At 37.3% G+C, this 144,179-nt stretch overlaps 2 protein-coding genes, 2 non-coding genes and 1 pseudogene across 19 annotated transcripts in view; 4 read left to right on the forward strand and 1 right to left on the reverse strand.

Annotated features, from left to right (window-relative positions):
- The first annotated feature begins 3,350 nt into the window (after nucleotides 1-3,350).
- On the forward strand, nucleotides 3,351-68,848 carry NUP155 (nucleoporin 155). 2 transcript variants are annotated; one of them, XM_034656989.1, is made up of 35 exons: nucleotides 3,351-3,658; nucleotides 5,903-6,040; nucleotides 7,548-7,644; nucleotides 9,912-9,982; nucleotides 15,058-15,150; nucleotides 15,911-16,077; nucleotides 17,557-17,662; nucleotides 18,435-18,508; nucleotides 19,327-19,418; nucleotides 21,133-21,230; nucleotides 21,708-21,860; nucleotides 22,603-22,703; nucleotides 25,684-25,854; nucleotides 28,317-28,427; nucleotides 29,377-29,471; nucleotides 30,446-30,534; nucleotides 31,223-31,285; nucleotides 31,839-31,944; nucleotides 33,061-33,127; nucleotides 34,343-34,458; nucleotides 39,604-39,701; nucleotides 42,705-42,835; nucleotides 46,501-46,692; nucleotides 47,359-47,497; nucleotides 48,180-48,315; nucleotides 49,004-49,157; nucleotides 49,366-49,470; nucleotides 50,534-50,688; nucleotides 54,014-54,143; nucleotides 55,270-55,383; nucleotides 56,110-56,230; nucleotides 56,688-56,798; nucleotides 59,751-59,887; nucleotides 65,704-65,810; nucleotides 66,382-68,848. In XM_034656989.1, exons 1-35 carry the CDS (start codon nucleotides 3,502-3,504, stop codon nucleotides 66,518-66,520), a joined length of 4,134 nt encoding a protein of 1,377 aa, XP_034512880.1. In that variant the 5' UTR covers nucleotides 3,351-3,501; the 3' UTR covers nucleotides 66,521-68,848. The 2 variants fall into 2 exon arrangements, with proteins under 2 accessions (XP_034512880.1, XP_034512879.1); XM_034656988.1 differs by having other exon boundaries at nucleotides 3,352-3,658; nucleotides 31,797-31,944.
- LOC117801731 lies at nucleotides 13,369-13,471 on the reverse strand. Its single transcript, XR_004624466.1, has one exon. It is a non-coding gene; the product is annotated as a U6 spliceosomal RNA (small nuclear RNA).
- On the forward strand, nucleotides 35,435-35,562 carry LOC117801685. Its single transcript, XR_004624433.1, has one exon. It is a non-coding gene; the product is annotated as a small nucleolar RNA SNORA30/SNORA37 family (small nucleolar RNA).
- Nucleotides 68,849-79,399: 10,551 nt separating the features above from the next.
- LOC100473067 lies at nucleotides 79,400-82,334 on the forward strand (annotated as a pseudogene).
- A 5,869-nt stretch (nucleotides 82,335-88,203) lies between these two features.
- CPLANE1 (ciliogenesis and planar polarity effector 1) overlaps nucleotides 88,204-144,179 on the forward strand; it is a 140,686-nt gene continuing 84,710 nt past the window's right edge. For 5 of the 15 annotated variants that reach the window (XM_034656999.1, XM_034657004.1, XM_034657005.1 and 2 more), the window contains exons 1-26: nucleotides 88,206-88,497; nucleotides 96,344-96,473; nucleotides 99,633-99,768; nucleotides 99,883-100,002; nucleotides 100,421-100,653; nucleotides 103,680-103,786; nucleotides 105,758-105,914; nucleotides 106,358-106,461; nucleotides 107,647-107,829; nucleotides 111,317-111,566; nucleotides 111,960-112,115; nucleotides 112,280-113,049; nucleotides 114,210-114,418; nucleotides 114,616-114,696; nucleotides 117,626-117,790; nucleotides 121,789-121,962; nucleotides 126,878-127,106; nucleotides 128,538-128,677; nucleotides 132,603-132,820; nucleotides 134,699-134,863; nucleotides 138,348-138,486; nucleotides 139,175-139,284; nucleotides 139,438-139,596; nucleotides 139,716-139,824; nucleotides 140,198-140,495; nucleotides 142,701-143,604. In XM_034656999.1, the coding sequence (XP_034512890.1) occupies nucleotides 96,393-96,473; nucleotides 99,633-99,768; nucleotides 99,883-100,002; nucleotides 100,421-100,653; nucleotides 103,680-103,786; nucleotides 105,758-105,914; nucleotides 106,358-106,461; nucleotides 107,647-107,829; nucleotides 111,317-111,566; nucleotides 111,960-112,115; nucleotides 112,280-113,049; nucleotides 114,210-114,418; nucleotides 114,616-114,696; nucleotides 117,626-117,790; nucleotides 121,789-121,962; nucleotides 126,878-127,106; nucleotides 128,538-128,677; nucleotides 132,603-132,820; nucleotides 134,699-134,863; nucleotides 138,348-138,486; nucleotides 139,175-139,284; nucleotides 139,438-139,596; nucleotides 139,716-139,824; nucleotides 140,198-140,495; nucleotides 142,701-143,604 (5,397 nt within the window). In that variant the 5' untranslated portion in view covers nucleotides 88,206-88,497; nucleotides 96,344-96,392. Of the gene's footprint in view, nucleotides 88,498-89,008; nucleotides 89,084-96,343; nucleotides 96,474-99,632; nucleotides 99,769-99,882; nucleotides 100,003-100,420; nucleotides 100,654-103,679; nucleotides 103,787-105,757; nucleotides 105,915-106,357; nucleotides 106,462-107,646; nucleotides 107,830-111,316; nucleotides 111,567-111,959; nucleotides 112,116-112,279; nucleotides 113,050-114,209; nucleotides 114,419-114,615; nucleotides 114,697-117,625; nucleotides 117,791-121,788; nucleotides 121,963-126,877; nucleotides 127,107-128,537; nucleotides 128,678-132,602; nucleotides 132,821-134,698; nucleotides 134,864-138,347; nucleotides 138,487-139,174; nucleotides 139,285-139,437; nucleotides 139,597-139,715; nucleotides 139,825-140,197; nucleotides 140,496-142,700; nucleotides 143,605-144,179 lie in introns of all 15 variants that reach the window. The other 10 variants (XR_004624323.1, XR_004624324.1, XR_004624321.1 and 7 more) reach the window with 5 other exon arrangements.

Below are 144,179 nucleotides of genomic sequence, written 5' to 3' on the forward strand. Positions count from 1 at the left end.
AGGCAAAGGCAGACGCTTAACTGACACCAACGGAGCCACCCAGGCATCCCAAATGAGAATATTTTTAAAAACTCTAAATACCTAATAGGGCTAGTCTACTTAAATAGTGTATTGTGTGGATTCCTGTAAAGGTGTTCATGAAATCAAAATTATTTTCATAATAATATTAAGCCATTTGCTTTTTTCACTCTATTGACATTTGCACTGATGATGCAGAAGCAATAGTGGGTAAAACTGCTGGTGCCTTAGCATAAATCAAGTCAGTTACAAGCAAATTGTAGTAGTCCTCATATTCCTCACTGTTACATACCCACTTTACACAAGAATGAATGAAATGAGTTAGTCACTTCAAGGAAAACAACTCACTGTACTTGTTACTAAGGAAAATTTGAGCTTTGAAGATTGAGAAACTTATCAAGATTGTATCAAGGTTGTGTCCACCACCATAAGCTTGACAACTTCCTAATACTTAAAAGATTTTTCTGTTAATATAGGTAGTAATATTAACATGATAATTTTTTCCTATTGGTTAATGAAAGACGGCAACATTTGGAAGATCTGCATAACTTAGAAAACCAGTATTTCCCAAATGATCAACACATAATAGTACAGAATCATGCATGGATAGAAGGTCCAAAATATAAGACAGACGAGTTTTTTAATTTTAACAAAGTTCAAAAAAATTCACTGATGGTTTCAAATTCCACATCATAACTAACTTTTAAGAAACTATACCAATTGGGTGGGGCACCTGGGTGGCTCAGTGGGTTAAGCGGCTGCCTTTGGCTCAGGTCATGATCCCAGGTTCTTGGGATTGAGCCCCACATTGGGCTCCTGCTCAGCAGGGAGACTGCTTCCCCCTCTCCCTCTGCCCGCCCCCACTCATGTGCTCTCATTCCCTCTCTCTCTCAAATAAATAATAAGTTTTTAAATTTTTTAAGAAGAAAAGAAACTATACCACTTGGGATGCCTGGAGGGCTCAGTTGGCTGAGTGGCCAACTTCTGGTTTTGACCCAGGTCTTGATCTCAGGGTCATGAGTTCAAGCCCTGTGTTGGGTTCTACTCTGGGTGTGGAGCCCACTTAAAAAAGCAAATAAAAGAAGCTACACCATTTGTCAAGTTTTGGTAATCTATCAGAGAATAACATTCACAACTACCTAAAAAGGTTATTAAAATACTTTTCCCTTTCCCATTATATAACTATATGTGAGGCTCACTTTTCTTCATATACTTCAAGTAATCAACAGATCACAACATACTGACGGCAAATGCAGATATGAAAATCTATCTTTTTTTTTTTAAAGATTTTATTTATTTATTTGACAGAGATAGAGACAGCCAGCGAGAGAGGGAACACAAGCAGGGGGAGTGGAAGAGGAAGAAGCAGGCTCGTAGCAGAGGAGCCTAATGTGGGGCTCGATCCCATAACGCCGGGATCACGCCCTGAGCCGAAGGCAGACACTTTAACCGCTGTGCCACCCAGGCGCCCCGAAAATCTATCTTATCTGTCTTATTAAGCCAGACATTTAGGAGGTTTGGAAAAATGTAAAATAATGCATTCTTCTAATATTTAGTTTTACAAACTATTGTGGTTTTTCATAAAATATGTGTCATTTAAATTAAAATGGATTAGGCTTATTCTTTTCTTTTTTTTAAGATTTTATTTATTTATTTGTCAGATAGAGAGAGAAAGAGAGCGCAAGCAGCGGAAGCAACAGGCAGAGGGAGAGGGAGAAGCAGGGAGCCCGACGTAGGGCTTGAACCCAGGACCCTGGGATCATGACCTGAGCTGAAGACAGTCACTTAAGGACTGAGCCACCCAGGTGCCCCAAGGCTTATTCTTTTAAATGACTTTTTAAATTTGTTTTTAGGAGATATTAATAATTATTAACAAATACAACCCAAACAAAACAAAAAAGTCTTTGTAATCCTTAATAATTGTTAAGAGTCTCAAAATGTCCTGAAATCAAAATGTTTTAGAATCACTGTTTAGGGAAGTCTTCACACACTTTTCCTGTAAAGGGCTAGGTGGTAAATATTTGAGGCTCTGAGGCCCTGTGGTCTGTGTAGCAACTACTCAATTCAGCGGTGGTAGCTGGAAGGCAACCACAGGCAATGTACAAATAAACGGAAGTCCTTGGACTTAGGCCCCTGGGAATATTGTTGCAGTGCAGGAATATTAGACCAGTATTGCCGGATCATCCAATTTGTGGAATTGAAACCTCTCAATCATATGTTTTACCTTAAATTAAAAACAAACAAACACTGTGACATATCATCAGTTTTCAATCTGTGGTCTACCAAATAAAAGAAAGTTGATGGCTTACTTAAGTTGAAGCTTACTTAAGTGTGGTTCTAAATTAGCACTAAATAAGGAATGCTCTTTGAGTGCTTTGATTTTACCACTCTAGTTGCCTTCTGTGTGAAATGAAGCCTATCTAACCTCTTCTTGCTCATCTTACCCTCCTACTGCAATTAATACATATCCCATAAATAATTGTGGTGATGCACTTTATTGCTTTATTTTGTGTGTCCCTGCATCAAGCACCTTGAAGACAGGAATGTGTCAGTTTGGTATTTCCAGCACCAGGCACAATGCCTGACACAAATTATAAATTCAATTTCTCTAGAATTTGGGTAATGTAAAGGGACCTACTTTATCCCAGTCCCTCTCCTTTGTGCTGGGGGTCAACCAATGAATTAGAATACTCTTCTTCCTCCCTGTGATGAGAAATAAAGGAAGCAGCAGTGGAGCCTGATGATTTTGAAGTAGGCTCCACTCCAAGGTGGAGCCTAAACTCACCAAGCAGACACCAAGAGTCACATGCTCTACTGACTACCCCAGCCAGAAAAGTCTGATGAATTTACAGTGAAGCCCATAAGAAATGTGGTGAAATTTTGGTTCACACGTAAACTGCTTCTCAGAAGCTACCAACTCCTATCCATTCTCACAGAAGAAGCTGTTTAGAGTGCCAAAGAAATTGACGCGCAAACTCTTAAGTAGTTGCAGTTGAGAGATTCTAGGCTGCAAAGCTCGAGACACCAAGATCCCGCGCTCGCGAAACCCCCCAGAACCGGAGCAGCCTGCCGGGCCCTACCCAGCTTCCACTTACCCGCCCGCTGCTCCCTTCCACCCCTCCCGGCCCCCTCTTTCGCCGGTCCTTTCCCTTTCCCCTTCTTTCCTCCCTTCCCTAGGTAAACCTCCACGGATTTTCTCCTCCTCCACCCTCTCAAGCACCCAGCCTACGCCCGGGAAAGAGCCTCCACTCGCTCGCTCCGCCCCTAACGTCCAGCCCCCTCCACAGCTTCCTCTCTTCAGCTTCAAAACGCAGCCTTCAAATTCCCCTCCAGATGAACCGGAAGTGCGTCATGCACAGGCGCCGAGGCGCTCGTTTGGCGCGCGCGCTCTAAGCTGCGGGTCTGAGCTAGGGTGTTGGGTTTTTCTCTCTTTTCTCCTTGGTTTTTTACTTTTTCCAGACGCTGGTGTCTCCGAGTCTCGACATGCCGTCTTCTTTACTGGGGTCGGCGATGCCGGCGTCCACGTCGGCCTCAGCGCTGCAGGAAGCTTTGGAAAATGCAGGGCGGCTCATCGACCGTCAGTTGCAAGAAGACCGCATGTACCCGGACCTTTCCGAGCTCCTCATGGTGTCTGCCCCAAGTGAGTGATCAGTGCCCATTTGATGACTGCTTTCTCAGCAGAAAGGACTCTCTCCTGACTTCCTAACTAGGTCCTTATCCCCGGGGTGGGCCTAACGAAGACATTTTGAGATTTAGCTGTTTGCTACATTTCAAAGAGCAAAAAGGGCCTATTTTCCGTTTATTTTGTTGTCCTCAGTTCACTGCCGATGTTTGAGAGGGTAGGAGTGACGAACAACCCCCCCCATTTGAAGCAAAGACCCCAACCTTAATGAGCTGCTCACTGCCTCCAAGTGTTCATCGCTAAGGCCAGTTGAGTAGGACCACCTGATCCAAGTCTCATTCTTTTTGATTCCTCATTAACTTTAGGCTAAAACAGACGGGTAAACGAAATTAATTTGGAAATTTACCATCTCCTCTCAGAGATAGTCTTTATTATGTGTAGAGTTAGTGTAATACCAAGTCCTGTAATACAAAGGTAGTTAAGAACTACCAGTGGAATAAAGGAAGAGAGCAAGGATATTAGCTGTGATGATGGACAGGAAGGGTAAGGCAGTGCATGGGCCAAGAAAGAGAGGCGATGGGAAAATGCTTTGTTTAACGGTTTTAGTTATGGCCAGATTCCTCAAGGAGTGGAGTTACATAAGTTGCTTTTAAAAAAATGACCCCTTTGTGAGACGTATATTGGAGAGAAGAAGTCTAACAAACAAGGTTTTTGGTAAACAAGAGCCAAGTTAAAGTAACAAGGATAATCTGTGCAATGTAAACCTAAAGAAGGTTTTTGGCTGTTTATAAAAATCATTGAGTAGACTTACAGTCAGAGAAAAGATAGAAATAAAACAAATGTAGTATTTGTTCCTGATAGCTACTTACCAGCGGGCTTGTCTTACAAGAACTGAGGGGCGTATTAGCAACTCTCATCTTGAATAGCATTATACTCCCTTTGACCTCCTTAGGTTTGAAAAGCAAGATGTAAAGAGTCCATGCATTCTTGTCCTCTCTTATCTGATTTAAATCATTTCTATCCACCTTTACACCAGCTTCTTCAACCTAATCTCCTCCTCTTCCTCCATCTTATTCTCAAACTCTTTATTCCAGTCACACTGAATTTAACAGGTTTTCCGTTTTCCGTAAGAAGCTGTCTCTTCAGGATTCTATTTTACATCATAATTTACTTCATCACTTCTGGAATGTTTTTTTATCTTTGCCTGACATTCTTCCCTTGAATATCACTTCCTTTCTGAGGGCTTTCTTAACCATTCACATTCTCAACTGAGTTATTAATTCCATCCTTTGTGTTCCCACTGCCATTTAACGTGTGCAATATCCTATTAAAATTATGTTTTAAGATTAAATGGAAAGTCTGGGATTTGCTTCAAAAAATTCATTAGGGAAGGAGTAGCTAGGGATATAAATGAAACATGATCAGCCATGTTATTGGTAATTGTTGAAACTGGGTAATCAATCAGTACATAGGAATTGATTGCATTTTTCTCTCTAGTTGTATATTTTAAATTTCCGTAATACATTTAGAATTTCTTTTATATGTCAATTTTCCCCAACATCTTTGTACTGAAAGAGAGCCTGGAAAGGTGCCTGGCATAAATATAGGTCATCAGTCAGATCTAAAGAACACCTCCTGTTCAGGATATAGAAAGGACAGGCTGAATAGAGCAGCCCACTCCTGCCTTTAGTTGACTGTGTCTTAGAGCAAGAGAAAGGTTGCCAAACGAGAACACTTGATAGAGCAGTCTGTCGTCTCCCCCAGTAAAATATTGCTTATGTGGTATTATTTGTATTTATCTTATTGGTCTTGGGAGTTCGTCTAACAGAAAAATGCGTAGGTTGTTTTAATCTAGTAATATTTAAGTTGGGAAAGAAATGGCTGTTTTTTTCCCCAATCAATATTTTGTTCACAATTGTTTTATCTGACAATTACAAAGTGGTTTTATAAATATTTGCCCATTTCAGATTAGTAAAATAAGAGAAAAAAAACTAAATTATTGAACTAAGTATTTCCTTTCTTATGGAATCTTTGTGAAAGAGAACCTTCTGTTTAGTGCTGAAACCTGTAACTGCCCCACCTTAGCACTGTTATTTTCTCAGGCCTCCTTTGTGTTGGGTCAGAACTATTTTATTCTCTCTATACCTTTACAACCACCAGATGCACAATTTTTTTTGTAACTTGCAGTGCTTCAATATGCCTAATTGATGCCCAAAACATTATTACTATAATAAAGGCTTTTTTTTTTTTTATTACTTGCAGATAATCCCACTGTTTCTGGCATGTCAGATATGGATTATCCTCTACAAGGACCTGGTTTGCTGTCGGTGCCCAACCTTCCAGAGATCAGTTCCATCCGAAGAGTTCCTCTCCCACCTGAACTTGTTGAACAGTTTGGACGTATCCTGTTACCTTGTTTTTAACTCCTTAATATTTTTTAAAATTGGTGTTCTTATAGTTCTTGCTTTGTGTTTAATTGGTGTGTGTATTTAAGTTCATTTAAGAGTTTTATTTAAAAAACATTTTAAGTATGTGGGTGGTTTGCCATGTGCCTAGAAAATTTCATATAACATTGAATGTTGAAAATTGAATCACATTTTAATTGTTCTGAGACATTGAAGAGAGTGAATTGTTTATAAGGAATTCTGCATTTTTGAATGATATTCTTGCAAAGTAGTACTTTCCAGTTAAATGCTCTACAAGGAAGCTTTTGCTAACACATTTTAGCTGGAAGACCCATGATTTTCATCTTTATTTTTTCTCATATTTTAACATTTTAAAACTGGGATGTCGTTCTAAAACTGTTTAAAAACAAACTGCCAGGTACTTCTTTTTGCCCCTCCCTGAAAGTTTTTGGTATGGTTTTACACTTATTGTTATCTTAGAATTAAAGTTTATAAGTGATTGCATTTCTAAGGATCACAATAAGAATGGAACTTAATGGCATCTTCATAGACTGAGTTACTAGAAGAGTTTTCTTACCCTCTAAAAAGATTTTAATTTTTTTAAAGCGTGCCATACCCTATTAAGGCATTAGATTTATAGTTATTTGCTAGGAAGCTTTTTTATTAATCTATAACCCTCATTATATAGACATTAAGATGGTATATTAAAATTTAATGAGACTTTTTAAAAGTATATTAATCTATTTAAAGTAAAAGCATTTCAAATTTCATTACAGTCTGATTCAGAAAAATAAAGGAAATGGAAAATTAAGGAAATACTTGGAATAGAAAAACTAGTAGAATCTAATATTTTTCCTAAAATTTTCAGTGTTTCTCTGAGATTTTGTGAAATAGTGTTATTAAATATAAAACATACCTTATCCCATACTGTACCCTTGCTTAGTTTCTCAATATTCTTTAATCTTCTGATAATACTTTTTCTGCAAGAGACATTAGGAAATTATTTCATAGTTGTTTCCTTGTCTTATAATTACGTAATATAATTTTTTGTCTGTTTTTCAATTGTACTATTTATAAGAAGCTTGCAAATTATCAACTGTGACTTAGCATACCATGTGCTTTTTTTTTTTTAATCAATCTTGCTCTTACACAATTGGAGAAACTGCTTCAGTAAGTTTTTTCATGTCAAAATTCAGTGGTGTTACTCATAATCAGTATTCTTTTTTGAATTAATAATGGTAAAAACATTACATTTGTCCTTTAGAATACATTTCAAGTGGCCGGACAGCATTATTTAGAAATTATAAATTACAGGTTTATTTCTGTAATAAGCTATGTCTTTCATTAAACTCATTAGAAATCAAGATATTTTATTTGCTCTTTCTATTAAAGAGTGGTTAGGTCATGATTTTTTAATCATAAATTTTAAATCAAAATCTTTCCAAACACATTTGAAAAAGATAAGATTGAAATCTTTTTGCCTTACATCCACACTACTTCAGATATGCAGTGTAACTGCATGATGGGCGTGTTCCCTCCTATCAGCAGAGCTTGGCTCACAATTGACAGTGACATATTCATGTGGAACTATGAAGACGGGTATGTATTTAATGCTGGTTTGCTGTAGCATGGCTAGAATTGAGATTCTCTTAACTGCAGCTAGTGCTCTACTCATCAGAAGCTGCCTGGTTTATCTTTCATTCATCTAACATCTGGGTCAGTGCTTCTCAGTATGCATATCAATCACCAGGAGATGGGGTTAAAATGTGGATTCTGTTACAGTAGTTCTGAGTAAGCCTCAAGAGTCTGCATTTGTTACAAACTTCCAGTGATGCTGCCAGTCTGAGTACCATTCTGAGTAGCAGGGGTCTAGTTGCCAAGCTCTTATCTACCAATAAGATAGACTATTAGTAGTTTCTTGAGAGATGGTTTGATATTTTTAAGGATCTCTATTTTTGATGCATTAACTTACTGAAGTGACTAAAGAGTTTTGTTGGTCTGTGAGCATGACCGATGTGTAATTTGAATGTATGTAATAGTCTGAGTGAAGGTCCAAGGCATTCTTGCTAAAATAAAGTTTAGTGATCTGGTAATCTCACCTGGCTTCCTGGAGATAAATTTTGGCTTATTACCAGTCATAATATCTTTAGGTGGTTAAGTGGGTTAATGGGAGGAAGGCCCATGTTGTTGTTACTCTTGCCCTTGGTTAATTAAGACACCTGTTAGGAACGCACACACACATCCACTGTATCATTGAGTTGACGTGACACATAAACTTGAACATGTAGCTAAATATAGTCCCTGTTCACATGGAACATATAGTCCAACCTTACTGTCTTAAAACTAGAACTCATTTAAAGAAAAATCATCTGGACAATGTACTTACTGAAAAAAAAATCAGGGCACAAGTCCTGGGTATAAATCTTTAGTTCACAAGTTTAATATTGCAAAAACCTTGGGCTTCCTTTCAGTTATTCCATTAGTTTTTTTATTATGAATCCTAATTCCACTTGGATGATAGGCATGTAATCTTGTTCCATTTCTTATTCTGTAACCTCTAACTTCCCCAATATTGGTCTTAGTTTCTGGAGGCTGTGCCAGTTATCAACAGTATGGAAAAAAGGGGGAAACCTGGTCCACCTAAGTGGCCATTGAGGTGTTTTCTTTCTGTTTGCTTGCCCCTTTTCAGAACAACCAGAAGTTTTCTTCAAAGTCTGGATCATAATATTTTTTTCTTGGTGTTCATCCTGTTTGGCCTTTTCTGATTTTCTTGGATCTTTGATTTGATGTCTTTCATTATTTTTGGAAATTTTTCAGTGATTACCTTCAGATATTTGTGCTGCCCCATTCTCTCCCTCTGTCTTCTGAGATTTTTACACTTTTATTAGATTGATGTTCTTCAACAGGTTTTGGATACTCTGTTCTATTTTTGTTTCTCCATTCTTTTTTTTTTTTTCCTTTTAGTTTCATTTTGGACAATTTCTATTGACCCAACTTCAGGATCACAGATTCTTTTGTTAGTTATGTCAAGTCTACCTAAAAAGTTCTTAAAAGACATTCTTTCTCTGTACTATGCTTTTTATTTCTAATACTTTCACTTATTACTTGTAATTTTCACCTCACTGCTGAAGTTCCTTATCTGTTCATTTATATATTGTCCACCTTTTCCATTCCGTATTTATTTTAAATTTCCTGCCTGTAGTTCACAGATCAGGCTCATAGCTGAGTCCATTTCTGTTGATTGCTTTGTTTCTTGACAGGCTTTTTTTTTTTTTCCTGTGCTTTTTTGTGTCTCTTGTGTTTTTTGAAAGCTAGATATTGTGTGTAGGAGAGTGGATACTGAAGTAAATAAATAATATTTATCCGTAGAAATGGGCCTAGCAGGTAGGCCTTTATTATGAGGAAAGTTGACTTTTTCCAAGTCAGGAGTTGAGCTGAGTTTGGTTTTGTCATTGCTGTGATTACCCTCAGTGGATCACAGGTTTCAAATTCCTGTAGAATTACTTTGCACTTAGGATACAGTTTGGGATGCTGGAGATTTTTTTCTCAATGTTTCTATTCCACTCTCAGCCTTATACTTTCCCTATGAATCTGTTCTTCTGAGAGGGTCTTGCCCCAGCAGTAGAATTGCTGTTACTTGAGCCTTACAGCCTGGTTGGGGGGAGGTTTGGGATGGGGAGCAGCATTCTCTGTTTCCTGGTTTATGCTTATTAGCCTTAGACAGGCCTGTGTGCCAGGATCTTGGAACTGAAACAGTTTTGTTTGCTGGTTTATTTTTCATTACATTTTGTAGTCTTAAAGAACATTTTAGATAAAACTTTGGTTTTTTTTGTATGTATAACATGTTTTTCTTTAACTATTGACAGAGGAGACCTTGCATATTTTGATGGACTTAGTGAGACTATTCTTGCTGTGGGGCTTGTGAAACCAAAAGCTGGTAAGAAATAAAAATGTAATGATTAATTTAGGTATGTATATACATAGGACTGAATAACAGTGCATTTTACATAGTTGAAATTTTTATTGAAGTTTTGTTCTGAATTCTAACTAGAAATATGTAAAGTGATTAGGAATACTTAATAGTTTATTTACTTAATGGTAGAAATGAGTCTGTCTTTAAAATTGTTACACTGGTGCACCTGGCTGCCTCAGTTGGTAGAGCATGTGACTCTTGATCTCAGGATCATGAGTTCAAGCCCCACATTAGGTGTAGAGCTTACTTTAAAAAAAAATTTTTTTTAATAAATTGTTAAACTATAATTTTTAAATTTTGTTTTGCGTATTTTTTGTTACTTTTTGTTGATTTACCTGGAGTTTTTTTACATTATACATTTTTCATCAGTTACTGAATTTAATATAAAAACCATTTTTGTCTCTACATTTTTTTAGTCTTTTTTTTTTTTTTAAAGATTTTATTTATTTATTTGACAGAGATAGAGACAGCCAGCGAGAGAGGGAACACAAGCAGGGGGAGTGGGAGAGGAAGAAGCAGGCTCATAGCAGAGGAGCCTGATGTGGGGCTCGATCCCATAACGCCGGGATCACGCCCTGAGCCGAAGGCAGACGCCCAACCGCTGTGCCACCCAGGCGCCCCTACATTTTTTTAGTCTTGATTAGCCCATGGAAATAAAAAGAGTTCAGAATAAATCTTAAAGAAATGGCAAGCGTTGTTTAATTTAACAGTTTCAACTTCATTGTGCCAGATTTTTTTTGTCAGAGCTAATGACAAGATAATAGATTGATTTAAATTTAATATACATTTTTTGGATGTTATGAGAAATCTTCCTACAATGGGCAATAGTAAACAATTGTTTGTAAGACCTAAATAAAATTTTTTGACATCACAGCTGTTTTGAAATGATTCACATGGTACAAACATGCAGTCTTATACACTGTTTATGTGATTACATTGGAAACTTACTTCCTTAATGTAGAACCTCAAGGTATTCTTCACCCTGAGGTATGTATCTTGTTTTCCACATTTAAAAGTTTATTCGTAGGGGTGCCTGGGTGATGCAGTCCATTAGGCATCCAACTCTCAGGGATGTTTTGGCTCAGGTCGTGATCTCAGGGTTGTGAGACTGAGCCCTGCATGGGGCTCCACACTCAGTGCAGTGTGCTTAAGACACTCCTTCTCCCTCTGCTTCTGCCCCCTGCTTGCTTATGTGCACTCACACACATGCTCTCTCTCTAAATAAATCCTTTTTTAAAAAAAGTTACTATCTAGGGGCGCCTGGGTGGCTAAGTCGTTAAGCATCTGCCTTCGGCTCGGCATGATTGGGATCGAGCCCCACATCAGTCTCCCCCGCTGGGAGCCTGCTTCTTCCTCTCCCACTCCCCCTGCTTGTGTTCTCTCTCTAGCTGGCTCTCTCTCTCTTTCTCTCTCTGTCAAATAAATAAATAAAATCTTTTAAAAAATAAATAATATGAATAAATAAAAAATTAAAAAGTTACTATCTAAAAGTTTATTCATAATAACAGTGGAGGGCTGTCCCTGCTCTGTATTTTAATAAATATAAATTGTCTGTCTAAAGTAAATAGTAAAATTTTTTTCTACTCAAATATAAACTTCAGTGCAAAATTAAAATTATTGCAGGTCTTTGATATGACAACAAAGGTGTGATCTTTGATAAACAATTTTTTTTTTTTTTTTGAGAGAGTGTGTGCAGACGATGGGGCGAAGGGGCTAAGGGAGAGAGAATCCTAAGCAGGCTCCATGCTGGGCAAAGAGCTGGCCTCTGGGGCTGGATCTCAGTACCATGAGATCATGACCTGGGCCAATATCAAGAGTCAGACACTTAACTGAATGAGCCACCCTGATTCTGAAACAGCTCTGACTTTGCTGTCCATAAGCACTGAAAATTCTGACTCTCGAACATAGTGTTAAAGCTAACAAAGTCCGTATCTTACTTTGCCTGTTGCAAGAAAACATTATTCTTAAAGACATTGTTTTCTAAGTCAAGCTTTTTGGCAAGAGTTTGCTTTATTGGTGATTTCTGTGTAAGGAAGAAGAATGTGAATACATGTTTCAGTTTTATGATTGTTTGAATAAAACGTAAGAGTCCTTCAGTGTTTTCTAACATTTGCAGGTTTTTGTCCACAGAGAAATTGGCAAGACTTAATCACACTTTCCTGAGTTCAGGGAAGCATTTTCTATGTGTTGAAAGAGTCACATGGTTGTCTAGCTTCATTTGCATCTTCCAGGGAGGTAATTTAGCTAAAAGAGCTTATGGCTTTGGGATATTATTCATTATAGTGATTATGAATGATTAGTGATTTTGAGTCATTTTACCTCATCTGTATGATCAAGTAGGGCTGCCACCGAAGTCAAATCATGTGTAAACTCCTTCCTGGAAGTTATTCTTGGAATGGTCTTTCCTTGTCTAATACAGTAAGCCTCCTACCTCAAGTTCAGTCAATTAGTTCTGGAAAGTCAGTGGACTTTTCAGTAGAAGAGAACTTTATATTTTCCTATTTCTGAACCAACATCTCTTGAAAAGGCATTAGTTCATACTGTCATTGAAGTTGCCTTAGAAGTTGAAGGTAGGTACCATTGGCCAAGTTTTCTGTGCAAAAGCACGCCTTTCTAAAATGCATTGGGTTATGGTTCTGTTGTTTATTCATCAAAGCAGCAAAAACAGGGGCGCCTGGGTGGCTCAGTCAGTTAAGCATCTGCCTTCAGCTCAGGTCATGATCCCAGGGTCCTGGGATGGAGTCCCACATCGGGCTCCCTGCTCGGTGGGGAGTCTCCTTCTCCTTCTGCCCATCCCCCTGCTCGTGTTCTCTCTCTCTTTCTCTTTCTCTCTTTCATTCTCTTCTCAAATAAAATTTAAAAAAAAAAAGGCAAAAACATATGTTGGCAAAGAATCCTAAGTGTTCATATTTGTGCACAAGTATTAAACTGTTTCTTTCAAAACTTTAAAACTTTTTCATTCAAAAGTAGTGAAACTTTGTTCCAAAGACCTAAACAATTTACATTAATTTCTAAAAAGTGCTAATAAGGTGTATACTTTATAGATAAGAAGTGAGAGCTGACAAAAGTGAGAAGTGTCATTTAACCTTGTTGAATCCTGAAGGGAGATGGCTTCCATTTCTACCATTTCCTGTTGCAAATTAGTTGAATAAATGATGCTAGATTTTAGAGAAGATCGCATCATTTGACAAGACGCTGCTTTTACTTTTCTCCCTTTACTCAAAGCCGTAAACCAGCTCCACCATCTATAAAATTCCAACTTTACTGACGTTTCTGTAATCAAAGATGACTTCTTTGGCATAGGCTGGTAACTGAGTACTTAGAGTTAAGGCTTTTATTTAATTTTAATTTTTTATATGGAACACTTCACGTATGTGCATGTCATCCTTGTGCAGGGGCCATGCTAATCTTCTCTATATTGTTCCAATTGTAGTGTATGTGCTGCTGAAGCAAGCATGAGATAGAGGTTTTATTAAGGAAAAATCTAAGTTTCATAAAGTTGAAGCTTTTTAAATCAACTTATCATGAAATATCAGTTATATTTTGAGTTCATTAGGTAGAAGGTCTGTGCCTTCAGCTTTATTGACTTGAACGTTGATACACGAAAATGGCTTTTATGCCCCTTGATGTTCATCAGTGAAAGTGAAAGTTTTGTTATACTTTCTGTGGCATTTAATTCCCTGAAGTAGGCCAAAGATATAAACATGAAGAGATGCCCATAATCATGACATAAGATATAGTTTCTTTTATTACCTACAGTAAGACACTATTTTTGGATATCGTAATATGACAATGATAATTATACATAGAATCTCATGCCACTGCATACTTTTTAATGTTAAACAAATAAAAAAAATAAAGTTAAACAGTACTTTAGCATGAATTAATAAAAAAAATTGTGTACTTGGTAATGTCCCCTCTGAACCTCTAAATTATCTGGTTTTGATATACAAATTTATCTGGGTAACTCATTTAGCATAAACTCATTTCTGTTTCTATGAAATTGACTACCTGATATAAGTGGAATTGTGTTTATCTCTTTGTGGTTTATTTCACTCATGATGGGTTGGGTTTTGTTGTTTTTTTTAAGATTTTATTTATTTTTAGAGGGGAAGAGAGCACAAGAGCACGAGTAGGGGGCAGAGGTAGAGAGAGAATCTCAAGTAGACTCTGGACTGAGTGCTGAGCCCAATGTGGGACTTGATCTTACCACCCTGAGATCATGACCCGAGCCAAAATCAAGAGTCGGATGCACTCAGGCACCCCTCACTTATAGTGTTCTTAAGATTCATTCCTGTTGTAGTATTGTCAGAATTTTCTTCTTTTTTAAGACTGGGTGACATTCCTATGTACATATACTTTTATGTGTATGTATATACCCACATACACACACACCAAATTTTGTTTATTCATTCATCTGTTGATGGACGCTTGGGTTGCTTCCATCTTTTGGGTACTATGAATTATGCTGCTCTGAGCATAAGTATACAAATAGAAGGCTTTATATTTTAATGAACTATTTTATAATGTAATACTGATTTTAATTGGTATTAAATACTGAAGTGTTTCTTTTCTAAGATGGTTCTTTTTTATTACTATCTACTTATTTAAATGATCATAGGTAGTAATATTTTAACATCAGAGATAAACTGAGTTCAAAGACAGTGAGAGAGGAAACACAAGTAGGGGGAGTGGAAGAGGGAGAAGCAGACTTCCCACAGAGCAGGGAGCCTGTCGCAGGGCTCGATCCCAGGACTGTGGGATCTTGACCTGAGCTGAAAGCAGATGCTTAACAACTGAGCCACCCAGGTGCCCCTATTTTTTTTTTAAGTAGGCTCCACGCCCAACATGGGGCTTGAACTCATGACCCCAAGATCGAGAGTCGCATGCTCTGTAAGCTGAACCAGCCAGACACGTCTTTCGTACACTATTTAATCACTAGTTCATTTTAATGATAAAACCATTAGTTTATCAATGCTTAAATAGTGGAAGTGGATGTTTTTTGGAATAATCCCTAACCCATGTCTACTTTGTCTTAGGCATCTTTCAACCTCATATACGACACCTCCTGGTTTTGGCAACCCCTGTGGATATAGTGATTCTTGGACTTAGCTATGCTAATTTACAAACAGGTATAGTTAACCACGTGATATTTTTAAAATAAAAATATGTTAGCCAATTTAATATAATTAAAAGCTAATTTTTTTCACTAAGTAAACTTGCAGATTATTTGTTCTTTAGAAAATATTATTTCCCTATAGGTATGATATCTCAGGTTAGTAACTCCATCAAAGAAGTATTTTGAATATGTTTATCATATTAATGTGCACTCCTTAAATGTACAGTATGAAAGGGTAGTAGAAGAGAAATAATTGACACTAGTGAGTTTTTCTATAATGCTTTCAATTTGTTTCTGGTTCTTTGAATGGCTGTTTTAACATGTAGAACGCTGAAATGTTCTTTCCTTTATTATTCTTTAACATAAGCAGCCCTCAATTCATTACTAGTACATTCAGTGATTTCTTTTGCATTCTGGCAATCTGTTTTGGGTAAAATAATGTTGAATTTCAGTGACTCAAATTAATGATTATTACTATCAAATCCTTTAGATCTTTCCCAAAATCTAATAATTTGGGATAGTTTTTCGATTTATGTTTTATAATAAGTATAAAACATATATTATGTATTTTTTATATATACACATATTATAAGTTCTATTTACCTTGAATAAATTGTATCAGACTTTTTATAGTAATTTAAAAGTATATGTTATAGAAGCGTCTGGGTATAAGAATTAGTAAAAATACCAATTCTGCGGATAATGCTGTGATTGTTTCAAACTTTAAAAAAGCTGATAAGCTGATTCCTGTATTCTTTCTTTTAAAAAAATAGGTTCTGGAGTTCTTAATGACAGTATGTGTGGTGGAATGCAGTTGCTTCCAGATCCTTTGTATTCTCTTCCCACTGATAATACTTACCTTTTAACAATAACTTCCACTGATAATGGCAGAATTTTCTTGGCTGGAAAAGATGGCTGTTTGTATGAAGTAGCATACCAAGTAAGTCTGGCATTTATAAACTTTTTTTTCCTCCCTCTGGATAAAGTAGGGGTAGATTTACTTTTGTTTTCTAATTTTATAAGCGCATTAATATAGTCTTATGGAAAATATTCAAACATATAGTTAAAACCGTACATAGTCTTGCATGACTACACCGTGCCTATAAAGCCCAGTCCTCTCTCCAGAGATAAAATCCGGTTCTGAGTATGTCTTTTTAGGACATGGTACATTGGTAAGTATCTATAAATATCTATACATATGTATTATATGTATACACATATACAAATACATGATATACTTTTGTATGTTTTTCCTTAGATTATTGCTCATGTTTTGCTACATAATTGGCTTTTCGCTTAACTGTGTTGCGTTTTGTGATTGCTGCATAGTTGTCTGTAAAATGGTTGTACATTGTTCACTTAACAATTCCTTCCTTGATGGACTTCTAGGTTTTCAGTTTTCCTATCCATAAATAATGCCATAATAGGTGTTCTTTTGTAGGTCTAATTGTGTACATGTGTAGATACTTTTTTATATAGAGACTTAGAATTCTAATGGTTGGGTTATGGAGCATATGCATTTAAAATTGTAATTAATATTTTCATATTGCTCTCTAAGAGTTTTTTAGACTCTTAGCAGGCTTCTATGAATATATCCCACCATCCCTCACTGATGGTAGTATTGTCAAACTTACTAATTTTGACCAATCTAATAGAAGGAAATTTTTTTATTACTTGCTGAGGGAGGATCTTTTCATGTATTTATTGGTCATGTATGTTTTCTCTACTTTGAAATGCCTTTTTATGTCTTTTCCCTACCATATTGGCTTTTTTCACAAGGTAAATGTTAGGAAACTGATAAAGTAATATTCTCAGAGTCACATAGCTAATTAATTAGTGGCAGAGCTGGGATTACAACCCTGGTCAGCTGTGTTTTTTTTTAATATTACATTGTACTTTTTTCTTACCTAGTTTCTCTTGGCTTTGTTCATTACCCACACCCCCCCCAAAAGGTTTTGTATGGCAAAAGTCAGACATTGAGAAGTAAACTGTAGATTATGGTGCCGACGGCTGCTGTTGTTAAGATTTTTTTTTAGCCAAAATGGGAAGAGATGATACAAGTACCCCTATCTTATGTAATTTAGCTCTTATGAACTGCACTTATTATTTGCTTTACTACTTTCAAATAAAAGAGCTTTCAAGATAATTAAAATAGGAGCTCATTAACATAGCACTATGAAGTTTTGAAATAGACACCTGATTTCATTGAGAGTTGAGATTTGATTATGGCTAACTACATCTATTACTAATTAAAGGGTTAAACTCGGTACTTATTCTGAATAGTATATTGCACTTTATTTACAATTATTGCTATTTCACTAAAATTTGAAGATTTTTATATATGTGGGTATATGGTTAGTTGCTGTGACAAATGTATCTACATTTATAAGTCTTGCTTCTTTCAATTTTTCCTTTTAAGGCAGAAGCAGGTTGGTTTAGCCAAAGATGTAGGAAAATAAACCACTCAAAGAGCGCACTTTCTTTCCTTGTTCCTTCATTGCTACAATTCACATTCTCAGAAGATGGTAAGTAGAAAACAATAAATTTGGCAATCAAAAATTTTTAAAATTGTTGACTTAACATTGTCTTCAGAAATTCTCATTCTTAACTGTAAGTTTGTCTTCTTAAATAACATTTGTTATATATTCATAAGCTTTCTTTCTCTCTCTCTTTTTTATTTATTTATTTTTTTTTAGATTTTAGTTATTTAAGAGAGAATTAGGGCGTGAGCAGGGGGAGGAACGGAGGAAGTAGCAAAGGGAGAGGATAAGCAGACGCTGTATTGAGCATGGAACCTGACCATTGGGCTCAATCCATGACCCGAGATTGTGACCTGAGCCCAAATCAAGAGTTGGATGCTCAACCGGCTGAGCCTTCAGGCGCCCCACACAATGATTTATTAAATTGAAAGTTTCTTGAAGGAATGCACTGAGTATAATTATTTCTGTGTTTCTAGTATGTAGTAGACATTCATTAAATGTTTGTTAAATGAAGAAATAATCTAGAACTTAATTTTGATTTGGCTTAAAGCTTAGTGAGAAGACAGAGTAATTTATTTGTGAGGCTCTTCATCTAGTCACAGTATTTGATGTCTGCTTTTTTCATATATTGTGTGATTTAAATGCTTCTTGCCTTTGTCCTCATGTAAATATCGTAGGACTTAACTGCAAAGCAAGAGAAAGCCCCTAAACTCAAAGTTCTAATTCAGCAATATAAATTTGTTGTAAGTGGCTACTCTGTTTAATTCGTTAATCTTTAGAGGTTTTTTTTTTTTTGCTTTTTTTTTCTTATTTTTAGATCCTATTGTTCAAATTGCAGTTGATAATTCTAGAAACATTTTATATACACGATCTGAGAAAGGAGTAATACAGGCAAGTATTAAAACACTACCATTTAAAGGGGGGTAAGAACATTCAGTTACTCTTAGCCTTTTCCTATGAGCTGTGTGCTTTTTTTTTTTTAAGATTTTATTTTTTATTTATTTATTTATTTATTTATTTATTTATTTATTTATTTATTTTTATTTATTTATAACAGATAGCACAAGCAGGGGAGCAGCAGGCAGAGGGAGAGGGAGAAGCAGGCTCCCTGCTGAGCAAGGAGCCCAATGTGGGGCTTGATCCCAGGACCCTGGGATCATGACTTGAGCCGAAAGCAGACACTTAACCAACTGAGCCACCCAGGCACCCCTGAGCTGTCTGGAATTTTTAATTAAATGAATTTCCAACAATTAAAATTGGGAACATTTACATGAATTAAATGTAAATGTCTGGCTTGTCTGGAAAAAAATCATAAACTCTGGCAATATCAAGTCTGTATTCCTGTCTGGCAATGTTCAGCTGGAGCTGAGGACCTGGCTTTCATGGGGCCTGCCTCCTCATTTATGTGGGTGTGAGAGATCCTGAAGTCTGAGGTTCTGGTTCCCTTCCTCCTCTTCTAANCTGTGTGCTTTTTAAAAAAACATCCCAAACTACTACTTAGGGGTCCTTTTTTATGAAATTTCAAATCTCTGATGTTTCCTATCTCTGTGAAGTACCTAACTTAAAGGATCCCTAAAAAGGAAAAGTCTACTTTATAAAATTCTATCCAAAAACTTATTTTGTAAAATGTGTATGGGTTTTGTAAATTCATAGTTATGCATAGTAAAATGCATAGTTATGTTTAAGTGGGTACAATTTTTTATTCGCAGGTGTATGATTTGGGCCAGGATGGACAAGGAATGAGCAGAGTTGCCTCAGTTTCACAGAATTCTATTGTCTCTGCTGCTGGAAACATTGCTAGGTAATAAATTGTCAGGCATTTCATTTGTACAAGGCATATCATTATGCTATATATGTGCAGCATACTAAAATTATTTCCTCTTCAAAATCTAAAAGGTAAGGAATGTTGAAGAAGATGACACTGGAGGTTATGTTTGAAACAGCTCCTAGAGAAAGACTGTTCCTTTAATTCTAATGTTGGATGGTTTGAAATGTAAGGCAGACTGTTTGTTTGTTTGTTTGTTTGTTTGTTTGTTTGTTTTTACAGTGTAAAGTACGGCTTGACATGTTTTTCCTAGGAATGTTAAGCTTTAGGTGGTCTGGACAGGCAACTACGGGAGTTGTCACTAGGAAACTTCATGTCTCAAAGTTCCCCACTGATAACCACTGCAACCTTTTAACGGGCCTGTGTAGTATAAGTTTAGTTGGTCCGATAGTTGACATAAGTACAGTTTGGGAATATAGAACTTTAGAGTTTTATTATCCACATTGTGTTCTTGAGGAAACTGAAACTAAGGGATGTTATGATTTGTCTGAAGTCTGACTCTTAGATAAGTAGTGGTACCCAAGTTACAAGCCAAGTCTTCAGACACTGCACACTGTGATTTATGTATATCACAGCTAATTCAGCTCAGCTGCAGAAAATCTCTTCACATAAGAAAGACCTCAAATTTTCAGCTTTGGTTTTCTCTGTGCTTGGGTCATTGCTGCATTCATATATCCTAGCAAAATTCAAGGCTGCCTTTGCTTTTCAGTGACAAAAAAAATTCTCCAGATAGACAATCTAAAGCAAAGGGCTTCCTTTTTCTTCTCCAGCATTACTTCTTTTTTTGGAAACGTTTTCAAATCCACAGAAAAACTAGAAGAGCAGCATGGCAAAAACTGATAATACCCTATCAAATTATCCAAATTCAGCAGTAGTTACTATTTTCCCTTATTTGCTCACTTTCGTTCTTACGAGCTATTTGAATGTAAGTTGCAGACATCATGACTTTCACCCTTAAATCCTTCAAATTCCGAGTCCTAAGTCTCTTACATAAACGCAATACCAGTTCCACACCTAAAAAAAAATTAATAATTTTGAAGTATTACACAGTTCATATTAATGTTACTTAGCAGTCCCAAAAATCTTTCATAGCTGTTTTTCTTTCCATATTTCCCCAGATTCAGTCAGAAGCTGTGAATTACATCAGTCATTTGTCTTATTAATATAGAACAGATGTATCACCATCTTTCTTTTTTCCCTAAATATTCACATTTGGTGGGGAGGGGTAAGAGTCTTATTTGTGGGATATCCCAATTTCTGAATTTATCTTTTTTTCATTATCATTAGATTCAGGGTAATTTTTTTTTTTTTTATCCAGTATTACATAGGTAATGTGAACTCCTTGCAGCATTACATCAGTAGGCCCATAACCACCAGTTTTTCCACTATTGAACACTTGGTTAAGGTGCTATTTACCAGATTTCTCCAATATAAAGTTTCATTTTTCCTTCTTTTTAATTAATGGTAATCTTTACAAAGATAATTTGATGCTCTCAAATTGCCTTGTTCCTCATTAACCCTTTACCCAGTGGAGTTAGCCTTCTTTTATGATCTTTGAGAAAAGGGAAATGTCTAACAATGTAAGCTTGTATTCAGGGGTTTTTGCTGCCTTTGCTGCTGTTGTATTAATTATCTAAGAAGTTAGTCTTACTTTAGCATATTAGACTTTAGTTTTTTTCCTCTTTTGTAGGACCATAGATCGTTCTGTTTTTAAGCCAATTGTTCAGATAGCAGTGATTGAAAATTCTGAATCGCTGGACTGTCAGTTATTGGCAGTCACACATGCAGGTATGTTGTTTAATTTATATGTCTGCTATAGCTTTTAGAGCTTGATAATCCTCAGATTTGGGAACTTATGATTAGAAATGTGTTTTTACTTCTGTATCAATTATCAAGCCATATTACTAATTCATAAAATTAAGGATTTCAAAAATTGTAAGATTCTTGTAGTTTTAGCTCCTTAAATTAAAGATGTAAAACTATACCTGAAGACTAGCGTGGCTAATATTCAGTGACAGCCTGAATAGAAACAAGGACTCTCTTGGCTTATAGTTGCAGATTCTTCCTGCTAAAACATGTTGATTCACCTGTCAATTCCAAGTGACATTTTCTTAGAACTCTCTTCCCCACAATATTACGCACGGGGATTTAAGATTCTGTGATTTTAACAGGTGCCTCTGTTTCTCGGTGGAATTACTTCAATAGCACATGTACCTCAAGTCTTTCATTTTCTGTTACTGATGTATAATTTTATCCCATCATCAGGTGTAAGGTTATATTTCAGCACTTGTCCATTTAGACAACCATTAGCACGACCTAATACATTGACACTGGTTCATGTCCGCTTACCTCCTGGATTCTCAGCGTCCTCAACAGTGGAAAAGCCTTCAAAAGTGCATAAAGCTCTTTACAGTAAAGGTATGTTCTGAAATACTATCAGATTTAAGATTGGATTTTTTAAATTGTTAAAATTAGAATGTCTTTTGAGCCATTTGAAAATAACAGATTTTCCAATAAAATTTAGAATATTTTAATTTCTTACATTAATTATGTCCTTATCACCTATAACCATCCAGTAGACTTAAGGCTGATATCACTAAAGCCAATATAAAGGGAACAAGTTAGTGGGAGGAGCTGGAATTGAGCGCAGGAGAGTATATTTCAAAATCAACTAATATTGCTGAGATAGTGCTTTTATAGTCTATTTATTCTGCCATTCCACTAGTAACTTCATCATTTTTATTCATGATATGTTTGAGATAACCAGTACAAAATTCTATTTCATCGAGTATTAGATACCATTGATAGAAAGTCACAACATTTTTTATGTACTAAATATGCATTTTTTTAAGTTAATAATTAAATTCATAAGCTATTTGATTGCAAAATATATCCTGACATCAGAAATTTAAGATGTGAAAAGAGTGTTTGCTTGAAAGAAATGAGGTGTAAGATCTGGAACACTTAATGATTGTACCCCATCAATAATTATATGTCCTTTTAGGGGATTAATTTTTATTTTGTGACTTGTTTACTTAAAACAGTGCATGCTATGTATATATGTTATATATATTAATGTTAGCAATTAATATTTTTAAGATTATTAGGGGTGCATATTATTTGGCATCATATAATAAGATTTTATGTATTAAACTGTTAGGTATTCTACTGATGACAGCTTCAGAAAATGAAGATAATGACATTTTGTGGTGTGTCAACCATGATACATTTCCTTTCCAAAAGCCAATGATGGAAACCCAGGTAAGTTATCCTGAGAATCTTAATTTTTTATGTAATTTATAATTTTAAGTAAAGAATAAATTGTAAGAATCTTTATGTTGTGATAATGTTTATTTTGAGCTGTCATATATGATTAGAAATCATATCGAAAAGAAGCGTATCCTGTTCTTTGTTTTTCCTCTGTGAGGTTAGAAGTCATTATGGTAACCATTAAAAATATCTTTAAGCAGGATGCCTGGGGCGGCTCAGTTGGTTAAGCAGCTGCCTTTGGCTCAGATCATGATCCCAGTGTCCTAGGATCGAGTCCCGCATCAGGTTTCTTGCTCAGCAAGCAGCCTGCTTCTCCCTCTGCCTGCTTCTCCCCTTGGTTCTGCATGCGTCCTCTCTCTCCTTCTCTCCCTCTAACAAATAAATAAAATCTATTAAAAAAAAATCTTTAAACATTGGAATCATTTTAGAATGTTTTTCATAATGTACTCGAAAATGTGTGTATCTTTTCTGAAATGACTTTTGTCCCATTTAAATATATTGTGTTTTTAGCTATTTAATCATGAGGCCATCCACTATAGTTATGACTTAGAATTGCATCTTTTTGGGGATGCCTGGGTTGCTCAGTTGGTTGGGCTGAGCCTTTGGCTCAGGTCATGATCCCGGGTCCTGGGATCGCATCCCGTGTCGAGTTCCTTGCTGGCTGGGGAGCCTGCTGCTCCCCCTGCTTGTGCTCTCTCTCCCTGACAAATGGATAAATAAAATCTTAAAAAAAAAAAAAAAGAACTGTATCTTTTTTTAAAGATTTTATTTATTAGAGAGAGAGAGAGAGAGTGTGTGTGCGCTCATGCGTGCGCGGGGCGGGAGGGGGCAGAGGGAGAGGGAAAGAGAATCTCAAGCAGACTCCCCACTGACTATGGAGCCTGGTGTGGGGCTCGATCTCACCACCCTGAGATCATGACCTGAGCCAAAATCAAGAATCGAATGCTTAACTGACTTAGCCACCCAGGCGCCTTAGCCACCCAGGTGCCCCTTAGAATTTTATCTTGATGAGGTCTTTAATTTGTAGTTCTGTCTAAATTTATTTATTTATTTATTTTAAAGATTTTATTTATTTAGAGGTGCCCCTTATAGATATTTTCAACCATACAGAAGACCAGAGGAATGATAAATTCAACCCCACATTAAAAAGTTACCAGCATTTTCCCCATTTTGTTTTCATCTCTCTTCCCTGTATATACAAACATACACACATAAGCACGTAATTGTGTTTAAAAGCGAATACCACCACATAATTCCATGAAATTGATGTACAGGTCCTGGATGAGGGGTGTAGCCCCAGCCTGTCCTAGCCCAGTCTCACACCCAGGCCGTTCATCTCAGCCCTCAGCACAAAAGGAGCTAAGGAGAGGCCAGCACCGCCAAGGGTATGGCTACGGAAGGCCATCTCTGCTCCCCACTGTTGGTATCCCCTATTCTACCTCATTTATTTCTTCTAAATGCCCTTGCATAGCCCATGCTGCCTGCCCCATGAGGATGCTGATCAAACCAGATAAACCAGCCTCCACTAGGGTATGAATGTCTGAGACTCCCTTTGGATTCCTCTCTTTAAAGGTGTTTTGTTTCCAACTGCTGCCGACTGCTTCCTGGTTATTCTCAAACTTGAGCCTTTCTTGTTACAGGGAGCCCAAAAAGGTATATAGAAGGGAGGAGGTAGAAACCATCCCTAGGGATGGGGGAGTGGTTTGAATAGGCTCTTCCAAGTTTCTGACGCGGCCCAAGGAGCTGGGGTAGAGGCAGGTGGTATGGAGGCAGGAGGCAGTTTTCTCAGATTTTTTCCTTTGTTCTTAACTGAGCACCAACTGTGTGTCTCATGTTGTGATAGACTGTGAGGATTCAGAACTAAGATATGAACCCTGTCCTGATGGGGGCACAGTGTTAGGGAGTGCAGATTTGAATTCTTCCTCCATTTCCTTAAAGCTGTGGCTCAAAGGATTTAATATATGTCTCTGGCCCTCAATTACCTTGGCTATTGTAGTTATAATAATACCTACCTCTATGGGTTTGTTGTAGGATTTAATGAGTTCATATGTGTAAAGTTCTCAGCACACTGTCTGGCACACAGGAAGGATTCAATAAATAATAATTTTTTTAAACAAATACTATATAGCATATCATTCACTTGTATAGTACTTGAATTATTCCCATATATGGATTTTTTTTTAAAGAAAAACAACTACCAAATATAAATGTAGTGCGTGAACTTAAACCAAATTGTGATCTCCTTAAAACAGCTATAAAAGATGTTGGGACAATGGGGAAATTCTATATTGGCTGGGCATTAGATTATTGTTAATATTCTTAAATGTTGTATCATGGTTATATAAGAGAATATCCTTATTTTTAGAAGATACATGCCAAAGTATTTAGCAATGACATGAGACGTCCATCACTTTAAAATGGTTCAGTTAAAATATGTATATATTAGAGAAAGCAAGTATGGTGCTAACAATGATTGAATCTAGGTATTGGGCATATGGACATTTACTGTGCTTTAAACATTTTTAGATGCTTGAAATTTTTTATAATAAAAGTATTTTTGAAAATTAAAACACTTAAAAAATAGAAAGCAAAAACTTCAGAAGAGAACAAAAATCTACATGTCAGCAAAATGTAAGTATTAACCTATTCAATCTATCCTGGAAATATGGTAGAATATAGTTTTTGGTTTTTGAAAGAATTATAATTCTAGTAAATACTATTTACAGCTTATCTCAGAAAATTTTGCCTTTGCCTTCTTGTATGAAAGATTATTGTCATAGAAGATGGCCTGATTAAAGGAATAGACAGTGGAGCATTAAATAGAAACTTAGGAATATTCACATTCATGTATTATTAATTTGTAAAGTTCTGCATTTCCTTAGAAATTAGGTCTATACGTTTTTGCCTTTTGGAAGATTTTGCTTTATGTAACTTTAATAGCAGGTATAAAAAGTTTCTTTCTTTTGCATAGATGACAACCCGTGTTGATGGTCATTCCTGGGCACTTTCTGCAATAGATGAATTGAAAGTAGATAAAATAATTACACCCTTAAATAAGGATCATATTCCAATAACTGACTCACCAGTTGTGGTACAGCAGCACATGTTGCCTCCAAAGAAATTTGTTCTCCTCTCAGCACAGGTATGTACATATTCTGTTGAGGTGGAGACAAAAAAAGAAATGATGTTTAATGTTAGTATTCTGCAATATTTGTTTAATAGAGTCATTTACTTAAGTACTTTAGGAATGTTTACTCTTAAAGATATTCTTAAGGAATAGTTTGTAAATACCAAAATGCAACAAAAAGAACTTGCTGTTTATAAAGTGTTACACTTTTTCTAAAGTAGCATTTCTTTTTTTTTTTTTTTTTTAAGATTTTATTCATTTTTTCAATAGAGAGAGAGAGACAGCCAGCGAGAGAGGGAACACAAGCAGGGGGAGTGGGAGAGGAAGAAGCAGGCTCATAGCAGAGGAGCCTGATTGGGGCTCGATCCCATAACGCCGGGATCACGCCCTGAGTCGAAGGCAGGTGCTTAACCACTGTACCACCCAGGTGCCCCTGTAAAGTAGCATTTCTAGTTCCAGTGTTCAGCAGTCTAAAACCAGTGTTCAGCAACATAAAAATAACCTAAGTTTATTTTTTATAATTGTCATTTAACTTATTAAAAAACATTTTTTAGTATTTGTTTTTAGAATGGTGATGCATTTAAAATTCAAATGGTATAACAAGGAGTATACAGAATAAAATCTCCCTTCCAGCTGAAGTCCCTTCCCTACAGATACCCATGTCATCAGCATCTGTGTATCCTTCCAGAGGTGTGGATATACAAACAATAAAATAAATAAATGGTAGCATGTTATATGCACTGTCTTATACCTTGTTTTTTATATCTCAAATATATATTTTAGAGACCTTTCCATATCATCATATAAAGAACTTCCTCATTCTGTTTTGTATTTGAAAGGTTTTCTTTTATATGGATGTACCCTATTTAACTAGGTCCCTATTAATGGATTATCTTTTGCTATTCATAATGCTTTAACCTTATGTGTATATCATTTTCTACGTGTATGAATAAAGGTATAGAATTACATCTGCTGGGTGACAGAATATGTGCATTTCTAATTTTGATAGATGTTGCCAGATTCCCCTGTATTCATATATACGTGTGTACATTCACTATCGATGAATATTGAGTGCCTGTTTCCTTACATCCTGTCCAAGTATAATATGCCATTTTATTAAGAGTGAGGTGGACAGTCTTTTCAAGTGTTTATTTTTCTATGGATTGTCTATTCCTATTTTATTGAATTGTCTTTCTTTTTGATTTATTGAAGCTCTTTAAAAAAAGGAAACTTTTTGTAATTTTAGTGTCATGTTTTTCCTGGTGTGTCATTTTATTTTGTTTATTGAGATTTTTCCCATACAGATAAGCATATAAGTAGTGAAAATTTTCTGTTATCTTTTGGGATCTCTAAAAGTAGTTTAAAAAAAAAAAACTTCCTCATTCTGGGGTTTATAAAAAAAATTCACCCATAGTTGCTTTTAGTACTATTATAGTTTTATTTTGTCCTTTAAATCTCTGATCTGTTTGGATTTATCCTGATATATGATTAAGGATCCAGCTTCATTTTTTTTTTATTATGTTCAGTTAGCCACGGTGTAGTACATTATTAGTTTTTGATGTAGTGTTCAGTGATTCGTTAGTTACGTATAACACCTAGTGCTCATCACATTACGCACCCTCCTTAATACCCATCACCCTGTTACCCCTTCCCCCACCCCCCTCCCCTCTGAAACCCTCAGTTTGTTTCCTGTCGTCCATAGTCTCTCATGGTTCATCTCCCTCTCTGATTTTTCCCCCTTCGGATTTCCCTCCCTTCCCCTATGGTCCTCTGTGCTATTGCTTATGTTTCACATATGAATGAAACCATATGATAGTTTTTCTCTGCTTGACTTACTTCACTTAGCATAATCCCCTCGACTTCTATCCATGTCGATGCAAATGGTGGGTATTCATCGTTTCTGATGGCTGAATAATATTCCATTGTATATATGTACCACATCTTTTTTATCCATTCATTTGTTGAAGGGCATCTTGGCTCCTTCCACAGTGAGCTTCATTTTTTTCTAAATGGATATACTAATGCCAACATAATTAATGGATAATCTAACTTTAATCTTCTGGTTTGAGGGACAGCTTTTATCATATTCTAAATACTTGATACTTGAACCCGTATCAAAACTTTCTAAATTTAATAAGAAAACACTAACCACCACCAAAAAATAAATTAAAAAGGCTCTGGCTCTGTAGATACAACATTTTATAAATGTATGTTTTATGCATAAAAAGTAAACTGGCCAAAAAGAACATTTACATTTCAACTCCCAACCTATACTAGATCTATATATGCCTAAGAAAATTTAATAAGAAAACACTGCTGTGTAAGTCACAAAACATATTCAGAGGGCATGTGCCAATTTACTTTGTATTATTGAAGGGATTTTTTTGTTCTATTGATTTTATTAAATAAAATAGGGTAGTTGATGCCATCCATGCCTGATAAATCCATCATTTATGTTCTTTTTTTTAACTTCTTAGGGGAGTCTTATGTTTCATAAACTTAGACCTGTAGATCAACTAAGGCATCTACTTGTGAGTAATGTGGGTGGAGATGGAGAAGAGATTGAAAGATTCTTTAAATTACATCAGGTAATTATTTGTACTTTTAAAAAGATATTACGATATTTTAAACAATGAAACAATGAGAATAATAGCTGAATTTTATGTAAATTAGGATTAAAATACTGTAATTAACAGGTAATCTTAGCAGTCTTTCTTTACATTTGTCATTATGTGTGTACTAATATTTGGGAGCAGTTTTGATAAATAAGGCTTATACAATAAGCTCATTTTTATTTGTTATTATTGATAAGTTCTTATTAAAGTATACTAGTAAGGGACTCATATTCAAGTTTTATGGTATGCATTTTTATGAAAACACAGAATATTTATGGACAAATCCTTTTTTTTTTTAATTTTAAGTTTTTGCCAATGACCTGATGAAAAAATTTGGAGCAGTAGTGATAAGGCCATTAGTATTTCAAAACCATTGCTAAAAATTGACAAGGCAAAACTCAGAAAGCTTAAGATCAAGAATATCAGATTAAAGTTACAGAGACACTGGATTCAAATCACCAGCTGTACCACAAGGGTAGATTACTTGAATTCCGTGGACTTCAGTTTCTTCATGTGTAAAACAGGCATTATAATGGTGTATGATATGGGGATTAAGATATGCTAACCTCTTAAAATAGTACCTGGCACATGACAGGTGCTTAATAAATAGGTATATTGTTGTTATTTTCTAAAAGGTAAAAGGGATATGAGGGAAAAAAATTAGGGGAATAAACTATAAACTAAAATAGAATGTAGATAAAAAGAAAAAAGAGCACCCTTTAATGATACCTATCATACCTATGAGCCTATGATACCAACTTTTTCATACCAACTGAGTTCATTCACTTAGCAAATATATATTGAGCACCTGCTCTGTGCTAAGCACAAATTTGAACACTGGATACAGCAGTAACCAAAACTCCTTTTTAAATGTTTATGTTTAACATAAGGGACAATACTCTTTTTTTTTTTTTTTAAACAGGAAGACCAGGCTTGTGCAACCTGCCTCATCCTTGCTTGTTCCACTGCTGCCTGTGATAGAGAAGTATCTGCATGGGCTACTCGGGCTTTCTTCAGGTATATGTCAGTTTTCTTTTGTTCTTGGCCACTTTTTTTAATGACTGCATTGGTCAACGTGATAGTTTAAGGGCTTACCAAACAGTTGAAGAGCTATATAGGCAAGATACTAACATTTTTTTTTGCAAAAGGGTAAAATCTGGAAAGAGTATAATACTAATAGAAGTAGCTAGATTAGCACAAAGTATGAATTGTTACCCTTGCTCTGGGTTCTATTCTCCAACTTCTTCTGTCTAGTCTTTTTTCTACACCTCTTTCTGCTCCAGTTACCCTTTTTTTTTTTTTTTACTTTTTTACACTGTACTGATTCTGCTTTATTTGTATCATTGGCGTTGAGGAATTCTGAATCACTTTAAGGAAACTTGGTATCAAAAAGATATTTTTATTTGGAAAATATTTAGCTAAAGGTAAGAATTTGAAATGTGATTTGTTTAAAACAATTTTTCAAGTGCTGTCTAACCATTATCTGGTATGAATATTACAGTGCCGTATACTCTTAAGTAAATTCTGTGCTTCTTAGAAATTGCTAGAGTCCCTTATAATTCCTTCTGGTAGAGATTCAAGTCAACTTTTTTATTTATTTATTTATTTTTTTATAAGATTTTATTTATTTATTTATTTGAGAGTGAGAGAGAGAGAACAGAGTGAGAGCACAAACGGGGGGAGGGGCAGAGGGAGAGGATGAAGCCGACTCTCTGCTGAGCGGGAAGCCTGATGAAGGGCTTGATCCCAGGATCATGACCTGAGCTGAAGGCAGACGCAAACCGACTGAGCCACCCACGCACCCCTCAAGTCAACATTTTTAAAATAAGTATTATGTCTATGCTTATAGATAAAAGCACTGTTAACACAATAGGGTAAAGTCTGTAATGTTTAAAGCATTTATTTGGGAGCGAGCAGGACTTGGAACAATTCCAGGTTTTAAAGTGGATAATGTCACTGACTAAGCTCAGCCTCTGTTGTCGTAAAAACAGGTACGGTGGTGAAGCACAGATGAGATTTCCAACCACTCTCCCTGCTCCAAGTAATGTTGGTCCCATCTTGGGGTCTCCTGTCTATTCTAGTGAGTATGAAATATTGAAACAGGACTATTTCTGATAGTTTGAATTTTAGAAACTGCATAGCATATTTTAGTGAACAAAGCTTTTCTTTATATTTTATTTACTGCTACTGTTTTATTGGGTGAATAATACTACAAATGTCTGACTCTTAAAAGTGATGATATATATATATATATATTTTTTTTTTTTAAAGATTTTATTTATTTATTCGACAGAGATAGAGACAGCCAGTGAGAGAGGGAGCACAAGCAGGGGGAGTGGGAGAGGAAGAAGCAGGCTCATAGTGGAGGAGCCTGATGTGGGGCTCGATCCCATAACGCCGGGATCACGCCCTGAGCCGAAGGCAGACGCTTAACCGCAGTGCCACCCAGGCGCCCCTAAAAGTGATGATATATTAATATTGAGTTCTTTATGTATGTTAGAGAACAAAACAACATGTAACCAGCAATATTTACAGAACTCATTTGTGATTTATCCAAAGGGAAGGAGGTGAATGATTTAATGATAAGTAAACTCCCACCCTCAGTGTTTTCCAAAGTGTTTGGAAAGTTCTTAGGAAATGAGCAGAGTCCCTAAATCTTAAATATTTCATGGATGGTGCCATTCCTCACTCATGCTTAGAAACAGCTTCTCTAATTTAATCAGATTTGGGAGGTTATTTTATAAATCTTTTTATTCTTTCCTTTTTAGGTTCTCCTATTCCTACTAGTAGTCCATACCCAAATCCATCATTTTTGGGAACACCATCTCAAGGTACCTCTTTTCTTTGTTTTATATTGCTACTATTTTTGAAGAGCTGTTATCCTTAATGGTTACTTAGAGAAATATTAACTTGCCCTAGTCTCTTGAAAATAATGTAATTTAATAAAAGTTACACCCAAGGAAGTATTGACATTTGGCCATGAATGCCTTTGCATAGGAACATCTTTATTAGTATACCTGGAAAGCTCCTTATTTGGGTACCAGTATTTAATTAGCAGCCATGAAATCTGTATAATTAGCCCTATATGACTCCCAGCGTTAAAGAGGAGTGATTGCAAGCTTTCTTGCCCTTTACCTTGTATGCCGACACTTGAAAGCCTACCTGGGAGCATCCATCCAATCTGACTCTTCTTATCAGGGAAAACCAAATTCAGTATCTATTTATTCCAGTATTTTTATAAATATACTTACCTTTGGGCCTAGATACACAGGTTTTGGTTATTGAGGATGCTGAATGTTTAAGGCTAAATTTAAAGATTTGTCTTTCTTATGTGTGTACAAGGTGTACATCCTCCTGCCATGTCAACTCCAGTGTGTGTTTCAGGAAACCCAGCAACTCAGGCCGCAAGTTTGAGTTGTATGGCTGCACCAGAGATTGTGTACTCTGGAAAACACAATGGTATTTGCATTTACTTTTCTCGAATCATGGGGTAAGTTTTGCATGAAATAACCAGCTGTTGCTCATCTTGTCCTATTTTGTGTAGTTGAAAATTTTTAACTCTAAATTTGGGACATCATTTATTCCTGTTAAATTTTACTTATAGTTTTAGCTCACTTGTTCATTAATAAGATTGTTTTCTATTGTTTAGGTTTTTTTTTTTTTTACCATCTAACCATCTATATTTGTTGCTGTGTTTTATATATATGTATACACACACGTATTAACATATGGTGTTACAAACCACCCTGTTACTCAGCGACGTATATCTGTAAGTCAGCTAGGCAGTTCTGGTCTTGGCTAGACTCACTCATTTATATGCATTCAGCTGTGAGGTTGAAGAGAGCTCTGTCAATCTTGGCTGGATTCTCACATGTTTACGGCCATGTTTGTATGCTGGTCTAGAATGGTCTCTCTGCTGGGACAACTGGGTAATTTTTCACATGGTCTCTCATCCTCCAGCAGGTTAGCCAGGAATTATTCATTTGGTGATGGCAAGGTCCCATGAGACAGGGTAGAAATTTGCAAACTTTCTTGATGCCAAGGTTTAGAGTTGGCTTACCATCATTTTAACCTCATTCACTGGGCCAGGGAAACAGCTCCAGGCCAACCCAGAATCAAAAATAAGATCCATTCAAAAATGGGGAATATACTCCTCATTATGAGAGACATGTCAAAGTCATATTGTAAAGGATAAGTATAAGGAGGGACAAAGAATTACAGTCATTTTTGCAGTTAGTTTACCATATCATCTAGTTAGTTATCCTGTCTGCTATATATCTGTCTTTGATTTGAGATGGATGATTTCATTTGAATCATTTGCTTAAAATGTGGAACAGTGCAACACTCCTTTATAAATTTGTTTTTGCGTCATAAGCTTTCATATTTACAGTTCATTGCCCAACATTTTGATTTTTCTTCAGCAGTATTTCATTATGTGAAATAACTTAGGTATATCAAGTTTAGAAATTTCCTTGTTTTCCATTCTTTCGGATAACCTTGTAAAGTGTTAAATCATTTCTGTACTTTGATAAACACACAGAAAGGAATTTACTACATATTGTAATTTTTTGATACAACATAATTATTAAAACTTTCTTTATTTCAGAAATATCTGGGATGCTAGTTTAGTTGTGGAGAGAGTATTCAAGAGTGGCAACAGAGAAATCACTGCAGTAAGTGTGTTGTATAATGTATTCCATTGTTGTATGTAACCAGTTTACGGTATTAATTGTATAAATAGATTGTTTCACATTTCTTGGTGTCACAAACAAGATGCAATGATTATTCTTTTATGTACATGTTTGTGTACGTGTCCAATAAAGTCTCCTTGCCCTGGGTGAAGTCCCAGCTCTGTCACTTATATAAATGATGAGTCATTTTCTTAATATTTCAGTCTGTTACCTCACTGTAAGATGAGAATATTAAGACATCTCCCTCTTAAGGTTGTTCTGAGGGTCAAACAGAATAATACTTAATACTACTCAAAGCTACTATTTAATATTTTGTTGTATATGTTCCCAAATTCCACGAACCCAGTAATTTCCATGCATTAATATGCTTTCTGGGGTGCTTTAAGAATAGATCCTGTAGGGTTGCCTGGGTGGCTCAAGCAGTTAAGGTCTGCCTTTGGCTCAGGTCATGATCCCAGGACCCTGGGATGGAGCCCCACTTCAGGCTCCCTGATTAGCAGGGAGCTTGCTTCTCCCTATCCCCCTGCTCGGCTCACTCTCTCTTTCTCTCCCTCTCTCTCAAATAAATAAATAAAATATTTTTTTTTTTTAAAAAAGAATAGATCCTGTAAAACTTTGTATTATAAATTCAGGTAGTAGAATTTTTTTTTACGTGAAATAAGAATGCAATTTATTTTTAGCTTTTTGCTTTTTAAATCTGAAAGATGCCAAATATTTTTTCAATTCTGATACTCTTAAAGTTCACATTTCTAAGAAGAAGAATATATTTATTTAACATGGTATATGATTCCATTTATATGAAGTTCAAGAATAGGCAAAACTAACCTGTCGTGACAAGAAAAGTGGTTACCTGGGAGATAGAATGACTAGTGACTAGAAAGGAGCATCAAGGAACTTCTTGGGTGTTGGAAATATTCTATATTGTGGTCTGGGTGGTGACTGTATTAAAATAGAAAAAGCTATCAAGATGTTCACTTAAGATGTGTTTATTTTACTGTTTATAAATTATACCTTAAACCAGAGCAGGACAAGAGGGATATGGGTACCTAGCCCTTTATTCTGGTGACCAAGCATAAATAATTAATGTTTATAAAGATAGGATATTTAAAAATTGAAACTTGACATTCAGTTATAAAATGTTTTTTTACATACACACTTTTTTTTGTTTTAAAGCTTTTGAAAATACTTTTCTTACAGATTGAAAGTAGTGTTCCCTCCCAGCTGTTGGAGTCAGCGCTACAAGAACTGAAAGGTTTGCAAGAATTTCTAGACAGAAACTCCCAATTTGCAGGAGGACCATTAGGAAATCCAAAGTAAGAATAAACAAGATTTATTTGCCAGTTTCTTCCCTTATTTCTCTAAGATATAACTCATGTTATAAAATTCATCCTTTTTAATATTTAGTTCAATGGCTTTAAGTATATTTATGAGGTTATGCAATTATCACCACTATCTAATTCCAGAACATTTTCATCATGCCAAAAAGAAAACCTTTACTCATTAGCCATCACTCCCTGTTCAGGCCACAGTAACAATAATACCACAGAATGGCTTAAACAACAAACATTTATTTCTCACAGTTCTGGAGGCTGGGAGTCTGAGATCAGGGTGCCAGCGTGGTTGGGTTCTGGTGAGGACCCTCTTCCTTGTTTATAGGCAGCTGCTTTCTTTCTGTGTTCTAACATGGCAGAGAGAAAGCTAGGTGACAAGCTCTCTGGTGTCTTGTTGTAAGTCTGTTAATCTCATTGTCGGGACTTCACTCTCATCACCCCATCTAAACCTAATTACCTCCCAAAGGCTCCACCTCCTAATACCATCACTCTCGGAATTGGGACTTCAACATAGGAATACGGTGGGACACAAACAGTCCATAGTGCTCGCCATTTCCTTTCCAGTCCCTAGCAACCACTAATCTATCTGTCTCTATGGATCTGCCATATTCTGGATGTTTTATGTAAATGGAAATATGGCCTTTTGTTTTTGGCTTCTTTCTTTTAGCATATTTCCAAGGTTCTCGTGTCTTAATATTATCAGTACTTTGTTTCATTTTTCAGTTCATCAGGTGATGCTCATTTGGGTTATGTTAGCTTTTTGGTTGCTATGTAAAATGCTGATGTGAACATACCTATAAAAGTTTTTGTGTGGACATATGTTTAGGATAATTTTGTTTTTGTTCCAGAAATAATACGGGCTTTTTGTAAAGATTTCACTTTACTGCCCAGAAAACTTGTTAAGTATAACAGTATAAACTTAATACATATAAATATGTGTTTCTTTAAAACTGCGAATATAGCACTTTCACAGGTCCTCCCCTGACAGTGGGGCCAGGATTTGGTAGCTGGTGCTGAAAGAAAACCCTTGATTGCATCCTTGCCCTGGGACTGTGCCAGTGGCAGCTGTCACTCAGTGGGACAGAGAGACTGTTCCGTGACATCGTATTCAACATTGTATCTTTCTCCTGCTGCTCTACCTTAATTTTTCTCCATTAAAAATAATAATAATAAAATTCAGAAAAAAATTTAAAAAATGAACTGCAAATGGAATCTAAATAGGTGCACTTTTATGAAACATTGTATATACTCACTATATTTTCTAGAACATTCCAAATCAGTGGAATAAATAATTTTTATATTGGCTGCATGTTTTTCCATTATTTATATGCAAACATTTGATGGTATAACTACTAATAATTGCAGTGTTTTTTTTTTCATGTTTAAACAAGTTTATACATGTTTGTGTACTTGTTCAGTAATCTTCAGATGAATTTCTTGAGAAGTAGAATTAAAATGTTGATATGTAGTATTTAGTTGTCTCCTGAGAAAGTTATACCAATTTTCTTTATTTTGAGCCTTTAGAACGCTCTAAAGTATATCTTAATGTATAAATTGATTTCTCCCTTCTTTTGTTAACCCAGTTTAAGAGTCTTTATCTTTTAATAAGGCAGTTTAACCTCTTCCCATTTTGGGGATTAGTTTAATGTTTGATCTTATTCTCACCATCCTGAATTTGTGCTTTTGTTGTGTGTTTTGTTTTTTTTCCTTCCCCATCCCCTTATTTTACTGGATTGATCAGACCTTTCCCTACCCCAGACACAGATTTAGAAGTTTTATACGTGATTTTCTTTTGCTAGTAGTTAGTTTTAAATTCTGAAAAATACACATCTCTGCCAGCATTAGTAATTGGACAGAAGCTGCTATCGCTCCTTTTTCCCCTGCCCTCCACCAGTATCCTTCTTAGAAATTATATGGAATTTTAGTTGTAAGGTATTTTTTCTTTTTTTTTTTTTTAACATTATGTTCTTCTGTTAATAGTTTCTTAGCAGTTTATTGAATTTTACGGTTATAACTGCAATTGTCCGTTGATTTTATACCCTACTACTTTACTAATTTTAATTTCTCTTTAATTAGTAGTTTTTTCATTGCGTGTTTTGGATTTTTCAAATATGTAGTCCTGTCATCTGAAAGTAGAGATAATTTTACCTTTTCTTTTATAGCTCTAGTTGCTTTCTCCTACCTGTATAGTCTAGTATCTCCAACATAGTGTTAAATAGTAGTGGAGATACAGTGGACATCCGGGTCTCATTCCTGACTTTAGTGGGAAGCTTGTAGTCTTTCCGCATTAAAGATCATGCCTACATAGATACAGTTTATCATGCTAAGGAAATATTCATCCGTTTCTGTTTTATTGAATTTTCATATAAAGTGAGTATTAGAGTTTGTCAAATGTCTGCCTTTTGCAGAGATGATATTTTTTCCTTTATTAACAGATTTTCTCATTTCAACAAACTCTTCATGCCTGCAACATTAATCTCACTATTTGTTAATAGCTTCTTAAAATGTAATTTATATGCCACAAGATTCACTTAAATTTTAAGTGTTTCATTCTGCAAATTTTAGTAAATATATAGAATTATTCAGCCATCATCACAGTCCATTTTTGGAACATTTTCTTCAACCCAAGGACATTTCTTTTGTCCATTTGCAACCATTTCCACCCCTTAGCCCCAAACACGTATTAATCTATCTCTATGGATTTGCCTATTCTTGACATTTCATACAAATGTAATCATAAAATTTGTGGTCTTTAGAATCTAGCTTTTTTTGCTTAGCCTTATTTTGAGGTTCATATTTGAGGTCCATGTTGTAGCATAAATCAATAGTTCACCCCTTTTTATTGCCTAATGGGTATGGGATTGTAAGGTCATAGTTATTTTCTCTCAGATCTTCATTTATAGTTTGTTCCATTTTCTTCCTAAACTTTAATATTACAGAGGAAAAATACATTGCTTTTCTGATTCTCTTTTCTCTAAATGGCTTGTGTTTACTTTGAAGTTTTTCATTTATTTATTTATTTTAATTAATTTATTTTTTACTTTGAAGTTTTTTATGCTCTTTGTCTTTATTACTGAAAATTTAGGAATTTCACCGTGTCTTCAGTATGTCTTTTTCCAGTGAGCGTTGAGAACTGTCTCAACAAGTACTTAGAACTAGACTTAAGCCTTGGTGAATTTTCTTCTTTTTTAATTTTTTTTATTTTTATTTTTATTTTTTAAAGATTTTATTTATTTGACAGAGATAGAGACAGCCAGCGAGAGAGGGAACACAAGCAGGGGGAGTGGGAGAGGAAGAAGCAGGCTCATAGCAGAGGAGCCTGATGTGGGGCTCGATCCCATAACGCCGGGATCATGCCCTGAGCCGAAGGCAAACGCCCAACTGCTGTGCCACCCAGGCGCCCCTATTTTTTTATTTTTTGTACCATCTGATCATTTCCCTTCTCTTGGGAAAATCCTGTTAACTCACCTGGGATCTAGCTTCAGTTTCTTCTCTTTTTTTCCATAATTTCCTTTTTTCCTCTCTTTTGTTGTTATGGTTCTATAGATTATAGAATTCCTAGAGTTGATGTTTTCAATCATTAAATATATATATATATATTTTTTTTTTTTTAAGATTTATTTATTTACTTTGGGGGAGGCAGAAGGAGGGGGGAGAGAGTCTTAAGCAGATTCTGCAGTGAGCACAGAGCCTGATGCTAGGCTCAGTCTCACAACCCTGAGATCATGGCCTTGAGCCGAAACCAAGAGTCTGGCACTTAATCAACTGTGCCACCCAGGTGCCCCAAATCTGTTCAGTCCTGGGGTTGAGTCCTGCATCAGGCCCCCTGCTCAGCGGGGAGTCTGCTTCTCCCTTTCCCTGCTTTTGTGCTCTTGCTTCTCTTTCTCTCCCTCTCAAATAAATAAATAAATAAAATCTTTTAAAAAAAATAGCATCTGTTCACTTTCATTGATACATTTTTTTTTCTGGCCATTGTATTTTTAATTCTAAGAGCTCTTTTATTTTCCCTTTTTCGTGACAATTAGCACTTATGATGTGAATACCAGATTTCACTAGATAGATTTTACCTGCTGGAACAAACAGCAAGACTGACATTCTCCAGAGGGCTGATATATGCAACAACATGGATGAATCTCAAATGCATTATGCTATAGAAAAGCAGTCAGAATCGATTTATATGACCTACTAGAAAAGGCAGAGCTTACAGGAGTAGGGTAACTGGGTGGCTCAGTGGTTAAGCGTCTGCCTCGGGTTCAGGTCATGATATCGGGGTCCTGCGATTGAGCCCTAAGTTGGGCTCCCTGCTCAACGGTGAGCCTGCTTCTTCCTTTCCCTCTGCCACCCCCCCTGCTTGTGCTCTCTTTCTCTCTCTCTCTCTCTGTCAAATAAAGAGAATCTTAAAAAACAACAACAACAACAACGTATGGGGTAAAGAAGAGATCAGTGGTGGCCAGGCTTATGGGTGAGAAAATAATTTGGATAGCACAAGAGAATTTTGGGGCGTGGTGGGACTGTTCTGTATCTTGGTTGTGGTGGTAGTTACAGGACACTATGCATCTGTCAAAACTCAAACTGCACATGGAAAAAAGATGGGTTTTATTATGTAACTTGAAACCAAAATACTGCTCATCTTTGGAGGATGCTAGAAAACAATTCATTACTTTTAAATTTGGCAGATAGAAAGAAGCAACCATTTATCCAGCCTTTCTGAATAAAATGGACATCAGGATAACCAAATAATTGAAACTTCAAGCATCCAAGCAATTAAAATGCTTCAGTTTTAAATCATCATTGATTCGCCAGTGATTATTTCACTATTCTGCAGAGGAAAAGAGTATTAACAATGAATCCCAGCTCATTTATATGAAATATTCAGAATAGGCAAACTTAAAGAGACAGAAAGACTAGCAGTTACTTAGAGTAGGTATGGGAGAGATGGGGATTGACTGCTAATAGAGAGTGGGTGAAAACGTTCTAAAATTAGATTGTGGTGATAGTTGTACAACCCTATGAATGTATTTTGAAAAACTAAATTGTGTACTTTAAATGGTTGAATTGTATGGTGTATAAATTATATCTCAGTAAAGCTGTTGAAAACACAAATACACATTCTGGAATTTGTTTCAGTACAACTGCCAAAGTGCAGCAGAGGCTGATAGGATTCATGCGTCCTGAAAATGGAAATACCCAGCAGATGCAACAGGAACTGCAGAGGAAGTTTCATGGTGAGTTATTCCTTCTGCTCACTTGACTTGTTACCTGACCCCAATAAAGAGTTTTATTCATCAGGTAGAAAACAGTGGATTGAATAGAAAACGGTGGACATCTCTCAATAAGATCTAGTTTTTTGATAACACAAATATTTTTAATTAAAATAACATCAGTGTGGTTGAGAAAAGTGGGCAGTATGGATCTCACGTTTTTCCATAACTATCAGCCCATAAAGTTTTTTCCTTTCCTTTACAAGAAAACATACCTTTTTTTAACGTAAGTTTTTGAATTCTAAAACAGACATAGTATAAAATTTACCATTTTTAACCACATTCACGTTGTTGTGCTAACATCACCACTATCCATCTCCAGAACTTTTTTCATCTTTGTACCCATGAAACAACTCCCCATTTCTGGCGCCACCCCAGTCCCTAACAACTGTCAGTCGTTTTCTGTTTGTTTTTTGTCTCTGAATTTGACTACCTTATGTACTTCATGTCAGTGGAATTATACAGTGACCAGCTTTGCAACTGGCTTATTTCAGTTAGTATATGTCTTCAGAGTTGATCTGTGTTGTAGCATATGTCTGAATTTCCTTTTTAAGACAATATTATTCATTCTTTGTCTACCCAGGTTTCCCCTGCTATCTGAAAGTAGTGTTCCTGTGAAACCTTTCGTAAGCCAAAATGGCATAAAGTGAGGAAGTAATTACCATTAATTTATATGGAAAAATTTTTGAGCATTCCCAGACCCCAAAAAATAACCTTTCCTAGGCTTTTCAGTTCCTTAGGACACTTTTTTTTTTTTTTAAGTTTATTTACTTTTTTTAGTAATCTCTATGCTCATTGTGGGGCTTGAACTCATGACCCTGAGATCAAGTCACATGTTCCTCCAACCGAGTCAGCCAGGAGCCCCACCTTAGGAAACATTTAGAGCTAAAGCACAGGTGTCCATAGACACATTTCAAAGTTGTGGCGGCTTGATGCCAAAATGATGTGTGCAGTTTCTGGGGAAGGAGTTTGGCAGAGTGTGGCTTGCTACAAAACAAGTGAATGCTGGTTTTGGGGTGTTTTTTCATGCAGAAAAAACAGTTGGGTTTTTGAACACTTGGGTTGCTTGCACCTTTGAGGTATTGTGAGTAATTCTGTGAACATGGTGTGCAGATATAAATTTGAGTCCCTGTTTTCAGTTCTTTTGTTATATACCCAGAAATGGAATTGCTGGATGGTATGGTATTCTTTTTAATCTTTGAGGACCTGCCGTACTGTTTTCTATGCACCCTTTTTTTTTTTTTTTAAAGATTTTTATTTATTCATTTGACAGAGATAGAGACAGCCAGCGAGAGAGGGAACACAAGCAGGGGGAGTGGGAGAGGAAGAAGCAGGCTCATAGCGGAGGAGCCTGATGTGGGGCTCAATCCCATAACGGCGGGATCACGCCCTGAGCCGAAGGCAGACGCTTAACCGCTGTGCCACCCAGGCGACCCTCTATGCACCCCTTTTACATTTCTGCTAGTAGTGCACAAAATATTTCAGTTTCTTCACATCTTCATCACTTATTTTTTTCTTTTTATAGTACCCATCCTAGTGGATGCAAAGTGGTATCTCATTGTGGTTTTTGATTTGCATTTTCCTAATGATAGGGACATACCTTTTTATAGAGTTAAAAGTGTGAATACAGTTTTGGGGTTTTTTTTGTTTTTTGGTTTTTTTTGTCTATTGTAAATGGTAACAATCAAGGAAAGAGCAAGGTAATGGAAAACTTATAATCATCAATTATTACAGAAATAATATGGAATAATAATAAATCATTGCTTAAATTTTGCCTGCCATTCAGTTTTTGTAAAGAATTTTTGTGTTCTATTTGAGCCATTTCTGGCTGATAGATCTTTGCTAAATAAGATCCAGCCATTTACTCTTGTCCCTTCCTGCAAAATATAGTTTTCTGTTTACTATTTTGTAAACATTTTTTCATTACTGTTAATGGTACTTCAGTAAGGTCTTAAGCCTGACAGTACCAAGCATTGGTAAGGATTAAAACAGAAGGGAGAGTTCATATTGCTGGCACACGTACACTGAAATGACTGCTTTGGAGAGCAATTTGATCATATCCTGTAAAAGCTGAAAATGCATATACATTAAAAGCTGGCAGTTTCACTTCTGAGGATACATCATATAGCAGTCTTTATCAGACTTTTTTCCTTATAGTAAGAAATATATTCTGTGTTATGACCCAGATGTTTGAAAGCATACATACACAACTGAAACAAAACTGTAGGAAATAACTACCTCTTTTATACTCTAATATTTTCCTTTTTTATTTTATTTCCTTTTTTTTTTTTTTTTTTTTTAAGTAGCCTCCATGCCCAGTATGGGGCTTGAACTTAAAACCCTGAGATCAAGAGTTGTATGGTCTACTGACTGAGCCAGCCAGGCACCCCAATTCTATTTCCTTTTTAAGGGGGGGAAAAAAGCTGTCATGACTGACTGACTGAATCTGATTTCTTAATCCAGGGTTTGAGGAACATAGTCCTAGAGAAATCTGACGGTGCTTTCCAGGAGTCCTTTCTTAAGGATGTTTATTGCATTACTGTTCTAGTAGCAAAACATGGGAGACAATATAAATGTCATTAAGGTGGAAAATTGACCTAATTGTGGTATACTTACATGATGGAACATCCAGTAATTTAAATTTACTAGATTTATACTTACTAATATAGATAACCTATGAAAATACAGCTGGGTGGAAAAAGCAGTGGTGTAAATTATTTAAAAACAGTAGTGTTTTTGTTGTTTATGTGTACACACACAGACACATAGACGCACATATGCATAATGACAGGATAAAAGCATGATTTCAACGAGTCATGATCATCGTTGGCTGTGATGAGGGGAGGGAGGAGACCAGTGAGGATTTCAGCCTTAACTATAGTTGTTCTTATTGAAAGTGAAGTGTTGTTTTATTTAAAACAACCTATGTCATTGTATAAAACTTCATTAGTTTTGTTTTGTAATTAGAGGCTCAACTGAGTGAAAAGGTTTCACTTCAGGCAATCCAGCAGCTGGTTCGAAAGTCATACCAGGCTCTGGCTTTATGGAAGCTTCTTTGTGAACATCAATTCACTGTCATTGTAGGAGAACTTCAGAAGGTAGGATCTCTTTTCCCTTAAGATCATACTGTTAATGCTGGGATTAGTTTTCTTTTGAGTGAGCTTTAATCTTACACTTGGGTTTGGGAGGGGACTTTTCGGGAGAAGCATTTAGATTATGATGAAGTTAGTATCTGCTTAATGGAAATCTTAATGGAAGATTGCACTAAAGCATGAAAACTTGAGGGATCCGCTTTGTTGAAACCACAAGTTTTTACAGTATGTGAGAATTTTATCTTGGTATATGAATGAAATCTTTACCAAAAATATATTTTTTTAAACAGTAGATTGTAACCATTATTTGGGTTTCAGATCCCTTTGGGAATTTGATCAACCCTCAAAGAATGCATCCAGATACATCCACCCTCAAAGAATGCATCCAGATACATCCACAAAATTTTTGCATGTAATTTCAAAGAGTCCAATGACTTAAATTAAACATTCTTAGTTTTAAAGAAAGATGTTTACCATTGTGAGAAAAAATGGGTCATATTTCTCTTGCTGTCCTCATTTGAATCCTTTTTAAGATAATGGAAATTTGCATTCATTTAAATGCTAGGCCACTGGGGGGGAGTGTATTCCTATTATTGTGAACATTTCTAAACATACACAAAAATAGTGTAAATACTACATTATAATCCCCATATACACTTGTATTCAGCATCTTCAAGATTTTATCAACTTTCATTAATCTATTCTCTTTTTCTTTACCAAATTAAAGATGATCCTAGATGTCATGTCATTTCATTCCTGTATACTTTACTGTGTATTTCTAAAGAAAGGTGTGATGTGAATCTGTCACGCCCATTGATCACCAGGGTTGACTCGGCTGATCTGACTGGCTAAGCGGGTGTCCCCTTTCTCCCTTACCATTCCATGTGCATCCCTTCCAAAGCTTTGTGCTCAGAGAGAATGACCTTCCCTGATAGAGGAGGACCATTCTTCGGTCAAGAGTATAAGAGTAGCTGTGTGTCCCTGTTGGAACCTCCAAATGTGCTCTCAAGGTCCATTTGTAGAAGTAGGTTGGTCAAGCTTCCAGGGCTCCAGACATCCAAATGAGGCACTGTATGGCAATCTGCCTTAAAATTAATTAGAAAATAAAAATTTTTTAATAAACTTTTAAAAGGTAGACATTTCTTTGAATAAGTTGTCAGCATACTTGGCAATATTAATAATTTTTTGGTAGTGTTTGAAATTTCTGTGTCTTGGGGCGCCTCGGTGGCTCAGTCGTTAAGCGTCTGCCTTCAGCTCAGGTCGTCATCCCAGTGTTCTGCGATCGAGCCCTGCATTGGGCTCCCTGCTCAGCGGGAAGCCTGCTTCTCCCTCTCCCACTCCCCCTGCTTGCGTTCCCTCTCTCGCTGCCTCTCTGTCAAATATGTAAATAAAATCTTTTAAAATAGAAAAAAAAAATTTCTGTGTCTTAAAAATATCTTTTTACGGATTGGTTTGTTCAAATCAGAATTTAAACATTTGGTTCACTCGTTGAATTTGATTGTTAATAAATCTGTGTCAGTCTGAGCCATTTTCCTTTCTTTTTTTCCTTGCTATTGCCAGGAAAGAATCAGGTCATCAGTCTTATACATTAAGGTTGCCTTTACCTCCTTGGAGTGAACTTATCCCTCTATTCCTGCATTTTCTATACGATGGAAGTTAGTCTGCAATGTCTTGATTAAATTCAGGGCAATTTATTTGAGGATGAATAGAATACTTCATATGCAGTGGTTTGTGGGTCAAACTGTATTTATTAGAAGACACAAGTTTTAATTGTCCCGCTTTTAGTGATATTGTTGTCCCACTTTTAGTGGTACTAAGCTTGATTACTGAATTCAGGTCCTGCCATTGTGAAATTCCCCATCAAGAGTTTCATCAAGCTTTCATCATCCATTGATGAATCATTACCTGAATTAGCTATTTCATTTAAGATTATGAAATGGTCTTTTTTCTCTATCTGTGATTTCTTCCATATTTAATCACTGCAATTCTGTGCGGGGGGGGGGGGGGGGGGATTTTCCCTTATCCTCTAGGGCCTTTGGTTACCCTGAAATGTTTAATTCTTGACTTTTAAGTACCAATTTTCAAAGTTAAAAGGCAGTCCCCCTTGTTCTTTTCAATAGTGTCCAGTGTGGTGTTTTGTTGGTGGCTTTGTTTAAGCACATACTTTTTTGTGTGTTTTTTAAGCACATACTTTTTTTTGAGTTTTTTAAAAACTCAGGGGATATGTTTAACTATAAAAGCTTTTCTTTTCCATGCCAGGTAGATTAATGATTTTTAGTTCTATTGGATGGTAAACATAATGTAGGTAAATTTTTAGGCTAGGCATCTTTTTTGTGATTCATCTTTGAAGCTTCCTTCCTTGCATCATGGGTTTTTGCTCAAGGAATGCAAATTACATATTAGTTAAAAAATTGGAATATGGATTGGATTTATGGTGAAATTTAGAATAAATAGTCAAATCCCTAAACAGAATATTTTAATAAAGCGTAAATCATCTCAGTACTTTAGAATGCCACATTTATTTTTTTATATTTTTTAAAGATTTTATTTGACAGCGAGAGAGCACAACTGGGGCAGACAGCAGAGGGAGCAGGAGAAGCAGGCTCCCTTTTGAGCAGGGAGCTTGATTTGGAGCTTAATCCCAGGACCCTGTGATCATGACCTGAGCCGAAGGCACGCGCTTAACTGACTGAGACACCCAGGCACCCCTAGAACTCCATTTAATAAGTAAATTTGTTCAAAATGAGATCAAACTCCCATGTTAGGAGGCTTTTTTTTTTTTTTTAAAGTAGGCTCCACACCCAGCATGGCGTCCAAAGTGGGGTTTGAACTCACGACCTTGAGATTAAGACCTAAGCTGAGATCAAGAGTAGGACGTTTTGGGCGCCTGGGTGGCACAGCTGTTAAGCGTCTGCCTTCGGCTCAGGGTGTGATCCTGGCATTACGGGATCGAGCCCCACATCAGGCTCCTCCACTGTGAGCCTGCTTCTTCCTCTCCCACTCCCCTTGCTTGTGTTCCCTTTCTCGCTGGCTGTCTCTATCTCTGTCAAATAAATAAATAAAATCTTTAAAAAAAAAAAAAGAAGAAGGCTTTAAATAGAATACTCACATTTAGGAAAAATAAATGGAAGCCCAAGTTTTTTTTTTTTTTTTTTGAGAGAGAGCAAGAAAGCGTGCGAAGGGGGAGGGGCAAAGGGAGGGAGAGAGAATCTTAAGCAGGCTGCATGCTCAGTGCAGAGCTCGAGTCAAGGCTCAGTCTCAGCACCCTGAGATCATGACCTGAGCTGAAAACAAGAGTCAGATGTTTAACCAACTGAGCCACCCAGGCACCTTGTAAGCCCAACATTTTTTAATGTAACTAAGTGATTGTTCTTTCTGATTATGACTAAAATCAGGAGACCTGGCTCTAATTTTGGTTCTGCCTACATTTTACTTTTCTCATTTGTAAAATTGAGAGAGCTGTACTGGTCACACTGTGGATTAACAGTTCTGTATGATTCTATGAAAGTTTGCAAAAATGTGTTAGTCTGTACAGTTTAGCATATTTTCTCTTTTGAATTATAGAGTCTATTAATTTTTTGGTTATTTTAAATTGTTAAATTTTGTTCCGGCTAGAAATAGGATGTTCATATATTTTTGATAGAAAAAAGGACTTTTTCTTACACTTCTAGGAATTTCAAGAGCAGCTGAAAATCACCACCTTTAAAGATCTGGTAATCAGGGACAAGGAACTGACGGGGGCGTTAATTGCGTCTCTTATCAACTGCTACATCAGAGATAATGCTGCTGTTGATGGCATTAGTTTACACTTACAGGATATCTGCCCACTTCTGTATAGCACTGATGATGCAATTTGTTCTAAGGTATGATGCTTTATTAGCTATTTCAGTGTTTCTTAAAGGGGTTTCATGGTATGAAAAGCACAATAAAACTGGAATCAGAAACCATCTTTTACTTAATGACATCTCTTGGGTAGGTCTCCTAACCTCTCTTGGCCTCCAGCGTCTTCCTCTGTATGATGAAAAGAGTTGGAATACATCATTTCTTAAAAATCCTTGTTCATTTAAGTTTTTCATAAAGAATCTTGTTAGTATTTCTAGACCATGTTTTTTTAAATGGTTAAATATGTTTCTCCTTAGAAATTAAAAATTACGAAAACTTCAAGTCTGTAATAAGTTAGAGTTAATTGGGCAATTTTTATTGATCCTTTCTTACAGGTGAAAATAATTTAAAAAATCAGTATTACATGGACTGCCTGCTGACCAATAATGTATTGACTAGGCAAGAGATTTACCAGTCAAAAACTATCTTGCTTAAAATATTTGTGAGAGGAATTAAAAATAGCTAGGATTTTTTGGTCAAAAATTTTTCTGCCTAAAATTAAGAAGAAGTAAGTTTGTAGAGTTGTTTTTATTTTTTATGATAATAAACCAGATGTAAATTGAGACATAGACCAAAACTTATGTTGATAACGTCATCTGTGCGCTGGATTTTGCATCTTTTTAAGTTCTTGTTATCTCTAATTCTAGGCAAATGAACTCCTCCAGCGTTCCCGACAAGTTCAGAATAAGATTGAAAAGGAAAGAATGTTAAGAGAATCCTTAAAGGAATATCAGAAAATCAGCAATCAAGTGGACCTTTCCAATGTTTGTGCTCAGTATAGACAAGGTGAGAAACAAAATGTTCTTCATATCTTTTTCTTAACTCAGGGGACAAATGACTGAATAAAACAAGCAAATCCCTCTTCAACTTCACTTTCCCAAGTGATGTGATGTAGGAAATTCATGCCTTGTGTTCTAGTATCTGATAACTGCACTAGCCTCTGCAAAAACTATGATGCTCTTTTTATATCTTGAAATACGTAACTTCTTAAAACACTGGAGTTTCGGTCCTTGTCCAGTTAAACTATCTATTAGATAGCTTCCTGGGTTACATTTATTTTTTGGATGCTTTACATTCTTTTGGCTAATTTTTAAAACAGTACCTGTCTGCTTGTTTTTAAATTACTTTAAATCAAATCTAGCATAATGTAAAAGTAATAACTCCTAGCACAGATATTGTTTTGAATTCTAATTTTTTTTTCATCAAGAAACTGAAACCTTTCCTTTTGTTATTCCAACTTTGAAAATTTTTTTCCAATGAAGGAAATATACTTAATAGCAGCCTTTTAGGCATGTTGGTACATTGTTCTTTGTTATATTCACCAGACATATTTTATGACAGTGTCATCAAGGTGACTAGCATACAGTAGAGACATAAAAACCTTGATCAGTATTTTTATAAACCAGCTAAGGAAAAATGCATCCAGCTTAATAAGCCTTATCTCTTTGTCCTTTTTCTTTCCCATTAGTCCGTTTTTATGAGGGTGTAGTGGAGCTCTCTCTTACTGCTGCAGAAAAAAAAGATCCTCAGGGTCTTGGACTTCATTTTTATAAACATGGAGAACCAGAAGAAGACATTGTGGGACTGCAGGCTTTTCAAGAAAGGCAAGTTTTATTGCCTTAGCAGCTTACCAACTTTTTGGATACAGACTTTCCTTTGTGTAAAGTTTGATTGACTGTATTAGGAAAATAATATTTTAAGTAAAACACTTATAAAATTGAATTATGCTTTCACTTAAAAATGTCTGGTTTTATCACAGGCCTAAATTAGGATTATAATTCTTAGCTTAGGGTTCAAGTTTTAGTCTGGTGGAAATTCTTAAGGACTTATCAGTGCTTTTGAACTTGCCTCTGTGGTTTTTATGACACTTTACTAATGTCATTTTTAAATGAGATAACTTATTTGGAACCATCTCTTCCCCACCTAATTTCTCGTTCTGGGTGAAGATTAGTATTTTATTTTGTGGAATGATTTTTAAATTTCACAAATTAGTAGTGACTGTTAAAGAAGAAAAAAAATGTGTGTCCATAAAGGAAATATATAACCTATCAAAAACCTGGTTTTTATTAATACATTAATTTTTATGACTTCACCCTTTTATGGTTAACCACATGTTTCTCAAACCTAGAAAAAGTATACAATTTATATTATTTTTTATACCAAATATATGTGTGTGTACATATATCTATTCCCCAAAATAGTCTTCAAATTACTCTGTGTATTTAAGTTAGATCTAAGTCAGTTGCTATTTAATTAAATAATGCAGTTGCTCCTTTTCCATTGTTTTTTCAGATTAAACAGTTATAAGTGTATTACTGATACACTTCAAGAATTGGTAAATCAAAGTAAGGCTGCTCCTCAGTCTCCCAGTGTACCCAAAAAACCTGGGCCTCCAGTATTGTCATCTGATCCCAACATGCTGAGTAATGAAGAAGCAGGACATCATGTAAGGGACATAGCATGTTTTTATCCTGAAAATACATTGTTTTAAGAAGTTCTATGTGGTAGTGGTGGCAGCTCCTCTTGGAAAAGATAGTAGCTCTTAGAAATAAGCATTTAAGAATTCTTGATTTCAGGATTTTATAAGGCTGATGTTTATGATGTCCAGCAAGAGAGCCTTTAACTGCTAATTTTTACTATTTTTTTAATTTTAGTTTGAACAGATGCTTAAATTGTCTCAACGATCCAAAGATGAGCTCTTTAGTATTGCCCTTTATAATTGGCTAATACAAGCTGATCTTGCAGATAAGCTATTGCAGGTAAAACAATTTTTTTTATTCCAATATTGTTAATTTGTATTTTCAGGTAGCATATACATAGTTGAAGGAGGGGTGCCTGGGTGGCTCAGTCAGTTAAGCCTCCGCCTTTGGCTCAGGTCATGATTGCAGGGTCCTGGGATCGAGCTCTGCATCGGGCTCCCTGCTCTGCAGGGAGCCTGTTTCTCCCTCTCTCTGCCACTTCCTCTGCTTGCGTGTGCGCGCTTACGCGCTCTCTCTCTCTCTGTCTGTCAAATAAATAAAATCTTTAAAAATGAATAAAAATAAAAAATGCATAGATACAGGAAATTCATTTTCTTATCCTAAACCTACCATTAGGTGTTAATGTCAAGCCAAGTAATGTCTTATCTTTCCCTAGTGGGCAAAATAAACTATTGCTCTAATTTTCTTGTTATTTTGAAGCTGATTTGGGTTGTTTATACCGTGGGATGGAAGGCATTTGATTATGAATTAGGAGTCCTAAACTTGGCATTACCTCTGTCATTAATTCAGTATGTGACTTCATACATGTCTTTTTACTATCCTAAGTCTCAATATTCTGTAAAATAAATGTGTGACATTTGATAATGACAAGGATGTCTTTGAGCTCAGAGTCTAGGAATCAATAGCTGTGTTTTCAAAGTTTATTAAAAGATTTGTGATTGGGGGTGCCTGGGTGGCTCAGTCGTTAAGTGTCCGACTCTTGATTTCGTCTCAGGTTGTGATCCTGGGGCTATGAGATGGAGCCTGCTGGGGAGCCCCCCCCGCCCCGGGCTCATGCTCGCTCTCTCTGTCTCTCTCAAAAAAATAAAAACTAAAAAACATTTGTAACTGGATTATTAGTTTAATTAGTCTAATTCAACTGTCTTAGCAACTCTTCGGTTAACACTGGTAAGACAAAAATCATTTATAATGAAAAAAATTGGCCTCTGTTTTTGGATTATAATTTTGCTTATGTATTCGTGAAGCAAGGCATACCTGTAGTTGTCTTAAAATGTTATAGTTACTACATAAAGAACAAGTGACTAGTCCAGAAAATGTTTCTGAGTGACTGTATAATTTGCAGATTGCTTCTCCATTTCTGGAGCCACATCTAGTCCGAATGGCCAAAGTTGATCAAAACAAAGTTCGTTATATGGATTTACTGTGGAGGTATTATGAAAAGAGTAGAAGCTTTAGTAATGCTGCTCGTGTCCTGTCCAAATTGGCTGACATGCATAGGTATGGTATAATACACTTACTACTATGAATAATGATTGATAACTGACCTATAATACATCCAGATTTCAGAAATTAAATAAAACCTTATTCAGGTTATACCTATGTAGAGTTTTTATTCTTTTACTTGGATTTACCTAAAGTTTACAATTTTTTTTTTTAATACTTTATAGGAGGTACTAAATACCCAAGACCGACCCTCTCTAGTGAAACTATCTTCTAAATCTCTTCTTTAAAGTATGTCTTTAGATTCTTTCCTACTAAGCAGTTAATTAGCATTTTTAATTAAAAGGACAAAAACTTCTCAAAGGCTTTATAATTTTAAATGTTTTACTAATTCTAGACTTAATTTTCTCTGCTCTATTATTGTTTTAAATTACCAAAAAAATTTTGAGCATATATGTTGAAGATTGTTAAAAATCTTACTAAAGAGAAGGGGGAATGAAACATGAGAGACTATGGACTATGAGAAACAAACTGAAGACTTCAGAGGGGAGGGGTGGGGGAATGGGATAGACTGGTGATGGGTAGTAAGGAGGGCACGTATTGCATGGTGCACTGGGTGTTATACGCAACCAATGAAGCATCAAACTTTACATCGGAATCTGGGGATGTACTGTATGGTGATTAACATAATATAATAAAAAAAATTAAAAAAATTAAAAAAATAAAAGACAAATGGAAAAATACTNAAACTTTACATCGGAATCTGGGGATGTACTGTATGGTGATTAACATAATATAATAAAAAAAAATTAAAAAAATTAAAAAAATAAAAGACAAATGGAAAAATACTAAAAAAAAATCTTACTAAAGAAAGCATTAAAATTTCTAGTTAAATTATTATATCAAAACAATTTAATATAATCTTGGACAGATCATTAATTTGACCTTGTATTTTCGTTTGGAATCTTCTTTGCCAAAATAACACGAGTCCTATTTCTAAAAACTGAAGATCAGTTAAGTTAAGAAGATGAGGTTGTGGAAGCAAAGCTGGTTTTATTTTTTTTTTTATTTTTTTAAAGATTTTATTTATTTATTCGAAAGAGATAGAGACAGCCAGCGAGAGAGGGAACACAAGCAGGGGGAGTGGGAGAAGAAGGAAGCAGGCTCATAGAGGAGGAGCCTGACGTGGGGCTCGATCCCATAACACCAGGATCACGCCCTGAGCCGAAGGCAGACGCTTAACCGCTGTGCCACCCAGGCGCCCCGGAAGCAAAGGTGTTTTTAAACCAAGTTAATCAGAATGGTAATTTATGGGGCGCCTAGCTGGCTCAGTCAGTAGAACATGTGACTCTTGATCTCAGGGTCGTGAGTTCAAGACCCATGCTGGGCATAGAGCCTACTTTAAAAATAAATAAAAGTTAAAGAGTCTAGTTATGACTGTAATAGCAAGTGTAAGTATGTACGTGTGTATTCTTAATTGGCCTTCCATTAATATTTATTGACCTTTTTTCTTGTTATATTGTTATTATAAAATATTCAGAAGGGATGCCTGGGTGGCTCAGTCATTAAGTGTCTGCCTTTGGCTGAGATCATGATCCTGTGGTCCTGGGATCGAGGTCCGCATGAGTCCTGCAATCGGACTCCTTGCTCAGCGGGGAGCCTGCTTCTTCCTCTTGTGCTACTCCCCCTGCTTCTGCTGTCTCTCTCCCTCTCTGTCAAATAAATAAAATCTTTTTAAAAAATTAAATAAATAAAATATTCAGAAATTTTCTAACTTTTAAGAACACTCATTATCCATATCTACTTTATACATAACACATATAACCTAATTTCCTCGTGTGAGATACACTCCTACTCTAGCTCCCAGCTTACCATCTTTATCCACAATGAAATATTTTTCCAACTATAATGTTGCTCTCTTTCTCACTGTACTCTTTTTGCATATATAGGCTGTAGCAAATAAATTGGCAGCTATAGAATTTCTATTTTAAATAATTTGGAAATGTTACCCACTTTTAATATGTTTGTTTCAAGTAGGGCTTTTTTTAGATATGAGAGGGGAAAGAAAGGGAAGCTCTTTTAGAAACAGGTCCTAGATGTACTGAACAGTCCTTTATGTGCAACATTAAGAGATGGTCAATGCCAAGTAACTGTCATCTACACCTGTACTTTGAAAGATAGAGGGGAGAAAGGAGTTAATTCTTCCTTCCTCCTTCTATCCCTTTCTTTTTTTTAGAAGGGGAAAAATATGGGGGTCATAGCTATACAGAAGGACAGTTTAAGATCTCTGAAAGTAAAAGAAAGCTAGTTTTTTCCTGATTTAAATTGGAATTAATGGGGATATCAAAAGTTACATTTAATACTGGTTCGTGTGAGAGGTTGCCAACAACTAAATGAATTAGTGTGTTTGTTTTTAATGCCAAGTCACTTTGTAATGTCAAAGAACCAAGTCTGATAGGGGATTATAAAGGACTGAAGATGGTAACCATGGAGGTGAATACATGCTTGGGGCTTTCTGACACCTGCTAGCCAGCCGCCCAACAAATAGATTTTGACCACCACTGATGTATGTTCAAGGCATGCAGAAAGGAGTAGTGAACAATGTAAACACCACCTTTGTTCACAAGAGCTCCCATTCTAGTAGGTATAGACTGCAGACACAAACAAGTTCAGGTTCTATAAATATAATAAAAATAGGATAATATAGTACAAAGGGCCTGGTGGGGAAGGAGAGTGAGGAGCTGCTTTAGTTAAGATTGGCCAGAGAAGGCGTTAAAATGTTATGAAAATTGATTCTCAAATGAAAAGAATGGACAGCTATTAAAGATGTGGAGGAAATGGTCCCAGCTTAGCAGTAATATTTTCTGCAGAGCACTGTATCAGATTCAAGTTTATCATGTTTAGGATACAAAAAAGAAAGAGGGGTTGGAGATGGTGAACACTGGATCAGGTGAAAGGAGAGGAGGTTGAAGGTGTAGGTGAAGGCATGTGACATAATCTGATTTTTGTTTTTAAGAGGTCACTCAAGTTGCTTTGTGGAGGATCACATATAGTATTAGCCATATTAAGGTAGAGAAGTGAAAATATGAGGAGCGACAAAGAGCGTTTTCCTTAGTGTTAGAAGAATCCAAGTTTTAATATACTGAATTAAAGTTTTAAAATAGGAAGTTACTTTTTTGGATGTAAACTTTTTTTCCTTGTTTTTTTCCTTGTTGCCTTAAACTGTAGCTCTCTTTTATTAGAAGTCCTCTAATAGTTTTTTCAAGTTTCGAATGGCCTTTTATGTTCATTTGGTATATACAAAATAGTGCGTCATAATTAATATATTTGTATATTGGATCCCTAAGAATTCATATAAATAAAAATAAGGTTTTCCCCCCAGCACAGAAATTTCACTTCAGCAGCGACTAGAGTACATTGCTCGAGCCATTCTTAGTGCCAAAAGTTCCACAGCCATTTCATCGATAGCTGCAGATGGTGAATTCCTTCATGAATTGGAAGAAAAAATGGAAGTAAGCGCTAAAGATACTTAAACTTTGCCTGCATTTATTCCATTTTCCCCTCTTCCTTCTAGTAAGGCATAGGTCAGTAGCAGTCAGTATTAGTAATTCTAGTCTCTTCTGCCTGTATTATTTATTTTCATATTTAAACATATATCCTTTATTGGGTCACAAGACATTGCTGTAATTAAATTTTTTCTCTGTGGCGTTTTTAAAGGTTTTTTCCCAACTGTTCCAACACAAAGATTATATCACATTTTCCATTTATTCTGGAAGCTAATGAGTAGATTCGTGAAGTAGAGTAGGCTAAGCTGCCCTAATTAGGAGACCCAAAAGTATACAATGGTCCAAATACAAAAGCTTATTTCTCATCATTCACAAATATCACATAGAGTGGGTGTCCCTGACTGGCCAGTGGCTTTCTTCCACTTGACTGATTTTAATACCCAAGTTCTATTTTCTGACTCTACCATTCCCTATGGCCTTATCTTTTTCTTCTCTCAGAGGGAGTAAGAGAAAAAGGGACATGTAAGAAGCACAGTCCCTCTTTTAAAGACCTCAGCCCTGAAGTGACGTACTTTACTTCCACTTGCATTCCTTTAAACAGAACTTAGTCTTATGGCCATATCTCCCTACAGAGGAGGTTGGAAAATATGGTCTAGCCATTGTCTGGCTACAGTCATGGGAGAGATGGGTGTTAGGGTGGTAGCAAAGTCTCTCAGCCATAGTATACTTCCTGTGAGACCTTTTATGTCGTGGTGAAGAGCTGCTAGTTTGTTGTGATAGAAGTCTTCATTTGTACATTTTGTTGTTGTTGTTTATAACATTGTATTAGTTTTAGGTGTACAATGTAATGATTCAGTATGTTTAGATATGGCAAAGTGATCACCATAAGTCTAACATTTATCACCATATACATAATTACAAAATTCTTTTCTTAAGATTAAGAACTTTCACAATCTGTTTTCTTCAACTTTCAAAATGCAGTGTTATTAACTATAGTCACTATGCTGTTATTTATACATTATTTTTACTTTAACCAACTTAAAGTCAGATACTAGGAATAATTCCTTGAAGTACTTGTTGATTTATCATCAAGAACTTAAGACTTGGCTGTTTTTTTTTTAATCCAAACTAGGTTGCTAGGATCCAACTTCAGATACAAGAGACACTACAAAGGCAGTATTCCCATCATTCTTCTGTACAGGATGCAATTTCTCAGCTGGATTCTGAACTAATGGACATAACTAAGGTAATAAAAAAGCAAGTTGATTTCCTCTAGCAGTCACCTAATATCTACAAATTCCTTGTTTCTTTTGCATTCTACTTTGTGTTTCACGAGAAAGATTAATCTGTCTCCACAAAATTAAGATAAGCCGTCCTGGGGAGCATGTCGCTGGGCTGACAGATCACTGCTGTGGTATATGACTCTTAGGAAGAGCTAACTTGCTCTTTCCAGGCTGCTTTCTATCAAGAATCTATCAGCCTCACATCCAGCTTCGAGCTTCGTTAAAACTCTGCCATCTATTTTATGGCCTTGCTTCTTGTCTTGGAAAAGTAACTTATCTTTGCTTATCTCTCCAAGCCTCTCCCACTCTGTACTTCAGAGCAGTTCCTTTTTCAGTAATTCTTGGGCCTTTCTCCAAGTACCGTGAAGCACCCTGAGACTTGTGTTTCCATGATTCTTTAAATCCTGGTTTAGACAATGCTAATTATAAAAGACATGTTATTGCAGTATCTCCCTGCCAGCCAAGGGGAAAAGAAAAGGAACACATGTTGAAATCTATTTAAATGTATTCACCAAGCCTTCACCATGCTTAATCTGAGGTTATGACCAACTGCATGTCATCACATCTTTATATCATATTTTAGGGACTTTGGATAAAATCTTTGATCATTTCTATTTTTCAAGGAGTGCATCATTAATTTCTGACTCGACCTCTGGTTGTATGTATAATGTTGGCATTTTCTCCGACAGCTTTATGGGGAATTTGCTGACCCGTTTAAACTTGCAGAGTGTAAACTTGCAATAATTCATTGTGCTGGTTATTCAGACCCTATATTGGTGCAGACACTTTGGCAAGATATCATAGAGAAAGGTAAGTGCTCTCTTACAAATATATTAGCGTACATTATTTAGTGACTTGGTAGAGGAATGCAAGCTGCTAGTGGCTTTCATATATCTAGAGCTCTTGAAAATTGTATATACCTGAGTAGAGGTAAGTGGTGGGTACATGGATGTGGTAGAATGTGGCAGAGGGTGGTCCTCTAGAGAATGACCTCAGTTTATATTGGAGAGGACTCTGAGAAAAGGATGTGTCATTTTTTGGTTGTACTTCTTAATAAGGGATTCTGAGACATTTACCTTAGAATCCCATAATCATTGTCCTGGTAAGACGAAAGTATTTCAGACACTAACAGAAACACAGTATCTGCTCGTTATATTAGAGTATCATTTGTAGGTATTTTGTACCTTGAAGCAGAATAAAATAGCCAATTTAAACGTTTCACATTAAAAACAGTTTGGGTTTCTAATGGCATGTCTTTTTCTTGCAGAATTGAGTGAAAGTGTTGCGTTGAGCTCCTCAGATAGAATGCATGCTCTTAGTCTCAAGGTTGTGCTCCTTGGCAAAATTTATGCTGGCACACCCCGCTTCTTTCCTTTAGGTAAGCAGTAACCTTAAGTGCTGTCATGGGTGTTTTGTTTTGTTTTCTTTTGATGGTTTTCTTCATTGACATGGAAGGATGATGTTCTTCAGAGTGGAATTGTTTCTTTGTTGCTGTTTAGCTCAACAGTTTAATTCTACCTCTCCAGAAAGAAAGAAAGACCTCCAAAGATAGCAGGATTTGTTGGTAAATAGTTAGATATGAAACTTTCTTTGACCTTGTAAGTTTATGTATTTGTCTGGGGATAGTGCTAACAGACCGTAATGATTATATTGTTGGTAACCCTCTACGAGTTTAAAGAGGAAAGAAAAATGGCTGGTGTTTTTCTGCATGGGCAGTCTGTGATTGCTTCAACTGCTCTTATTATATTGAGGACATATTTTTCTTTAAAATAACAAATAGTTGAGGCACCTGGGTGGCTCAGTTGGTTGTGTGGCTAACTCTTGATTTCAGCTGAGGTCATGATCTCAGGGTCCTGGGATGGAGCCCTGATTCACATTGGGCTCCCCGCTAAGCAGGGAGTCTGCTGGAGAATTTTCTCTCTCCCTGGGCCCCTCCCGCTGCTCACACTCTTTTTCTCAAATAAATAAATAAATCTTTTTTAAAAATTGCACATAATTGTGTTAAAAATGCAATTTTTTAACCCCTTAATGAACTGTACTACTATAATTGTTAGTATATGACCCTAATTATTAGCCATTTGCCAATGTATAATGTTTTCCTCAGTTGTAAAATAATAGAATCAGGGTGCCTGAGTGGCTCAGTTGGTTAAGCATCCAACTCTTGATCTCAGCTCAGGCCTTGATCTCAGGGTCATGAGTTCAAGCCCATGTTGGGTGGGCTCCATGCTGGGCTTATAGCCTACTTAAAAAAATAAAAGAATAGACTCAACATAAATATATCCGTAAAGTAGGATGTTAAGCACTACGGTCTTTGAAAAATGTTGAGAACCAGGAAAATGGTCACAACATAACATTAAATTGTTTGTTTATTTAATGAGGTTAGAGACTTTTTTATAGACCATCTCTGATTTACAACTTATTTCCTGGAAATGGCAAGAAATAAAATCATTATAATCGTATGCTTTTTTCTTGTAAGTATAGTATTTAAAACTGCCATGCTATTTCGTTAATGAGAGAAACAAAATAAAAATTTAATTTTAATAATAAAAAGGCCATATTATACATAATTTCTTTTGAGGATATTTCTGCTTCAACTTAGATTTTTAATTTTTGAACCCAGTAAAGTTTAGAGTAAAAGAGGCCTTTTCTTCTTCTCCTCCTCCTCCTCCTCCTTCTTCTCCTCCTTCTCCTCCTCCTCCTCCTCCTCTCCCCCTTCCCCCCTCCTGTCTCCCTCCCCCCTCCTCCTCCCCCGCCTCTCCCCCACCTTCTTCTTCTTCTTTCCATCTTTCAATGGCAAACAAGCTCCAGGGGGCTTCAAACTAGAACAAGTTTAGAGTTTTTAGAAATTCGATTACATGTGCAAAATTTTTCTATGGTAGATTCTAGGGAAGTTGTAGGTTCAGTCAGTGGCAGTCTTTTCAGTGATTCTTCTTGCCCATGGATTTCACATTGGTCAGTCTCAGGTTTTGAGTATCATAAATATGAATGTGATCAGTACTATTACGATCTTATTTATGATATGAAAAGTAGTAAAAAGTGAGAATGGGGCCAAAATTAGAATGATCAAAATAAATAACTTACACATCTAAGGGGATGAGGCACTTAAAAAACACATTTAATATTTCTAAAATGGATGCAGTAACCCTTCTTTTCTGAAAAGCTGTTAAATTGAGGATATAGGGGCGCCTGGGTGGCACAGTGGTTAAGCATCTGCCTTCAGCTCAGGGCGTGATCCCGGCATTATGGGATCGAGCCCCACATCAGGCTCCTCTGTTATGAGCCTGCTTCTTCCTCTCCCACTCCCCCTGCTCGTGTTCCCTCTCTCGCTGGCTGTCTCTATCTCTGTCAAATAAATAAATAAAATCTTTAAAAATAAATAAATAAATTGAGGATATAATAAGTAATATCAACGGGTCCTCTCCAATAGTGGGATTATGAATGGTCTCTATTTCTTGTACCTTTTTGTATTTTCCTAACTCACCAAAATGTAATTTTTTCCCTAATAGCTTTAAATTGTATAGCATATTCATAGTTGTGCAACAATCACCACAATTAAATTTAGACCATTTTCATCAACCCCAGAAAGAAATCATCTACCTATTAGCAATCACTCCCTATTCCTTCCCACTCTCCAGCCCTAGGCAATCACTAATCTACTTTATATCTCTGTATATTTGCCTATTCTGATATATAACTTATTTATGTAAAAAAAATTTTTTTGAAAATTGGTTTCTGGTTTTTTGTTTTTTTTAAGATTTTACTTATTTATTTTAGAGCGAGAGATAGCAACAGAGAGCACGAGCAGGGGGCAGGGAGAGCGAGAAGCAGGCTTCCAGCTGAGCAGGGAGCCTGATGCAGGGCTCAATCCCAGGACCCTGAGATCACGACCTGAGCTGAAGGCAGACGCTTAACCGACTGAGCCACCCAGGCACCCCATTGGTTTTCTTTTTTTTAAGATTTTATTTATTTATTTGAGAGAGAGAGCATAAGTAGAGGGGAGGGGCAGAGGGAGAAGCAGACTCCCCTCTGAGCAGGGAGCCCCATGCGGGACTCTCAGTCCCAGGACCCTGAAATCATGACCTGAACTGAGGGTAGCCGTTTAACCAGCTGAGCCACCCAGGCTCCCCAATTCTGTAACAATAAAAGAGTAATTATGTAAGGGGAAGGACCTGTTAACAAACCTTACTGGAGTGAACACTTCACAATATATGTATGTATCACATCATCATGTTATAGACTTTAAACTTACACAATGTATGGCTATTTTTTCTCAATAAGCTGAGGAAGGGAGAGTTAACAATTCTAATTTCTGATCTTTTTCCCTCTCCAGATTTTATTGTGCAGTTTTTAGAGCAGCAAGTTTGTACTTTGAACTGGGATGTCGGTTTTGTAATACAGACAATGAATGAAATTGGAGTGCCATTACCTAGACTACTAGAAGTATATGATCACTTGTTCAAGTCACGGGTAAGGAAAATATTGAAGAAAATTAAATAATTTATTTAGTTAAAGTTAAACTTTTTGTAGAGAGAAGGACACTATTTTGATATGTTTATAATATCTCGTCATCTGATAAAATGACATCAGAAATTTGCTTCATTGGTTGAATATAAGAAATTTTCATATTTTAGACTTTTAAAATTGATAATGAGTTGCTTTGCTGTATATCATGATAAAAATCAAATATTTTTTAGTAAACATACTTGCTTTACTCCTGGTGGAATAGGCTAAACCCATTACCTTAAGAATCACCATTTGCTTTACAAGAACAAAATAATAGTGTATTTATTCCCTATAACTTCATCTGAAATATCAGTGGTCAGATCTTCCTCACCACAAGAAAAAACTTTGTAAATATGATGGTGATGCATGGTAACTAGACTTACTATGGTGATCATTTCCCATACTGATTTGTTATTATATACAAATAACAAATCATTGTGTTGTACACTTGAAAATATGTGTCAGTTATACCTTAATTTAAAAAAAAATCTTTATCATATTGAACCTTATTAGACTATATATTTTATAATTTTTATCCTAAGATACAAGATCCAAATGAAACTTTGTTGATCTATATCATGTCTTTTATGGTAGCACCATCAAAACATTTATGTAGTGCTTTACAAGGCACTTGTATATCTCATTTAAGCCTCAAAATGAGCCTATGATAGGAAATGAGCATCTGACAAGGGCAGAGATTTTAAATAAATAACCTGCTCAAGTCACATGGCTAATAACTGGTAAAGCCAGAATGAGAATTCAGATTCTTTACTGGTTTAGTCTTTTATTTACAGTAACAGACTAAGTCTACGTAGGTTTAAAGTAAAAAGGGTATCATAGCTAACAAGAAGAAAATAAAAAAATAAATAAGTAAAATAAATAAAATAAGCATTTAATATTATGTGGTTACTAAGTTATTTATCTGGTTATGGTTAATATTTGAACATCATTGAAAATTGCATTGTGATGTTATTTAGAAAAAATAACTCACTTTGTAGAGTGTGTAAATTTCCTGTTTAGGAACCTGTGTTTCCCCTTGACAGGTGTGAGGTGGTATCTCATTGTGGTTTTGATTTGTATTTCCCTGATGATGAGTAACGTTGAGCATTTTTTCAAGCGTCTGTTAGCCATTCATATGTCTTCTTGGAGAAATGTCTGTTCATGTCTTCTGCCCATTTCTTAACTGGATTATTTGTTTTGGGGTGTTGATTTTGAGAAGTTCTTTATACATTTTAGATACTAACTCTTTGTCGGATAAGTCCTTTGAAAATATCTTTCCCATTCCATTGGTTGCCTTTTAGTTTTGTTGACTGTTTCCTTTACTGTGCAGAAGCTTTTTATCTTGATGAAATCCCAGTGGTTCATTTTTGCTTTTCTTTCCCTTGCTCCTGGAGGCATGTCTAGTAAGAAGTTGCTGCGGCCAAGGTCGAAGAGATTGTTGCCTGTGTTCTCCTCTAAGATTTTGATGGATTCCTGTCTCACATTTCAGTCTTTCATCAATTTTTGAATTTATTTTTTTGTATGGTGTAAGAAAGTGGTCCAGTTTCATTCTTCTGCATGTAGCTGTCCAGTTTTCCAACACCATTTGTTGAAGAGACTTTTTTCCCATTGGATATTTTCTCCTGCTTTGTTGAAGATTAGTTGACCATACAGGTGTGGGTCCATTTCTGGGCATTCTGTTCTGTTCCATTGATTTAAGCGTCTGTTTTTGTGGCAGTATCATACTGTCTTCTTGATTACAACTTTGTAATACAGCTTGAAGTCCAGAATTGTGATGCCGCCAGCTTTGGTTTTCTTTTTCAACATTACTTTGGGTATTTGGGGTCTTTTCTAGTTCCATACAAATTTTAGGATTGCTTGTTCTGGCTCTATGAAAATTGCTGGTGTTATTTTGATAGGGATTGCATCGAATGTGTAGGTTGCTTGGGTAATATAGACAGTTTAACAATATTTGTTCTTTCATTCCATGAGCATGGGATGTTTTTCCATTTCTTTGTATCATCTTCAGTTTCTTTCATAAGAGTGCTATAGTCTTCAGAGTACAGATCTTTTACCTCTTTCGTTAGATTTGTTCCTAGATATCTTGTGGTACAATTGTAAATGAGATCAATTGGTACAATTGTAAATGGGATCGATTCCTTGATTTCTCTTTCTGTTGCTTCATTGTTAGTGTATAAAAATGCAACAGACTTCTGTGCATTGATTTTATATCCTGCAACTTTGCTGAATTCCTGTACCAGTTCTAGCAATTTTTTGGTGGAGTCTTTTGGGTTTTCTACGTAGAGTATCATGTCATCTGTGAGTAGTGAAAGTATGGCTTCTTCCTTGCTGATTCAGATGCCTTTTATTTCTTTTTGTTGTCTGATTACTGAGGCTAGGACTTCCAGTTCTATGTTGAACAACAGTGGTGAGAGTGGACATCCCTGTCTTGTTCCTGACCATAGAGGAAAAGCTCTGTTTTTTTCCCCATTGAGGATGATATTACCTGTGGGTTTTTATATATGGTCTTTATGATGTTGAGGTATGCTCCTTCTACCTCTACTTTCTTGAGGGCTTTTATCAAGAAAGGTTGCTATAGTTAGTCAGGTGCTATTTCTGCATGTATTGAGAGCATCATATGGTTCTTATCCTTTCTTTTTATTGATGTGGTGTAACATGTTGATTGATATGTGGGTATTGAACCACCCCTGCAGCCCAGGAATAAATCCCACTTGGTTGTGGTGAATAATCTTTTCAACGTAATGTTGGATCTCATTAGCTAGTACTTTGCTGAGAATTGTTTTTTTAAGATTTATTTATTTGAGAGAGGGAGAGTGCATGTGGGGAGGGGGGGCCGAGGGAGAGAGAATCCATATGCCCACTCCCTGCTGAGCCCAGTGCAGGGCTTGATCCCAGGACCCTGAGATCAGAATCAAGAGTTGGCTGCTTAATTGACTGAGCCACCCAGAAGCCCCTTGTTGAGAATTTTGCATTCATGTTCATCAGGGATATTGGTAATTCTCCTTTTTAAAAAAATTATTTTAGAGAGAGCACACAAGCAGGGTGAGGGGCAGAGGGGGAGGGAGAGGGACAAGCAGATTCTGTGTCGAGCATGGAGCCCAACGCGGGGCTCAGTCTCACAACCCTGAGATCATGACCTGAGCGGAAAACAAGAGCCCAACACTCCACTGATTGGGCCATCCAGGAGCCCGCTGTAATTCTCCTTTTCAGTGGAGTCTTTGTCTGGTTTTGGAATCAAGGTAATGCGGGCTTCATCGAATGAGTTTAGAAGCTTTCCTTCCATTTCTGTTTTTTGGAACAATTTCAGAAGAATAAGTATTCTTTTTTAAATATTTAGTAGAATTCCCCTGGGAAGCCATCCATCCCTGGCCTCTTGTTTGTTGGGAAATTTTTAATTACTGATTTAATTTCTTTGCTGATTATGGATCTATTCAAATTTTCTATTTCTTCCTGTTTCAGTTTTGGTAGTTTATATGTTTCTAAGAATGTATCCATTTCTTCCAGATTGCCTAATTTATTGGGATATAATTGCTCATAATATTCTCTTATAATTTTATTTCTACAGTGTTGGTTGTGATCTCTTTTTGATGTCCATTTGCATGATTGTGGTTCTCTACCCCCTCACTTTAAATCTGCAGGTGTCTTTAGGTCTAAAATGAGTCTCTTGTAAGTGGCATATTGATGAGTCTTTTTTTTTTTTAATCTATTTTGATACCCTGTGTCTTTTGATTGGAGTATTTAGTCCATTTACATTCAGAGTAATAATTGATAGATATGAATTTAGTGCTACTGTATTACATGTAAAGTCACTGTTGCTGTAGATTGTCTCAGCTCCTTTCTACTCTTTGTTGCTTTTGGCTCTCTTTCCTGCTCAAAGGGTCAGTCCCTTTTGATATTTCTTGCAGAGCTGGTTTAGTGTTCATGGACTCCTTTAGTTTTTGCTTGTCTTGAAAACTCTTTATTTCTTCTATTCTGAATGACAGCCTTGCTGGATATAGTATTCTTAGCTGCTTATTTTTCCTATTCACAGCACATTGAATATATCATGCCACTTCTTTCTGGCCTGCCAGCTTTCAGTGGACAGGTCTGCTGCTAACCTTACATGTCTACCCTTCCTTCCCCAGATTAGGGAAGTTCTCAGCTGTAATTTGTTCAAATACACCTGCCCCCTTTCCCCACTCTTCTGGGACTCCTGTGATATAGATATTGGTTCACCTTATGGAGTTGCTGAGTTCCCTAAGTCTACCTTCATGATCTAATAGTTTTCTTTCCTTCTTCTTTTTAGCTTCATTATTTTCCATAATTTTTATCTTCTGTATCACCTATTCTCTTCTCTGCTTCTTCAGTCCTCATTGTGATTATACCCAGTTGGTTTTGCATCTCAGTTATAGCATTTTTAAAATTTCAGCCTGACTAGATTCTAGTCTTTTTATTTCCACAACAAGGGTTTCTCTAGTGCCTTCTCTGCTTTTTTTCAAGCCCAGCTAATAGTCTTCTGACTTGTTCTAAAATCTTATTCAGATATATTGCTTATATCTGTTTTGAACAAGTCCCTGGCTGTGATTTCTTATTGACCTTTCTTTTGGAGAGAATTCCTCTATCTTGTCATTTTGGGTAAGTTTCTTTCTTTTGCGTGTTTTGAAAGCTTGTAATGTTTCCTGCATCTGAGAGTAATGCTATATTTAAAAGGTGTCGGGGTGCTTGGGTGGCTCAGTTGGTTAAGTGTCCAACTTGATTTTGGCTCGGGTTATGACCTCAGGGTCATGAGATCGAGCCTCGTGTCAGGCTTCACGCGGGGCCTGGAGCCTGCTTAAGATTCTCTCTCTCTCCCTCCTTTTGCCCCTCCCCATCTCTCTCTTTCCCTTTCTTTTAAAAAGAAAAAAAAAGTGGAGGAGTCATACACTGTGCAGGGCCTGGCATTTCAGGAAGTGTTTCTGGTGTATGCTGTGTGCACTTTGCTGTTGTGTTTTGGCTGCTCTTTCCCACTGATTAGTCCTCTTCAGAGCTCGCTCCTTCTTGCCGTGAGGAGTCTTTGGACCTTTTAACTAGGTGTGCTTTGATTTGTTTGTTAGCCTAGAAAAATAGCCTGATCCGAAAAAAAAAGGACCAAAAAAAACCCAGACAGACAATCAAAAAACTGTGAGCCTGATTCCAAGGAAAAAGAAAGGTTGGCGGAAGAAGGAAGTCTGATCCCCCAAAAAAGAGAAAAGGAAATGAAGAAGCAAACTAACAATCAAAGAAAAAACTCTGATTCTAAAGGGGAAAAAAAAAAGTAAAGCCTGGTCCTAGTTCCACCAGTACTGTAGGTGATGCTTCGAAGCACTCTGTGATCGTTAGACTTGGTGCAGGGGTGCTCCCGTGCTGGTCTTCTGGGGGAGAGGCCTGCCACACTGGCTCAGAGTCAGACCATTCCCAGTAAATAAGCACTTCCCAGGCACAGGGGGGACGGGGTTTGATGTAAGCAGCACCCACCTCCACTGGGGGCCACTGTGTTGATCTCTGAAGTTTCCTTGTGTTGGTAGCAAGGGGGAAAATAGTGCCACCCTACTCTCTCCTCCCTGAACAGGGCATCTCACACCCCATGCTGTTCAGGAAGCCCTCACAGAATAGTGAGAGCCATCAGCGCACCCAGTGCCACAGTGCTTCTGCGTTAAATGCTTATTTTAATATCGGGAAATTTTGCCTGGGACCTGATGACTGGTTTAACTAATAACATAGGTGGTTGAAAAATCAGTTGACACAGTTTGCTTTACAACTCATGATGTATATTTTCTTTATAGGATCCTTTCTGGAACAGAATGAAGAAGCCACTGCACCTTTTAGATTGTATACATGTACTATTGGCAAGATATGTTGAGAATCCTAGCCAGGTTTTAAATTGTGAGAGGTAACTATGAATTAGATATTGTATGATAGCAAAAGCTTAAATGTTTCTAATAAGTATCTGAGCAACAACGTTATAATGGGGGAAGATATGGAGATTAACTATTTGAATGATATCAGCATGTATAAAAGGTTAGAATTTTTTCCATTTTTCAACCCCTGTCCTGAATCCTTTCTGTAGGTAAGTGATGTAATTTATGAATTACTTCTAAACTCCTTCTGCTTTGAATTAGTGATCTAAGGCAGTTCAGTTATGTCTTTGTGAGATTACTGGCCATTTCAAGGTATATTTGTTTGAAAAGATCAAAAGAATGTAAATAACATTAATTTAAGGAGTTATCCTTATTGCCTCCTTCCCATTATAGTAACCTTCCAGAGGAACATGGTGGTCATGTGGTAATTTACCTACTCCCTGCATTTCTTGTCTGTTTTCAGTTATTTACCATTTACTTAATCATATGATCCTTTCTCTTGCTGGGACTACAGTAAAGTAAGCAAAAGTTGGAAAGAAGTCTTACAGGAGGAAATGTTTCTAAATGTATCAGTAGTTGATCCTGGTATCTTTTCCTTTACAGGAGAAGATTTACAAATCTGTGCCTGGATGCCATTTGTGGTTATCTGGTTGAGCTTCAGTCTATGAGCTCTTCAGTCGCCGTACAAGCCATCACGGGAAATTTTAAATCTCTTCAGGCTAAACTAGAACGGCTTCATTAATTATTGTAATGTCGTCCATGCATTTTAATCTGTAAAATAAAAGCTCAGCTGGGTCCAGATATCAGGTGCTCTAAATCTAAGAATTTAAGAACAATTTTAATAGAAATGTGTTTTTAATAAGTGGCTAATATCTACAAACAGTACATTTGCCAGTTCAATTATTTTTTATTTTGTTTTTTAATCAGGTTAAAAAAATAAGCGAAATAAGATTACTTATGAGCTTAACACAAAGATAAAAAACATTTAGAAATTCTTATTTTTAATTTAATGAAGGCAGAAATTTTGAATTTACACTATTCATTTTCAAGTTAGTCCAAGGATATTGATATCAAAACTTAAGTAGGCTAGCTGAGCAAGTCCCATAACACTGGATTCTACAACAATCCTAATATAGGCAAATAAACATTGTCTCTTAAAAATTATTTAGGTTCGGGTTCGTCTTTGGAAAGAAATTTCTTCCACCTACTAATTTTGTCATTTGTAATTCTTAAAGATTAATATATACTTGACTATGTTTTGAGCAGGTGGCAAACGTGTAACTAATATTCTATGTCCTAAAAACCTATGGAAGGAGATAACTGTTTTCCATTTAGTGTCTACCTACTAGTCCTTGTGACTGATTACCGACTGTATTAGAGCAGTGGTTCTCAAAGTGTGTGCACCAAACCAGCATATAAGCATCATCTGGGAATTTGCTCCCTGTTTCTTTTTCCTCCCAGTCGATAACCACAACAAATGAGTTTTACGCAAGACACAATATATAAAGTAAAATTTTTAGTAATGTAGTCTTTAGTCTTCAACAAATTGGAATAACTAAACCAAGTTCCCCAAAGTCATGGCAACAACAAGGAAGGAGAACAGAGTGGGGATCACCAGGACTAACAAAAAAGCAAGGATATGGACTTCTTTCCTCTCACCTTTTATGCCATCAAGAGTAATTACCTTCTTATTGTCACTGAAGCATGTTATCTAGCAATTTTTATAGTACATTTTGAAAATAGTTTTTCTTCCCTCCTTTTTTCCCAAGATCATGGGTTGACCTTTTCATATTTATTCTCTTAGAATTTAGCTCCCTTTTTCCTATAATCTAATTCATAATATTTAATAGACTATCAAAATGTCACTCAGTAGGCACCACTACCTCTCATATTTTTCAGCTTTCAGTTCCTTAAGTTTAGTTTTTTTGAATATGTAAAATGAATGTAAGTTATGCATTGTTAATTCTATAAACTTAAAATTGTGTTACGTCTACTTAAAATGAAAGTCTTGCTTAAATGTTATTTAGCCGTGACTCCATTCTGCCATATATATGTATTTTTTAAACCCATTTACACACAAGCATATTAATATATATCTTAAAGATACTCAACTCTCAATATTGAAGCTACATCTTTCAAAAGGACTATAAGCCAGCATGGCTAAAAGGGTCCTTCGGAGTCAGAACAGGTTCCTTTTATCACACAGCACTTTGGGAGAGTTTAACAGTTGCAGCTGCACAGCAAATGTTTTCTGTACCCTTGGGAGGGTGAGATCCCTAAGAGAAACTAGGTCCCCTCCTTTTTAGCTCTCTAGAACAGTGTTTCTAAAACTTGTAATTATAAGAATCACCTGGGTAATCTGCTAAAACAGATGTGCCACCTCTAATGTGATGCTGATACTGGCGGTCAGTGGATCAAGATTGGAGTAGCATTGTTCTAGCACATTTATCCACTGTGTTAATATATCTTGTACTTGGTGTTTATTCAACACATTATTTCTTTATAGTGACTATTAAACATATATAGGCAACAAATAATAAGTTGAACATTATTTATTGAAACAGTGCATTCATTGTAGGCAATGACGAGTCACTGAAGATCTTGATTGTGATGTATTTTTTTTAGGTAGATCATTTTCATTTGGCAAATGGTCAGGAAAAGAGAGAAAAATCTATTTTGAGTAACTGTGCGAAGTATGGGATATTGACCCTGAAATGCATGTGATGTATGTTCAACATTTCTTTAGTTATAACATGTATAACTTACTAGTGACTTTTTCATTAAACCAGCTTCTCTGCTGATCCCATGCATTTCCTCCACATTTATGTTATATAGTTAATTTCAGTCTCAGGATTCACAGATTGCTCATTCTCTTCCTCAGGATACTTCCCACCTCTTTTTTCCTCTTATTCATGAGAGGAAAAATTATGCTAGTGATACAGTTGTATCAAGAAAATGAAGAACTGGAATATTGAATGTAAAGGTCTTGAAAGGGCACATAATTTTCTTTCATTTTCTATCAGTTTCTTCATTTAAATTCTCTTAATAATAAAACTTTTTTTCCAGAATACTTTTGAGTCTTCTAGTAAATCATTTAAACTCTTCAAACTTTCATTTTCCTAAGAAACAAATTTTTTGGGGATGCCTGGGTGGCTCAGTGAAGCACCTGCCGTTGGCTCAGGTCATGATACCAGGGTTCTGGGATCAAGCCCTGCATTGGGCTTCCTGCTCAGCGAGGAGCCTGCTTCTCCCTTGCCCTTTGCCACTCCCTCTCTCTCACTCTCACTGTCTCTCAAATAAATAAATAAATAAATACAATCTTTAAAAAAAAATTTTCCGTGTAAGAAGATTAAAGCTAAATGATAAGACTTTTTTAAAAAAAGAATTTATTTTTTTTGAGAGAGAGAGAAAGCACAAGAGGGAGGAGGGTCAGAGGGAGAAGCAGACTCCCCGCTGAGCAGAGAGCCCAACACGGGACTTGATCCTGAGACTCTGGGATCATGACCTGAGCCGACGGCAGACACAACCAACTGAGCCACTTGGGCCCCCCCAAATAAGGCTTTTAAATCCAAAAGTTTTTAAGAACTAATGTAATCTATTTTTATTCAATTTTTTCTGCACTTCAAATATTAGAGTAGTTTAACAATACTATTATTTTTTACTCTTTTTCATTGCAAGTAAACATTTCTAAACTGCATTATGACATTTTTGAAATTAAAAATTTGTTTTAAAACTCTCAGTTATGCTTTTTGCATTTAGGAAGCTCCTGTCAGCAGAAGACCGTAACTCTTTTTTTTTTTTTTTTTCAAGAACAGTCTTTTTTTTTTTTTTTTTTTAAATTTTTTTTTTTTTTTTGCCAAGGAGAATTATTTTTCTCTCTAGAGTCTCTGTGTGTGTGTTTGTACATATGAGAAAAACGAAACAAAACATTTTAGTTATGTTGTCTTACTCTTAAAGCAAAAATGTTGAAGAAATTAGATTTGATTTACTGAAAATTTTCTTTACAAAACTGCNGACGCCCAACCGCTGTGCCACCCAGGTGCCCCTGTAACTCTTTTTAAGATGAATCAGTTTACCATGCGGGAGTTAGGAGTATCATATCTCCAGCCCACACCTGAGCTTCTGCCTGTGTAATGAACATTTTCACTTAGATGACCTCCAAACCTCTTCAGTCCAAATGGACCAGATCTGTGTTCATTCCTCTCTCCCTGCAATCTACCCACTCCTTCTTCCTCCTCTATTTTCTTTTATTTTCTCCTTTTTTTTTGAAGTAAGCTTTACACACAACATGGAGCTTGAACTCATGACCCTGAGATCAAGAGTTGCATGCTCTACCAACTGAACAAGCCAGGTGCCCCCCTCCTCCTCTGTTTTTCTACTTCAGTCTTTATTATCTGAAATCTCAACTCCAAAATATGGGTATTGTTTTTAAATTCTTCCCTCTGTCCAAATACAGTCACCAATTTCTGAGCAAATCTGTTTTCTTAATATCCACCATTGTCTGTTCAATCATCTCACTATTTTAGGTTTTTAGGGTTTAATGAGGTTATTCTACTTCACTTAGATGCCTGTAGTAATGTCGCAGTGGTCTTCCTGCCTCTAATTTGACCCCTCCTTTGTTCCTTTTCCACACTAAGATCAAGTGGTCTTTTTAAAATACACACCTAAATACATTACACCCCACCTTTTCCCTCAGAAGAAATTCCAAATTCCTGGTGTGGCATTAGGACTTTATCGCATTTGACAAAAATAAAAATTTAAGACTTTAAGTTAGTTTAAGCGAAAAAAGAATTTATTACTAGCCTTCAGTACTAAGAAGTCCAACTATAGAGCTCCTTGCACATGGCTAGTCCCAGAGCCTGGATATCTTCAGGGCTTTGTCTAGGTCAGTTTGGCTCTTCTTTTCATATTTATTCTCTGTGTCTGCAGATAGTTTGCTCCATACCTCCTGGGAGAATACAGGCAGTGTCAAATTACTTTATCTTGTTCACTTTAGCCCAGAGATATAGTCAACAAGTCTTAAGAAGGGTTCTGATTGAGGGCACCTGGGTGGCTCAGTCGTTGAGAGTCTGCCTTCATCTCAGGGCGTGATCCCAGCGTTCTGGGATCGAACCCCACATCAGGCTCCTCCGCTATGAGCCTGCTTCTTCCNTAAGGGTTCTGATTGAGGGCACCTGGGTGGCTCAGTCGTTGAGAGTCTGCCTTCAGCTCAGGGCGTGATCCCAGCGTTCTGGGATCGAACCCCACATCAGGCTCCTCCGCTATGAGCCTGCTTCTTCCTCTCCCACTCCCCCAGCTTGTGTTCCCTCTCTCACTGGCTGTCTCTCTCTCTGTCAAATAAATAAATAAAATCTTAAAAAAAAAAAAAAGCTCTGATTAACTCAGCTTCAGTCATGGACTCAGTCTTGGGGTATGGTAGTATAGGGTCATCACCCACACCATATAGAACTGGAAAGAAGTGCTTTCCTAAAGGATTGAATGCTAGACACACAGCATTTCACATCAGTCCATTATTATCTGTCCCCCTACCTTGCTTACCACTCACTTCCTTGTACAACAATGAAAATCATAAACCCATAGATCCAAGAAACAATGAACCCAGAGCAGGACAGATAAAAAGTCACACCAAAGCACATCATAATCAAATTCTCAGCAAATAAAAAGAAGGGAACTTAGCCTGATAGAAGACATTTATGAAAAATGTACAGCTAAAATCACATCTAATGGTAGAAGACTAAACACTTTCTCCCTAAAGTTGGGAACAAAATACAGGTATTTCATTGTGTTGGAGGTTCTGCTCATTGTGATTTGGCAAACAAAAGGAATTTAAGACATATACATTAGAAAAGCAGAAGTAAATGTGAGCTTATCCATGGACAATTACCTATGCAGAAAATCCTATAGAATATACAGAAAATAGTAGCACTACTAAGTAGGAAAAATTGCTAGAACCAATAAGTTAGTTTAGCAAGATCACAGGATGCAAGGTCAACCTACAAAACCAATTGCATCTCTATATATTAGCAACAATAAAAAATGTTAAAATACTTCAAAAAACAGTATTTTAGAAACAATAAAATAAGAGGGGCACCTGGCTAGCTCAGTCGAAAGACCGTGCGATTCTTGATCTCAGGGTCATGAGTCCCACATTGGGTGAGCGATTACTAAAAAAATAAGAAACACTTTAAAGAAAAAAGTTAAAATTTATCAAAACTTAGGCACATACTTACAGATTGTTCATGACACCATTTGTAGCCAAGATATGAACATAAAAATGCAGTATTAAATCATAACTGCATAAAATTAACTGCAGTACATACTATACTACTGTAATAATTTAGTATATCTCCTGTCTCTATTGCACTCAAATGTTGCAAGTATCTGCTTAAAATGCCAAGTGATGTTAATCATCATGTAAGCAATTGTCTCTCCAGTAAATTGCATAATGCAGTAGAGAGCTCTCATGGTTCTTGTGCATTTTTCATCGTATTTAATGCTGCCCTGTAAACCTTGAATCACGCCAGGGGACCAATACAAAGCCACTAATGATACTGAAAGAATGCTCAAGAAGCAAATTCATATTACAAGAAAAAGTTGGAATTGCTTGGTATGTATCATAGCATGAGGTCTGCAACTATGGTTACCCACCATTTCAAGATAAATTAATCCAGTGTAAGAACCATCGTAAAAAAAAAAACAAAACAAAAAAACAAAAACGTCATGAAGTGGACACTGCAGCTACACCATCGGGCACGAAAACCTTGCACTTTTTTTTTTTTTAAAGATTTTATTTATTCGACAGAGATAGAGACAGCCAGCGAGAGAGGGAACACAAGCNCGGACACTGCAGCTACACCATCGGGCACGAAAACCTTGCACTTTTTTTTTTTTTTTAAAGATTTTATTTATTCGACAGAGATAGAGACAGCCAGCGAGAGAGGGAACACAAGCAGGGGGAGTGGGAGAGGAAGAAGCAGGCTCATAGCCGAGGAGCCTGATGTGGGGCTCGATCCCATAACGCCGGGATCACGCCCTGAGCCGAAGGCAGACGCTTAACTACGCTGTGCCACCCAGGCGCCCCAAACCTTGCACTTTTCGCAAAATACATTTTTATCTTGTATTGAAGATGAAAAAATTTTTTTTAAGATTTTATTTATTTGACAGCGAGAAAGGGAGCACAGGCAGGGGGAGTGGGAGAGGGAAAAGCAGGCTTCCCACTGAGCAGGGAGCCCGATGTGGGATTCAATCCCAGTACCCCAGGATCACGACCTGCGCTGAAGGCAGACACTTAACGACTGAGCCACCCAGGCGCCCAAAGATGTAGCGTTTATGTGCATGCAGGATTGCTGTAAGAAAGGCACACCTAGGGGTGCCTGGGTGGCTCAGTCAGACATCTGCCTTCAGCTCTGGTTGTAATCTCGGGATCCTGGGATGAAGCCCTACACCGGGCTCCCCGCTCAGGGGAGAGTCTGCCTCTCCCTCTCCCTCCGCCCCTCCCCCGACTTGTGCACTTGCTCACTCTCGCAAATGAATGAAAATCTTAAAAAAAAAAAAAAAAAAGGCGTACCTGTAGACTCATATGATTCAAGAAAAAGTGAAGTCATTACATGACAATTTAGAGCAAAAGGAAGACAAAGAGTTTAAAGCTGGAGAATTTAATGCCAGCAAAAGTGGTTTGATATTTTAGGAAGTGGTTTGGCTTTAAAAATGTCAAGATAAGGGCGCCTGGTTGGCTTGATTGGAAGAGTATGAGGCTCTTGATCTTGGGGTCATGAGTTCAAGCCCCACGTTGGGTGTACAGATTGCTAAAATAAAAATAAAACTTAAAAAAAGATAAGCAGCTTCTGCCAACCAAGAGGCAGCTGAAAAGTTCCCAGATGCCATTAAAATCATTGAGGAGAAAGAGTATCTGCCTAAACAGGCATTTAACGCAGACAAAAGTTCTTTATTCTTGAAAAAAATGCCACAAAGGACATTTATTAGTAAGGAAGAGCAGAGAGCACCAGGATTAAAATAGGAAAGGATGGGGGTGCCTGGGTAGCGCAGTTGTTAAGCGTCTGCCTTCGGCTCAGAGCGTGATCCCGAGGCTCGGAGCGTGATCCCGGCGTTCTAGGATCGAGTCCCACATTGGGCTCCTCTCCTGGGAGCCTGCTTCTTCCTCTCCCACTCACCTGCTTGTTCCCTCTCTCGCTGGCTGTCTCTCTGTCACATAAATAAATAAAATCTTAAAAAAAAAAAAGATAAGAAAGGATAGGCTAAATTCACTGTTTTGTGCAGATGCAATCAGGTTTACGATCAAGACTGCCCTTATCTATTAAATTGCTAATCCCCGATCCTGGAAAGGAAGAGATAAACACAGCTGCCAGTTTATTGTACAACAAGAAAGTCTGGATAACAAGAACCCTGTTTCTGGATTGGTTCCATGGATGCTTTGTCCCTGATGTCAGGAAGTACTTTGCTAGTAAGGGGCTGCTTTCTAAAAAAGTTCTTTGGAGGGGCCCCTGCGTGGCTCAGATGGTTATGTGTCTGCCTTCAGCTCAGACGATCTCAGGATCCTGGGATCGGGCCCCACGTCGGTCACCACGTCGGGCTTCCGGCTCAGTGGGGAGTCTGCTTCTCCCTGAATGTTATTGCTGTTATACAAAAAGCATTGAAAGCCATCAAGCTTGAAACAATAAATTCCTGCTGGAGAAAACTGTCCAGATGTTGTGCCTGACTTCACAGGATTTAAGACAAAATCAAGAAAATACGAGAGAGATTGGATATGGCAAAAAAGGTGGGGGGGGTAAAAGGTTTCAAGACATGGATCCATGAGAAATTCAAGAGTTAGTAGATATCACACCAAAGGAATTAACAGAAAACACCTTGACAGAGATTATTGCTTCCAAACAAACGGCAGATGACAAAGACGAATAGAAGAAGCAGTGCCAGAAGACAAACTGACAGATAATCAGGCAGAAAGGTTCTGGTGATTCAGGACTGCTTTTGACTTCCTTTAGGACGTGGACCCTTCAATGATATGGGCACTAAAATATCTGAAACTAGAGCAAATCGTGGAAGAAGAATTGGAGCCACATGGAAACATTTTTAGAACAAGGAAAAAGCAAAAAGGACAGAAATTATGATGTATTTCCATAAAGTTACCCTAAGTGTGCCTGCCTCTCCTGCCTCCCCTTCACCTCTTCCACCTCTTTGCACCTCCGTGCAAGACTGGCCCCTCCTCTCCCTCCTCCTCAGCCTACTCAACTCAACACAAAGACAATGAGGGTGAAGACGTTTATGATGATCCACTTCCACTTGGCGAATAGCATATAATCCTCATGCCGTACAGTTAGTAAACTCGCCTGTTGTGTGTGTCTTCACGTGGAAATCTAATAACCATACAGTAAGAACTATGTTAAATGTTTTGTGTCATCACCTAAATATTCACCGTGTGGAATATCGTGTACAAGATGTGTATGGAAATGGATAGTCTTTCCTTACATAGGCATTAGGTGAGCGATATTTAATATAAAATTAATAATGCATTAATTTTCTTACTGTTTTACAACTTTACTTTCAAAGAATTACATTACCATACAGTATGCCTCTCTCTCTCATAATTGGAGAAACTGTGTATCTGCCAATCATAAAAAAGAAAACAGCTCAATAATTTGGCTAAGGTATTCCTAAATGATTTTATAGTGACAGACCAACTCTTCTGAATTATTTTTGGACTCAGATAATGTTATCTGTGTTTTTCAATACAATCGTATGGGACAGGTAATCGCTCATGATCCTGCATGTCCACGCCCTTGCAGGTCATGTCAAGAATGCATAGCCCTTTTTTTTAAATAATAATATTTTTTATTATATTATGTTAGTCACCATATAGTACATCCCTGGCTTCCGATGTAAAGCTCGATGCTCCATTAGTTGCGTATAACACCCAGTGCACCATGCAATACGTGCCCCCCTTACTACCCATCACCAGCCTATCCCATCCCCCCACCTCCCTCCCCTCTGAAGCCCTCAGTTTGTTTCTCAGAGTCCATAGTCTCTCATGCTTCATTCCCCCTTCTGATTACTCCCCCTTTCTTTATCCCTTTCTTCTACCGATCTTCCTAGTTCTTATGTTCCATAGATGAGAGAAACCATATGATAATTGTCTTTCTCTGCTTGACTTATTTCACTTAGCATTATCTCCTCCAGTGCCGTCCATGTTGCAGCAAATGTTGAGAAATCGTTCTTTTTGATAGCTGAGTAATATTCCATTGTATATATGGACCACATCTAGACCTGACTGCTCATTACCCAGGGCCATTTCTGAAGGTTGTGTTGCTGAGATAACAAGTTGGCCTACTTGCCACTCACTGTGAACGTGGGAAATCTCCCAGCTCAACATTCCTCTCCTGTAACAACCCACTTCATCCTAGCCACCTATATTGCCTGTGGGAATTGGGAGGTATGGGGAACCTTGTGGGCATTGTACTGACACTCCGTTTACTGCTTTTGCCTTGAGAAATAGTGTCTAACCAGGGGTCTCATGGTTTTTGCCAGTCTTCATGAAATAGGAACAGAAGAGTTTGTTAGCTTGTACACAGAGTGAAATCCCAAACTCTTCAAAGACCCTGACAAATAAGAATTTCTGACCACCAAGAATGTTGGCGATGAGGCGTTTCTTTTTCTTTTTCTTTTTCTTTTTTTTTAAGATGTATCTATTTTAGAGACAGCATGCTCACATGCACGTTGGGGGCGGGGAGCAGAGGTAGAGAGAGAATCCTCCAACAGACTCCCCACTGAGCCCGAGCCCGACACAGGGATCAATCCTAGCACCCTGATCATGACCTGAGCCAAAATCAAGAGGGATGCCACCCACTGAGCCACCCAGGCGCCCCTGTGATGAGGCATTTCTTATGTGTTCTTACTAATGACTCGGGAATTTTCTGCCAATGTGCTGACAGCCACTCTGCAAGTTTTGAAGCACAGGGACAGGCAACTACCACCACCTGGGTGACAGCTGTTATAAAATTCATCCCAGGTTAAGATGATAAAACGGAAAGTGCATCTTAGAACGGATGAAATATGGTACTTGGTGTAATAGATATTTTTTATTTATGATCTGTTCTTTAGCATCCTGATAGCAACCTGACTTGGGGTATCTAATCACTAGGGTACTTGGTATAATGAATTTTTAAATCTATCCATTTTCTCTTCCACTTTCCTAACAGGAACCCAATTTTATTAAACTACCTTCCCTTCCCCAATATAGACCAGAGTAGGTCCTCACAGGTAAAAGCCGATCTGGATAACTCACCCACCCTCACAGTCAGTGTTTGCGTACCATGAAATCTGAAACACATTATATTCAGGGCATGTGAATCAACTTAGGTTAATGAGATAATGAGGGGAGGTGGACTTCCTTCTGATAAATCTATCAAAAGAGATTCCCACTCAGGGGCACCTGGGTGGCTCAGCTGTTAAGTACCTGTCTTCGGCTCGGGTCATGATCCCAGGGTCCTGGGATCGAGCCCCACATCGGGCTCCCTTCTAGGCGGGAGGTCTGCTTCTCCATCTCACACTCCCCTTGCTTATGTTCCCTCTCTCACTGTCTGTGTCAAATAAATAAATAAAATCTTAAAAAAAAAAAAAAGGAGAGAGATTCCCACTCAGGATGACTACGTCAGTGGTATGCTGAAGCTGCTGATACTGGTTATGGAGAGCTGTTTACATTTTCAGGAAATTCATGAGCCAGTTGATGTCAGGATTTAACTGCAAATCAGTGATGGTGGAAAAATCCATACAGAAATTGCCAAATGCTATAAATCATGGCTTCTCCCCAACCCTGTATAGCAGGTTGTTAAATATTTACCAACATACCACTGCCTTAAGTCCTACGTGGCCCAGTTAGTTAGCTGAGGTAGGGCAATGGGGGAGGACAGGCTTCTGTACTACTCATCTGGCTGCTAAGATCCCGTTCTCAAGGGGTCTGCTACGTCAGCACCCACAGGATGCCTTGTACTTACAATCTGCATCAAGAAGCTCACTTTACACTTCCTGAATGAGTCCTACATTTATTCCATGTGATGGAAGTTGAGCCTGAACCTGGGAACCTGGAGATTTTAAGAAGACTGTGCTTTGGAGCAGCAGCCTTCCACTCCGGCCACAATAAGGGCAGCTTCGCATTTTGGCCACATTTTTGCATTAGCTGATAACCTTTCAGGGATATGAGAAGCCTCATCAGAACGTCTGAGAAAATGATACTTTTCATCCTCAGATTAATCGAATAGTTTGTCCTCTTAGTCCCCTTAAAAATGAATAAAGAAAGGAAAAAAAAAACCCCAAACCTGAACTCATGATTTTTCTCCACTTTGTTATCAAAATCCTACATCCATTAAAGGTGAATCTGTTTGGGCTCTGATAGATCTCTTTTTTGTTTTAGTCAAGCAGAATTTTATTTTTGTTTAAATGGTAGCTTTCAGAGGCACCTGGGTGGCTCAGTTGGTTAAGCATCTACCTTTGGCTCAAGTCATGATCCCAGGGTCCTGGGATTGAGCCCCACATTGGGCTCCTGGCTCTGTGGGGAGCCTGCTTCTCCCTCTCCCTCTACACCCACCCCCTTCGTGTGCACACGTGTGCGTGCCCTCTCTCTTTCAAATAAATATTTTTAAAAAACTAAATAAAGAGTAGCTTTCAAAAAAATAAATGATAGCTTTCAATATGTATTTATTTTATTTTTATTTATTTATTTATTTAGGTAATCTCTGCACCCAATGTGGGGCTCAAACTCATCGCTCTAAGATCAAGAGTCACATGCTCTACCGACTGAGCCAGCCAGGCACCCCAATATATGATTTTTTAAAAACTGATTTTGAGGCACCTGGGTGGCTCAAATCAGTTGAGCGTCCAATTCTTGATTTCAACTCAGGTCGTGATCTCAGGGTTGTGAGCTTAGGCCCTGTGTCAGACTCTGTGCTAGGTGTGAAGCCTGCTTGGGGTTCTCTCTCTACCTCTCCCTCTGCATGCCCCCCCAAACAAAACAAAACAACCCTGATTTTAATTGAAATAACATACAGAATAGCACCCAAATCATAGGATAAGTTTTCTCAAAGTGAATACACTTGTTTACTGCTGAGTCAAGATGTACAGCCTTACCTAAAAGCATGTATATTCTTTCCGATGTCCTGTCTTGATAGCCAAGGAATTGGGGCCGGTCTTACTTTTTGACCTACTTTTTTCCCCTCTACATGGGTTGTCTTTTTCCTTTTGATAGCCTTTCTGAAAGTAGAAATAACAACTCCAGTTTCTCTTTAAACAAGAGGAGAATTTAGGACTTGGAACTAAAAGGGTGCACGTTCCAACAGTACCGTTACACTCATCTAAAGATCAAGAATGAACAGCAGCTTGGTAAACTGTCAAAGCATCCCCGCACAGTCCATCTGTCAGGTTACACAGCTGTTGTGGGTCCCTTTCTGAAGTAGAGCCTCAGAAGTGAAATCAGATGAGTCCCTGTGACTGAGATGACATATGGGTCCAAAATGCTTGCCACGAGAATTAGTCTCCTGCCTCTGACAACCCTGGCAACTCTAATAGATTGCATAATTCAGCTTTGTAGTTTCTGTTGAACTGGAAGACAGTCAAAATGGCTTCTGGATTCTTATTCATCGTCTGCCCAAGTACGTGATAAATTGACCCTCAAAATGACAAGCAATGGGAAGCATACTTAACATATAAAACGGCTGCATTTCGGGTGACAGGGAAAAGCCATGAGTAGCTATTGCAGCTACAATCTTGTAACTCACCTTGTCACAGTGATTAGTCTATAAATGACACTTAACTAAAGCCTAAACCAATCAATGCTTGCTTATTTATTTATTTATTTATTTTAGGACAAGTGATTGACTCAAAGTGGGTATGTGGCTTAAATTGTTCCAATCAGAGTGAAGCACAGGTTGGGGAAATAGATCTTGTATTTCAGGATGGCGTGGTGTGACAGTGCAGGACCTGAGACATCTGTAGCCTTTTGCTACCATAGCAGAAGTGATACTTTTAAATAATATTTTGGGAAGTAATTTCATGTTCTTTAAAATTTGTTGCCTTACATATTATACAGTCAGGGTTCTGAGAAAGAAGCACTAGAAAATGTGTGTGTTTGTGGTGTGTATTTTTGCAGGAATTTGACATTATGCAATCAAGGGAGCTGTAAGTCTCTGTAAGGTTATTTCTTTGCATCAGATGTTGGAGCTCGAAGTTCATAGAGCAGTCAGGCAGCAAGGGAGGATGGCTGCAAAGGAGAAGAGGGCAAGGACAGGTTGGACCCTACAAGCATGAACTGGAGCTCATGAAGATGGCCGAAACCCATGTCAGTTCTTGTTGCTTCTGACCTTGGTGGTATTGGTGTCCTGCAGAAGCTGAGACCTTCATGGAGCTAAATACTTACACCTGGCCCAGGAGTTGGAGACTTTGAAAGAGGATCCAAGGGAAGTTAGAGCAGCTGCAAAGCCAGCAGATAAGTGACCACATATGTGAGCTACAAGTCAGCTGCTTCACTTCTGCTTTCGAAATCTCCCATAAGAATCGTCCTTATGGTCTACTTTAGCTAGAAACGTACCAGGAGGGGATTCAGCCTAGCCAAGCTGACACAGTACAAAGCTATCATTACTACCCATTCATTGAATCAGTGACATTCACTTCTTTATATAGAAGATAGATACTGGGGTGCCTGGATGGCTCAGTCGGTTAAGCGTTTACCTTCTGCTCAAGTCATGATTCCAGGGTCCTGGGATGGAGCCAGCGTTGGGCTTTCTTCTCAGCTAGGAGCCTGCTTCTCCTTCTCCCTCTGCTTGCTGCTCCCTCTGCTTGTGCTCTTTCTCTCTCTGTCAAATAAATAAATAAAATCTTGAAAAAAAGAAGATAGATACCACCTAGCTTTTTCACAACAGGTTTGTCACACAAAACACAGGTGTGAAAACCACTGCTAAACCTAAGCCAAAATAGGAAAGGAAAAGACTCATATCAACCTCGTCGTCATTGGACACATAGATTCGGGCATGTCTACCACTACTGTTTATTTGATCTACAAATGTGGTGGGATCAACAAAAGAACTATCGAAAAATTTGAGGAGGCTGCTGAGATGGGAAAGGGCTCCTTCATGTATTCCTAGGTCTTGGATAAACTGAAAGCTGAACGTGAACGTGGTATCACCATCGATATCTCCCTGTGGAAATTCGAGACAAGCAAGTATTATGTGACCATCATTGATGCCCCAGGACACAGAGACTTTATAAAAACACGATTCCAGTCACATCTCAGGCTGACTGTGCTGTCCTGATTGTGGCTGCTGATGCTGATGCATTTGGAGCAGGTGTCTCCAAGAATGGGCAGTCCCATGAGCATGCCCTTCTGGCTTACACACTGTGTGTAAAACAACTAAAACAGCCAATTGTTGGTATGAACGAAAGGGTTTCCATTGAGCCAGAAGAGATATGAGAAAATCATTAAGGAAGTCAGCACCTACATTAAGAAAATTGGCTACAACCCTGACACAGTAGCATTTGTGCCAATTTCTGGTTGGAATGGAGACAACATGCTGGAGCCAAGTGCTAACTGCCTTGGTTCAAGAGATGGAAAGTCACCTGTAAAGATGGGAATGCCAGTGGAACCACGCTGCTTGAAGCTCTGGATTGCATCCTGTCACCAACTCATCCAACTGATAAGCCCTTGCGTCTCACTCTCCAGGATGTCTACAATATTGGTGGTATTGGTACTGTTTCTGTGGGCTGAGTGGAGACGTGTTCTTAAACCTGGCATGGTGGTCACCTTTGCTCCAGCCAATGTTACAACTGAAGTAAAGTCTGTTGAAATGCACCATGAAACTTTGAGTGAAGCTATTCCTGGGGACAGTGTGGGCTTCAGTGTCAAGAATGTATCTGTCGAAGATGTTCATCTTGGCAATGTGGCTGGTGACAACAAAAATGACCCACCAAGAGAAGCAGCTGACTTCATGGCTCAGGTGATTATCCTGAACCATCCAGGCCAGATCAGTGCTGGATATGCCCCTGTGCTGGATTGTCACACAGCTCACATCACTTGCAAGTTTGCTGAGCCGAAGGAGAAGACGGATTGTCGTTCTGGAAAAAAGCTAGAAGATGGTCCCATGTTCTTGAAATCTAGTGATGCTACCATTGTTGATATGGTTTCTGGCAAGCCTATGTGTGTTGAGAGCTTCTCTGACTATCCTCCTCTGGGTCATTTTGCTGTTCATAACATGAGACAGACAGTTGCTGTGGGTGTCATCGAAGCAGTGGACAAGAAGGCAGCTGGAGGGGCGCCTGGGTGGCACAGCAGTTGAGCGTCTGCCTTCGGCTCGGGGCATGATCCTGGCGTTCTGGGATCGAGCCCCACATCAGGCTCCTCCGCTATGAGCCTGCTTCTTCCTCTCCCACTCCCCCTGCTTGTGTTCCCTCTCTCGCTGGCTGTCTCTATCTCTGTCGAATAAATTAAAAAAAAAAAAAAGAAGGCAGCTGGAGCTGTCAAAGTCACCAAGTTTGCCCAGAGAGCTCAGAAGGCTAAATGAATATTAGCCCCAATACCAGCCACCACAGTTTTAATCAGTGGTGGAAGAACGGTCTCAGAACTCTTTGTGTCAATTGGCCATTTAAGTTTAATATAAAAGACTGGTTAATAATAACAATGCATTGTAAAACCTTCAGAAGGAAAGGAGAATGTTTTGTGACCATTTGGGGTTTTTGTGTGTGTGTGTGTGTGGCAGTTTTAAGTTATTAGTTTTTAAAATCAGTACTTTTTAATGGAAAGTATTAAAAATCTGTCACAGAATTTGAGATCCATTAGAACAAAAGTTCAATGAGAAAAAAAAAGAAGATACCACTCAAAGCAAAGTTTTCATTTTCAGTTTCAAGTCCCCAAGTAAAATTACTTGATTCTTTAATGAGACAGCAGTCTAAACAGTTCAGCTTTATTTACAGAGAAAGGAGTTCTCTAAATTTCTTGTTAAATACCAAATTCAAAACAGTAAAGTCTGACTATGGCATTTTGCCATAAGCCACAATGCAGGGCAATCCAAAGAAGGCTCAGAATATGTTTAAGAGGAGTACTGTGCAGGCAAGAAGAGGAAGCCCCTCTGGCTTAGTGGAAACAAGGAATCAGATATGCATGTATTTCAAGATAAAATCTCATGAGGATGGGGTGAAGAAGAAAGTTGAAAGCCAAGGAGTTTTTCTCTGTCATTGGAAAAAATTGTCCTTTAGGTTGCCCACCCCCCAATATGGGGGTGATCCCACTAGAATAAAACATAGTAATGCGATAGGGAAAGGAACTGAGCTGCTCTCAGCACTTAAGTCAAGTTTGAGGCATGTAACTTACATGCTCTGGGGAAGTTGAGAGCAAGGGGACCCCCTGAAGAGGCACAGAATGGAAAGAAGAAAGGCTGAGGCTTAGTGGGCAGTGTAGCATCATCAGGGGAGAAAGAGGCTAACCCGCTGTACCACAGTAGATACCAATCCAAGAGATTAGGAGCAAACATCAAACATCCTGAAGCAGTGGGTAAGAATATAGAAAATGAAGTTTGAACCCAAGTACTCTCTCCCCATTGCCTTTAGGGCCCACAACCCCTCTTCCCACTATCACTATGAATCTACCCTACAGATTAAATAGAATGAGGAGAAGAAAAGCCACAAGATACAGCATTTATTTAAAATTCTTACCAAAGAAGAAATGGAAGTACTATTAATGTCAAGATAAAGATTTTCCCTGCTACACACAGGGGTAAGGGCTCATGAAGAATATTCAATTACAGAAAAAAATTATAAACTACATTTTCTTTGTAAAATGGTAGATTTGCCATCTTCTCACTTTACCACAAAAGAAGCCATTCTGAAGACAAAAGGCAGAGTGACAATAATTAGAGAAATATAGAACCAAAGCCCCACCTGATCAAAACTTGCAAGAAACCTGCTGAACCCCTGCATTAATGAGCTAATCATTTATTGTTTGGTTTCTTTTATTGTTTTTTTTTAAAGATTTTATTTATTTGACAGAGAGAGAGAGACAGCCAGCGAAAGAGGGAACACAAGCAGGGGGAGTGGGAGAGAAAGAAGCAGGCTCCCAGTGGAGGAGCCTGATGTGGGGCTCGATCCAGGACTCCGGGATCACACCCTGAGCCAAAGGCAGACACTTAACGACTGAGCCAGCCAGGCGCCCCCGGTTTCTTTTATTGTTAAATCCAGTTTAGGTTCTCTGTTACTTAAGATCTTAAAAATCTTGCTTAAAGATAAGCAGTTTAAATCAGCTGGTAGATCATAGAGTTTGGAATTAAACATAGGATGTCTAACATCCGAATCTAGACTCCCTTTTATTTTCTTTCAAAAGATTTACTATTTATTTGAAGGGGGAGGGGCAGAGAGAAAGGGAGAGACCGTGTTAAGCAGACTCTGCACTGAGCTCGGGGTGTGACATGGGGTGGGACGTGGGGCGATACGTGGGGTTCGATCTCACGACCCCAAGATCACAACTCCAAGATTACCACCCAAGATCATAACCTGAGCCGAAACCAAGAGTCATATGCTTAACCTACTGTACCAGCAAGGCGCGCCACCAAACTTGGACTCTTAATCACATAACACATAGGTGTAGTTCAATTGCCATTTCCTCTGCTGAATCTGCAACTACTTGCTACTCAAAGTATGGTCTAAGGACCTGAAGTGTGGCATCACTGGAAGCTTGTTAAGAAATCAGATCTCAAGGCTCCCCCACCCCAAACCTACTGAGTCAAAATCTGCATTTTAATAAGATTCTCAAGTGGTTCCTCTATACCTTAACGTTTGAGAAATACCATTTTAAGTCATTCTTTGCATTCTTACAACATGTTCCTTATTCATTGCTAGTTAAATAGTCATCTATCTCCTTACCAAAACTGTGATAACCTTGAAGGCAGGAAATACGTATTGTTATTTTAAAAATCTAACTACTTGTAATAATTGTCCACCAAATTAGTTGTCTATAATAATAATTGTGCACCAAAACATTCTTTCAGTATTACTGGGTGCATTGCTGGTCTACGTTTCCCAGCCTCCCTTGCAATGTCCATGTGATTAAGTTCTCCCTAATGCAGCAGAAGCAGAAATATTGTGTTCTACTTCTGGGCTCAGATCTTAATACTGTGGACATACTCTCTCATATTCCCCTTCTCTTGGCTGAAATCCATGGTGACCCAGTTTGATTATGCAATAAGACACTGAAGAACGCCAGAGAAAGTATCTTGAAGGAATCAGAATCTCTGAATAATTGTACGGGTGAGAGCTACTCCTCCAAGTTGAATCAGTCACCTTGTAATAGATTCATAAGGGAGAAATAAATGTCTCTGTTCTTTGGGCCACTGATTTTTTGTAGGGCCTTTTTGATATGGCAGCCTAGTCTTATCCTAAATAATTCATCACTCCATCTTGTAATAGACCTCAGCTTAGAATGATTCCCCTTGTGCTGAAAGAAAGGCCTCAAATACACACAAATAAGCACTCAGCAGCCATTTCTGTACTATGTGATCCTAGCCATAGCGGACTGGTCCAGAAATGGATCCTTTACCTGAACTGCACTGTTTGCACTTTCCTGCCAAGAGATTTGCAATTTTGAACTGAGAATAATTGGAATTGAGTCATATTAGTGGCAAGGTTTTAAAGCTGTGCTGTAAAATACGGAAGACACTAGCCACATGTAGTTATTTGAATTTAATTAAAATAAAATTTAAGGGGCGCCTGGGTGGCTCAGTTGTTAAGTGTCTGCCTTCGGCTCAGGGCGTGATCCCAGTGTTCTGGGATCGAGCCCCACATCAGGCTCCTCCGCTGGCAGTCTGCTTCTTCCTCTCCCACCTCCCCTGCTTGTGTTTCCTCTCTTGCTGGCTGTCTCTCTCTCTGTCAAATAAATAAAATCTTAAAAAAAATAAAATTTTAAAAAATCAGTGTCTCAGCTGCTCTAGTTACATTTCAGGTGCTCGATACCATTGTGGCTAATGGCTACCACTTTGGGCAGAGCAGACACAGAATCTTTTCACCATTCTGTAAGTTTCTACTGGAGAGCACTGTTCTACAGAGAATGCCTATGATCTGTCCTGGTTCCCGTTCCTTCCAAGGACTGGTAGTTGAAACCACTCCTTAGATTCTGTGGGATACACCACAATCTCTACAATAAATTCCCTTTCTTGCTCAAGCTAGTCAGATTTGATTTTATTATCTGCTACCAAAAGGATTTCAGTTATATATCTGGCACTATAACTACAAAACACCAACACTGCTGCTGTGGGAATTCTGAGCCTTATTTTTATTTGTCCTTACTTGGATTTTCACATGGTTGGTTACTCCTTCCTAGACTCATCCTTCCTAGGCTTTCATGACACCACACTTTTGTTCGTTCTCTTCCAACCCTCTGAAATTCTTTTAAAACTGGTGTTCTTGAGCATGTGGGTGGCTCAGTTGGTCAAGCCTCTGACTCTGGGTTTCAGCTCAGGTCATGATCTGGGGGTCATGAGAAGGGCTCCACTCTCAGTGCGGAGTCTCCTTGGGATTTTTTCCTTCTCCCTCTGCCCCTCCCCCTGCCACCTGGGGACAGCCATGCTCTCTCTGAAATAAATAAATCTTAAAGAAAAAAAAGTATAGTGACACTAGCTGACATTTGATTTAAATGAGGATAATAATAATGAAAAGCTTTATAAAAATAGGTTTAGTTATTTCATATTTTCATATAACTTACATCAAAATGAAAAACTAAATGACAGATTTGCTCTATTTGGCAGAATAATTAATTCTCATGAGTAGTTATTTACAATAATAAAAACTTGAACAATGAAATTGAACAAATGGTCAGGGAATATAAAGAGACAATTCATAAAAGGAGAATTACAAATGGATAGGAAATATTTGAAAAATGTTCAACCTCACTAGAAATCAAAAATGCATATTACCATTGTCACCTATCTGACAAAGATTCAAACGAGGCCAATATGCAACGTTCATGATACTGGAGCCTGTGAATTAGTATTATGATTAAGAACGTCTATTTTGTAATATACGTATCAGGCTCTACCTTCACTTCATATTTGAATCACTTGGGGAAATCTTATTATCTTGGTTTTTTTTTTTAAGATTTTATTTATTTATTTGACAGAGAGAGAGACAGTCAGCGAGAGAGAGAACACAAGCAGGGGGAGTGGGAGAGGAAGAAGCAGGCTCATAGAAGAGGAGCCTGATGTGGGGCTCGATCCCATAACGCCGGGATCACGCCCTGAGCCGAAGGCAGACGCTTAACGACTGCACCACCCAGGAGCCCCTATTATCTTGTTTTTTCAGTGTGATTCTTTTTATTTTTTTTAATTTTAATTCCAGTAAAGACCCCGGGGAACTTTTGGAGATTTTATTTATTTATTTATTTGAGAGAGAAAGAGCACAAGCAGGGGGGAGGGGCAGAGGGAGAGGGAGAAAATCTCAAACAGACTCCATGCCCACAGCCAGTCTGACCTGGGGCTCATCTCGCCACCCTGAGATTATAACCCGCGCCAAATCAAGAGTCCACACTCAAGGGACTGTGCCCAGCACTGCTAGACTTGGGGAACTTCTAAACGCCAGACAAGCGTGGGTTCTATTCCGGATCAATCAAATCAGAATCTTCAGGAGTGGACCGCAAGTGCCAATATTTTTTAAAAGCTCTCCAAATAATTCCAATATGCAGCTAGAATTGAGAAACACTAAATCAAAAACTTTAAAATATATATTGACTCATTGTTTCTGATATTAAAGAACAAAACTATAGTGTACACGTTTATGTATGAGAACTTCAGTAATGTTATAGTGTAAATGCAGAATGAAGCAAACCCTCAATAAAGAAACGTTGTAGAATACAAAACAAAATCCCCCAAACCAGGCCCGTGACATCAACGTGTGAAGAGAAGGGCGAGGAGGGAAACAGAGCATGCCACTGCCTAAGGCATTAAAATTTAAGCTACAGAAAAAATGCTTTTCCAGGCTAGACAGAGCTCTAGAGCAGCTTGTAGGTGACCCCTGTCCCTGGTCAGTCCGCTGGACCAGGACTGGGGCAAAGGAAGCCAAAACAGTACCGTAAACTAACAAGTTACTAGGGTGGCGAGTACAGACACGCTTTCCTTAGGGCTGTAGGTTGCACACCTATCTGTGGAGTGCTTTGTGCGACCCTTTTATTTACGGGTCCGGGGAGGTCTCCACAACGGAGGTGGCAGCCCGGGAGTTACACATCAGTCGGTTACTAAACAGTCCCCCGAAAAGCGCCGTGCAGTGCCTGGGCACTCAAGAGGCGAGCGTCGGAAGCGCGCCGAAGGGATGAACCCCCGGCGGAAGCTGCGCAGACCGGGGGCACCGGGAGCCCGCGGAGGAGCCCGGCGGCGGGAGGCGGAAGCCTGGAGCCGGGAGCTCCCAGCGGTTTGGAAAACTAGGGGTGGGAACACCGGAGCGCCAGGGTGAGGAGGAGGAAGGAGGAGCCTCCCGAGCTTCCCGCCCGCGCTCCCCACCCGCTCTGAGCAGGCGCCCTGGCGCTGCCAGCGTCTCCTTCCCCGCCCTCCGCCGTCGTCAGGACACAGGCTCGCGTCTGGGCGGCCGGCCGGGCCCCTGCCCGTCGCCGTTCTGCTTTCTCGCTATGCGGCCCGTTTCTCCCTCCGCCTCGCCGCGCCTTCCCCGCCTCGGACGGGCGGAGCCCCGGCGGAGGTAACTGCCCGCAGATTCCTGCCACTCACGACTGCGGCCCCCTCCCCGCCCGGCCGCCGGCGTACGGGGGCTCCTCGGTCGCTACCTGCGCCCTCGCGTCCTGTCCCTCCGCGACCTCCCTCACCCCCATCCCCCTCCTCCTTCCGCCACACCCCGTCCCCTCGTCCTTCCCTCGCGCTCGGCTCTCCCCAGCCTCCCCGCGTCGCCCTCCCGCCGCAGCATCCTGAGGCTGACGGAGGCGCGGGAGCTCCGGGGATCGCGACGACCTCCGGTGCGCGCCAGCCCTCGGCCGGACCCTGGTCCTCCAGCTCCTGGTCGGGGGGGCGCCGCGGCAAGCACCCCACGGGGCACAGGGCCGCCCTCCCTACCGAGCCTACGCCGCAGGTCGGGTAGGAAGCCCGGGAGGGGTCCCAGGGGATGACCCCTGACTTGTGCGAGGTGGTCGTGGGGAACTTGGGTCTGACGTTCTTGCGTATAAATTGAGCACTGAGGAACAGATGCGATTTCTTAGGCTCGTCTGTGGTGGAGAAAACAGAACTTGAATTATTCTCTGGAAATTGCTTTCGCCGGTGAATTTTGAATGAAGGTACTTTTTGGGGGTAGACTTAACGTGTGTTTCCTCCTAACCTATTTTATGGGTGTGATTGAATTTATTTTTTAAAATTTCTTTCTACCATTAACTAATTTTATTAGTTTCGTGATGTTTATTATTATCCGTATGTAGCATTAATGTTTTGACTGCCAGTTCACCAGGAGGCAGAAATAATCTTTGCCATGAAACGGGAGATGAGAACATATTTTTAGAGTTCTAAAAGATGAAAGACCGTCCCTCATCATCAAATCCTGTAGGAGTCTATCTTTACACCTTGAACCATCTTTTTATCCTTTACATTTTAGTTGAAAGGCTTATATATGACCATACTTCTGGAGTATTTTAAAGCAAATTCCTGGCGTAAATACTTAAGTATATATTGTATCTCTCATATCTGGGAGAGGTAAGCACCCTTAAAAAAAACCCCAAAGTCCGTAATAGAATTACCACATACCACCAAAAATAACATTAATTCCTCAATGTCATCTAATACCCTGTCATATTCAATTTTCATCTTTTTTGAATTTGAAATTCAGGTTTATGGAAAAATTGCAAAAAATAATACTAAAGAACTCCTATACTGTTACCCAGTTTGCCCACTTGTTTATATTTTGCCCCGTGCTTTTTTCTTCTCTTTATGCTTGTGTACACACATTGTTTTTTTCTGACTTGTTTGAGAGTGGATTGCATGCATCATGCCTCTTTCTGCCTTACTACTCAAGTAGTACAATATGTATTTCCTAAAAGCAATGATACTCTTTTACGTAAACACGTACATTTGTCAAATTCACGAATTTTAACATTGATATGTTACTTTTAGCTGTGCTGTGGTCCATATTTCCAGTTATGTCAAGTGTCATTAATCTTCTTTAACTTTGAATAGTTCTTGAGCCTTTATCATGATAGTGATATTTTTAAGGACTAATAGCCCATTTATATCAAAGTCTTCAGTATGAATTAGTTTCCTCATGAATAGTTAGGTTTGAATTTTTTGCTGGAATACTATATAAATAAAATGTTACGTCTTTCAAATTATCACAATCAGAGGAGCATAATGTCTCCCTTTTATGTTAATCCGTTTTCTCCACTATCATTTTTTTTCCCTGTTCACTGTTATTTTTCTCCTTTTTTTGCAAATTAAGTACAGTTGACCTTTAAAGCACGTGAGGGTTAGGGGTGCCAACCCCCACCCCCATGCAATTGTAAATCTGCTGACTCCAGAAAAACTGAACTACTAATAGCCTACAGTTGGCCATGCCTTACCAATAACAAGTATTTAACACATATTTTTCTACGTTGTATGTATTATATGCTGTATTATAATATAGTAAGCTAAAGAAAAGAAAATGGCATTAATAAAATCATATGAGAAAATACATTTACAGTACTATACCGTATTTATTGAAAAAAATCTATGTATAAGTAGATACTCATAGTTTAAACCTGTGTTGTTCAAGGGCCAGCTGCAATTGTGGGGAAATACCTCCAGATGATGTAAATATCCTGTGCCTTGTCAGAATCCTCCCTCTCCCTCTGCCTGGTTTAGCATCCTTTGACGGTTCATCCCTGAATCAGTTTCTGCTATGATAGTTGTAAAATGGTGATTTTCCACATCTACCCTCAAATCAGTGTGGCCTCATTTATTCTTTACTTAATTGATTGTGACCTGTTGCTCATCTTCTTTATTTTGATGCTCAGAGTGTCTCAAATTTGACCTGTGGGATTTAGCCCATCAATCTTGGTTCTCTTTCTTTTCTTTTCTTTTCTTTTCTTTTCTTTTCTTTTCTTTTCTTTTCTTTTCTTTTCTTTTCTTTTCTTTTCTTTTCTTCCTTCCTTCCTTCCTTCTTTCCTTTCCTTTCCTTTCCTTTCCTTTTCTTTCCTTTCCTTTCCTTTCCTTTCNCTTTTCTTTTCTTTTCTTTTCTTTTCTTTTCTTTTCTTTTCTTTTCTTTTCTTTTCTTTTCTTTTCTTCCTTCCTTCCTTCCTTCTTTCCTTTCCTTTCCTTTCCTTTCCTTTCCTTTCTTTCTCTGTCTTTCTTTAATTTATTTATTTGAGAGAGAGCGAGCGAGCATGTGTGAGCACCAGGGTGGGGGAGGGTGGGGGTGGGGAGAGGAATGGGGAAAGAATCCCAAGCGGACTCTGTCCTCAGCATGGGAGCCCTAGGTGGGGCTTGGTCCCATAACCCTGAGACCATGACTTGAGCTGAAACCAAGAATTGGATGCTTAACCAACTGAGCCACCCAGGCACCCCTTGGTCCTGTTTCTTTTTGATATGTCCCCATCATGTGTTTGCTTCCTTACTTTGGAACAAGATGTTCCAGGTCCATCTGTTTCCTTCACTATCCCTGCCCCGAAATCAGCTGTTTTTTCAGGGAGCCCTGGTTTCTCTTACTGAGGAATGGTACTTAGAAACCAAAGTCTGGAGACGCCTGGGTAGCTCAGTCAGGTTAAGTGTCTGACTTTGGCTCAGGCCATGATCTCGGGGTCCTGGGATCAAGCCCCACATTGGGCTCTGTGCTCAACAGGGAGTATGATTCTCCCTCTCCTTCTGCTCCTCCCCCGCTTTTGCTTTTTCTCTCTGTCTCTCAAATGGGTGGGTAGAATCTTTAAAAAAAAAAAAAAAAAAGGAAAGAAAAGAAACCAAAATCTGGGTGCTAGGTTTGCTCATTGCTACGAGTGTCATTGCTTCTATAGGCCCTTTTAGAAGACAGAGCTAGAAATCATGAGTTTTTATACTGATACCTCTAGTTCTTATCCAGCCCCTTAGGGCTCTTCTTTACCTTTCCCCATTCTTTGTTTTCCCTTTCTTCTACAATGAAAATGCTGGCTCCCATCAACAGCTATACACATACACACATACACACACACATATGTATGTAGGTATATGTTCATCTGCTCAGTCCTATAGTACAGAAAAATAGCTTCATAATTTCTATACTTGTACCCCTAGGAAAAACAAACCACTAAGAAGAATTTGAGATTTGTTTGTAGTTCTTTTTATCTTCAGTTTGAGAGCATATAGTCAAAATACTGTATTTAAAGTTATTTGAATTAATCCTTTCTCTTTTCATTGTGGTTATTTTACTCATTTGAAATATGGTCGGATTTACTTCTCTTTGTATTAAGTTTTATGTCCCCCCTCTATTCTTGTTTATTAATGTAATTCCAAAAGTCAAAACTATACAGAAAGGTATATTGACTATCCCTCTCTCCCTAGCCTTTCCACTTTTTTTTGCCACCCCGCCCCATGGTAGTTAACCTGTTTTGTTAATTTTTGTTTCATTTTTCTGTTTCTTTTTGCAAAATTAAATGATGCATATGTTATTTTCTTTCCTTACATACGAAGTAGCATACTCAGTATACTCTTTTTTTTAAAGAGACTCCACACTCAATGTAGGGCTCAAACTCAAGATCAAGAGTCACTTTCTCTACCAACTGCGCCAGGCAGACACCCCTATGTATACTCTTTTGCATTCTACTTTTCTCTTTTTTTAAGAGTCAGTGAAGTTTGTTTTATTTATTTTTTAAAAAGATTTTATTTATTTGTCAGAGAGACAGAGAAAGAGCAGAAGCAGGGGAAGCAGCGGGAAGAGAGAGAAGCAGGCTACCCGCTGAGCAAGGAGTCCGGTGTGGGGCTTGATCCCAGGACCTTGGGATCATGACCTGAGCCAAAGGCAGATGCTTAACCGACTGAGCCACCCACCCAGGTGTCCCTGCACTTTACTTTTTTCAATTAACAATATATTTTAGAAATCGCAGTTCATAGAGATCTTCCTTATTCTTTTAGGCAGCTGCTAAATATCTGTTTCTAACTGGTTTATTTAAACTAAAGTCCAAAAAAGATCTTCATATATTGCATTTGGTTATTATGTCTCTTAATACTCCCCCCTTATATTTACGTGCATATCTATAGCTACATAATACATATATAGCAGTTTCTCCCCCTTCCCTCCTTTTAAAAAGATTTTATTTATTTATTTTAGAGAATACACATATGAGTGGGGAGAGAGGCAGAACGAGAGGGAGAGAGAGAATCTCAGGCTCCCCACTGTGCATGGAGCCCATCTTGGGGTTCCATCTCACAGCCCTGAGATCGTGATCAGCACTGAAATCAAGAGCCAGATGCTTAACTGACTGAGCCACCAAGGTGCCACTCTCTCCCTCCCCTTTATTTTATTTTATTTTATTTTATTATTTTTTTTAAAGATTTTATTTATTTATTCGACAGAGATAGAGACAGCCAGCGAGAGAGGGAACACAAGAAGGGGGAGTGGGAGAGGAAGAAGCAGGCCCATAGCAGAGGAGCCTGATATGGGGCTCGATCCCATAACGCCGGGATCACGCCCTGAGCCGAAGGCAGACGCTTAACCGCTGTGCCACCCAGGCGCCCCTTTATTTTATTTTTTTTAAAAGATTTTATTTATTTATTTATTTGACACAGAGAGACAGCCAGTGAGAGAGGGAACACAAGCAGGGGGAGTGGGAGAGGAAGAAGCAGGCTCCCAGCTGGGGAGGGAGCCTGATGTGGGGTTTGATCCCAGGACCCCGGAATCACGCCCCGGGCCAAAGGCAGATGCTCAATGACTGAGTCACCCAGGTGCCCCATCTCTCCCTCCCCTTTAAAATGCCATTTATTTGTTGAAGAAACGGCATCATTTATCCAATAACATTTTTTACATTCTGAATTTGGTTGATTTTATTCTCCTGGTGTATTTAGTATGTTCCCTTATTTTCTTTATTTCTTGTCAGTTGGTGTTTAGAGTCAGAGATTAAGGTTCAGTTTTAAATTTTTTATCTTTTTAAGAATATTTCATTGGCCCTGGATAGCTCAGTTGGTTAAGTGTCTGCCTTTAACTCAGGTCGTGATCTTGGGGTCCTGAGATCAAGCCCCACGTTGGGCTCCCTGCTCAGTGGGGAGTCTGCTTCTCCCTCTCCTTCTACCCCTACCCTCCACTGCTTATGCTCACTCTGTCTCTCTCAAATAAATAAAATCTTAAAAAAAAAAGAATATTTCATAGATAGTTCTGTGTACTTCCCATCTACATAGCAACATATCAGGAGTAATATAATGTCTTTGTCTCACAGTTAGTAGTTTTAAGATTGTAGGCTGTGTCAGTTCATCTAATAAAGTTTCCCATCTACTTTCACCTAATAGTTTTAGCAACCACTGACACTGTTGACTAGATCTGTTACTTCATTAGGAACTGCAAATGATGCTTTTCTGATGCTATCATTCCTCTTGCATTTGGTTAGCTTTTCTTTAAAAAGATTTATTTATTTATTTATTTATTTATTTATTTATTTATTTTATAGAGTGTGTGTGTGTGCACAAGCGGGGAGGGGGGCAGAGGGAGAGGAAGAGACTCACAAGCAGACTCCCCGCAGAGTGTGGAGCCCCAAATTGGGGCTCCATCCCACAACCCTAAGTTCATGACCTGAGCCGAAATCAAGAGTCAGGAGCTTAACCCACTGAGCCACACAGGCACCCCTGGTTAGCTCTTTTTAAAGAATTTTTGTTTATATTTATTTATAATTTTATTTATATTTAAAGTTTATAAAAATAGTAATTTTTCATTTAGATTATTAGGGTTCTAAGCAATTGAAAAACAATGTTATAGTATAAAATATGAGGATGGCTAGCATCTTAATGGTCCTCTTTGCTGTACTTGAATAGTTTTTCTTTTAAAGCTTATTTTATAAAAATTCAGCTACTTTCTTTTTATAGATGACATTAATCATACCAAATAAATTCAACTCTTTTGGATTTCATAAACTTAATAGAATTAGGAATATAGAATTAAAAAAAAGGGAAAGAATAAAGCTATGAATGAATACAGGCCAATGACCAAATTATGTATGATTTCTCAGTTTTAAAAATTAAAAAAATTAATTTGGAACAGTCAGAAACTTATAGGAAAATTGCATATATAGTACAAGGGACTTTTTTTCATGACTCATTTGAGAGTGAGTGACAAACTGATGTTCTCTTACCTCTGAATATTTTAGTGTGTATTTTCTACAAACAAGGACGTTACATAGAAGACACCCATCAAAATCAGAAAATTAGCATTCATACATTACAACCATATCATCCTCAGTTTCTTTTTCTTTTTTTTTCTTTTTTTTTTTTTTTTTAAAGATTTTATTTATTTTCGGCAGAGATAGAGACAGCCAGCGAGAGAGGGAACACAAACAGGGGGAGTGGGAGAGGAAGAAGCAGGCTCACAGCAGAGGAGCCTGATGTGGGGCTCGAACCCATAACGCCGGGATCACGCCCTGAGCCGAAGGCAGACGCTTAACCGCTGTGCCACCCAGGCGCCCCCTCAGTTTCTTTTTCTATTCAGGTTTTTCCAGTTGCCGATATTGTCCTTTATCATGAAAAGATAAAATTTACAATTACTCATTGCAGCTCATTTAGTTATCAGGTTTTCCACCTGGGACCAGTTTCTTGGCCTTTTTCTCAACTTTCATAACCTTGCAACTTTTGAAGATTTCAGATCCGTTATTTTGTAGGATGTCCCTCAATTTGGGTTTGCCTGGTAATATATCCTTGTGATTAGATTCAGGTTATGTATCTTTAGCACATATGTCACAGAGATATTTTTCTCATTTTACCTATTAGGTGACACATGATCTCCAGTTGTCCCATTTCTGATAATTTTCATTTTGATCACTGGATTAAATGGAGTCTGCCTGGCTTCTTCATTATAATGTTACTCTTTTCTTTTTTGCAATTAATGAGTACTTTATAGAGTATTTTTATACTTTTGAAACTATAAATATGCCATTTTTAATAAAATGTTCAATTGATTAATTTACTTATAATTATATGGATTCATGCTTTCCTCTTTCTAGGGTAAGATATTAAGAATGCATATCTCAAATAGCTCTCAATGAGAGAACTGTCAAAGTCACAGTATAAGAAGGGCATGTGGGATGGGAGATACTGTTGTGACCATCTTTGCGAAATACAACCTATGGCACTGAGAAAAGCATATCACATAGAAACTTTATTGTCAAGATCTTTTTCTAGTTTATTTTTATCTTCATAGTATGAGAAAAAACTTGTGAAAAAAGCAAATACATTTTGCCTATTTGAGATATGAGATACTAAATGCATTCTCAATATCTTACCTTAAAAAGAGAGTTAATTTGAGCTGTTGAAAAAGTAATTTACTTTGTGAAAATTCTGAATTAGGATCCTCAGTAAACCTTATAGGCTATTTATTATTATCATGATTTTTTTTTTTTTTACAGCATCTTGTAGACTGTCTTTACTTAGTTGGTCATTATTATTTTAACAAGCATGGAGGTAAGATTAGAAGTTTTGACATCAACAAGTATCAAGCAGAAAAAGCCCTGGCCACGAGTTTCCTGGTTAGGACAGGTAGGTTTTTCTTTCTTCATACAATACCAGCTGTAATAATGTGTAAATGTATACTTTGCCTCTAAGATAGAATGCTGTATGGTCTTAAAAAAACCCCCACCATCTTTAGAAGGATCATGTGCTTACAGAACAGGATTTTTGTGTTTGTTTTTATTTTTTTATGGTGAGCAAGTTAGCTTTTCCAGAAGGTAAAATGGTCTGTCTAAAAGAAATATTTTACTTTCAAAAAAATTTTTGTCTTATTATGTTTAAGGTTGAGATGGAATATATCAAGGGGAGGTTTTTTTTTTTTAGGCTTTTATTTATTTATTTGAGAGAGAGAGAACATGAGCAGAGGGAGGGAGAGGGGAAGGGGGAGAAGCAGACTCCCTGCCAAACGTGGAGCATCACGTGGGGCCCCATCCCAGGGTCCCGAGATCATCACCTGAGCTGAAGTCTGATGCTCAACTGACTGAGCCACCCAGGTGCCCCTCAAAGGGAGCATTTTAATGAAAAATTTTAATTTAAATATAATTAATATAACAATATTAGTTTCAGGTGTATATTCTACAATTCTGTGCATTACTCAGTGCTCCTCACAATAAGTACAGTCACTATCTGTCACAATACAACACTGTCACAATGTTACTGAGTATATACCCTGTGCTGTACTCTTCATCTCTGTAACTTGTTCATTTTATGACTGGAACTCTATACCTCTTAACCCCCTTCAACGATTTTGCCCATCTCCCCACTCATCTCCCCTCTGGCAACCTCCAGTTTGTTCTCTATATTAAAGAATCTGTTTATTTTGTTATTGTTTGTTCATTTTGATTTTTAGATTCAGCAAGTAAGTGACGTCATGGTATTTGTCTTTCTCTAACTGACTTATTTCACTTAGCATCATACCCTCTAGGTCCATCCGTGTCATTGCAAATGGCGAGATCTCATTCTTTCTTATCACTGAGTAATATTCCAGTTCATCTATATACCACATCTTTTTTATCCAGTCACCTATTGATGGACACTGGGTTGCTTCCATAGTTTATCTACTATAAATAGTGCTGCAATAAACACAGAGGTGCATATGTCTTTTTGAATTAGTGTTTTTGTTTTCTTTGGGTAAATATCCAGTAGTGGAGGGATGCATGGGTGGCTTAGTTGGTTAAGCGTCTGCCTCCGGCTCAGGTCATGATCACAGGGTCCTGGGATTGAGTCCCACATCGGACTCCTTGCTCAGCAGAGAGCCAGCTTCTCCCTCTCCCTTGGCCTGCCACTCCCCCTGCTTGTGCTCTCTCTCTGTCTCTCTCTGACTAATAAATCCACTAGTGGAATTAGTGGATCGTATGGTATTTCTATTTTTAATTTTTTGAGGAAATGTCATACTGTTTTCCACAGTGGCTGCACCAATTTATATTCCCACCAACAGTGCACAAGAGTCTTTTTTCTTCACATCCTTGCCAAACACTTGTTTATTTATTTTTTTAAGATTTTATTTGTGAGTAATCTCTATACTCAACATAGGGCTTGAACTCACAACCCAAGACCAAGAATTGCATGCTCCACTGACTGAGCCAGCCAGGTGCCCCTTTTATCTTTTCTCTTTTTAAAAGATTTTGTTTATTTATTAGAGAACGTGAGCAGGGAGAGTGGCAGAGGGAAAGCCAGAGACTCTTAAGTAGACTCCCCACTGAGCACAGAGTCCAATGTGGGGCTCGAACTCAGGACCCTGAGATCATGACCTGAGCTGAAACCAAGAGTCAGATGCTTAACTGAGCCACCCAGGCAACCCCCTTTTTGTCTTTTTGATTCTAGTCATTCTGACAGGTGTTAGGTGATATATCTCAGCGTGGTTTTGATATGCACTTCCCTGGTTAGTGATACTGAGCATCTTTTCATGTATCTGTTGGCCATCTGTATGTCTTTTGTAGAAGAATTTCTGTTCAGGTCCTCTGTCCATTTTTTAATTGGATTATTTGGGTTTTTTTGGTGTGTACAGTTGTATAATTTCTTTGTATACTTTGGATTTTAACCCCTTACCCAATATATCATTTGCAAATGTCTTCTCCCATTCAGCAGATTGCCTTTTTGTTTTCTTGATCATTTCCTCCTGCATGGTGTAAAAGCTTTTTACTTTTGTGTAACCAAAAGGGAATATTTAATCTTCTGAACCTTTCCTTACCTGAACAGTCAATGAAGTGTTTCCTCCTATGTGATTTTCATGAGTATTCAGTAAAAGTGCCCCTTAGAACTTAGAATAAAGATGGGCCAGAATATACCAGCAATCCAGGAACACCATTCACAATATATGGAATAGATTCCTCACCTTAGGGAAAGTTGGCAAACCTATAAAATCCTCCTGAAATATGTAATAATTATGACAATTTAAAAACTTGGTGTTTAGAATCATTTCCTGTGAGAAATTATATTGTTAACTTCCTCTAGAACAGTGTCTCTTGAACTTTGCAGTGGTACAGAATCATCTGGTGATGCCCAACCCAGGGCTTGAACTCACAACCCTGAGATCAGGACCTGAGCCGAGATTGAGTCAGATACTTAACCAACTGAGCCACCCAGGTGCCCCTTTATCTGGTGATCTTTTTAAAACAAGTGTTGGGCCCCACTCCTGGCGTTTCTGACTGAGTAGGTCTGGGTGGAGAGCGCGCATTTCTAACAGGGTCTCAGGTGTTGCTGATAGTGTTGGTTAGGTGGTGTTTTGAAAACCACTGCCCTAAAATATATGAAAACAAGGTTCACTCAAAATGGCATGCTTTTTCTAGATAATAAAAAATGATCAGAGCCTGGGGTTTATAAATTTCTGAAGACATATCTGTTTTAATCTAGGTAAATAATTAAAAAACTTATACTGGTGTTTAAATTGATGAAATTAAACAACACGTAACTCAGTTTTGGCTAGCAGAATTGGAAGATTTTAAAGGTCAAAAAAATCTAGATGCAACCATTAGTTTAGTCTCCCTAGTAATTCTATTAAGAAGTATTTTAAGATAGAATGAAAAAATCTCCAGGTTACCTAATCAGCCTCACTGTTCATTTTATTATTTGTGGTACAAGTATATAATCTTTCTTGAATGTCACTTTATTTTCCTTTGTGCGATCATTTAGGTTAGAGGTTGAATTAACTTCTGGCACCTCTTAAGTCTCACATGTTTCTTCTCTTAGGAAAATGAAGCCGTTTTTCTTTTGGATGATAAATTCATAAATGAAATTAATTTGGTATCAGGAAGAACAAAGAAGAAAATTCCTTGTCTGCAGCCTTTACTGAAGGATGTTATTTTCCTAACAACATCCAGTAATGGTTAAGTAGTACTGATATTTTCAAAAGGCTAGATTAATTGTGTTTGTTCATAATTTGGGGTAATATTAAGTGAGATAATAGATTATAAGTATTGTATTTCCGTTTTGGAAACAGATGCCTGGCTGGCTGGGGTACTCACTACGGGGGAGCTTTTTCTTTGGAACAAAGATCAAGATTGCTTGAAAACTATAAAGGCAACTGAAAAGCTTAAGAAAATGATTCAAGCTGCAGCAGGTGGGAGTTTTTTATTTTTTTAAATTGGTTTACTTGGTAAATAGATGGAAAAAAAGAGACATTTTCCTATTACTATTTTTAAAATATATCTCTGTGTGCATATATATCTATATATATGGATAATTATACATATATATGTTTTCTTACATATGTATGAATTTTTTTGGTGGTGTTTATTTGTGATTCTTAGAGTCATCCTGAAGAAAAGTTTGGCCCAACAATGGGTTCCTAATATCACATAACAAGTACATGATAAATGTTACTGTTATTTGTACTTTTAATTTATTAGTAGTGCCTTAGTTTTATCCTGAATGGAAGCATCATTTAGGTTTCTTATTGTCAGATAAATTATGTACTTTCTGGGAAGAATTCAGACATCAGAGGTTTAATTAACTTTTTTTTTTTTTTTTTTTTAAAGCAAGCTCCTTGAGACTGTACTTGTATGTATCTGGAAATGGGAAGAGAGTTCTGCTTATAACTCCTTCTGGATGCATATTTCTTTGGGAATATTTGGAATTCAAGAATATCTTCTCTTGTAAAAGCCCTTCATTGGTAGGCCAGTGGTCCCAGATCATACCTGAGGAAGCAGTTCATTTGCCTTCTAATGAAGATAAAGAAGCTGTAGTGCATGCTGTTTTTGTAAAAAATGAGGTAAAATCCTTATTAGACAGGGTGTTATAGAAGTTGAGATCTCCACTCTAAGAACAAACACTATATGTGAAGTTATTGAGTAGAGTGTGTAAAGCACTGTCATATATCTTTAGTCATCATTAATTGTCACAGTAATTGTGAAATTATTATGGAAAAAATATTATTACATTTCTTGGTCATATTTTTAAAAATGTTTATTAAAAATGGTTTGAACTCCACCAAAAAAAACTACTAGAACCAGCAAATGAATTCAGTAAAGTCATAGGATATGAGATGAATATATAGAAATCTCTTGCATTTCTCTACGCTAATAATGATGTAGCAGAAAGAGAAATTAGGAGAACAATTTCATTTATAATTGCACCAAAAAGCATAAAATACCTAGGCATAAGCTTAACCAAGGAGGTGAAAGATCTGTACTCCAAAAACTAGAAAACACTAATTAAAGAAATTGAAGTTGACACAAACAAATGAAAGATATTCCATGCTCATGGATTGGAAGAACCAGTATTGTTAAAATGTCCATACTACCCAAAGCAGTCTACAAATTTAATGAAATCCCTATCAAAATACCAACATTTTTCACAGAACTAGAACAAATAACCCCACAATTTGTATAGAACCACAAAAGACCCAGAGTAGCCAAAGCAATCTTGGAAAAGAAGAACAAAGCTGGAGGTAATCAAAACAGTATATACTGGCACAAAAACAGACGCATAGCTCAGTGGATCAGAATAGAGAACCCAGAAATAAACCCATGCATACATGGTCAGTTAGTCTATGAGGAAGGAGGCAAGAATAGATAGTGGGGAAAAGACAGCCTCTTCAACAAATGGTAGTGAGAAAACTGGACCATTTTCTTACACCACAAAAAAAATAAACTCAAAATGGATTAAAGACCTAAATGTGAGACCTGAAACCATAAAATTCCTAGAAGAAAGCATAGGCAGTAATTTCTTTGACATCAGCTTTAGAAACATTTTCCTAGATACATCTCCTCTGGCAAAGGAAACTAAAGCAAAGTTAAACTATTGGGAGTACGCCAAAATAAAAAGCTTTTGTACAGGGAAGGAGGAAGCCATCAACAAAACAGAAAGGTAATTTGTTGAATTGGAGAAGATATTTGCAAATAATATTTCTGTTAAGGGGTTAATCTCCAAAGTATACAAAGAATTTACACAACTCAAAACCAAAAACCCACAAATAATCCGATTAAAAAATGGGCAGAGAACCTGAATAGACATTACTCTACAGAAGACATACAGATGGCCTCAGTTACATGAAAAGATGCTCAACATCACTAATCAGGGAAATGCAAACCAAAACTACACTGAGATATATCACCTAACACCTGTCAGAATGACTAGTATCAAAAAGACAGGAAATAACACATTTGGCAAGGATGTGGAGAAAAAAGAACCCTCATGTGCTGTTGGTGGGAAAATAAATTCACGCAGCCACTGTGGAAAACAGTATGGAGTTTCCTCAAAAAATTAAAAATAGAAATATCGTATGATCCACTAATTCCACAACTGGATATTTACCCAAAGAAAACAAAAACACTAATTCAAAAGGACATATGCACCTCTGTGTTTATTGCAGCACTATTTACAGTAGCTAAACTATGGAAGCAACCCAGTGTCCATCAACAGGTGAGTGGATAAAAAAGATGTGGTATATAGATGAACTGGAATATTACTCAGTGATAAGAAAGAATGAGATCTCCCCATTTGCAGTGACACGGATGGACCTAGAGGGTATGATGCTAAGTGAAATAAGTCAGAGAAAGACAAATAACCATGACGTCACTTACTTGCTGAATCTAAAAATCAAAATGAACAAACAATAGCAAAATAAACAGATTCTTAAATATAGAGAACAAACTGGAGGTTGCCAGAGGGAAGGTGGGTGAGAAGTGGGTGAGGGATGGATGAAATAGATAAAGGGTATGAAGAGCACACTTATCTTGATGAACACTGAGAAATGTGTACAATTGTTGAATCATTATATTGTACACTCAAAACTAACACTGTTAATTATACTTAAATAAAAAAAATGATTTAAGTTAGAGCTTCCTTTTTCTTTCCCTAGTTTCACTTTTCCCTAGTTTTAAAATTTAATTTTTACTTATTTTTTTATTTGAGTATAGTTGACACACAGTGTTGCATTAGTTACAGGTATACAACATGGCTCTTCAACAACTCTGTGTTATGCTGTGCTTACCACAAGTATAGTCACCATCTGTCACTATGCAAAACTATTACAATATCATTGATTATATACCCTATGCTCTACCTTTTACTCCCATGACTCATTTGTTACATAACTAGAAGCCTGTATCTCCCACTCCCCTTCACCCATTGCCCATCCCCCCCCCNNCCCCCCCCCCCACCCGCTTCTGGCACCCTGCAGTTCGTTCTCTATCTATAGGTCTGATTCTGTACTTTTCCTTAGTTTTAAAATATAACTAGTTTAGTACTTTAAAAAAGCTAGAACTGGTGATATTAAGTAAGACATTTAATTTCCAAGAAAGAATGTATTAACTAAAAAACATTATAAATAGCTACACACATTCTTTGTATGTATGGACCAACATTTCATTACCCAATCCACTGTTGTTAGAAATCACATTTTGAAATTTTATTTTCCTCTACCTTCTTCCACCTCTAGGGGTAGTGCCCTAATTTAAATAATATATAACTATAAAATAAGAGAAAAATATGTGAGAATAAGAACCTTTCCAGTAATAGTCACAGTAAATGGCAGTGTTTTCTTGGGACATGCCTCAGAAATAAGTTACTTAATGGGCGCCTGGATGGCTCAGTCGGTTGTGCTTCTGACTTCAGAAATAAGTTACTTACTCTTTTTTTATTTTTAATTACTTATTCTTTAGTCTAATATTAAGAATAAAAGTACAAGCAGGATTTCCATATTTTATTTTATTCATGATGAGAAATATATGTTCTATATATGTTGATTTATTTTCAGTTGAATTATATGCTAAAGTTTATTAAATTTATCCACAGTTATTTGGAGATTGCTGCTTATGTTCATTTACTTTTTATTCTGGAGAATGTCTGAAGTTGACATTTCTAGCAATTCGGTGGCATGAAAATGTATTTACACTTGAAAGGTAAGGTAAAGATTTCCTTCTTCCTTATTTTTTATCCCTTTTACAGCAATATTTTTTCTCATAAAAACATAGTAAGATTAGTTAAATGAAATGTGAGTTTGAACTTCTGAGTTTTTACCAAGCCGTTCTTCCCATAAATACTACTTTGTCATTTTAGTTTTCATTTTAAATGTTTACTCTAGAAGGTTTTTCTTGTTTTTGTTTTGTTTCATTTCTTGGAATTGAGAACATGTAAAAGGTAAGAAAGACTGTGGTATAGTGATAGCTTTTGAAAAATAGTTCAATTGAGGGGCACCTGGGTGGCACAGCGGTTAAGCGTCTGCCTTCAGCTCAGGGCGTGATCCCAGCATTGTGGGATCGAGCCCCACATCAGGCTCCTCTGCTATGAGCCTGCTTCTTCCTCTCCCACTCCCCCTGCTTGTGTTCCCTCTCTCGCTGGCTGTCTCTATCTCTGTCAAATAAATAAATAAAATCTTAAAAAAAAAAAATAATTCAATTGAATTTTAAAAGGGACATAATTTGAATTTACTAGTGTACCTTTTAAATGCTCAAATACTTTTTAAATTAAAAATAGTTTTATTGGGGTGCCTGGGTGGCTCAGTTGGTTACGCATCTGCCTTCGGCTCGTCATAATCTCGGGGTCCTGGGATAGAGCCCTGCATGGTGAAATCCCTGCTCGGTGGGGAGTCTGCTTCTCCCTCTCCCTGCTCAAGTGCTTTCTTTCTCTCTCTCTCTCAAATAAATAAATTTTAAAAAGTAAAAAAAAAAGTTTTATTTAGGGGACCTGGGTGACTCACTCAGAAGAGCACGCCACTCTTGATCTTGGAGTTGTGAGTTTGAGCCCATGTTGGAGGTAGGGATTACTTAAATAAAATTAAATTAAATTAAAAATAAATAAATGTAAAATAAAAATAGTTTTATTTATTCTAAAAAGCCCAGTAAAATACAGTGTATTAAAAGCATAGAATGCTGATTTTTTTCGGTTACTTTTCTTCATTTTCATATGCTATCAGTACTTTATTAAAGTATAATTTATATAAAGTAAAATGAATGAATCTTAAGTGTATAATGAGATGGATTTTGATAAATATATGTGTGCATAACCATCCTCATATCAAATATGGAACATTGTCACTATTTTATTTTATTTTATTTTTTATTTTTTTGTATAGAAGCTTCATGCCCAGGATGGAGCCCAATATGGGGCTTGAACTCACAACCCTGAGATTAAGACCTGAACTGGGATTAAGAGTTGGATGCTATGGGGCGCCTGGGTGGCTCAATCATTAAGTGTCTGCCTTCAGCTCGGGGCATGGTCCCAGGGTCCTGGGATTGAGCCCCGCATTGGGCTCCCTGCTCCTCTGGGAGCCTGCTTCTTCCTCTCCCACTCCCCCTGCTTGTGTTCCCTCTCTCGCTGTCTCTCTGTCTGTCAAACAAGCAAATAAAATCTTTAAAAAAAAAAAAAAAAGAGTTGGCTGCTAAACCAACTGAGCCACCCAGGCACCCCTATTTTTATTTTTTTCAAGATTTTATTTTTAAGTAATCTCTACACACAGCGTGGGGCTTGAATTAAAACGCAGAGATCAGGAGTCACAGGCTCTTTCAACTGAGCCAGACAGGCACCCCAGAACATTGCCACTATTTTAAAAATCTTTTTCTCTCTACCTATTTAATTTCTGTAAAAATGTTTACAATAATGTAGAAATATCTGTCACGTAAACCTTTCATCAAGGTAGATGTATTTGGGGTTGACTGTGGAACATGTCATTACTAACAAAATGCTGATATTGAACTTGTGTAACTGGCAACTGCTCTTTTGTGCCTTGGATGAAACTTCTGAACAGTTGCTAAGAGGCCCCCTAATACTTGTGCACATGTAGGAATTTAGTTGGACTTAAGTTCTTTGTGATGAACTACATATTAATTTAAAAGTTACATTTCCTATTTTCAATTATTTCATTACTTTCTTAGATCATTGCCGTACCATGTTCATTGGACACAACAAAACTGCCTTCTGTGTAATCTGGTTCCTAAATGTGAATCAGTAAAGTCAAGAGGAGCTCTCCTTTCTGCCTTTTCAAGAGATGGTGTTACCCTGGCAGTAACTCTTAATCAGAAAGACCCAAAGGTCAGTAAATGTAATCTGTCTTGGAAGTAACCTATAAAAGAATTTAGTCCAGTTTGGAGTTCCTCGTTTTTTGATACTACTTTCTGTTTTTTAAACGCGTTTTCTGATCCAATTTAACGTTGTGGCTTGGTAAAGTTATTTAAATTAGCTGCTGTAGTTTCAAAACTTGGCCTTCAGAAGTGAAAAGAGGGTAGCAAAAAGGAAGAAAAAAGCACAAAGTGGTAACTGATGGCCTTAAAATATAGTATAAAAGAGTGAGGGGTTTTAGTTTTCAGTATGGTTTTCAGTATTATTTCAGTATTAGTTTTCAGTATTTTGCCAGTTGGGAAAGACTTCCAAGATAGTTTATTGATATAATACTAGGTCTCTAGGTCTCTAGAATTAAAAGTAATGATTAAAGTAAAATAATTTAATGGTTTTGTTGTCTTTTTTTTTCTTTCTAGGCAACTCAGATATTGTTTATAAACACATTGAATTTTGTTACTCTCTGTGGTAGCCTGAGAGGATGTAGTAATAAGAATCCTGTGGTCCCAGCTACACTTATCAGGTAAGAACTCTGTTTCTACATAGTGTTTTTATTTTCCAATAGTTTAATAAGTTTAAGGCTCTGATAATTCAAAAGGTATCTAAATAGGTATTTAAATAGATAATGCAATTTACTTTCAGGATTTGTGCTTGATAGATTGTAAAAATTGCTTTATGTAAGGAAAATCTTACTTTTAGAAAGGGTCTTTGTAGGCTGGAAGATACATGAACATATTTTCTTTTCTCTTTTATTTTTTCCTGTGTTGTCTCAGGAGGAGCGGAATCGCAACTGGGTAGGGAAATATTGAGCTTAATTAGATACCAAAACGACAAAACCTGGATTGGGAAAACCATGATATACTCAGGGAGGCTGAGGTGTTAGTTTTTAAACAAAGTTGGCATGCTCTGCATATGGGTTAATAGCAACATAAGTCAACATAAGTTGTGATTTTGGATGGCACATGACTACCAGATTTCCTCTTGGACTTCTTAATTTCCTTTTCTGAACACTTACGCTGTTCTCTGAATTTCCACAGTTTTCAGGTCCATCTAGCCTTGCCTCTTCATTTTCTTTCCCTCTCCAAAAGTTCCTTTCTAAAGGTATTACTCATTCTTACATTTGAAATTTATATAACATCATGTATCAACTATACTTCAATAAAGTAAATAAAAGTATTACTGGTCTCAGTGCATTGGTCTGCTTGACTTAGAGTGTCTATCATTATTTACATGAGGAGCTACTTTTTGTCTCCATGAAAGTTAGTATAGCCAGATAGTTAAGGAGTAGTAAGGATGGCTTTGGAAGGAGGAAGTTGGCTGCTGTGTGGAACTCTGTCAAGCTGCAGAGAGGACAGGCATGGTATTTAAATCTATCAGTGGATTTCGTTGTAGACACCAATATGATCAAAGTTGTTCTAATTATAATGTGAGTGGTTGAAAAGCTTAACTCTTTTAGGGAGTATTTTCATCTTATTTGCTTATGTATCTGTGAATTTCTAATTGCTTTGTTGTATGGAGTACATATTTATGAGGAAACATCATTTTTTCTTTTTTTCTGGGAAGTAAAATAAAAAAATGTATGTGGCAGTTGCCTACTATTCATTCTTTTTCCCTTATTTTTGAAGTGTTTCACCCTTGCTTGGCCATTTTAAATTGTGAAAGACATTGTAGAGAGTCCTTTCTAAACATACTGTCTTGCTTTTTCTAGGTCTTACTGGGTAGGTGATACCAGCTGGACTCATGATAGTCTTTTTCTGGCTTGTATGTTAAAACGCGGCTCCCTGGTTTTATTGACCTGTCAAGGTGAATTAGTAACATTAATTACATTTGGTTGCTCCATAGAATTTGGGCCAGCAGAATTTATTCCTTTTCACCCACTAATAACATATAGGTAAGACCTTTGAATTCTTTTAATTTGTTTACAGAAGGTTTTCTTCTTTGGTATTACTTTACTATGTATTTTTTAAAAATAATTTTGTCTTTCAAATTGTCTTATTCTTTCTTTGAGTCTGTCATCTCAATATCTGTTTCTTATTTATAGTTTTCTTCTATTTCTTTTTGCTTAATCCTGGTGAAAATTTGACATTGTGACTATGTAAGTATAAGTTATTTAAATATTCAATAACACTAATAAAACATTTATTTTCTTTTATGTAAAAGTTCAAAGAAGTATGATATGTCTTTTATTATTTTAAAAGAAGAGCACTTAAATAAATTAGTAACTCAAACTTAACTTGGCATTTGGATTTATCTGTTTTTTCCCTAAAGGGAAAAAAGGAAAAAGTTGTGGGAAGTGGATAGAAGACTTTAGAATTTAGCTGTATTTTAATTTTTAATTGTGGGTTGGGGGTAGCAGCTTGGCTTTGGAGTCAGATGAAAATTCAAATCTTGGTTCATCTACTTAATAGTTGTGTGACTTTGGGTAAGGTATACTTTAAGCCTCTGTTTCTTTTACTGTGAAATGAAGATGACTCTATTTATCTCTTAGGGTTGAGGGAATGAAGTAAAATAATAAATAGTAATAAGTTGCTTAGCACAGTTCTGATATAAAGTAAGTGCTCAGTAAATATTTGTTGTTATTGTTGTTGATATTAGCTATAACCTGACATATACATAGGTATTTACAGTACAAAAAAATTGGAAAAGTCCTTTGAAACAAATCCATTGCCATTGCCTCACAGAAAGGAAATTTAGGAGGGGTGTGTCCTTGATTATATTTAGCAAAAAAATGATGCTTAATTTTTAGTATTAGAAAATCCTGATTGAAAAATGTGTCACTTTTGCAGTGAAAGTATTTTTTCTTTATTTTTTATGGTCTATTTCATAATTGACTTGAATTTCCTCATATTCTTCTTTAAAATTAATTCAGGACCTTTTAAAATGGATTACTTTTTCTGGATATGAAAGTAATACATATTTATTTAAAAAATAAACTAAAAAATCAAATGCTATAAAACTAAATAGTATAGAAAATGAAACACTCTTGTATAACAATTATTAACATTTTAGTGTGTTGTCCTCCAAATTAAAAAATACATGTATGACATTTATAATAATAACAGTTGTTCCTCCCAAATAACAATTATTAACATTTTAGTGTGTTGTCCTCCAAATTAAAAAATACATGTATGACATTTATAATAATAACAATATTAGTTTCTTTTTTATTTTTATTTTTTTAAAGATTTTATTTATTTATTCGACAGAGATAGAGACAGCCAGCGAGAGAGGGAACACAAGCAGGGGGAATGGGAGAGGAAGAAGCAGGCTCATAGCAGAAGAGCCTGATGTGGGGCTCGATCCCATAACGCTGGGATCACGCCCTGCGCCGAAGGCAGACGCTTAACCGCTGTGCCACCCAGGCGCCCCTAGTTCCTTTTTTAAAACAAAAGTTCTCTGATATATACTGTTTACTATTTTGCTTTTTTTTGCCCATTGTTTTATAATTTTTATTTTGTTATATTAGTCACCATACAGTACATCCTCAGTTTTTGATGCAATGTTCCATAATTCATTATTTGCATATAACACCCAGTGCACCATGCAATATGTGCCCTCCTTAATAACCATCACTGGCCTATCCCAATCCCCACCCCCTCCCCTCTGAAGCCCTCAGTTTGTTTCCCCGGAGTCCACAGTCTCTTACAGTTCATTCCCCCTTCCGTTTACCCCCCCTTCATTCTTCCTTTCCTTCTCCTACCGATCTTCCTATTTCATATGTTCCATAAATGAGTAAAACCATATGATAATTGTCTTTCTCTGCTTGACTTATTTACCCCAAAGATACAGACGTAGTGAAGAGAAGGGCCATATGCACCCCAATGTTCATAGCAGCATTGTCCAGGATAGCTAAGTTGTGGAAGGAGCTGAGATGCCCTTCAACAGATGACTGGATTAAGAAGATGTGGACCAGGGGCGCCTGGGTGGTGCAGTTGTTAAGCGTCTGCCTTCGGCTCAGGGCATGATCCCGGTGTTCTGGGATCGAGCCCCGCATCAGGCTCCTCCGCTGGGAGCCTGCTTCTTCCTCTCCCACTCCCCCCGCTTGTGTTCCCTCTCTCGCTGGCTGTATCTCTCTGTTAAATAAATAAATAAAATCTTTAAAAAAAAAAAAGATATGGTCCATATATACAATGGAATATTACTCAGCCATCAGAAAGAATGATTTCACAACATTTGCAGCAACATGGACAGGGCTGGAGGAGATTATACTATTTTGCTTTTTTGATTAAACAGTTTATATTATACATCTTTCCATGAAGTAGTTTTTTAATGTTCGATAGATTCTTTGTGGTGTATACATTTTGTAATTAACCAGTGTCCTGTTGTTGATCATTTGGCTAAAAAAATCTGTATTTGAATAGTTTCCTAACCAGGAAGAGATTATAATGTATCTTTGATTATTTGTTCTCTTATTATAAAGCCCCAAAGTTAATAAGCAGTGATAGTAAGTAATCATAATCAATCATATACCAATATAACAGTAAATACATACATTTATGTGGAAACTCAGTCAAATTTAATTTTAAGCTGGTAAATTTTACTCACTGCCATCTTTCCCAAATGTCTGAGTTTTTTTTTTTTCTTTCTCCTCTTTTCTTTTGAGAGAGGGAGGGGCAGAGGGAGCAGGAAAGAGAATCCTAAGCAGGCTCCACGCCCAGCATGGATCCCTACTCAGGGCTCAATCCCACAACATGGAGATCGTGACCTGAGCTGAAACTAAGACTTGGGCACTCAACCAACTGAGCTACCCGGGCACCCCTTTTTTCTCATACTTAATAACAAGTATATTCATAACTCATAGTTCTTATAAGTATATTTAAATATATGGTAAGAAGGAAGGTTAACTATTTAATTCTGTAATAGTAAAAATGAACAACTGCCTTAATTCTCTGAAATAGTTTGTATAAAACTAAATTAAAAACAAAACAGCAAATGGCACAATTTGGGAATATTTATTTATTTTTTAATTTATATTTTTTAAAAAAAGATTTTATTAATTAATTTGACAGAGAGAAACAGGCAGCAAGAGAAGGAACACAAGCAGGGGGAGTGGGAGAGGAAGAAGCAGGCTCATAGAGGAGGAGCCTGATGTGGGGCTCGATCCCAGAATGCTGGGATCACACCCTGAGCTGAAGGTAGATGCTTAATGACTGCGCCACCCAGGTGCCCCTCGGGAATATTTAAAAAACATAAAAACCTACATATTATTTAATCATTTATGTTTTCCTTACAGATATATACAATTTAATGTTACTGTATTTACGTTTTTTATCATTTTGTAGCTTTTAATTGTTTTGCTTTTCTTTGGAATAATAGGATTGTTTCCTTTAAGATTTTTTTCCTACTAATTCTTTAATTTTTTTTTTTTTTTTTGCTAGACCACAGCAGTTTACATTTCAAGACTCAAATAATTCTGTAGATTCATCAGCTTCTGATAGTGACCCTATGAGACAGAGATTTTCTATAAAAGCACACTCACGGTTACCCTACCTCATTATTTCTGATGGATACATGGTCACAACCCTTCGATTTGTTGATAACCTGTCTCCATCAGTGCTCATGAGATCCCTTCTACTTGATTCAACCCAGAGGCTTGAGAACACATACCAAAGTATGATATTGTCTAAGGTATAGTGCTTTTTGGTATAATTGGTAAAAGTTGGCTTCTTAGTTTTCTCAGATTTATTTATTTTTTTTTAAAGATTTTTTTTTATTTATTTGACAGAGATAGAGACAGCCAGCGAGAGAGGGAACACAAGCAGGGGGAGTGGGAGAGGAAGAAGCAGGCTCATAGTGGAGGAGCCTGATGCGGGGCTCGATCCCATAATGCTGGGATCACGCCCTGAGCCGAAGGCAGACGCTTAGCCGCTGTGCCACCCAGGCGCCCCTAGTTTTCTCAGATTTAAAACCATACTGACAGTAATGTCCTTGGATTGTATACAGTTGTCTAGAGAATTTTTAACTGCTTGTGATAGAATTACAGATAAAATTTTACTCTTGGAAATCTTTTATTTTCTACAGCCAAAAGGCAAAGGGCTGAACTTGCGATCACTGGATTCCCTGAGATGTAGCCTGTTAAAACACCAAGGAAATCAAAGTTTAGCTGATTCTACTGTCCCCAGATTCTTACAGGCAGAAGAAACAATGAAGTTAAAAGAAAAAACAGCAGATTTTCAGGTACTTAGCAGTGTTTTATTTACTTTGAACAGTTACATATTGACTTTATTCCAAGAAACACATACTGTTTTTCTCTTGTTAAAGGGGGAGAAATTTGAGAACACCAGTGATTTTACTTACAAGGTATTAAATGGCATTAAGTATTTTTTTCATTCATGTTTTAGGATTTTGAAGCAGAAGAAACTAATGAAGGCAAACACTTTCCAGACAACTTATTCTCACTTTGGAACCAAAAAAATGATCCGTTGTTCAGTAGTGTCAAGGAGGGAAGATTGGAATTTGCGTCTATGTTTGATACAATACATGCAAAGGATAATATCAAGGAGACAGATAAAACCGTTACAGAACTGCATTCTGTCCAGAAAAATCTCCTTGCAGCATGGGCTACAGGAATTTCAAAAAATGTGATGGAAAAAAATGTAATGTTAAATTACACAGTAGTTTGTATCACTCATTTTTTCTACATTCTTCAATTTATAAAATGTCCTTTCCCCAAACTAGATCTTTTTTTAAGCAAGAGCACAAGACAAAATGCATGGGTACTTTGTATCTTTCAATTTTTTCATCAGTGTTTATCAATCCAGTATTGGGATATGAGATACAAACAAGATGTGGGACATTTGGTAAAGCTGACCTCAAATACCGTAAAACTTTTGCTGACTCAGCAACAACAGGGTCAGTTATTTTCAGAGAAGCTTTTGGCTTGTTTTCATTTACTTAAAATGGTAGCTGATAGTTTAAATGGCATATACATTCTCCAACCTGAAGTTATTTCAGCATCAATTGATGGAAGTAGAACAGCAGACCAAGACAAATTGGTGGTTCCCATTTTTCAAATGTTTCAAGATAGTGATTCTCAGGAAAACTGGTCTTGGAACTCATCTTTCAAGATTCATCCTCAAGAAGCAAATCTTGCTCAACAACCAGGACGCAGGTATAAGTACTTTATATTAGGGTTCCATCAACATTATAGATGTATTCCTTTTTGAAAAACTGAAATATAATTACCATACTGTAAAATGCACTATTTTAAAGTATAAAATTCAGTGATTTTTAGTATAGTCACAAGGTTATAGAACTATTAGCACTAATTCCAGAATGCCTTTTTTTTTTTTTTTTTAAGATTTTATTCATTTATCTGAGGGGGAGGAAAGGGGAAAGAATCCCAAGCAGACTCCTCCCTGAGCCTGACGCAGGGCTTGATCCCATGACCCGGAGACCATGACCTGAACAGAAACCAAGAGTTGGATGCCCAACTGACTGAGCCACTGGGCGCCCCTCCAGAATGTTTTTATAATCCCAATAGAAACCCTGTATCCATTACCAGTCAGCATTAATAATTTTTTTTTTAAAGATTTTTTATTTATTTATTTGACAGAGAGAGACAGCCAGCGAGAGAGGGAACACAAGCAGGGGGAGTGAGAGGAAGAAGTAGGCTCCCAGCGGAGGAGCTCGATGTGGGACTCGATTCCAGAACGCCGGGATCACCCCTGAGCCGAAGGCAGACGCCTAACGACTGCACCACCCAGGCGCCCCGAGCGTTAATAAATTTTTTTTTTTTTAATATTTTATTTATTTATTTGACAGAGATAGAGACAGCTAGCAAGAGAGGGAACACAAGCAGGGGGAGTGGGAGAGGAAGAAGCAGGCTCACAGCAGAGGAGCCTGATGTGGGGCTCGAACCCACAACGCCGGGATCACGCCCTGAGCCGAAGGCAGACGCTTAACTGCTGTGCCACCCAGGCGCCCCACGTTAATAAATTTTTATATTATTTTAAAATATTTTAGGATTTATGCCAAATTTTATTCAACACATGTATTTTATTAGTCTTGGACAGCCATGATACATGCCCAACTACTGAATGACTTTGGTTTAGGTGAGCACTATAGAAAAATAACTATGAAGGTTTAAAAAATGCATTATGCATTTTTTGATCAGTGAGCTTTGTGCTATATTTAAATCTGATCAGTTTATATATGTATTATTATATCAGTGAAGAATACAGGCAAAAATAATAAGGCTAAATAGGAGGCTGTACTTGTTTTTATTCCTAGTCAAATTTGGTTTTGGTGATCACTTAATTTTGTGTGCAGATTGATTGTTCTCTGGAGAGTGTTGTACAAAAAAACTTTATGGTATCAAACACAATTAAGTCGAAGACTTCCTGAAGGTGACAGACAGTTAACTGAAAAGATGACACAGGAAGCATCTACTGTCAAGGCTCTGTTATGTCATATCCAGGCTAACTTACAGACTGCCGGAATTCACATGAACCAAGCCTCGGAACTTAAATCTATCAATGGTCAGTAGTTTATAAACATTTTCTAAGTCTGAATAAGCAATATAGGTAGGTGGGCCTTGATTTTATTAATTGGTTGTGATTATTTGTTTTTCAAAATAGCTTCTGGCTGAGCTATATCCACTAAATTTTAAAATGAAGTAAATTTTTGTAAAGTAATGTCATTAAACATGACAGATTGTTGGTTAAAAACTTTGTAGGTGAAGAGTGTTTCCTGTTAGGATCATATGAAAAATCTGTTCAACTGTGGAAGAAAGCGCTACAAGAAACCCAAGAGAAAGGTAGGAGAGTGTTAAAAAATAATAGTCGCCATTATATTGGTAGGAATATATTTTGGCATGCTGTAGAGCTTAAAAATAATTCCAGGTTTCTGAGTGCTCACAGTTTCTTAATGCTCAAATAGAGTACACAGTGGTAGGCACCTTAACTGTCAGAAATACCTATTTAAAATTATTTTTAGTCTTGGAATTTGTAGCACCAAGAATTTTTTCTGTTATCTATAGATAAGGCTCCTTCTGTCCTTTTTTTTGGTTAGTGATGGGAGCTGTGATTGATGGGGGAAAAATGAGACCTAGATCCTAAATAAAATAATGTTTTGTTTTTTTGGCTATTTGCCACAAACTTAGAGAAACATGGAGCTAAGGATTTCCTGTGAGTTAGACTGTTTGGTTAAGTATGGGCTTCATGGAATTTTTAATGAGACTAGAGGAATGTAGATTCTAGAAGCTGGTGATAGCTGTTATGGTATTGAGGGTGTGGCTAGGATGATAGAAGTTCTCAGCAAGCGACCTTGGAGCTAGCCAGGACTGTAACTACTACATGGTCAGGTTTGGCCAATTATTAAGTTTATTTTCTGACTGCTTTGCATATTTCATTCATTCCCCTGTTTTGTTTTTTTTTTTAAGATTTTATTTATTTATTTGACAGAGAGGCATCGAGAGAGGGAGCACAAGCAGGGGGAATGGGAGAGGGAGAAGCAAGCTTCCCTCTGAGCAGGGAGCCCGATGTAGGGCTCGATGCGGGGCTCAATCGCAGAACGCTCGGATCATGACCTGAGTTGAAGGCAGACTCTTAAGGACTGAGCCACCCACGCGCCCCCATTCCCCTGTTTTAACCAGTATTTATCAAGGACCTGCTGTGTCCCTAATGTATTAGGCACTAGGAATAACTGAAATAAATAACTTTACCCACAGTATGGAGGAGAGATTACATTAAAAAAACTAGTATTTTTCTCGTTATGTTGTTTGGTAGATGCTGGGGAAGCACAGAAGACCACTTCGTACAATCTGAGGCTGGAGTGTAAGCATTAGTCTGCGGAAAACCTGGAGGAGTTGACGTTTAAAATTGAATATAAATTAGCCAGTTAAAATAGGGGTAATTGTTTAACGCAGGAGATAGCATTATAAAAGCAAAAATGTGTGAGAAACCATGGCAATTTGGTAAACTGGAAATTGTTTGATAGGACTAGATTATATGATTTATGTGTGCAGTATTGGGGATAGGGTGGTGAGAGCTAAAGTGAGAGGTATGTAGAGAACAGATGATAAGGAGCATACTGTATGCAATGCTAAGGGATTCAGATGTTATCTCAAAGAGATTGGGATCAGTTAGATACCTTACGTAGGAAAGAGAACTTTTCAAATGAATATAGGCCATTTGGAGCAATGTGGAGGTACAATGTGGAGGATCATTCGTAGGAATGTGGTGTAGATATGTGGGTTTCACATGGAAGCAGGAAAGTTAGTCTGTTGAGGAGATCCTGAATCAAAGCAATGTCAAGAGTACTGGAGAGCAGAGGTTACACTTGACACAATAGGTTTGGTCAGTTGGACTTGTGGCTGAGTAGATCTGGAGAGGGAAGTCTAATGTAGTTCTCACGTTTGGGGATTGTCCAACTGGATGAAGAAGTGTGGCATTCAAGGAGATGAGATGTTCTGATGGAGAAAGGTTTTCATAATGAATTCCATTATGGACCTTTACATTTAATTTCATTTCCAACTGTATCCACTAGGAATGACTTCTAATAATGAAGACTGAAAGTAATAGTGGTTTCAACAAGAAAGAAATTTCTTTTTCTTACAAAAGGAGACCAGAAGTTGACATCTGGGGCTGATTTGGTGTTTCTGTGGTCTAATTAAGGACCCATGTCCTTTAGTTTTTCTACTCAGTCATCCTTCGTGCATTGCTTCCAGTCTTAAGGCCATTACATGAGCTAAATTGGGTACTGAAACTCCAGCCATCTCATCCATATTCTAGTCAGCAGGAAGGAGGGAAGCAGGAAGGGCAAGAAAGGGTGCACCTCCTAGCTGAGTTACCTCCCTTTGAGCAGCTTTTCTGGAAGTTCTACATAGTGTTATCTCTTGGTCCAGAATGCAGTCATTTTTTCACATGGCCACATCTAAGTGAGAAATTGTGATCTGGGTGCATTATTTATTTTTTTAAATATTTTTTTATTTTTAAGTAATCTATACCCAGTGTGGCGCTTGAACCTACAACCCTGAGATCAAGAGTATCATGTTCCACTGACTGAGCCAACCAGACGCCCCTGGGTGCATTGTTAACCCCAAATAAAATTGGAATTCTTTTACTCAGGAAGAATGGATAAGGCGTCAGTTCTAAACACCCTTCAGATTCTTGGACGCAGTGGTCAGGGGCTCCTATCTCATTGAATAGTGCTTCTCCTGGGGGAAGTCTCGTATGTATGGTTTCGTGGGATTTTCTTTTTTACCACGTTTCCTTCTGTTTTATACCATGTGTCCTTGAGATAATGTTGTTAATTTACTTTAGTGCTGAGATGATGAAGATTTGCAGCTTTCTTGGGATAAAATCTTAGTTGTTCTAGGGCCTGATGAAAGATAATAAATCATTCGGAACTTAAAATGAAAAAGAATGAAGTATTGCCGACCTCTTTTAAGAAAAAAACCTTTTTTTGAAGTATAAAACAAATACAGAAAAATTCACCTAATCTGAGTGTACAGCTTTCATAAACTGAACATTCCTGTTTACCTTGCACCCAGATCAAGAACATTACCTTGCTGGGGGTGCCTGGCTGGCTCAGTCAGAAGAGCATGTAACTCTTGATTTTGGAGTTGTGAGTTCGGCCCCCCATTCAGTGTAGAGATTACTTAAATAAATAAACTTAAAAAAAAAAAAAGGAACATTACCTTTCTAACAGGTTTTTAATGTAAGCTTAATTCTTTCTTGTTTAAGGAGGAAGAAGAGCATGTTTTCTTCAGATACGCTATTATCTTTCTCTTTTATACTGCTACCTCTATAGCTATAATTTAAATGATGCTCAAGGATTGTGTGATCAGCTAGTAAGAGAAATATTGAGGTGTTCTCACCTACCTGTAAAAGAAAATGAGGATTGTTCAGGTATGTAAATTTCAACAATCAGTATGTTTAATCTCATTAACTCGTGTTCATAAATTTAGATATGGAATTGCTTATACATAAAAGTTGGTTGCTCTAAATTATGTTATAGTGAATTTTGACCTGTCCGCTTCTCAATAGCAAGCCTCATGGGTTTTTTGTTTTTTTTTTGTTTTGTTTTGTTTTTGTTTTGTTTTGTTTTGTTTTTGTCTTTTTAAAACTTTGGATCCTCAGGGCTTAGTAATAATTACCTGCTCAATTGACAGAATTGTTTTCTCACAGCCATATTTGCTAGACATAATATCAGGTATCCAAGTATTTTTCCTTTATTTATATTTTCTTTATTGCTTAAAGTGGTTTAGTAAAGTGATGAAAATCACTTTCTGAGGTATTCCAACTATTTTTTAAAAAATTCATTTAAGAGGCTGCAGAGTATCTGGATTGCCCTTGTTAAAAGAGGTATATTTAAATTAAGCAATAACCAGAGTGAAAGATATATATGAACACATAATATACCTATAATGTTTATAAGGTAGTAGACCATTCGATGTATGCTATGCATATGAATGTGTCTGAAATGGCCAGTGTATCAGAACTTTCTAACTGGATCCATGACAACTTAGGTTTTTATTGTTTCAGCCACTGTTTATAGATTTCTTACTTTTTGTGATTTTTGTCTTTTAAAATTTTTGTGTTCGTTATGGAAGTAATATATGTTTGTTTTAGATAATTTTGAAAAATATGAAAAAGTATAAAGAAGAAAAATCACTTATAATTCTGTCACTTTTTTGTATGTACACATTTATATATGTATATATTAGAGCTGTGTATTCTCTTTTGTAATCTTTTAAAATTTAATATTTTGATGAATATTTTCCAATGTAAATAATATTCTTTTTTGAAAACCTATTAAGCCTTTCCCCCATTGTTGCACATTTTAGTTGTTGCCACCTATCTACTATTTTAAATAGTGCTGCAGTGTACATAAATTTTTGTGGTCATTACTAATAATTTCTTTAGGATAAATTTCTACAGATGAGGTTATTGGATCAAGGAGAATCCATGGTTTTAAGACTGGTATCAGATTGCCCTCCAAAAAGCTTTGCTAGCTGTGTATGAGTGAAAAATTTTTATATGTGACATTTTAACTGATTGGATATTCTTCATTGTTTCTCAGTGGTGTCACTACGTGATGTAACTTTTAAAATAAGCTGAACCTATATTAATATATTTGTTTTAATTTTTAATGACTATTGTTTAGAATGTGTTAAGTGTATCCCTACCAGATTGGAGGTCCCAAAGACTACTCCCCATGTTCAGTGATTCACAGGGAGGACACACAGGACTCAGTATATAATCGTATTCAAGGCTATGATCTATTACAATGAAGGGATACAAAGCAAAATTAGCAAAAGGAACAGGTGCATGGGATGAAGTCCAGAGGAAACCAGGCACAAATTTCTAAGATTCCTTTCCTAGTGGAGTCACACAGGACACATTTAATTCCTCTAGCAATAGGTTGTGTCAACACATGTGAATATTGTTTACCAAGGAAGCTCATTTTTTTTGAAGATATTATTTATTCATTTGAGAGATGAGAGAAAGAATGATCAGGGAGCCCCACACAGGGCACGATCCCAGGATCCTAGGGTTCATGACTTGAGCCGAAGGCAGACGCTTAACCGACTGAGCCACCCAAGTGCCCCAAGGAAGCTCATTTAGAGATTGAGTGCCCAGGGTTTTTAATTAGAGGCTGGCTAGTCGTGTAGACCCCCTCTGCTTAGCCCATACCAAAATTCTACACTCTCAGAAGAAAAACAGGTGTTCAGCATAAACCACATTATTTCTACAAACGGGTCTCATAAGCCATTCTCATCAGTTAAGGTGGTAGAAATCTTCCCCAAATGCAAGTTCCCAGATGCCATCCCAGGGCCAACATTATATGCAAGTGTTTCGAGTAGTAGGCCTGTTTTGTTATCTCTTTCCTGAATACTTACGTTATTAAATCTTTGTATATAGTCATAATTTAATTTTTATTGCATAAGGTTGCCATTATTAACATCATTAGGGTGCCACATACAGAATTACTATTTCAATTTTTTTTTACTTCTGAATTGATACACTTTTACTCTGACCATCTTTTAGAATTAGGTTGCTCCCCACTTAAGGAGCTTATTTCTGAGATTCCAATAATGAGTTTTGTATGATTAAAAGTACTGGAAATCTTGCCTTTGTATAATTCCTACAATAAGTTTAATGAAGGAGAAAATGATTTGTACCCATGTATTTTTAAGTTTAATGTGAAGAAATAGTATGGTTTTTCTAGACTTTAAATGACCAAACGAAGAATACTGCTTGAAGGCTAATAAGATTTTCTCGAGTCCTTTTAGTAAAAGAAGCTTATTAGCAATAATCTTGAGTGCCTATTCTGTGAGAGGAGGAGTGCAATGTGCTGAGGTATACAGTGGCAAGATAGAAGTGGTTCATATGAATATGGAACTTCATATTCTTGTGAATATATATCAAGTGACTTCTGGGAAAGAAAAATATTTTGCTATTGTTGGGGCCATAAATTTTATTTTTTAATTAATTAGAGAGGGAGAGAGAGAGAGAGAGAGAGAGAGGAGGAGAGGAGAGAGGATCCCAGCCAGGCTCCATACCCTGTGCAAGCCCACTAGGGGCTCAATCTCACAACGCTGAGATGGTGACGTGAGTTGAAATCAAGAGTCGGATACTTAACCAACTGAGCCACCCAGGTGCCTCAGGATCATAAATTTCATAAAAATTAATGTTAACTTAGTATTTATCTACTAGCTTAACTATTTTCGGATTACTAAATGCCAGTTTATATTACTGAGTTTTGATTCTCAAATAGGGATGACACGTTTGCTCCTGCTAATTTATGTATCAGAATCACCACGGAAATGCTGATGTAACTTCCACTCCCCCACCCACTCTCTCCCTCCACCCCACATTTTCCTTTTGTCCCTCCCTCCCCAAAGAATCTTATAATAGTGAGTATTATATGGGAGTGTATCCTAATCCCCAGATCTAATGGTACAGAAAACAGCATTAAGAATCACTGTTGTCAGGGCGCTTGGGTGGCTTGGTTGGTTAAGTGGCTGCCTTTGGCTCAGGTCGTGATCCCAGCGTCCTGGGCTTGAGCATCGAGCATTGGCTCCCAACTCATCAGGGGAGTCTGCTTCTCCCTCTCCCTCTGCCCCCTTTGTGCTTGTGCTGTCTCTCTCACTTTCTCTCTCAAATAAATAAATAAAATCTTTTTTTTTGAAAGATTTTATTTATTTATTAGACAGAGATAGAGACAGCCAGCGAGAGAGGGAACACAAGCAGGGGGAGTGGGAGAGGAAAGAAGCAGGCTCATAGCTGAGGAGCCTGAGGTGGGGCTCGATCCCATAACGCCAGGATCATGCCCTGAACTGAAGGCAGATGCTTAACCGCTGTGCCACCCAGGCGCCCCTCAAATAAATAAATAAAATCTTTAAAAAAAAAAAAAAGAATTACTGTTCTAGTACTTTTCAGATTATTTTTGTAGTAAACTCTGCCTCCTTTCATCAAATAAATTGGAAAGGGAAGGAAAAAGGGAAAATGATGAAATCTAAGCTTGCAAGTCCATCATGCTGATTGTTTTGTATTTATCCTTCCATGTTTTATTCTTATTTTTTAATTTTTTAAAAGATTTTATTTATTTGTCAGAGAGAGTGAGAGAGCTATCCTTCCGTGTTTTAAAATAAAAATGGTAACTTGAAGTCATAGTAGTTCCTAAGTGCATGTGCTCATGATTGTGAGCTAATTATTTTTGTTCTGTTGTCCTCAAGAAGCATAGATGCTATTATAAGTTAGGTCATACAGGTTGTGGGTGCTCATCTCAGAAAAAATTCTTAATTATAATTTTCTTCTTGTATAATGTTGGGAACTTTAAATATTACTACTTTTTGATAGTTTGATCAGAATCTCCTTTGGTCATTTGCTGTATTCTTTAGTTCCTGAGAAGTCCCACTGTGAGTTTGGAATGACTAGAAATGCTCGTCCGGAGGCTGCAGTGAGGGTTATCCAGTCCATGGCTCGTTTCATGGCCGCCTATTTCGCCAATCAGCTGCTTTACATTTTGCCACCTCACAGTGTGAATGTTCTTCCTCCCCTTCATGTTGAAACAGGTAATATAGTAAGCAAATAATTTTCTCACTTTGTTTTTTCACATAGTATTTAAAATCAACTTATATAGTGATCATTATTCTTATATGGTGATCATTATTCTATGGAAGTAATACTGTTCTAGCTTAGTGTGTGACCCATAGATCCTCAGTGACTGTAAATGAATAAAATCTGAGAAAGGTAATTGCTTGGGTTTGTTTTTGTTGAGTATGGATTTTTAATTACAAATTTTAGACAAATTGGTATTTTTTATAAAGTTTCCATTTTTAAAGTAAAAGGACTGTCATTTACATAAAAATGTGGAAATTTAACAAATTTTGAGTATGCTAATTTAGAATTTAATTTTTTTTTGGATGATTTACTTTTATAATTCTCTTTGGATATTTATTTGCTCTATTTAATCATTTTATTAATGTTAAAATGCACCACAGATTAGTGCAGAGAGAACTGGCCTGCCCTCATGGAGAGAAAATGTACATAGATTTCTATGATGTTCATTTTATTCCACTAATTTTGTTAAGTGTCTGCTGTGTGCCAAGCAGTGTTGTAGGTGCTAAAAATATATTAACTTGCACCATATGAGATTAATAATATGAAGATATTTGTAGTTTTTAAATTTTGTTTTGATGTATAAAATGGACTTATTCTGACTGCCATGAACAAAACAGGTAAAATACCTGTTCTTTTATGGAGTTTACATCTAACAGCTTGAAACAGAAAATCAAATAAATGAGTACATAAACAACATATATCAAGTGGTGGTAATTGGTATGCAGAGAATTGAAGTAAAGTAACACATTGTGACTGAGTGGGTATTTCAGATGGNATCAGGCAGAGGGGCGCCTGGGTGGCTCAGCTGCTTAAGCATCTTGACCTTTGATTCTTTTTTTTTTTTTAAGATTTTATTTATTTATTCGACAGAGATAGAGACAGCCAGCGAGAGAGGGAACACAAGCAGGGGGAGTGGGAGAGGAAGAAGCAGGCTCATAGTGGAGGAGCCTGGATGTGGGGCTCGATCCCAGAACACCGGGATCACGCCCTGAGCCGAAGGCAGACGCTTAACCGCTGTGCCACCCAGGTGCCCCTAGGGTGAACTCTTAATGACAAGAAAGAGCAGCTATGGACTCATGAGGACTTAGAGCATTCTAACGTGAGCCTGCACAAAAGCCCCAGAACAAGAACAAACTTGGTGCATTTGGGAAACTGGAAGGCTGGTGTGGCTGGAGCATACAGGACAAGGTGGAGAGTGATAGGATGTGAAGTCAGAGATAGGGGGCCAGACGTTGTGAGCCAGGAGAAGGAATCTCCACTTTAAGTACAGTGGGCTTTCAGCAGGAAGTAACGTAAACTGATAAATTTGTACACATACATTAGAAGAGTACAAGATGTAAGGTAATTAGAAGTTTAATAGAGGGGGCGTCTGGGTGGCTGAGTCTGTTAAGCATCTGCCTTCAGCTCAGGTCATGATCGAGGGATCCTGGGATGGAACCCCGCATCGGGCTCCTTGCTGAGCAGGGAGCCTGCTTCTCCCTCTGCCTGCTGCCCCCCTTGCTTGTGCTTTCTCTCTTTCTCTCTCAAATAAATAAATAATTTTAAAAATTTGATAGAGGTAGCAACAAGTGGTCAGCAAATTTAATCACAGAACCATGGATTTTGAACTGTGTGTTCAGAGTCTTCTGTAACTGTCTCGGTGTGGGTAGGAGCAGAGCACTAGCCCCACCCACTTGAACACTTCAGCAGCAGTGCTAGTCCCTCTTCTAACCTGGGTTCTTCGGGAGGTTCTGCTCCCCAGAGAGTCATGCGTGTGAGTTAGAATCAGAAGGGAACTTATCTCATGGTTTCTTTTCTAGTAGGTCCCTGCCTCCCTGGGAAGAAGAGTTGGTCCTGACCTGATTATGGCTTCTTTTTTTTTTTAATGTTTTTTTATTATATTATGTAAGTCACCATACAGTACATCCCTGGTTTTTGATGTAAAGTTTGATGATTCATTAGTTGCGTATAACACCCAGTGCACCATGCAATACGTGCCCTCCTTACTACCCATCACCAGCCTATCATCCCATTCCCCCGCCCCCTCCCCTCTGAAGCCCTCAGTTTGTTTCTCAGAGTCCATAGTCTCTCATGCTTCATTCCCCTTAGGGAGCTGGTGTGAACAGAAACAGGTGCTGAGCTTCCACCAGGCTCTGTCTGTTCTCCTGTCCATCCACCATTGTCCTTTACTACCATGTCCTAACTCAGATTAAGCTGGGGCTCCCTGCCTTTTCTGCCTAACAGCATGTGCTCCTTTCACTTGAATGCTTTCCTCTAAGCCTCTCAGATACATATTACTTATTTCCTTGTACATCTGATATTACAGTTGACCCATGAACAGCACAGCAGTTAGACGTGCTGACCCCCTGCACAGTCAAAAATTCACATATAACTTTTGACTCCCCCAAACGTAAACTGTCGTTAACCTACTGTTGACCACATGCCTTGCCTATAAGATGAACAGTTAATATGATTTTGTATATGTATAATATACTGTATTCTTACAATAAAGTAAGCTAAAAAATGTTAAGAAAATCATAAGGGAAAGTACATTTATATTACTGTACTGTGTTTATCCAAGGAAATTGTGTATGAGTAGACCTGCACAGTTCAAACCCACAGTTGTTCAGGGTCAACTGTATTTATTTCATTACAGTGGTTTTATATTGAAGCTCTCTTTTTTGTTACATCCCTAGGTATTTATCACTTGTATTTTATATTTTTGGTAGTAATGTGTCTGACAACAAATTGTATCCTTAATCCACATTATTTTACTGAAGAGGAGTAAAAAATCATGTGGTTTTTTGAAAAACCTAAAAAAAAAAGGTCAAATTCGGACTTAGAAAATGTGTCTCATTTTCTTATCTTTCCTATCCTACATTATTTATAGGACTTTAGCTGTTTGCCATAATCTTTATTTTTTCAGATTACTTTGCATACCTAGGGAAGATTGATCTTGATCATACTGTAGAAAGAAAGGTGATACAATTATTAAATTGTTTTGGACATATTCATAAACATTCATAAAAGCTCAAATACATATGCTTTTATTCCTTATGTAAATATCTTCCCAGTGAGAGGAGAGGCTAGGAAAGAAAGTTTTGTGATCTTGGGGCGCCTGGGTGGCTCAGTTGTTAAGCATCTGCCTTCGGCTCAGGTCATGTTCCCAGCATCCTGGGTTCGAGCCCTGCATCGGGCTCCCTGCTCAGTGGGAAGCCTGCTTCTCCCTCTCCCACTCCCTCTGCTTGTGTTCCCTCTCTCCCTGTGTCTATCTCTGTCAAATAAATTAAAAAAAAAAAAGTTTTGTGATCTCTTCCTAAGCCTGAGACTGTGATTATTGAAAATTTAAATACTGAAACATGATATATGTATCTTTTAGTTTCTTTAGTTTTCTAGTATCTTGAAAAAGGTTATCTCCAGGCTTGACTTAGAATAGATTTTATGTTAATCTTTTAATCAGAACTAATGACAGAATGTATTGAGGATTTGAGTTGCTTATTTGGTGTGATGTTTGCTGTATGAAAGCAATAAAATTTTCAGAAAATTAAATCATTGAAGTTCTTTTAATAGTATGGTACCTTGCTTTTGGTAAATAAAAAAGTAGGAAAAATTTTGTGAATCTCCAGGCTTTTTGCCTATGCAGAATCATTCAAGTGAATGACAATTTTTTGTGTCTATCCTAATATGTTTGTTAGAAAGCTAAAGTGTTAGTGTTTGGTATGGACAGAGACTAGGTCACGTGAGAAACTAATCGTTTCAAGGAGCGGAAACCCATGTATACCATTTGCCAGTTTTATTTTGAGGAAGTAAGTGGGAATCTTAACAATATGTATTTTTTAAAAAATAGTAGTTGAGTAAATTGTATTTCCAAGGTGCTTATTCATGTTACTTTAATTAGGGAAAGGTATGGAAGGCTAGGGAGAAGGATATGACTCTTTGTATTTGATCCCAGGCCAGACTGAAATTTTGTCCATTTAGTCAGGATTATTGAAAATCACTCTTTTCTACTTTCTTATGAGCACTAATATATTGAACACCTAATGCTTGAGTTTTATGTCAGATTGGTTCTTTATTGCAAGACACTGTGAGGAATACAAAGTCATGTAAAATGTATCTCTGCTCTCCAGATTTCTAGTAGGAGAAATAGAGATGTATTTCAGAGCAGCCCACAGTAATAAAGTATACACTGTGGCCCAGTATATTTAAGCGTGTATATGTATGTTTATATTATCTGACATAAAGTTTCATTAAATTGTATTTATATTTGTTTTATGTAATGTACTCAATGCTGTCTCTTCTCTTTCTGTATCCACTCTGTTATGTTTCGTTTTTTAAGAATGCTGGCATTTACTTCATGACTCACTAATGAGGCATTTTCTTCAGTGTTAAAAAAAACCAAACCTAGAGTATGTTAAGTATTACTTTAAGCCATTTTAAAAAAGATTTTATTTATTTGAGAGAGAGAGAAAGAGAGCATGAGCTTGGGGGGAGAAGCAGGGGAAGAGGGAAAGAGATATGGGAGGCAGACTCCCTTCTGAGGGGCGGAGCCCACCGTGGGGCTGGATCCCAAGAGCCTGAGATCATGACCTGAGCCGAAGTCAGATGCTTAACTGGCTGAGCCACCCAGGCACCCCTATGTTAAGCCATCTTTCTTGTGATTTTGTGTAGAAAATACTAATTAAAGAGACAGGGGCTCCTGGCTGGCTCAGTCAGTGGAGCATGTGACTCTTGATCTTGGGTTTGTAAGTTTCAGCCCCTCATTCGGTGTAGATTACTTAAAAATAAAATCTTAAAAAGAAAAGAGAGAGAGAGAGATGTAATTATGTGAGGAGGAATGAGTTCTGATAAATGTAATTGTAATATCCATTTTCTTTTATTTACTTGTAGAACAGTGCCTTCGACTTATTCCTCTACAACACTCTAAGGTGGCCAGTGTTGTAAGAGATCAGAATCTTTCTGATGTGTGGACAGTTGAATATGCCTTTGAATTGTTACTTATTGGTGGCCTAGTTCCAGAGGCTGTGTGGTTGGCACATAAACTTGGAGACTGGAAGACATCTGTTTCCATTGGTGTGGCTTTCCAACTGTTCTGTAAACATGATAGCAATTTCATAAGGTATGTATTTTTAGGCAAATTTAGGTTAAGAAATAGTATAATAATCTATTTTTTATTTCTCTCATTGCCGGCATTTACATATTTTGTGGAATCCTTAGTCCAGCATTGTCCAAAAAAACTGTTTTTGGTGTTAGAAATGTTCTATATGTGCAGTCCAGTATGATAGCTATTAGTCACATGTAGCTATTGAGCACTTGCAATGTGACTAGTAAGACCAAGGAACTGAGTTTTCAACCTAATTTAAATTTAAATAGCTAAATGCAGCTAGTGGTACTGTGTTGGACAGCTCAGCGGCTTTCTTGTGTTAAAACTTTTATTTAAAAAAAAACTGAAGTTTTATTTAGCACATTTGTTAGTAATGCCCTCAAAAGGCTTTTTTAAGGGGCGCCTGGGTGGCACAGCGGTTAAGCGTCTGCCTTCGGCTCAGGGCATGATCCCGGCGTTGTGGGATTGAGCCCCATCAGGCTCCTCCGCTATGAGCCTGCTTCTTCCTCTCCCACTCCCCCTGCTTGTGTTCCCTCTCTCGCTGGCTGTCTCTGTCTCTGTCGAATAAATAAAATAAAATCTTTAAAAAAAAAAAAGGGCTTTTAAAAAAATTTTTTTTATGATTTTTAACTTTTTATTTTGAAATAATTTCAGAAATATAGAAAAGTTTCAAAGATAGTACAGACAATTCTTGTGTACCTCAAAAGGCTTTTAATCAATGGGAGAGTTTGTCTATCTTATGTAGGATTTGAATTTTAAGCTAATCAAATATCTATATTTTAACTTTTTTGAATATTATGGTATCGCTGTATCTTTGATATTTTTCAGTTCAATAATTCAACATATATTTACTTATTAAGTAACTTTTCTGTACCAAGCTCTATGCTAGGTATTTTAGTGGATATAAACTTAAATGGCACATAATCTCCATGTTTAAGGCATTTATAATTTAATGGAGAAATTAGGACAAAACATTATTATGATTTAGATTGTGTGGTAAGAAAAGTGCCAGTGGTGCAGTGGAGAGAGAGCAGTAGTACAGGAAATACTTTATGTGGGAGATACCATTTGAGATGGGCACTGAAGGGAAGGCAGGATCTTGACAAATGGAGTAGCTATAGGGAGGGAGAACATTCCAAACATGAGCAAAGGCATATGGCAAGAGACAAGTTTGGTGTAGTTTGGATAGAATTGACTGTAGGGTAGCAATGGAAAATAACGATGGGAAGATGTATTAGTATCATAATCATGGAGAGCCTTAAAAATCTCCTCAGTGCAATATTTCTTCAATTATTTCTTTTTTTCTCCAAATTATTTTTAAAATAGAGGATGAATAAAGAAAGTGAATTTCACTATTTCTTAAAATCTCATGTTTAGTTCTTAGTGTGTTAATGTTTCCTTTTTTCAAAAATTGGATTCATTTCTCTTACCTTGATGTGATTTCAGGTTCAACAAAAACAGTCTGAATTTACCAATAAATTTGACTCCAGCATGGATTTTCCAGGAAAAATTGCAGTGTTTTTTAGGTCGGCCAGCCTCTTTTGAAGCAAAAAATGAAATGGGCTCAAAATACAAACAATTCACAGGTGTGTTACCTACATATAGTCTGACAATGTATCAGCTTAATTAACATAAACCTTATGATATTTTAAAAAGCTTGTTAATATCCACAAATATATTAAACTTTGAAGTAAGTTTATCAAAGATAAAAGTTTGCTATTTATTCTTAATCATGGGAGTATCCAGAACTTACACCAGCTCAAAAAACAATAGTCAGTAACTGAATGATACTCTGGTTTTCTGTACATATCTTTTTACTAGTTGTATTTTGCTACATTTGGATTATTTTCTTTTGTAGTCATAGTCGTAGAGTTTCATAGAATCACACACACAAGAGAGTATTTAAAAGTATTTAGTTCAACTCTTGCTGGGTGCATAAATCACAGAGTTGGTTTTCTTCATTTGAAAATTTCGGAGTGGTATTACAAAATTAAAAATAATGTAATATCACATATATCTCATAGATTTACCCAGGGGCCCTATACAATTTGTCTGTTTTATAGATGGATAAATTTAGATGAAAAGTAATGAAGCCAGGTATTTAAAGTTGTATATTTAATGACTACTGTGGGACCCTTTGGTTTTATTAGTGCATGTCTCCATTAAGCAGTGAGGCTTCTAACTCTAGATTCTTAGAATTTACTAATTATAACTTCTCTTTCCAGAAAGAACTCATAATACTTGGAAATCTGACTAAAAACTTTTCTTTGATAATTTGTCAGTAGTTTTAAATTTTTATTTATTAATTTTTAAAGATTTCAATTATTGAGAGAGAGCGAGAGAGCAAGAGAGCAGCAGGAGAGAGAGGAAGCAGGCTCGCTGCTGAGCAGGGACCCCAACACGGGGCTCGATCTCAGGACCCTGGGATCATGACCAGAGCTGGAGGCAGACACTCAACCGACCAAGCCACCCAGGCGCCTTTGTCAATATTTTTTTGAATAAATGAAAGGATAATGTAATACATGAAAGTTGGTTTTGAAAAAAGGGACTAAAAAAGTCCCAGTCTGAACTTACAGTTCTGGCAATATGTTGTTTTAAATAACCTGCAAAACTTTCCTACAATAAATACATAGATAAAATATAGAAAAAATTTCCCATGTTAAAATGTATAGATAAAATATGTAGATAAAAATATATAGATAAAATAAACATATAGATGAAATATATAGATAATATTCTAGATAAAATATAAAAATACACATTTTAAGGCTAATATATATAGAAAGTGGGAGAACTTTCTAGGAGTCAGAAACAAAGAGGAAATAGAAACTCAGTGGATTCCACCCCTAGGTATTTACCTATGCATAATAAAAACAGAACCACCCAAAGACCTGTATACAAATGTCCATGGCAACTTTTTTTTTTTTTTAAAGATTTTTTATTTATTCGACAGAGATAGAGACAACCAGTGAGAGAGGGAACACAAGCAGGGGGAGTGGGAGAGGAAGAAGCAGGCTCACAGCAGAGGAGCCTGATGCGGGGCTCGATCCCAGAACGCCGGGACCACGCCCTGAGCTGAAGGCAGACGCTCAACCGCTGTGCCATCCAGGCGCCCCCATGGCAACTTTTTCATAATAGTTGAAAACTTGAAACAGCTCCAATGCTTGTCATCTTGTGAATGTATAAACAAATTTCAGTGTATCTGCAAAATAGAATAATCTGTACTGAGGAGGGTCAAACTACTGATAACATGCAACAACATGGATGAATTGCAGAACCATTGTGAGGAATGAAAGGAGTCAGAAACAAAGATTACATATTGTTTGATTCCATTTATGTGACATTTTGGTAAAAGTAACACTGTAAGGGGGGCACCCAGGTGGCTCAATTGGTTGAGTATCTGACTCTTGGTTTTGGCTCAGGTCATGATCTAATGGGTGGTGGGATCAAGTCCTGCATCAGGTTCAGCGATCAGCATGGAGTCTGCTTGAAGGATTCCCTCCTTCTTCCCCTCCCCCCATTCTTGCTCTTCCTCTCCCTCTCTCTCTCTCTCTCAAATAAATCTTAAAAAAAAAAAAATAACAGTATAAGGACAGGAAACAGATCAGTGGTTTCCAACAGAAAGGTGAAAGAACTTTTTTGGGGGTGATGGCATTATTCTTACACGCTGTATAGATTTGTCAAAACTCATTGAACTATATACCTAAAAAGGATGCATTTTAGTATATGTAAATTATACCTTATAAACTGATTTAAAAACAAACTCTGCAGATGGTTAGTGAAGTGGAAAATGAATTTGAACTCTCTAGTTGTGTAGGACACAACATACGTGTATTAGGAATTCCAATATATCCATACCAAATTGTGGATAGTAGCTATCTCTGGAGAGAGTGAGTGGAATGTGATTGGTACATAAGAAATTTCAGCTGTATCTGAAATGTTTTATTTTTTAAAAATATTAATTAAATATATCAACAATGTTAATATCAGACAAGGATGAAAAGTCAATACATGAGTGTTTTCATATTCTATATCTTAAAGCATGCTTTAGATATTTCATAATATAAAAGTCCACAAATCTCCAGTTCTGTCACCTGCATCTCCTTGCATTTTACCTTCTGGAGCATGTCCACATTTATGCAGATATTTATATAGTTGAAGCTAGATTGTAGGACTGTTTTTTATCTTTTTTTAAAAAAAATTTATTTAAATTCAATTAGCCAACATATAAGTCATTAGTTTTTGATGTAATGTTCAATGATTCATTTTTTTTTTTTTTAAGATTTTATTTATTTATTTGACAGAGATAGAGACAGCCAGCGAGAGAGGGAACACAAGCAGGGGGAGTGGGAGAGGAAGAAGCAGGCTCATAGCAGAGGAGCCTGATGTGGGGCTTGATCCCACAACGCCGGGATCATGCCCTGAGCCGAAGGCAGACGCTTAACCGCTGTGCCACCCAGGCGCCCCTCAATGATTCATTAGTTGCGTATAACACCCAGTGCTCATCCATCATGTGCCCTCCTTAATGCCCATCACCGAGTTACCCATCCCCCCACCCACCTCCCTTTCTGCAACCCTCAGTTTGTTTCAAACTCAACACCCAAAAAACAAATAATCCAGTCAAAAAATAGGCAGAAGACATGAACAGACACTTCTCCAAAGAAGCTATACAAATGAAAAAATGCTCCACATCACTAACCATCAGGGAAATATCAATCAAAACCACAATGAGATATCACCTTACACCAGTCAGAATGGCTAAAATTAACAAGACGGAACAACAAATGTTGACGAGGATGTGGAGAAAGGGGAACCCTCTTACACTGTTGGTGGGAATGTTTTGTATATTTTTGCTTTTTTTTTTTTAGTTGCATGACAGAAGTCATTTTTACTAACTTTAATTTAAAAAATACTGTGGTGGGGGCACCTGGCTGGCTTTGCTGGTTAAGCGCTTGACTCTAGATTTCAGTTCAGGTCATGATCTCAGGGTCATGAGATTGAGCCCTGCATTGGGCTCTGCTCTGGGTGTGGAGCCTGCTTAAGATATTCTCTTTCTTCCTTCCTCCTTCACCGCCCCCTATGCTCAATCTCTCTCAAAAAAAAAAATTAAAATTAAATAAATTAAGTAAGTAAAGTAGCAGAATAGTTATTAAATTTCCGTCTAGGGGCGCCTGGGTGGCTCAGTCGTTAAGCATCTGCGTTTGGCCCAGGGCGTGATCCCAGGGTCCTGGGATTGAGCCCCGCATCGGGCTCCCTGCTCCACTGGGAGCCTGCTTCTTCCTCTCCCACTCCCCCTGCTTGTGTTCCCTCTCTCGCTGGCTGTGTCTCTGTCAAATAAACAAAATCTTTAAAAAAATAAAAATACATTTCTGTCTAGAAGTTGGCTTGTTTTGCATGTCAACCAATATGTTCACTTTTGATGATCAGCTTTTTCAGACAGGAAATTATACTACAAAATAGGATCAGCATAATATAAATTTTAACTGTTTTACCTAATTTTGTATTTGGTAGATCCCATTGAAGAAGAAGATGTAAATCTGCTATTTGGTTCAGTGCAAGAAGTACTGAAAGCAGCAGTTATGGCCGATGCAGATATTCTGTCAGAGACATTTCAGCTTCTGGTAAACTCTGCCAAGGACTTCAGTAGGAGACTGTGGGGCTTGGTGCCGGTCGGCTTGTATCTTCCAGCTCCTCCATTATATTGTCCTCAGCCAGCTATTCTTAGTGAAGTAAGCTTAGTGCTTAATCTTTTAATTAATTTAAAGTTGATTAAAATAATCAACTTGATAATATTTATCAAGTTAAGAATGCAAGCTCTGAAGACAAACTTCCAAATCCTAGCTTTGCTGTTTATTAATTGTATAATCTTAGGCAATGTACTAAACTGTTTAAGTTACCTTACTGGTAAAATGCAGATGATGATTGTACCTGTAAGAGCATTATTGTGACGATTAAATGAGATATCTTGTAAAAGCTTTTACACATAGTAAGCAATCAATAAATGTTAAAATTATTGCAATAATAAAACAAAATCAAGAGAGAGTTCTCTATATCCAGATTTTTTAAAAAAAGACATTTGTTTAGGGTAACAAATAATGAATGTCAGAATTTAGAAGCCATACATTATTTCAGTCTTTTATTCATCTCATTGTCTGCCTCTTTTGAAAGACTTATTTTTTTTTGTTTGATAGGCCATTTTTTTTCTCCTGCAATATTCAATTGATAATTCTGTCATAAATAGCAATACGATGTTCTTCTCAGAAACTTTTACTCTGCTCTCATGACATGACAATTAGTTGGCTTTAAGATTTAAAGTATTAATGCAAATTATTTACTTTTAAATTATTTTAACATCTGATTAATATTTTGAAGTGATTCTGGTATTGTTTCTTTACTACTTACTGTTTTAGTATTAGCAACTTCTCTATAGGTTTTTTCTTTTTTAAGAGGTTTTTTTCCTCCTTATTTGTTATATATAAAGGTTATATTTCGATAGATTAAAATATTTCATTTATTGCTATTTTAAATGTAATATGTTATACATGGAAGGAACATATAGCGCATTGTATTTCTCAGTAATTCGTCTTTTCTGTCACATCTGAGTCTTCAGTATATTGGTTTAGAAATTAGGAATAGAATTTAAGGTATTTTTGGAATATGCTACACTGATAATTAGTTTGAGTGGTTATGATCCTTAGTAGTGATTCATTTTATTATTTTTTATTAAAATAATCCTCAATGGTAGGATTTCTCCTAAATATCACTCTATATCAATTAGAACTCTTTGGGTTGGAAATAATAGAAAACTTGGTCCAAATTGGCTGGCATAATTAAGAAGCCCAGTGATAGGGTAGACTTTTTTTTTTTTTTAAAGATTTTATTTATTTATTTTGACAGAGATAGAGACAGCCAGCGAGAGAGGGAACACAAGCAGGGGGAGTGGGAGAGGAAGAAGCAGGCTCATAGCAGAGGAGCCCGATGTGGGGCTCGATCCCATAACGCCGGGATCACGCCCTGAGCCGAAGGCAGACGCCCAACCGCTGTGCCACCCAGGCGCCCCGATAGGGTAGACTTTTAACTCAGTTCCGTTAGCATAGATTTGAGCTCTTCCTCTCTAGTTTGTTTTCTAAGGTGTTAGCTTCAACTTAAGTCTGGCTTCCTTTGTGGGAGCAGGATGGCCACCAGCAGCTTCTAAGGATACCATGTCCATGTCCAGAGGGAGAGGGAAGGGGAGAAAGAAAAACAGAAGTATTTCTCCCTCAGTATTTCTCTCCATCAGGGTACTGAGATTCAGTGTTGGCTAGGGAGAGTGCAGAGTTCTGTTTGGCAGTCCATTAGCACCATTGGAGTCAGGAGTGGTAGACTTTTACTGTTAGAGGGGAAGACTTGGGTTTAGGGTCAGTTTAGCCCTTTACATTGTTTGAGATGAGAGAAATATTTCCTTGACACTAGATAATAGCTATAGTTGAAACCTCTGAGGCCATCCCCCAAATTTCCCTTATAAATCTCCAGGAACATTTTCGTTTGAGAAACACTATATTTATTTTCACTTTAACCCTTAAAATTTTCATATTACTAGCTACTAAAATCAGTTGTTTTATTTTCAGGAAGATGGTGAAGATCTTCTTTTAAAAGCTGAGAAAGAGAACCGCCAAAAGGTGTCTGGAATCCTTCAACGGGTCCTTTTGCTTTTCCGGGCAGCGCGGTGTTCTTTTCCTGTGGCACAGTGGTACATCTTGCAGTTGAGATGGGCGAGAAAAGTTATGCAGAAGGTCTGAAAATGTCTTAGTCACTTATGTGCTATGTTAAACTATTTAAATGTACTAATATTAATATTTACAGATACTTAGAATCATGACATTTTCCCAAGGAATCCTACCCTAAAATCCATAGATTTCAGGTTTGCTTATAATAAGCAAGGCTGTCATCGCCTTCTACACTGACTTCAGCTGAGCCATAGCTGCATCTTTACCTGGTCTGCAGCCAGACAGGACATCTGCTTGTATGTCCCTTATCCAGCTGCAAGTCCTTTGTAGGCCTGTTGTCTGTCTCTGTGAAGTGTGGAAATAAATATTATTAGCCCCAAATATCTTTAATTTGGCCCTTGATTTTGATTATATTTAAATGTTTTTGTTTTGAAGTAGGCTCTATGCCCAGCGTGGAGCCCCACACGAGGCTTGAACTCATGACCCTCAGATCAAGACCTGAGCTGAGATGAAGAGTCGGAAGCTTAACCGACTGAGACACTCAGGCACCCCAGCCCTTGATTATATTTAAAACAAGAATCTACAACTTTTATTAGTAGGAATGTTCAGAGAGACTTTGAGAAGTTACCAAGTTGTTTTTGAAAATTAGACTTTTTTTTTTTTTAGAAAGAAAGGTTTGTAATATTTGCTTACAGCTACCATAAAAATATAACATGCTATTGTACCCATTCTATATCTTGTCATTCCAAAGTTGTTTTTAAAGCATGTTTACTAAGAAGGGAGAAGAGTTTTCCTGTGTTATTGAAAGATTGGTTTTAATAGTTTCAAGATCTACTGAGCCTGTTTGTTATAGGAAACTTCATTTAAAAATTGTTTAAGTAAACAGTTTTCTACAATAAAGTTGGAAATTAGAATTGCATAGAAGTTTGATCTTACCTACAAATCCTGACAGTAATGTCACTTAACCTAGCTTTAACTAACTTAGCTAGCATTAAGACTGTGTTAAGACTTTAGCGACACAGCTGAAAACATGCCTCCTAGGACTAACAGGCCATAGACAAGAGACTTTGTGTGTGTGGTCATTGCTACTCTGATTGTCCAGTGCCCCGTGTGACTTACAGCTTATCTTTAAGGCTTGTTGTCAATCTCTAGGCAGAAGTGACCCATAAATTCCCTCTAATTCACTATTCCTCAAATTTATCTGATAGTTTTATTGTTAGCCCATGAATTTACTGATCTTGGAAGAGGTACCAAAAATGTGGGGATCCATTCTTACAGAAGTGTATATGATTTATAAGGGATTCCCTGTATTGCTGTATTCTCTACCTCCTTCAAGTAGACTTTATTGGGCATATAGTTTAATTACAAATTTGGTTGTAGTAAATTGATGTTTTCTAATTGGTTGGAATAGTGGAGCACTTGTTGCTGCCAAAATTATAAGGTCTTTATTCACAAAAGCAAAAAATCACATTTCTCATGAAGTTGCATACCATAATATGGACTGGTGCTGCAGGAATCCAAACTCTTGACAGGGAGCAGAGATCGGATTACAAAATAGCTCATGCACATGGCTAAGAAGTTTGTGCTGGTTGTTGGCAGGAGGCTTCCCCTGAGCAAGTGATCCAAAAGACAGCAAGGTGGAAGCTACAATGCCTTTGATTTAATCCCAGAAATCAATGCAAACACTTTGTATTCTGTTAACTAGAAACTAGTTACTTAGTATGATCTACACTCTAGGTGAGGGAAGTTAAGCTCTACCTTTGAAGAGATGAGTTTTAAAGAATTTGTGCACGGATTCTAAAACCACACCATACTATTATACCAAAGTTAACAATAATTCCTTATTAATATCTAGTACCTGGTCCATAATAAAATTGCCCCGATTTTGAAAATGCCTTTTTTATATAGTAGGTTTTTTGGAATCAGGGTCCAACTGAAGTTCACCCATGTTTGGTTATGAGATTATAGGAAGGACTATATTATCAAGTCTGACTCATAAGAATCAACAGACTTACCCAGGATCAAACTTATACTAATGATTTCAAGGATAAAACTAAAAGACACAGGTGAAACATGAAATTGCATATATTGCGTCCAGATTTTTTTTGCTGTGGAAGAATGTTATCTGGCCTCTGTTTAACATCATGACACAAAAGAGTATCAGTTACTGAACATCTCATTTTTATATCTCTTTAATTATGTAGCTCGCGTGACATTTCCACCGAGCCATACTCCATAAATCCATGCATCCTACATTTATGTATAATAACCAGCCTAGCTAGGCTCTGTACATCTAGTAAATATTGTTCATTTGTTTGACAAGAAATCTGTCATTAGCATGCTTACAAGGGGATTTGATGAGATCATGTCTTTATGGAAGTGAATAGAAGAGGGAGAAAGTACATTACAAACCTGCTGCTAATCCTTTTGTTTTCAGGTTTATGTCTCTTAGATTCCTTTTCTTTTATTCTGTAGCAGTTTCCTTTCATTTCTTTTCTTGATTTGTAGAGAAACATGGTGATTTGTTCTGTACCGTATTCTGCATGTGTTTGATAGTTTATCCATTTAGTGTCATTTAACTTATTCCTCTTTCCTTTTATTTCCCCCCTAAACTAGTAATTAATCTATACTCATTGAGGTACAGAGGCTTGATCAAGTTCTTAGAAATGGGCCCTTCATAAATGGTATGGTATGTTCCATCATACCATGTGACACATAGGACTTTTTATCTCACTTTTAGTAATGGTGAGATGGATTCATGAGTTTGGGTTGTGTTTTACCCACTTACATTCTTCATCAGCCCAGCAACTTTTTACCTGATTGAACATTTATTGATGATCCTTGCTGGAGTCATTACTTTATTAGGAGTTGCCAAATGTTGACTTTCTAATTCTGTCACTGAAGTTTTTTAAAAGTTAAATAGGTAGATAGAACTTTTGTCATATTTATTTTTAGGTACTTCACATAGTTTTATTTTGGATGAGAGATACTTAAATATCTTTTTTCTTTATTATGCCTTCGGGGAAAGTCAGGACAAATAGCAGTTAATTCTTTGTATACAGGCAAAACTGAGTAACGAAAAAAATTTGATTGAAACCTTTTCTCTTTTGTGACCTAGCCTAGGGAATTTCTTTTTCTTTTTTTTTTTTTTTTTTTAGATTTTATTTATTCACTTATTTATCAGGGAGAGATTGCACAAGCAAGGGGAGTGGCAGGCGGAGGGCGAAGTAGGCTCCCAGCTGAGCAAGGAGCCCAATGATGCTGGACTTGATCCCAAGACCCCAGGATCATGACCTGAGCTGAAGGCAGAGGCTTAACCAACCGAGCCACCCAGGCATCCCTAGCCTAGTGAATTTCTTGAATTAAATCTGTGAGCTAAGTTTCTGAAAGTACAGCTTATTTCAGAGATATTTTCTTACATAGTATAGGAACCATGCTGTGTTTTCCATTCTGTATGGTTTATCTTACCTGCCTTGTTTGTTCCTTTATAACTTCATTAAAAATAGATTTTTAGATGACTAATAATTAACATATTCTGTCATTCTTTCAGATTCGAATGAAAGGGTCCCTTCCTTCATTGAGTCCTTTCCCTCAGTCATTACTTAATTACTGTAAAGGAGGTGTAGCATTCTTTCGACCTGGAGCAGCTGGAGACCACAAGCTTGATGAAGTTTCCATTAAAGCCATAGGTTTGTCCAAAATGAACTGATTGCTTAGAAATTAGGCCTAAATATCAATAATGATGTAATATAAACAGTTGATTTGGGGAAGTTTCTATACAATGGAATACTATATTGACAATGAAAAGACAGTATGTGTATGTTACCACCGTGGAAAGATGTCCAGGATACATTAAATGAAAAAAAGACCTAGTGTCAACACAGCATACATAGTATGATTATATATATCTTTGTGTACTTTTATTGCTTTTAATTAAAAAATTATTTAACAGTGGAAAGTATGTTTCTAGTATTGAAAAAATTTAAACTTAGTTGCCTATCAGAAGGGATTTTCCAACTAAATTAACTGTACAGTATTAAGTAGAGCCGTGTGTATTGGTTTTGAACATCATCTACAATATACTATGAAGCTTAAAACAAGTAAACTACTAGTAAATAGAGTAAGTTATTTACTCTAAAAACGTTTTCAATATTTTTATGCAACTGCCCATGCAAGAAATATTCTAAAATAACGTGCATAAAAATTCTGAAAGGGTTTTCATGACTTTTATATAAGGTGTTGGCAATGAACATATGCTTCTTTTATAATCAACAAAATAAAGACATATATTCTGGAAAAAAAATGAGCAGTGGTGAAGTTGTGATTATATGAATGTGCATACTCATCCACTTTTTCGTATTTGTGTTTCCGATTTAGGTTGCTTCAGAGAACTTTGTGCTTTGTGTTGGATGCTACATATTCGTGACAAGTTATCCTATAGTTGCAGGCAATATCAGAAAGCAAGAGAAAATGTGGAGGGAAAAAAGGTATTTACCTGCGCAAGAATTAGGGAAATGAGCAAACATTACTTGGGAAATTATTGCTTGATTGAAGATTTTACTGTTTATAACAAACTTTCTTTTGAACTCATCCTGATCTATCCTTTTGAAAAGGAAATGTATTTCTCAATATCCTTTTAGGACCTCGAAGTGGAGTTTGATTCTTGTATGGTTGAGCACTGTCTCAGTGCGGTAGAGTGGGCGTATAGAATGCTGCCCTTCTCTCGGTTTTCTAATATTGAAGAACTTATTCAGGATCTAATTTTGAGCCTTATTGGAGAGCTGCCACCAATCAGAAAGGTAATGTGAGTGTAGGTGAAAACAAACTAAATGAAAATCGGAGACTTTAAAGGATTTTTGTTTTATTTTAATTAAGAATGATGTTGCTCATAAAACTCATTTTTTAAATTTTTCTCAAGGTAGCAGAAATCTTTGTGAAAGCATTTCCCAATCCTGAGGACATAAGGGTTCCTTTACGAGAAAAATATCAGTCTCTTCAGCAGAGACTCAGACACTGTGTTGTGAAAGGTAAGTATTTGTCATTTCTTAGATATCTGATAGATGAGTTATGGAAGATTCTCTTTTTCTTTTGAAAGCATGTAATTTCTAGTGCTTACGTTTTTATGCTTTTCTCCTTTCTTTGAAGGTAGTATGAGAAGGCAGAAATAAGCACTGCTCCATTACTTAAATGGACCTTCTCTAACTTCTGCAATTCTACCTTAAAATGTAGACCACAGCTTTCTAAAAAATACTGAAGAAAGCATGCTCTGTAAGAATGTGGAAATAAATCTTAATCATCAGTTGGGTTCCGTGTTTCAGGGGGGACTGGATTCGGGTCCCTTTTTGTTTTGAGTTGAAACATTTTAATTTACTCTAAGGCCTTTTGCTTTTTCCTTTATAGGTCCCCAAACTGAGGAAATGATGTCTGTTATTATGCATTCTATTCATAAAGTAAGAGTGAAAGCCCTAAAACGTGTGCAGAGAAATATAGGTTCTTTTGAAATGAATATCTGGGAACCAGTTGAAGAAGAAAAACCAGCTGAGGTTCCAGGTTTTGATAGGTTTTCCCTAGGAACTAGTTTGAGCAGGAGCACACTCACCGAACTGGGGAATTCTCTAGTCCACAATGATGCAGATGCAGCAGACACCTCGGAAGCATTGTCAGTTGAAGAAAAAAGTAGGATACATGTCTATCAAAGGTACAGTTGAGATCTCTTAATAGCAAGCATTCACTTCCTTTGGAAGAAAAATATTCAGTATGAACATGAGAGACTATGGACTATGAGAAACAAACTGGGGGCCTCAGAGGGGAGGGGGATGGAGGAATGGGATAGACCGGTGATGGGTAGTAACGAGGGCACGTATTGCATGGTGCACTGGGTGTTGTACGCAACTAATGAATCATCGAACTTTACATCGGAAGCCGGGGCTGTACTGTATGGTGACTAACGTAATATAATAAAAAAAAAAAAAGAAAAATATTCAGTATGTTCATGCAACAGAGGAGCTGATTTTTTTGTCCCTCACTGATTGCTCTGTTAACAATATGAATGATAAGTGCTACTCTCCCTGACTCACAAGGATGTTAGGAGTGTAAAATGAAACTGTACACTTGAAAATTCATTGAAAATATTGAGATATCAAATAATTTTGCTACCTCATCGTATAAAATCAGGTAAGTAGATGAAATTCTTGAGTTCAGTGGGGGGCTTTTAGTTTAGGTTTTTGTTTTTTGTTTTTTAAGATTTTATTTACTTGAGAGAGAGAGAGAGCACGAGCAGGGGCAGAGGGAGAGGGAGATACAGGCTCCCAGCTGAGCAGGGAGCCCCATGTAGGACTCAATCCCAGGACCCTGGAATCATGACCTGAGCCGAAGGCAGGCACTTAACCACCTGAGCCACCCAGACGCCCCATTTTAGTTTTTTTAGTAATCTTTAGATTTACATAATTTAGGATTATTGGGTTAGCTATATTATTTTTAAGGGTTTCCAGGGAAATGAAATTGCACATTCATATCTGAAACTTGTCTTTAAATTGTTGAGAAATTCTTATCATTTAAATTTCTATTACTCTAGCTAAATTTTTTTTCTTTATAATTCCATTATCGGCCATGTAGTTTATTCTTTTCATGACTGAAAGACTATATAATCAACCATAATCTCGTTTAAATGAAATAATTTTATCTACTTCAAACATAAACATCTGCTTGAACCATACCTAATAGTATTATAAATGGTGTGCTTGTTTCACCAAACAATTTTGGTGTTAGCACAGGAATACACTGGAGGCTGCTTATTGTGCCTTCTTAAGAAGAAGAGACATAGAGCCTTCAGTCCAGGTGCCTTAATGCGAATCGAACCCTTTATTTCTTTTATTGAGGGAACTGAGAATCTGTGTTCTTACCTAAGGACTATGTTGAAAGGAAACAGATTTAAAAGTAATTATGATTGGCAGTTAAAGGGTTTGCCTAGCAGGTGTAACAGCAGCAGAATACTTAGAAAAAATTCCCAACTTTTGTGTAGTAGAGTCTTGAGGGCAGTCCTGGTTTTTGCACATTGTACAGGGAAAGCCGAAATGGGCAGACGCAAAAAATAAGAAACCATAAATTAAGATGTATATTGGTGGCTTGTGATTTTTATTGATTTCATATTCCTAAATTCTGACCTATCAGTGGACCTTTTTTTTTTCCAGAAAAAAATTCATGTTTTTTGAAGTGAAAAAAAATTTTTTTTTAAGATTTTATTTATTTATTTGACAGACAGCCAGCGAGAGAGGGAACACAAGCTGGGGGAGTCAGAGAGGAAGAAGCAGGCTCCCAGCAGAGGAGCCTGATGTGGGGCTCGATCCCAGAATGCCGGTATCATGCCCTGAGCTGAAGGCAGACGCTTAACGACTGTGCTACCCAGGCGCCCCTGAAGTAAAATTTCTGTGAACACATTTCAGTCTTTTCATTTTTTAAAAAATATTTTATTTATTTATTTGACAAAGAGAGGGAGAGAGTGAGTGAGCACAGCAGGGGGAGAAGCAGGCAGTGGGAGAAGGAGAAGCAGGCTTCCCCGCTGAGCAAGGAGCCCGATACAGGGCTTGATCTCAGGACTCTGGGATCATGACCTGAGCTGAAAGCAGACCCTTAACCAACTGAGCCACCCAGGTGCCCTCATTTCAGTCTTTTTTAACACAAAGTTCCCCCTTTTGGTATTAATGTGTTATATTTTTTGAATCAGAATGTTCAGGTCTAGTAAACAGTAGAGATCATTTAGTCTAACCCCCTCATTTGAAAGGCATTGAGGCATTAAAAAAAAGATGTATGATTCAATCAGTGGAGAGAATTTTTGTTATCAATTCTTACATCTGTTTTAGTGATTGAATCTTTAATTTTGTCTTTTTCAATTTTGTTTTGCTAGGAATGTCCCAAATCACATGGAATTAACATTGATTGATAAGTCCAATGAAAAAAAGAAGATATGTAATCAGAAAGAAAATCTTGAAAGTAAAGATCATGAAAAGTTATTACAAAATGCACTTCCTGTAATAGGTGTTTGGGAATTTGAACGTGATGATGATGAATATATTAAATTTCTTGATCTCTTCTTGAGTTATGTTCTTGAAAGAGACCTACTTGATTCCAAGGATCCTGGCATTCCATTTCTAACCAGTTTTTCTGGACATCTTAGAGAACACGAACTTAATTCTTTGCTTTTTGATGTACATACAACATTAAAACGACGTCAGGGCAAAACCAAAAGCCAGAATGTGTTTAGAGCTGGCTCCTGCTTTGTTGCTTCTGAGTCATATGAGTCTGAAAAATCAGAAAACCAAGCACTTTCAGCTTCAGTACTGGTTAATCAAGGAATCAGGCCATTTTTAGAGAACCCTTTGAATAAAGTCGATAAAAAGGAAGGGACAAGTGGATTGTTCGGTTTAAAACAAAAGTCAATTTACAGAATACAAGATGACAATTCAGAGAAACCTATAATCCAGAGATTGTCAAAGCATTTTTTTTGGACTCCCAAGTCCAACAAAACTAGAAGATGTTTTTTTAAAGCAATTCAGTGCAATGATATCAACCCTCAAGAAGATCTTCCTCTAGCACTCAATAACACATTTGGCAGTATAAGAAGGCTGCTGGAATGGATGATACGGTGGTCTAGTAAAAGACTGCTCTGTGATCCTGGTCTCACTGAGTTATCCTGTGAGCATAGTCCCGTCATTCGTGTAAAGACCTCTACAGCTGCCATTCTTACATCATTGTGGCTTTTGGAACAACCATATTTTGCTACATGTAAGGCAAAAAATGCCGTTTTTAAGGTAAGTACTTGAATTCTTTATTATATACAAATGAGAATTCTCATTGTAGATTAAAACTGTTTTTATATCTCCATCTATGAAAGAGTCACCAAGTAACAAAGTTAATGACAGTGTTGATTATAATCTACATAATCAAATTTTTTTTCTTCAAGTGATTCCTTTAATTCTCAAAAGTAATTAATTAGGGTAAAAGTGTTTTCATAGAGGCTTTGAGGTTTTGAGGTTTTATGTGTGTTCATAAAAAAGAAAAAGGAGTAGGAAAAAGGAGATAATTTTAAGTGATACTATGAGCGGTATTACATTTTTTCAAGTGTCAGATTGGTTCAGATGAAGGACTAGGCCTCTACACAGTTTTTATTACTGGTGTCTCATCAGATGCATTAGGGGATCATTTTTCTTATAGTCTTGACTAGAATTCAGAGAACCAAACCTAGAAAGGCAGATGAGTATCAGTAGAGAAGTTAGTGCTTATTAGCTATTTTTTCTTTTCTCTACCCAGTGGCAACTAGCAGGCTGCTTTTTTAACCTGTTTGCAAGAACAAATATTTTTACATAAATATCTTTTGATTAAACGG

The sequence above is a fragment of the Ailuropoda melanoleuca genome, chromosome 3, assembly GCF_002007445.2.
Source record: "Ailuropoda melanoleuca isolate Jingjing chromosome 3, ASM200744v2, whole genome shotgun sequence".
Taxonomy (NCBI): domain Eukaryota; kingdom Metazoa; phylum Chordata; class Mammalia; order Carnivora; family Ursidae; genus Ailuropoda; species Ailuropoda melanoleuca.

What these genes read in the sequence shown, in the direction of transcription:
- NUP155 (XM_034656988.1), top strand. Translation starts at nt 3,502, where the DNA reads ATGCCGTCTTCTTTACTGGGGTCGGCGATGCCGGCGTCCACGTCGGCC. An exon ending in GCTTGTGAAACCAAAAGCTG is followed by an intron (nt 9,983 to 15,057) that starts GTAAGAAATAAA and finishes ACTTTGTCTTAG; the next exon opens with GCATCTTTCAACCTCATATA. An exon ending in GCTACTCGGGCTTTCTTCAG is followed by an intron (nt 29,472 to 30,445) that starts GTATATGTCAGT and finishes TCGTAAAAACAG; the next exon opens with GTACGGTGGTGAAGCACAGA.